The sequence below is a fragment of the Haliotis asinina genome, chromosome 13 (assembly GCF_037392515.1).
Source record: "Haliotis asinina isolate JCU_RB_2024 chromosome 13, JCU_Hal_asi_v2, whole genome shotgun sequence".
NCBI classification, from domain to species: domain Eukaryota; kingdom Metazoa; phylum Mollusca; class Gastropoda; order Lepetellida; family Haliotidae; genus Haliotis; species Haliotis asinina.
In genome coordinates, this window is record NC_090292.1 from 33,699,851 (window position 1) to 33,844,029 (window position 144,179).

Sequence of the window (144,179 nt, forward strand, 5' to 3'; positions counted from 1 at the left end):
ATTCAAGTTGGGCTTAAAGTAACTGTCAGATATTTTTTTCTTTCAAATATGTGAGGTCCTGGGGGATTCGTCATGTTCTTATGACTGATGTATTTTCTCAGAAGTGACGTGTTCATATACAGAACATGAATCACAGATTTGCCTAGTGCAGATGTTTCCAGATTTGTCTATGTTTAGACCTTTCTGTAGGTTTAAGGACAGCTGCATAAGGGTCATAAGTGCACATATAAACATCAAATAGGAAGACAAGGCATTACTGACTTAAAGGGGCACTGATACGGAGCGAATAACGTTTCTTGCTGACGGTCTAATTACGAAACCAAGCAGCTGAATTGGTCAGCACCCGCTCCCTCGACCGTGATGGACAAAGGGACTGGGCTCCTGTCCACATTAGCAGAATTTCTTCACCCTAAAAAGTGAGGAGGCCGGATGCCCATCACATACCGTTATTTAAAAATGTCCATGGTATTCCTTATCTGATTGTAACAAAATATCCCAGCAATGTAGTTTTTTTCTGATGCCTGGATGGTATAGTGACTGATCCAATTTGATCCTATTTCTGTGTTTTTACCTTGATATTTAATCATGTCATGTGAAAATATGATGTCTACATACACATAGCAAGCCATTTGTTTCATAGAAGTCAGAAAGATTGCAAAGCTATATATTTAGATAGTTTTGAGGGTCACCCAGCTGTCAAAGCAAACATACGTAAATTTTGGTAGCTATGACCCTGGTTTATTATCTATGATAATAAAAATACACACAGCTGATTTATCTGAATTCAACTAATAACAACGACTTTGCCATTGGTAGAGAAATCTGAAAATTTTCTTACGTAAAAAAACCTGATTTTATGCATTTACCCAAGTACACAGCAAATACCTATGTGCATTTCTTATGTAACAACGAAATTCCGTTGGTATTCTCAAAACAGATTCAGCCCAAAAGTGTTTTCAGGCTGCATGCGACACAGAGATTACATCATCCTTGCTGTATCTCACGTTTGATGGTATAAACCTACATGTGTTAACGTTATTTGTCATCATTCACTTGATGGTCAGTTAATGAATTTATAACGGGTATAAATAGTGGTAACCTCACTAAAATTACTCGACATAGTTTGCCATTTGGCATTTCTCCTGTCTGGAGTAAATACTCAACATTATAAATTAAGGTCTGTTGTAGCAAATGCATTGTATGTTATGTAATATGTGCATGTAAGTGATGCAAGAGGGTTTATGAGCTGAGTTACAAAAACAAACATCGATCAAAGGATTAACCGATTGATTAATGACTTCCACAGCGGATTTGTCAAAAAGGCAGTGTTTATGAGTGTAGATTTACGCAGTCTATACTGAATACACCCTGTAAAAACAACATCCTTCCTACAAAGAAAAATGTGTCACTTTTTCGCATATTAGACTGTTGAAAGACACAAGACATCGAGCAGGATTATTTACCAGCTGCAGATGAATGGAATATCGTTCTTTTATATGGATATTGATGGATACATTCCTGAACGAGGTAGTAGCCTGACAGCTGTTGCTATAACTTTCGTCTGTCTTAAATTTAATATTTGCATTTAGTTTAAATCTATTTCTTGTAGCATTCAACAGAATCTGTATTACAGAAAACATGCCCTAGGTTGGAAATAGGGTGTGTTTGAAATATGATTCACGTTGGCAATCTATACAATGTTTAGATACTAAAATCATAAGCATAAGCAGATCAGGTGGGTTTTTTATTAACTTTCAAAATGCATACAAATGTGACAAGGAACTAATTAAGTTTATATGATAAAATATAAAGACCTACACTGACTTCGTTATTTTTCAGTCCTAACGTTTTTGTTTGTTTGGGGTTTTTTTTATATCACTGGTAGATGAGTAAACGTCAAGGTGTTTGATTTGTTGTTTTGATAATAACAGTGTAAAATGACTTCATCTTTGTTGATCAGTCTACACATAAACTATCAATTGTGCATATGGGAGGCGCAGCAGAGATCACGAACCAGTCGCGATGTCTGAGATATCATCCGGGTACTCATGGGAGAAAAACAATAACAAAAAAAACCACCAGTCCACGAAAATTGCTCTGCATCAGTGCCCCTTTAAGTAGTTTCAAAATATTTCATGCAACAAATAAGTCATTTTCACAACTGCTTGTAAGAATCTGTTTCACCTATTATAATAACCTGATGACAGCAAAGTACACTGAATAAGAAAAACTAGCTTTTTATCACTTAAATGATTTTCTTGTGCAAGCTGTTTTGTAGAGTACCATGTGTGAACTGTTATTTAGTTGTCATGTCATTTACGCTCTTGTTCAGTGTCAGAGCATGTATAACACAATTTTGACCAAGCACTTTAACAGATGTATTTAACTGAATGTGGTGAAAGTCTGACAATATAACCATGTTTACAGCTGACTTGCTTAGAACACTGACTTTATATGTTCATGATTTATTGAAGAGTGTCTGTTCAAATCCTGGACGGGACTGAAAGTGTAATCTTGGACATAACACAGTTTCATGTTTACAAGTTGTATGTGTACATCTGGTATGTTTTGACCATTGTTAGGAATATAGTGTGGAAGGATTTAATGGATTTGAAGGATTTAGGTAATATATGGATTTTTTTTTTTTTAAAAATGCTTTATAGTCATCATCCTTACCATTAATGCATCATTGAGATGTTCAACAACTTTTAGCAGGTAATCCAATAAAAGAAGGGGGTTTAGGAATGATGAACACATTTGCAAATGTCAAAGTGATCAAACTTGTGTGGATTAGAAAATTCATAAGGTCTGATTCATGCTGGAGATGCATATTTGGAACAATATGGTACAAAATCGATGATTTCTCAAATGTAAGTACTGATTTCATTAAAACATTGGAAATCTAGTACTTCTAGTGTCTCTAGTACTTCAATAAGTTTGGCATCAAAATTTCTGTAATATCCTCTAAAGATTTCCTTTCCAAAGCTATATTCCTCAACCCAAAAATCAACATAAAAGTCTTTCCTCAGAATGGTTTGATAAAGGTGTTTCCCAGATATTGATGTGATGTTGATGAATTGTTATCCCCTCTGGAATGTAATGCGGGGGGATATAGTCGACACCTCGTCTGTCCATCCGTCCGTCCATAATCGTTTTGTTTCCGGAGCATAACTCAAAAAGCGTTCAATATTTTAGACCAAAATTGATAGATACAGTAATCTCAACCTATTGCCTTTTGCTATTGACAGATTTTTGTCATTTTTTGGGTCTTAGTCAAATGGTGGGATGGGTTCGATATATGATTTTCTTGGTTTCCATGTAAGCGTTTTGGACTTCGTCTCAAAATGGAGGGATTGGCTTCGTTTTCAGAGCAGAACTCAAAACCGTTCAATATTTTCCTGCAATACTTGGAAGATATATCAGTCAGAACTGAAAGTGATGTCTTTTGCTATTTACAGGATTTTGTAGTTTATGATTTTTGCAGTTACCATGGAAATGTTTCAGCCATTTCTCAAAATGGAGGGATGGGCTTCGTTCCCTGAGCACAACTCTAAAACCAATTCATATCTTTCAACACATCTTGGCAGATGTATGAGACAGATCTTGAAATGGTGACTTTGATGATTACAGATATATGGCATTTATATTTTTCATGACTTCCATGGAAACAATTCAAACTTAGTCTAAAAATCAATAAGTAACTGTCAGATGATTTGTCCTTTCAAACATGTGGGGGCCGGGGGGATATGTCATCTTCTGATGATGTTTGTTTGTTTGTTTGTTTGTTTGTTCACTCGCTCGTTTGTTTGTTCATTCGTTCATTCGGTCGGTCGGTGATTCGTTTATTTCCAAATGACAATCACCCCTAGCCAGGACGTGTAGAAAAAAACCAAGCAAAAACCAGTAAGGACCCAGCTTGTATCACAGTCTTTAAATTGTTATCCCACCGCATGATATAGTCGTCATCACCACTGTCTGTCTGTCTGTCTGTCTGTAATCATTTGGTTTCTAGAGCAAAAACTCAAAAACTGTTAATAGCTTTCAACCAAAAAGGGTATATGTATCAAACAGTCATTAATATGTCATTAATTTGGAAGAACAACAAGTGTACAGGTTAGATGTAAAGTATTTTTATATTCCTCTTTTTTGGAAGCAATGATATTTGAATCCAGCAATCCAGTAGGACAAATAGACCTTTTCTGTAGGCTGGTACATTGGATCACAGACACATTTTGGTCAGTGTCCAACACTGTAAGTTGTGCAGCAGCATCAACATGCACATGCTATGTAAGTTAAGGCTTGCTAAACTTATTTGGAGTGCAGAAGTCAACAGTAATCATCATGCTCATGTATTTTTGTACTAAGGTTTGCAATGTACAAATCATGTTTAATTTGGAACACATTTTTGAACCAGGACTGTCATGGACATATGATTAATAGTCATTCTTCTTTAGTCAACACATTATATAGGCTGAGATAGAAAAATGTTATCACTAAATATACTGCCAGTGCCCTGTTGCCAATACCTGTGCATTGTGAGGAAGTCTGTCTTCTTCATGCACTAGGCTGTTGTGTTTGGGCGTTTGAATCAAATGTGGTGCTGGTGTTTTTCAACACCCTAGTTTTTTGCTGTTTTTGACAATTTTTCTTTTCACTCAAACTCAACGAATATTGAATTTTATTTAAAGTGCCCATTAAGCGCACCAAAAATTACATTTATCTAAGAGTATAAATGACTTCACCATGATTCAATTAATATGTGACTATCAAATATTATGATGTTCCCACTTTCTTTTTCATTTTGTGGTAAATAATGAACAATATACAATTAAGGGAGAGTCCATTATTGACAGTTATTGAATAGTATGTCCTTGTACCTAAAATGTATTTTTTCACATCCATAGCTAAGCCAGTCATGGTACATGAACATGTCAATAAATATGGATTAGTATCTGTGGCTTTTGCACTGAATGTGTTTCTCTACTCTTGTTCATTTTCAGTAAATTTTATAACATTATTAACATTAATCACATAATGTGAGCTAAAAAAAAGAATGGTAAACATGACATTATTTATTACTATATCTCTCCATATAGCTTAGATATTGTTGAGTGTGGCATTTAATAACAACAACAACGAAAAAATAAACAAAAATGTGTGAAGTACAATTGAGCCTAATGATTGATATTGATACATTTCAGGCACAACCTTCAAGAAAGAAAAGTAAGGAAGTCCCTTTGGCTGATCGGTCTTGACAGCTGACTTTGTATGCTGTGGATTAGGTGCCTGACTCTGAGGGTGCGGGTTCAAGTCCCAGGTGGGATTCAACCAAAAACGTATTAGAATTTGTACTTTACTAAGAAAGTGTAATCCCAAAAATGACATACATTACATTTGATCACTTTCTAAATGGCACTGTGTAATCAGTCAGTTATGCCTTGGAATGGGAACAACAACTGTCATAAGTTGAACTCAACATTCCCTATCTCAGCAAAAGGTAGCTGATGCCTGATATAAAGGAAATTATTGTTGATGTAATTATTGCTGAGACAGATACACAGAAAAGATGTATTAGACTTGCAAGTTTCCACTGGTGAGGCAGTATATGCTCAGCTTTCTGTGAACCCTTAGTACCAATGCTATATGCCATAGTAACAATCAGACAATTCCCTCAGCTCTGTAGTGGCATCGCTAATTACATATTTGTCACTTTTCCATTCAGTGAATAAATGTATTTGACGGTTCACCATGACACCTTAACATGTATGCTGCTTTTGGCAATTTTATATAGTTAGACCTTTGTGTATTCATGTTAGATTTTAGCCATAATTGTCCAATAAGGCATTTTTATGTTTTATGTTTAATTCCATTATATTTTTCTCATATTTTGCTCCCTTCAGATTATCAGGACAATAAAAAAAATGTTTTTAGTAATAACTAACTTCATATGTTCACAGGTTGTTGACCATTCATCCCATGTTGGGTTGGTCCCCTGGTCCAGATCAACAATTAACAGACAGCTTGGAATTCAGTTGATGTCTACTCTTGCTCTCAAGTGAAGGATTATGAACTGAATGCAGCGTCACTGTTGAATTTGTAGATTGAGCACTTAGGGTAACTGATGTACCCACTCGTGTTCCCTCAACGTATGCAACACTACCTATTCTACTGGAGGGTTTACAGTAGTAGACACGCACAGTACATTGTCACAAAATGTACGAACAGTAAAACGTCCACATCCACATCCTGCTCCAGAAGAATCCTTGCTCCACTTCTGGCCAGGAAATATCTCCTTGGCAGTCGTCCTGCCTCTGGGGGACTTCGGGGTCCATTTCCGCCCCCAGGACGATGGCATCCACGCTCCTGATAATAAAGGTAAACATATTTTACATCATTGGTACTGTGTGTATTAATGCAAAATATATCCCTCCACGAGAAAAAAAGCTCAAACATGAAACTCAAGTTGTGACTTAGCAGTAGTTGTCATTGTAAACAAGCAGGCATTTCATGTTTTCTTTAAAAGATCGTTTGAAAAAACAGTTGATTCAGTGGGTGGCGGTTCTACTAACAAAGGTAAATAGTATTTTACATCATTTATACATCCCACACATATTAGGACTGCATGAGTGTTATTTTTAACCCGCTTTAAGCAATATACCTGCTATATCATGGTGAGAAACAACAAGTACAAGTTATCATTCCCATATGAGAAATGAAATTAGGGTTGTTTGGAGCGTCATGAGGGAACGCTTTAACCATTCGGTTATTTGACGATCACCATAGATTTAAATGCTAAACAGTTATGTCGGGTCGGGAAAAACAAAATTTAATCTAAACATTGAACTGAAATACTGAAATGCTTTACCAGCAGGTAGCCGGTCAGTACACAGCTTTGTCTCGAACTACCTACTGAAGGACGGAATGGTGGGTTAACACTAAGTTATGACATCTATAGATGCCATCGTACAGGGCATGCACGAAGGGGGCCCTATATACACTACCACCTACATCTACCAGTCAAGTGCAGTCAGCATTGGGCCTACTGGGGATGCTGGAAAGACTGGGGCCACAGAGTGTGCCAACCCTAAACTAACTGGGTTGCTGTAACAACCATCCTGACTGTACAATCAGGCCCTAGCACTGAACCTACTCCATGTACAGTCGGCGGGGGCCTGCGCGGAGAGCGGATGCACTATGGAGCCACCATGAGACAAAAACACATCCCATCGGACCCTCGGAAAGCCAGTGTACTAAAGTCCAGGTGGAAGGGTTTAGAGGGACACAACACCAAATCCAGAATGTGCCAGGGTTCCTGCGTCTGAAAGAAATGAGTCATGCATAAGCACCAGGAATCACATTTATGGCGTATGTAGATTGGTTTAACAACAGCGAGTAAGTGTGGTTTTATGCCGCTTTGGCAATATTCCAACAACGGACATCAGAAGTGGGCGTGAGGCATTGTATTTAAGTGGGGACTCGAACACTGGCACTGAACATGGTTTGCGAACACTTGAACATCTAGGCTACATGACCATTCCGTTTACTTGCAAAAACCAGAATCAAACTTTTCCATCTATACCTAACTGACTGTGACTATGCTTGTCGTAAGTAGTGACTAACAGGATCGGCTGGTCAGGCTCACTGACTTGGTTGACACATGTCATCGGTTCCCAACTGAGCAGATTGATGCTCATGTTGTTGATCACTGGATTGTCTGGTCCAGACTCAATTATTTACAGACCATCACCATATAGCTGGAATATTGCTAAGTGCAGCGTAAAACTAAACTCACTCACTCCTAAATGGCTGAATAATATGAGAGAATGAGTGTGCACTGTATAATGAACAAACATTCATGAAGAAGCATATTTTCTTCCAAACAGTTGGAAACACCTGCCTGTCTGGTCCTCTGTCGCCCTTCCAAAGAGTCCTTGATCCACTTCTTGGCAGTCGTCCTGCCTCTACAGTTTAAGGAATTTGGACATGTTCTCTGGGCTGATGATACCAAATTGCATTTCAAACTTGTCATTAACTTCCCACTGTACTTGCTCAAGACTTCTATTTTTTACAGATTTTTAACTTTTTTATTCGTCACATGACTGTCATCAAAAATGGATTAATGCCTTTAAAATCTACAGTTTAAGGAATTTGGACATGTTCTCTGGGCTAATGATACCAAATTGCATTTCAAACTTGTCATTAACTTCCCACTGTACTTGCTCAAGACTTCTATTTTTTACAGATTTTAAACTTTTTTATTCGTCACATGACTGTCACCAAAAATGGAATAATGCCTTTAAAATCTACAGTTTAAGGAATTTGGACATGTTCTCTGGGCTGATGATACCAAATTGCATTTCAAACTTGTCATTAACTTCCCACTGTACTTGATCAAGACTTCTATTTTTTACAGATTTTTAACTTTTTTATTCGTCACATGACTGTCATCAAAAAGGGAATAATGTCTTTAAAATCTACAGTTTAAGGAATTTGGACATGTTCTCTGGGCTGATGATACCAAATTGCATTTCAAACTTGTCATTAACTTCCCACTGTACTTGCTCAAGACTTCTATTTTTTACAGATTTTTAACTTTTTTATTCGTCATGTGACTGTCACCTAAAATGGAATAACGCCTTTAAAGGTTTTTAACTACAAGTGATTTATGTCCCACACTGTTCCTGCTGAATAATAGGCTAGGTTACTAAGACTGATCACATGGTCACCACTTGGAATAGGGATGTATTCATGGGGATCTATTTTTTCCTATAAATCCAGCACTGCTTCATGGCATTGGCAAGTGGGTACATCAACTAAATGCCGAATCTAAAAATTCAACTTTGCCCATGCATTCAGTTCATAATGCTTCACTTGAGAGCAAGAGTAGACATCAACTGAATTCCAAGCTGTCTGCAAATTGTTGATCTGGACTAGGGGATCAACCCAACATGGGATGAATGGTGAACAACCTGTGAACATATGAAGTTAATCATTAATAAAAACATTTGGTTTTAATGTCATGATAACCTGAAGGGAGCAAAATATGTGAAAACATAAAACATAAAAATGCCTTACTGGACAATTATGGCTAAAAACCAACATGAATAAGCAAAGGTCTAACTCTGAAATTGCTCAAAGGACCATACATGTTAAGGTGTCATGGCAGAAACCCTTGAACTGTCACATACATTGATTCACTGAATGCAAAAATAACAAATATGTCATTAGCCATGCCACTACAGAGCTGAGGAAATCGTCTGATTGTTACCATGGCATATAGTATTGGTACTAAGGATTCACATAAAGCTGAGCATATACTGCCTCACCAGTGGAAACTTGCAAGTCTAATACATCTTTTCTGTGTATCTGTCTCAGCAATAATTACATCAACAATAATTTCCTTCATATCAGGCATCAGGAACCTGGTTCTACATCTGTGACCATTATAACCTTACACATGGCCTTAAAAGATCACATTTGATATTTGACATCATGTCGCACATATTTTATTTGATATTTGTCAACTGCCTTTCCCTGAGGTTGGGAATATTGAGTTTGACTTACGACAGTTGTTCCCATTTCAAGGCACAACTGATCGTGATTATACAATGCCATTTAGAACGTGATCAAATGTAATATGTCATATTTGGCATTACACTTAGCACATTACACTTGGCATCTTAGTAAAGTACAAATTCTAGTACTTTTGGGTTGAGACCCATCTGGGACTTGAACCTGCACCCCTAGAATCAGGCACCTAATCACCAGCACACAAAGTCAGACATCTTGATCGATCAGCCACTGCGACTTCCTCACCTGTCTTTCTTGAAGGTTGTGCCTGAAATGTATCAATATCAATCATTAGGCTCAATAGTTCTTCACATGTTTTGGTTTATTTCTTCTTGTTGTTATTAAACGCCACATTCAGCAATATATAAGCTATATGGATAGGTATAGCAATAAATAATGTCACGTTTACCATTCCCTTTTCATCTCACATTGTGTGATTAATTAATGATTAATAATGTTATGAAATTTATTGAAAATGAACATGATTCCAGTTGTTAACAAAGATATTCAGTGCAAAAGCTACAGATACATATCCATATTTATTGACATGTACACATTGTGGCCTTAAACCCAGAATGGTGTTAAGTCCACAATGAATATGAATAGTCATTAGTGTGCAGAGTTCATGCCACCACATAACGTGTTTCGTACGGCCAAGTTGTCACTTGCACATGGCAGTGCTGAGTTGTGAATAGCGTAGTGTACAATGTGGGTTCTCATTTTACATGTACAACATAAAAACTGGCATTACCTATTTATATACCAACAAATGAATGTATTGTGAAGTGCCTGCTAAAAGCACCATCGTTTGATTTGGGCACCGTTAAGAATTTGTAGTGGGGGTGGGGTGTTTGCCCAGGTGAATGCTACTACTACTGCTGATGCTATTACTATTAGTACTGCTGATGCTACTGCTGATGCTATTACTATTAGTACTGCTGATGCTACTGCTGATGCTATTACTATTAGTACTGCTGATGCTACTGCTGATGCTATTACTATTAGTACTGCTACTGCTACTGCTGATGCTATTACTATTAGTACTGCTGATGCTATTACTATTAGTACTGCTGATGCTACTGCTGATGCTATTACTATTAGTACTGCTGATGCTACTGCTGATGCTATTACTATTAGTACTGCTACTGCTACTGCTGATGCTATTACTATTAGTACTGCTGATGCTACTGCTGATGCTATTACTATTAGTACTGCTACTGCTACTGCTGATGCTATTACTATTAGTACTGCTGATGCTATTACTATTAGTACTGCTGCTGCTACTGCTGATGCTATTACTATTAGTACTGCTGATGCTACTGCTGATGCTATTACTATTAGTACTGCTGCTGCTACTGCTGATGCTATTACTATTAGTACTGCTACTGCTACTGCTGATGCTATTACTATTAGTACTGCTACTGCTACTGCTGATGCTATTACTATTAGTACTGCTACTGCTACTGCTGATGCTATTACTATTAGTACTGCTGCTGCTACTGCTGATGCTATTACTATTAGTACTGCTACTGCTACTGCTGATGCTATTACTATTAGTACTGCTGATGCTACTGCTGATGCTATTACTATTAGTACTGCTGATGCTACTGCTGATGCTACTGCTGATGCTACTGCTGATGCTATTACTATTAGTACTGCTGCTGCTACTGCTGATGCTATTACTATTAGTACTGCTGATGCTACTGCTGATGCTATTACTATTAGTACTGCTGATGCTACTGCTGATGCAATTACTATTAGTACTGCTGCTGCTACTGCTGATGCTATTACTATTAGTACTGCTGCTGCTACTGCTGATGCTATTACTATTAGTACTGCTGATGCTACTGAGAGGTTAGAACTTGGTTTTGATGCCTCTGACAGTATCATGCCAGTTACATAACAATCAACGGCATGAAGTCTGTACATGTAGTCAAAGCCATTGGCCTTATGTCCTCAAGTTCTGATATATCACCAATGAAACTCGGGTGAACATGAAGTGTCCACCCACCTTTCTCAAAAAGTTGTATCCATCCCTGTAACCCATAGTTTCAGTGAAACAGGCACATCCTTAACATCCTGTGTTTATTTGTATGTGCATATAGCAGAGCTTCTGTTATCACACTTCTTCATGAAACAACCAAAAAGGATAATGTACAATATGTTTTATTACAAAAACAGATTGAAACCTGTTGTCCAATACAACAGGCTATGCCTACTACAACAGATATAAAAAATATCACACAGACATTCGCACACGCACGCACACACATGCACATGCACACACATTGTCATAGACGCAACATCCCCATCCAACCCCTCCCATGTATCGAAATAATATAAGAAAATTAACATGTAAATGGTTTATTATACAGAAGTGAGATAGAGAGAGAGCATTTAGTTTTACATAACATATTTGTGAATGGTGGTTATATGTAAGCAAACTGAACCAATCCAATGACATACAGTCTATTAATGTATACTTCATAAGACTCAAGACACCATTACTTTGGCAAGAAAGTATTATCCTGTATAAAAAAATTTGCACATGAAAGGAAATAGTATGATTTGAAATTGGTAAAACCATCATCTTCACAAGTATCCTTAAAGGATTCTAATACAATATCTTCTTGAAATGACAGAGCTGGACCAGACCATCATTTGAAACATAACCTTATTACACATAATTCTCCTTAACTTCACTCTTTGCATTCCTTGCAACATTTAACCTAAGCTACAAACAAGCAAAGGTGCAATAAATATCAATTTCCAAAAATAATATTTAGTTCTATGACAATACAGTTCCAAATAAAATAATTGAAAACTGCACTAACAACTGATAAAAAATGCCATCGTCCAATGCTAGGGAGAAGTCAATTTACATTTGGGGCTATAAAATGGTAATCTGTCTGTGGGCTATTACATTTCTACTTATGGTTTTAAACTGCAAGAAACTAGGATTTTAGCTTTCTTGGCTACTCGTCACTCTTGAAACATCATACATGATGAAAGTGGAAAATTAGTCAGGACAAGTTAGTTTCCTAGTCACTGTCCCTGTGGCAAGTTGCTTTCCACAAATGATTTGAGCCCCTTACAAAAGAAAGTTCAAAAACGTCTAAAATATAAATGATATTCAAATTTCCTTGACAATTCAGCTGAAAGCAGTGTGAAACTGTTGTTTCAAAAGTAACTTTGCATTATTTAAAAAAAAGTTTCATATCATTTTCATGTAACTACTTCTAAACACTGTTTGTGGATATACAAAATATATAGAGCATACATACACACTCACACTTTCAGCCCACGGCAGTTCAGAAGAGATCAGTTTTAAACATTATCCAAGCATGACTGACATGGCTGAAATCGGTTCATCAGGGTTAAATATACAATAATATATTCACTGTACGAAACTCCTAACACACCAAGCAAGCCCACTGAGCTGAGAACTGAAAAATGTTGCTGGGCCTGTTAATGTGCACCCAGCCCTGCATTACAAATAGGACTGAGACAAGGTGATAAAATAATGTTACTAAATGAAGTTATGTGTGATTGTTACATACAGAAAGGAAGACTGTCCATTGGTTGGAAGCATTCTCCAGACCATTCAGTTTAAGATTTAAATGGGTAGGCTGATCTGTGGAAGTCTAGGTTAGGTTTCGTCTAGTTGCCAAATTTGCAAATAACTTGAAAATATTTCAAATATATACTTGTGGAAAATGTATTGACACACTGGGCTGGCTATAAAATAAAGTTGTGAGCCCGCCATGTAACTAGCAAGTAGTGGGCCACCAGGCAGACGTTATTTCATGCACTGAATATATTTCTGTACATGTACATGTTACAAAAATCACTATCCTCTGCACAAAAACACACACAAAAAATAGGTGCAAACTTTTTGTATGTTATACAAAGAAGGGAAAACAGGGAAAAGTATAAAAAAGTAACCTGCTTGTAATTCACTAAAACTATGGAAGAAAGCATTACAATGGCACAGATGCAGAGGTATGGAATTAATGTACATTGGTAAGACCATCACCAAAATGAAATCCGTGCTGTGTCCCAATCATTTCTATTGAAGTAAGAAAAGAAATAAAGATGCCTACAATCTCTGAGTAACAGAAATGTTCAGGGTCTGTGTGACATATGTCTGGTTACACGTTCATAGTAAGGTACACATGAACTTCTACTTTGTTGGGTTGAATTGCAACCAGTAAAGCAATCCAACCAACAAAAGCATTTTCAATCTGGGCCGGGTTCCTCAGAGCAATGGTAGCACTACAGTCATAAGTTTATGTTGCAGTTTTGCCGATCTTTGCGCTACATTACTCATCGTCGACAGTGATGTGCACGCCTCTCCCAGGAACCTGGCTGGCATCAAACTCAGAAGACATGCAAGCCATATTTACTTCTTCCTATGTTTTCTGCATTGTATCCATCAGAATGAAGACGATGGCTTCTTTCACCCCTACCCGCAATAAGTATTCTGTGGCAGTTCTGAAGTGAAAAAAATATACGTGTTCTATTTTCTTTTCATAAGACAAATCACATAGTATCATGAATCACATCTGCATATTATACATGTAATAACTGTCAACAATACCAGAGTCGGTTAGAGCATCCGCTCATCATGCTGAATGCCCGGGTTCGATTCCTCACAATGGGCACAATGTGGGAAGCCTATATCTGGTGTCCCCCTGCTGTGATATTGCTGGATTATTGTTAAAAGTAGCGTAAAACCCAAATCACTCACTCACTCAAATATATAACATTTCTATAACACAACATTTTTCGAAACAAAAAAAGTATAAGAACCAATAACAAAATTTCATCCACTTATACCCATTCCATCTTTCATGAAATCATGCCATAAAATTCAATAGTGTCTAGAAATGTCAATAACAATCACATAACAAAAATACTATGAAAGTATTCTTACATAAAATTCAATAGTGTCTAGAAATGTCAATAACAATCACATAACAAAAATACTATGAAAGTATTCCTACATCATGTGCTTTCTTGTCAAATGTTCAAGTCCTTTTTCCACTTTGCACTTGAACAGCCGTAACATTCCAGAGTATACTCTCCTGTTTCAACAGAGAAATTCCCTTCGTCATAATGGTTATATTGTCTTGGGTATGCAAGCTGCTCAGAATGCAACCATTCTGACCAAACGATCAGGTGGTTTAAGGCATGTCCTATTATCCTAGATGTATATACATGTAACACTTATTCAGTCATTACCATGATGGCGCTATGGTTTAAGGCATGTCCTATTATCCTAGATGTATATACATGTAACACTTATTCAGTCATTACCATGATGGCGCTATGGTTTAAGGCATGTCCTATTATCCTAGATGTATATACATAAAACACTTATTCAGTCATTACCATGATGGCGCTATGGTTTAAGGCATGTCCTATTATCCTGGATGTATATACATATAACACTTATTCAGTCATTACCATGATGGCGCTATGGTTTAAGGCATGTCCTATTATCCTAGATGTATATACATATAACACTTATTCAGTCATTACCATGATGGCGCTATGGTTTAAGGCATGTCCTATTATCCTAGATGTATATACATGTAACACTTATTCAGTCATTACCATGATGGCGCTATGGTTTAAGGCATGTCCTATTATCCTAGATGTATATACATGTAACACTTATTCAGTCATTACCATGATGGCGCTGTGGTTTAAGGCATGTCCTATTATCCTAGATGTATATACATATAACACTTATTCAGTCATTACCATGATGGCGCTGTGGTTTAAGGCATGTCCTATTATCCTAGATGTATATACATGTAACACTTATTCAGTCATTACCATGATGGCGCTATGGTTTAAGGCATGTCCTATTATCCTAGATGTATATACATGTAACACTTATTCAGTCATTACCATGATGGCGCTATGGTTTAAGGCATGTCCTATTATCCTGGATGTATATACATATAACACTTATTCAGTCATTACCATGATGGCGCTATGGTTTAAGGCATGTCCTATTATCCTAGATGTATATACATGTAACACTTATTCAGTCATTACCATGATGGCGCTATGGTTTAAGGCATGTCCTATTATCCTAGATGTATATACATGTAACACTTATTCAGTCATTACCATGATGGCGCTATGGTTTAAGGCATGTCCTATTATCCTAGATGTATATACATGTAACACTTATTCAGTCATTACCATGATGGCGCTGGTATGATAATATCTATTGTGTGTAGAATACTTCATACTGTGTATTTTGGTAATCATTATTTCATAAGAAAGAATATATATATATATATTGTTTAAAAGCCAAACATGCAATCATGTTCATTCCTCTTGCACAACTTCATAGCTTAACATAAGGAAATACTCTCCTGTGTGACAGAATATTAAGAATTAATACCGTGTATCTTTTAACCTTGTTGATGTTAAAGTTGATGTGAGGTAAGGCAACATCTTTTCTTGCATCTGAAAGAGTAAAACACATGAAGGAAATCTTTTCAGAGGTAAATATGTGTGTGTGTGGAGTGACACAAATATATATGCATGAATTAGAAATTGTTTTAGTCTTTATGTCTAAAGTGGAAAGTAATTCGGAAGGTTTCTGTATTTATTTGTTACCAGAACACAGGCACCATTCATTCATTATGTACAAACGTGTGCTTTTTTCCGATTTATGAATGAACATTTACAAGAGCACTAAGCCTACAAAATCACTATCAACACACAGCATACAATAACGATCATCTCTCGAACTACATGGTATTATCTGTATGCCACAATACGCTTTGCAAACCATATATGTTATGTACAATGCTTCTATCAGTAGTGTCATACAAAATATGGCAGCTTCTGAGGTATCTCAAAGGTTAAAGTTCAAGTCATCATACGAGTTTCATTGTAACTTATTTCACAAAACAGCATACTTGCTGAAAGCAACAGTTCTCTTATCACAACATTAAACTACCAGTAGTTGGATATTGCAAGCTGAAGTCATTCTTTTTGTCACTAATTTTACGTAGCATATAAATATGCCAGTTTCCTTTGTCCCTTATATATCAAGTAAAGTGGAAGATGAATAGTGTTCTCATGTGTGGAAAAATTTCATGCCTTCTCATAGACGAGAAGTAGCAGTGAACTGTCTTGCCCAGATCCTCTGGAAGTCATGATCAATATACCATAATTATCCATTTGAAACTGTAATTAGTGTGTAATTTTCTTATTGTCAGTTGTTGTATCTGACATTCCTCCTTGAAAAATCAGTTTTTACATTTAAACAAGTGAAATGCAAGTTTTAAGAAACAAAAAGACACATGGGCCCATGTAACTTTTGAGCGAGATACGTACAGCATGAGAAAGATAACCTTCAGCAAAGTTCACTCTTCAATCAGGTTTAGGGAAGCTGCTTACAAACTCGTCATGCCTGTGAAGCTGTTCCTGGCTGAAAAACATGAATACATTCTTCATGTTTAACACCTTATGCAACAATAGCCCTGCTCTATGATGTGTGAAACACCAAGTAGTGTTTGGGTGTTATCAGTGAAGTATACTGAACCTCAACAACACGGCCATTTAGTCTAGTGGTATCATTTCACTTGGTTTAGATTTAATTCCTCTTCAGTATGATCATGTATCAACCAAGTCACTTACCCAAGAAACCCCTTACAAAGGCAGTTCTGAGTACTGAACAGTTACAGCAACTATAAACCTCAGCTAACATTAATCAAACGTCAATCTAAGACATGTAAAAAGAAAACTCACGGTGCATCTCTAAGGAGTATTTTCTGTAGATGAGCAATGACATCTTCTTTCTGTGAACATTAAAGTAAAGAAACAAACATGTGTTACATAGGTTTATGAAAGATTTGTGCGAGTGAGTTGTGAGTTTAGTTTTACGCTGCACTCAGCAATATTCCAGTTATATGGCAGCAGTCTCTAAATAATCGGGTTTGGATCAGACAATCCAGTGATCAATTGCATGAGCATCGATCTGTGCAAATGGGAACCAATGACATATCAACCAAGTCAATGAGTCTATCTGATCCCGCTGTTGGTCAATCGCCTCTTACAACAAGCATAGTCACCTTTTATGGCAAGCTTGGGTTCCAAAAGGCCTATTCTACCCCAGGACCTTCAAAGGTAATGAAAGATATGAATGCAAGTGAATACTTCTGTATGTCAGGGTTTTACATGACACATGATTCCTGCATATTTGATGGAACAATTTTGTAAGAAGACTGAAAATGTGATCATGTGAGTCAAGCTTGGTCAAGCTTGACGGAACTGAGTCATCCTCAGAATTCAGGTCAATAATACCGATTTGATAAGCAACCCTAGTTTGGTAAGGTCATAAAATAGGTAATTCCTTTTCATTCATGTTAATAACTGTACATTACAAGTATAATTCAGTTATGACTGATTTCAAGAGTGAAAAATACACTATGTCTTATGTAAGATATTTGGTAATGCAACACAAAAAAAACCCAAAATCTTTGCCACACTGTTGAATTTTGATATGCACAATTACATTTTACACTAATATTTGTATTTTCATGACTCACAAATATTTAAAATCTCACCCAAAAAACAAAAAAAACATTGTTAAAGTGTAAATAAATCTTATTCATTGTCAAATCAAATTCATTGTCGTCTGAACCAACTTTTACAACTTTCCTGTGTCTCTTTCTCTGCAGCTGCAAAAACACTGTATGTAAGTACAAGTCGGAAGTGAAGCATGACTTGGCACAGCCAAGCATATGTAACGTCACTAGAATGTTTTCATTTACTATATTTCATTACATTCATGTTATAGTGCTCATGACAATATTATGCACTATCAGATACCTAATACCACTATCAATCTACCCACACACTGATATATGTAACTGTTACAAATACTACATATTAACTGGCTATTGTTTGCATAGGGTGAACTATCATATGTCCTTTACCTGTACCATAAATATGTCTATGTAAAGCACCAACCTTTTCCTGGTGACATTGGTATCAGCTTAACGTAATGGAGTTCACACAGGTGTCCTATGCTCAATACAGGCATATTGTCTCTTATTTCTCTGGGCTGAATGAAGATGGGCTGATTGGCTATGGTGGTTACTACTCTGATGGTAACCTTATACAGGTCAGCTGTTGCCTGTAACATCACATGGTCACCCCATTCACCCGCCCATTTCATTTTTGTCAAATAGTCTCTGAAGGATGGGAAATGCTTTCTATCTAGGAAGCCTTGGAAGACACGTCGCTTGCCCTGCAAGATAATGGGCTGAGTGTGAGGAGCAGCAAAGTATCTACTGCCATACTTTTACATCCAGATATAGCAAAGGCACCATCTTTGGTTTCTTGCATAAGTGTAGATCTGCCAATTTTTAGTGAAAGACGACATTCAACTGTTTTGGACTGGAGTGATTGTCTGTGCACATCCCTTCCGTATGGGAGCCGTGGAAAGTAGGATAAAGTAGGAAAAAGATATGACCTGAATATATACAAGCTGAACAGCCAAAGGCACCACGTCATGGTGCTGGCACGATTCATCGCGATATATCTCAGTTTGAAACAACTACCAAATCAGCGATTGGTGTATTAACACAAAACGATACGCAAATTTTTTTTAAAGAAACATGTTAGAGTACATATAGAGAGACAAATATGTATAATAGGTTTACGTGTTTGTTTATAATAATAGAGTATTAACACAAAACGATACGCATATTTTTTTTAAAGAAACATGTTAGAGTACATATAGAGAGACAAATATGTATAATAGGTTTACGTGTTTGTTTATAATAATAGAGTATTAACACAAAACGATACGCATATTTTTTTTAAAGAAACATGTTAGAGTACATATAGAGAGACAAATATGTATAATAGGTTTACGTGTTTGTTTATAATAATAGAGTATTAACACAAAACGATACGCATATTTTTTTTAAAGAAACATGTTAGAGTACATATAGAGAGACAAATATGTATAATAGGTTTACGTGTTTGTTTATAATAATAGAGTATTAACACAAAACGATACGCATATTTTTTTTAAAGAAACATGTTAGAGTACATATAGAGAGACAAATATGTATAATAGGTTTACGTGTTTCTTTATAATAATAGAGTTCATGCTATACACATATGCCTTAAAAGAAATCATTTCAAATCTGAATACTGTGCCATTCAGGTCTATGTATGGTGATACATGTCATACTGCACATAACATATTGTGGTACGCATCATACATTGATAAAGTGTATCCTCCCATTGCTACCACTTTAGATTCTGTTTGCTATGTGTGTCAAATCTTCTTGAAAAATATGAAACAGATTCGGACTTTAGCCGATGAAAGAAATGCTTATGGATAAACAGAAGGATGTACATACACACAAATACACAAACAGATGAGGCATGAACTCTGTAATTTTCCGGTCCCAACATTTTGTACCTGAGACGAATGGTTAAACTTCTTTAATTTATCACAGTGATGATGATGGACATCACAGAGTAGAAAACATTTCTTCTTTGTTGTTAAGTTTGGATGTTTTTTCTTATAACAAATATCTCTTCAATTTTTTACTTAAATTCAGAAGCATGAACTGATTCCCGTAAATGTGATATCATATGAGAATTACAACTTGCTTGCACGTCTATGTTAGTCAGAGCAACGCTCTTTGTGCATTTCTCACTTTTCAACTACAAACACCTGAAAGTTTGATCATACGCTTGCATCATAGAACTCTAAAGTTGTAACAAATATTGCAATTTATATATGTACCTTTATACATTGTCCCTCTGCTACACGAGAAAATAAGGGATCACATGAAAGCAAAGGTTTTCCTTTTTTTAATCAAGGTCTCTTAACAAGCTATGCCATACCAAGCCTGTGAAGAAACCCGAAAAAACATGTAGGAACTCTTGTGTGTTCATGCCATTCCCCTACACCTGTTGCTCATTTGGATATTATGGTATTGCTCCAGAGCTTTGCGCATTACACATACTCTTTTTTTCTCTCACAGATGTATGCTGCATCATTACATTATCACTAAAAACCTATGTCTTCCAACCATCTGCTGGTTTTATGTACCTGGCATAATGCAGTTATTCATTTAGAAAACCAAAAATCGTTTATCTGGTGGCCTAGAGACAAGTAGGATTGCCTAAAACGAAAACCGAACTGTCCAGGGCATGGGGTGATGGCATTTCTTCACCAATGATGAAATTATTATTTTGTAGGATGCATATTTTGACTCACCCAAAAAAAACAAGGCTGATAAATAAAAATTCAATATATTCACCTATACCCTGTATATTACATATTTTATTTATATGTGAGTTCTCAGAAATTAATACACACATGATTAAACACTGAAGAATTTCCTCATCAAAATTGCATTGAAGCCTGCCATTTTTATCTATCGTTTATGAAAATGAAACATTTAAAAAAAAAGAGCACACCACATTGCTTCCACATCTTCAGTGTATCGACCACATTCCTGATGACATTGTAAGCGTTTGTGACCATTCACTTACCTGCAGATACTGTACAACCTTTTCCCTGAGATCTATGTGACTGAGAGTTTCAACTTCTTGGATTTGCAGTTGCTGGGCCAATGCAATAAACATGCAGTTGCCTTCACCTTCATTATGTACAACTTCAAGGTCATAAAATGAAGCTCTCTCATCGTTGGTGTTGTGTGTCCTACATGTACACATTATCATAAATATCACTAACATTCTTCACCGCCTATACAATTGTTGCATTTTGCAAGCGAAACAATGGAGAAATGATCGATGGGAGAAAATGACGATGTATGAAAAAATGATAACATTACGTAGACCATTTGTATAAACCAATTCATTATTATTCATCATGCGTTATTCAATTCTGTATATTCTACGTTTCTGATTATACCTTTCTGTGTTTCAGTGCCTCCACTCTTGTTTGATGATTGCTCTCCTTTTCCTGAAAAGTAGGAACATAAGTGCACATATCCTGCTTTAATTAGTATTCCTTAGAATTGTGCAATTTATTCCTGATCAAAGAATTCAAAAGTTATGACATGATGACAAATTCCCTTGCCCAACAAATGAAGAGTACCAGTTGACCTTTTGTGTGAGCAAGCTGTGGTGATTGTGTTGGTTGTATATGGAAACAGGACACTAGTTCATTCCCTTCAAATTTACACATCAAAAAGGCAAAACTTGGGTAACATTTAGAACATACTGCTGTGGAAAGTCTCTAAGGAGGATTTCAGAAATAAATCCATGTCCTTCTTTTGGAACTAAACCATGAAAATCACAAAAATCAGTTTTCCAGTGAAGGAAGGCACCACCTCAGTATCTTTTTCATACACCTGCTAAGTGTGAATTAGGTATGCCATGACATTGAAATCCATTCCTGTCTAGTCCATAAGGAAATGACATTGATGAAATTGGCCATTCCAAAAATTTAATATATGACACATGCCTCAAGTATTTGTTATTATTTCAATGTTCTGTTTCAGCTATGCTCCAAAAAACAGTGTGCACATATACATGTTTGGTGTTGAGTATATACACAAAAGCAGTGCATGACATACCTTTGTGGTCATGTGTTTTCACTGTTTTGGTTGACCTCCTCTTTCCTTCGGCATCAGGCATCGAGTCTGCTGGATAACAAACATGTTCTTTGGTAGGAGTCCACACATCATCACATTTTCATTTTATGGCATCCATAAGAGTGCACCTGTTTGACTGGTTATTGAACTGAACCTTTTTTGTATGCCAAGAAAAAGGAAATGATGGAAATACTCTCTTACATACACTGACTCTTGCTGCACATACCTTACATATTCATGAGCTCACCCTTGTTAAAAAGTAAACATGTACAGTACCAATCAATCTTTCATTTTTTTCTTACATATCAGTAGAGTACCACTTTTCCATTAAAGCCCTTGCTCAAAGAACACAGTACACTTAAATGCATCCTCCCCCAATATGAGTGCTGAAAAATCCCCAAAGGTGGAATAATAACACAATAATTCATTAAAGAGTGCTAGTCACATTATAAGAGGCACTACACTAACACTGAAGGCCTACGTTCAATCATGTTATTATGTTTCAATGCCATTTACTAGAGCAATTGTACTCTTCAGTGACATGGTTTCAATTTTGCAGTGAAGGCACAAACTCATAAGTCCAATAACTTCACTACTTCATTTCTAACTTCATACACTAGTGTTACAAAGTCAGATACATATTACATGTGAAGGCACCTGTTCACTCCATGAGTCATATGCGCACTAAAAATTCACAATAACATATATTGTATATAAAGAATACCTTGAAAACCGTTGCTACCATTGTCTTTTAAAAAAGGTCTTTATCAATATTGTTGAATGTACCTTCCAGTCTCTCCTTTTTTCTCTTTTTCTCTTTCTCCCTTGTCAAAGATGTTATTTCAGACACGTGTACCCATCTTGTCTGTTCATTGGGAAAAGAAATTTTGTACCTGGATTTGTCAGAATCAATTTCTGACACCAACCCTTCTAAACACCTTGCAATTCCATTTTTGTAGCCGCCTCTCCTAAGCCTTGCATCCTTGGCTTGTGTCTTTACAAGAACTTTTTCTCCGATTTCGTACACCAATACACTTGACCTTCTTCGGTGTTTCCTCACCATCTTTGAAGACTGGTTCATTGACGATTTGAAGACATTCCTCCTCAGATTCGTGATACGCTCTATCCTGTCGTGAATATTTTCTTCTTCGCTGTGCTGAAGTGTGAACATAATACATTACACATGCATTACATGTAAACATATATATGATTTCAAATGAAATAACTCACATGTTTATGTATTTAGTAGAAAAGGATAATGGACTCAAGTACTGACTGGAACTTGTTAGCACTTGTCATATGTATTGAACATATTTTACATTATAACACTTACAATTAAGTGATAACGTAAAATCTGTCATACCTGATCACTCTGTGCTGATAATTCTGAGGGCTCTTCTTCAGAGTAAGAGTACGCATCAACAGAATTGCCCGCCTTTAACAAGTTCTGGAAATGGACTGGGGGAAAGCCGAACATGGCCTGGTATGGAGAGCAACCTGTAAACATATGAAGTTATGCACATATTTATTTATTTATTTGTTTGTTTATTTATCCTAGACATCTTAACTAGGTGTGAGATTTGTCTATGAGTCTTATCTGTACAGATTCACATTGCTATAATTGGTATAGCTATTTATGTTTGCTTACTCATTAATCACTACACTAGTAGTGAAGGGTTTTCGATGTTACCCAATATGCATGTTGCAAGTACATGCTTACAGTATGAAGAGGATATGGTTATAATAAGTGCTTCATGCTGTGTTACATGGCAACGTTCATTTAAACCCCTCGGTCCAAAAGTCAATGTGAAACTTTACCAAGAGACGAATGATGACTTTCATTGTGTATTCGGGCATAGGCTGGCAACTTTTCCACCCAGTTGAAGTTTTCACTATCTGAACTGTTCTTATAATCAAATTCAAGGTGTGCTTTCCAGTCCCTATGGGACCGTTCTCTCTGAAAGGAGGAAAACATACCAATAGACAAAGATAAAGAACCGAAAGATATAAAGCAATGTAACTCACAAAGACTATATAATTCACTACAGGGTAAGATACACACAGAAAAAAGACAGAACAGCCTACTCATGATATGACATCATCAAAAGCAAGAAACAAATGGCAGAGGTATCTGCGTAGCAACACAAATAACAAAAGCAAGTATGGAAAATCTTAGCTTGGTTACAGAGGAAACATTGCATCAATGCTCAGAGTTAGTTGCTCAACTTGGCAACTTGCAGTCTTTCTCCTGCTTTTTCATTACTGATCAACATAAATAGGAAACATGTACACCAACATCTAAACTGTCTTTTACCTATAATTTTACAAGAGGCAAAATGATTGATGACAATCCCCAAAAGTAAGCATGTAGTGTTCATCATTTGTATGAAATGAGTAGTGGCACCAAGGGTTTCACATGACAGCATTCACATCAAGCATTAGGACAACGCCTCTGCATCTGTGACCTTCATCTGGCACTTTAACCATGTCAACGGTATAGATCACATATAACTTTTCATTACAATATACTGTTACCTTTCCCTGAGACTGCGGATGGTGAGACCGACTGCGAACAATTTTGGTACCCATGTTCATGCACAACTGGTTAACTGCTCCCTTGAATTCTGTACCTTGGTCACATTGAAGAATCCGTGGACATCCCCACCCATATTCAAAATACAGCCTGTAAAGTTCTATAGCCACCGAGGAAGCACTTTTACTGGAAAGAGGACGAAGCCATAGGAACCGGGTGAATACATCTATGACTGATAACACATACAGAAATGTTTCACCACCAATTGTCACCTGCATGCCACTGAGGTCAACTAGATCCACTTGATGTCGACCCATTGGCTTCTTTGAAATCACAGGCTTCAAGTTAGGTGCATTGCTAAAAGCTGGCCGTAACTGCTGTCTGTCAGTCTGCCGATCAATGAAGTCCTGTATGGTGTCTTTTGAAATCCCTGCATAGTATTCATTTATCATGGACTTGATTTTCTTTGCACCTGACCCTCGCAACTCTTTGTAGAATTTGGCGATGATGCTTTCAACATCAGACTTCCGGATGACAATTTTTCTTTCTGCATCAATCACTTCAGGTCTGTACCCTCCTTGGATGGGATTGTGGATTTCTCTCAAGGTTAAGTTAAATCTCTTTATTTTCCTGCAGGCTTCATGAAACGGTTTAGTCTTGCTTTCCTTCGGAAAGTCAACACCTTCCAGTTTCGATCTGATCCACCCATAATGCTCATCAGAAAGGACGCCGATAGTCCTGTGTCTGGATGATAGTGCCTAAAATGCATTGAAAACAATTAATATTGGCATGTTTAAGGATTCTTTTCCTGCTAAAATTGAGTGGTTAACAGCCTCTGCTAAGAAACAGCGGGCATGATGGTTACTGCTCCAAATCAGCAGCAAAAACATGTGTCTCACATCTTGCATCATGTACATACCTTTACCATATTAATGATTGTACACAACGATTGGAATGGATACTAGTATCGATCATACGTTCCTCTTAGTAGCAGGCAAAATGTGCAATCCGTGTATTGATATGCGATTGGAGCATGATGCTTTGAATTTTGTGGATGAATACACCCAGGGATTGATAGGACACGAGTTTCTGCATCCTATATGGTTAACAACTAACGTTAACAACTAACGTTAACAACTAACGTTAACAACTAACAACAGATGCAGTAATAACAGTAATAAGTGCTTCTGCTGGGATCCAGAGAAAGTCAAACTTCTGTTTGTTAAAAATCCAATCAAGTAATGACCCATCACAGAGTTCGCTATTACTTGGGTTATGGTTGCAGTTGCAGTTTCAGGACCATAACAATAACAGATGCGTTGATCATGATACATCAGTGACACAGTGTTTTACAAACAAAACATTATGATGTGGCCGTTTTTTTGTGTTCGTTTGCTCTCAGGAAATACACATACAGAAAGAAATGAACAACATACCAAGTATGAGATCTCACCAGATTTCACTTGAAATGAAGTCATTTCATACAACCTATAGTCCAGACCAGATACCTTATACATGTCAGAATGAGTTAAGGAGATAATAGACATACTATGTGTTTAAACATATAACACACAGATTATGGTAGATTTTTGTAGCGTCAATACTTACTCTCGACATTGATGAGGTGGTACTGGTCCGTCTCTTCTTCCTTACATCATCTGACATCCTGACAGCATATGCGGAATCTCACCTGGAAATAACAGTTACTATCTGAAACGACTTTGTTCTTCATAAATGATTGAGTGAGTCAAGTTTAGTTTTACGCCACTTTTTAGCAATATTCCAACAATATCATGGCTATGGACACCAAAAATGGGCTTCACAAATTGTACCCGTGTCAGGAATCGAACCCAGGTCGTCTGTGTGACCAGCGAACGCTTTAACCACCAGTTTACCCCACCGCCCCATCTTCACAAAGCATGTCGATCCCAATGCACAAAATATACTAGTCTTGAACATACATTTCAAATATTTTCATTTCATTCTACACGTTACTTTGAAACACTGTTTGTAAACACTTCATTGTGTATTAGTTCTACATAGGCCGCCATTTTAAACATTGTCATAATCATGACACACATTAATCAGATTGTTATCAGAATACTGCACAGAAAACTTATGTGCTCGCATGCTTACTAATAGAATAAGAATATTGTTTAATGTACAAACCCATCCAACATGAAACTGTGGCAAGTGGAAACGAAACATTGCATTTATCAACCATAGCTGAATACACAAGAGTGATACTTTACCTACAGATGAATTAATACCCCAAAGTTTCGAACACTGAAGTAATAAAGTTTTATTGGCAGATGGTGCAGGCCCTGAGCCTGCTTCGTCCGGGTCCTTATCAGAGGACAGTAGAAAGAATATGGTTATGGTACTATAAGAGACACCAGTATTGAAGCCATAAAAAACATGCGATGTTCACTTTCATGACATTACTGACATACCTATTGCAACGGCAATCCGAACACCTTGCTGTCACCAATGAAGCATGTACTTCTCAACATAACAGGTGGTCCAACACTTTCTAACTGATGATAAAGTCTGCAGAGGGATGGAAATTTCCATGTGAAGTCCAAGATCAACAGCAGTATTCTTATACCACGCTCAACTTCTCCTGTCTTCTCAGGTGACGAGCTTAAAATTGCCGGAAGCTACAGCGATTGGCTAATGACATCATGAAAGTGTTTTCATTGGCTAGTTCACCTGCATAGTTCTTATCTCCCCATTCATGTGTGATCTCCCTTCCTCAAGGCCACTTCCGTAGATGTTTTTCAGTTCCAAATGGTGTCGACAGTAGAGAGAGACAGCGGGGCAGCCCAAGGACTGAATCTGAATGTTGATAAATTGCATGTGCGTGAACTGAAAACACACGTACGAAATCACGGAACAAGTCGGTCTAATTTTGCGTGCCAAATGAGTACGTGATCTTGGCAAACGATCGATCGAAAATGCAAGTACAGTCGGCGTGGTCACTGTGAGACACAGATGATTTCTGAAGTTTCTAGCACCACTGGGGGAACTCTCAGCAGTGTTGAACTTATGCCATCATTTAGTTCAAGTGATGTGTATAAAGTTGTTCTTAAGCAAGCAGCAGACAGTAAACACTGACCCAAATAATGCTAAACGTCAATTGAAAGCTAAAGTATTCCTTGAAGATTTAGGCGTCCATTCAGTTCAATATCACCATCTATCCGCGGACTGTTGTCATTGTTATGTCAGTGCCAAAGTGTGTTCCTTCCATACCAATTCGGAGCATGAAACAGAAGCAGATTAATATGTGTGGGTGTCTTCGACAAAGGTTATAGGCCGAGTACTTGCTGATGTTTGCAACTGCACTGCCCGGTAGGTAGTTCGAATATATTACCGATAATGATGTTCACTGACAGATCTGAAATGTGAATTAAGTATACTGAAAAACAGCTATACTTGTTTGTATATGATTTCATCATTCTTTAGGACTTGATTGAAGTGGATGACTAAATAATGTTGGTGGGTTCATTGCTGGTATAGGTAATGCATATGTCTTCCGCATGTGTGCAAGAACGTAATCCTGACTGATGTATGCAAAAATGTATCATTGTGAAATGTAAGCCTACAGTAGTACACTGTATTTTATTTCACTAATCTGATATGGAATTACGTGTTTTTCTAAGTTTTCAAAATGACATTCAGTGAACCATTTATCAGTTTCAGTGAATTATGCAACCGTGTCACTGCTGTCCTCCATGCCTTGGTTGACATCTCATACAAGAAACTGGAAGGAACTAGCCATGAAAACGCACATTGAGCCCTGTTAAATCACAAGATATGACATTCACAAAACACAAGTGGATAGAACATAAGAAGAAAACTACAACCACCCAAAATGCTACTAATGGTACAGGTAAATCAATGATAAAACCAATAAATGTCGATACATTTGCTCCCAAACTCTGTGAACATTTACCATATACAGGCTCGTAATTAACTGAGGAGTCTGTTGTCAACATGACTGAAGAATCCGATATGTCGATACCTGCACTCCATTCAATTGATTTCAACTTTGCAGACACTTGTGATTTGAAGAATGAAGAGTGTATCAGACATTTTTGCAATATTTCAGTGCGTTGTCTCTCTCCGAAGAAGACTGTGTAATAATTGAGAAGAACACACATGGACATGCCAACAATAGATTGTGGAGTTCAGTAAACACAGGCAGAGGAAGGACGATGAACCTCTTCTAATTTTGACCTTATCTGTAAACTGGAAACATCAACATGCGTTCATGATGCTGTGAAAGACATTTTCTCATATTCATCCTTTGATATTCATGCTCTGATATGGCGACATATTCATGAGGCGGTTTCAGGCAGAAAATATGCAAATCTGCTGACAAAACAACAGGAATGCAAGGGTGGTTACATGTGGTTTCATTGTGCAACAAGAGTATCCTCCTCGTGGAACCAGTCCTGATAGTGTTATTCATATTGGAAATGAAAGGGGTCTTCTTGAAATGAAATGTCCATACATACTACAGGATGGAGAAATTAAATGAAAGTAAGCCACACATACTATTATCAAGTACAAGGAACATTTGCCCATATGAACTGGTGTGGTTTTTACTCAGATGGACTCCGAAGAATTGTCACTTTGAAAGAATACCCTTTGATTAAAATTGCTGGGAGAGCTGTATCTATCTACTGAATGACTTATATGTGAAAGCCATTCTGGCAGAGCTTCTTTAAATCGTGTAAAACAAGGAAAGCATTTGCCTCCTGTTTAAGGACATGAATGACTTTAGTTGTCCACTAGGGTTGTTATGATACACTCACATATTCGTTGAATCCAGTCGAAGCCCTTCATGAATACTATAATATTCCTTAGTCGTGATCACCATGACAATATGAATGAATCTCTACCATTTGTATCTGAGCATGTTTCACTTGAGCCCTTATTAAAGTGAGATATGCAAGAATGGAAAAGGCCCTATCATTGCAAGAGTACAAGTTATTTTATTTTGCAATGGCTGCACATGATACTGTTGACTGCAACTAATAGTGTACTAGATACCAAATTTGAGTGTCATATCAGATGACTAGTTTTCCACAAATCAACAGTCAACATGTGGGCTCCATATTGGGTATCAATCACTTAACTACAATATTGTATTCATGAATAATTATTTGTGTTCACTACCCAATATTCGTGATGCATATGATATTTGCCCCATTGTGTGTTCGTTGCAGCCCTAGTGTCCACCTTGAAGTCAGTAACTGTTTCATGGAGGACCAGGTTTAAAAACCCAGTACTGTGCCACATTTACATTCTTTCCCTAATGTTCACTTCAGAACTTGTTTTCATTCAAGTTTTAAAAAAAATGTAAAAAACACTTACTGTTGAAGGTTTCATCCACTAGTTCTTATATGTTAAGATGTGCTACTAATGTGGTTATATATTCTTCAGTTCTTTCACATCAATGCTGATGTAAACATTTTCCTGTCTTTTGACCTTGTTCATTGTTTGTGAAATACATCATAATATCATCATTGTAAATGTCACACACTGTATGGCATTAAAAAGTACCTGTTATAAGTTGGAATCTGTTTTTCATTTCTATTGCCAAACCATGTATCAATTATGGACAATTGCAGAATTGAAATGTTCATACCCTAGGCTTGGACTGAGCTAACCACTTAGTTGTTGTTTCTTCAGTATACATGCTGCTTCTTTCCCAGATTATGTCCGATCATGTCACTGAAATAAATTGTTTCTTCAGTCAGCCAATTGTGTCCTAGGTCAGTATGTGAAGGGGTTATATATATATATTGGATGAGCTATTACTGCTATTAATTAGGTGGAATTCTGACATGAGACATGCAGACAGGCACACACAAGACCTGAGTATCCATTCTTTGGTGGGTTAACAAAAGCATTTCTGAATGAACACACATTTGCCTAAAGTGTGACCATATATATGACATGTTCTTCGTTGTAGGGCAGGAATAATTTCATAGAGCTCTCAGGAGTCCATCCTCTCTCCAACTCAGTGTTCCTTAACTTAACTCATTTGTGACTTCAGCTCTATGCGCATGAGCAATGCAAGTGTATCAGCATAATTAAGTTTTAATTCTTGGAGGCTCAAGATTTTTCAATTGAACACACACTTTCCACATTTTAGTGACTTTCATGGCCAAAGCAACTGGAATGACCCCCTGTGAAATACTGAAATTCTTCACACGTTTCATTGCCATTTCAACATAAAGTCTTCAATTTGCTATGTATCTTCTTTCTTCAACTTATCCTGCTATACACATTATTTGATTTTCTTTTGTTGGTTTTTGTTTTGGTTACAAGCTGTCATTCATCATACATGCAGCTCAGAAATACACCACCTCACACCCAGCAAAGTGTTTCCAGTAATTGCCTAATGCTGAACCAGCTATACATGTGTTTACATGCCTGTTATCCCTACACCTTCATGAAAACAAATTTAGGGTTGACTGTACATCACATAACTGCTGTGATACCTATAGAAAAAGGTAGACTCTTCCACTGACATGGTATTCTTCCATGAATGAACATATAATCCTGCAATGATGAATTATACTTTAATAAGTCATATATTCAATGAGTTTACAACGATCATTCATTCACCATCTGGACACCACCATCATCATTGATAGAAAATCATAAGCATAGAAAAAGTCCTGTAAATTCAATGAAGTTAGAATTAACCACTTGTTTGACGGGCATTCTAGAAGTTGGTGACTCACAAAAAGAACACACAGCTGTATAGATTACAACTTCTTGTTTAATACAACATTTCGATGTAGATTCATATTACGCTGAGGGAAGTTTCGATGCACATTCTTACATCGTTTAAAAGCTAAGCGTGACTCAAAGTGATCAGGGGAATGGTCTGCACCAGCCACAATCAACCATGAGGGGCCAGGTAGGGGGCAAGACTTCAACCGGGACTTAAGACCTTGTCGGAGTTTAAGACCTTGTATACCAGTGCCCCGTTGTTCAAAACAACCTTATCTCTAAGGTCAACCTTATCTCTAAGATTTCAACCTTAGACCTTTACTAAGGTTAGCCTCCCGTAGCACGAAACAACCTTAACTAAGGTTAACCTTAAGTTAAGGTTGATAACTAAGGTTGGTCCGACCCAACCTTAGCGTCTCTAAGGTTGGGAAGTGATTATGGCGGCTGCGTCTGTTTTCTACAACGAGATTGAGAGAAGTTTGAGGAAGCAGAGAGTGTATAGAGACAGAACGAGTCAGCTGGACATGCTGAACGATTTTGAACTTATTTCCCGCTATCGATTGTCGCGTGAAGCTATCATAGCTCTAGTGGAAAAAACTGAGCCTGTAATCGGAAGGGCTACACAGCGTTCATGCGCCATTTCTGCAGAATGTCAGGTGCTCTTGACTTTACGATATCTAGGAAAAGGTGGCTTCCTCTCCGAGATCGGAGACCTCCATGGCCTTGATAAGTCTACCGTGTCGAGGTCTCTGCACAACACAGCCAGTGCTTTTTGCACGATTCTGAACAATGTCCACTTTCCTTGGAGACCAAAAGATCAGATGGCAGTGAAAGATGGCTTCCACAAAGTATGCGGTTTACCCAAAGTTCTTGGAGCAACTGACGGGACTTTGATCCCGATAAAAAGACCACCTATCGCCGAGGAAGCAGGGTTTATTTGTCGTAAGGGATACCACGCTGTGAATGTTCAGGCCATTTGTGACAGCTCTCTTCGGTAAGAGGTTTTGTTTTCTTCACTTTTTGAAGAAATGAAAAAGCATAATCATTTCATTATGTTCTTATTCTAGTGAGTCCAAAAGGTAAAAATATCCCGATTCGTCACGGGTTTGTTTACATTAGCAATGACCATGACCTTCGTTACACATTGATGCTACTTCCCTATCCAGTGAAAAATAGTAACGGGATTTACAGGACCATAATTCCATATTTTGAATATTATCTCATAATTTCGGTATGTGAATTTATATTTTCGATAGCATTTTTGACTTACTTGAAAACTTACATTGTTCCATTCTAGAATAGAACTACAGATATAATGTGAAATATTACTTGAACATTATACACAAAAACAGTGAAGGGTCACAAGCACCTGCCCATGGCCCATATATATGTAAATGCACACACATGATCAATAAGTAAGTACAACCAGTATTTGTAGTTCTGCTACAGGAGGACATATTTTCAATCAATTACAATGATTATTTATAATACCTTAACCGTAATTATGTCTACAGCTTCACAAATGTGGTGGTCAAGTGGCTGGGGTCAACCCACGACTCGCTCATTTGGAGTAACTGTAAGATTGCCTCTAAGATGGAAGAGCATGTACCGGATGGGTGGCTCCTTGGCGATTCTGGGTAGGTTTTGGAGGATTTCACCTTCGTATCGTGACACATTCCTTTTCCGTGTGTGTGTCATCTAGTTGACTTCGCACTGTACCAAGGTGTTGGCCTTGGCTGGAATACGAATTTATTCATATGAACTCTCTCTCTTTCTCTGTGTGTGTGTGTGTGTTTGTGGGAGAGAGAGAGAGAGAGAGAGAGAGAGAGAGAGAGAGAGAGAGAGAATAAAGAAATATTTGAATAACCATCAAGTATTGTATGTTTCAGATATGCATGTCGACCATGGCTGCTGACACCTTTTACTGAGCCAAAGACACACCCCCAAGAGAGGTACAACACAGCTCACATCAGAACAAGAAACACCACTGAGCGTGCGTTTGGTGTTTTAAAGGCAAGGTTTAGGTGAGCTTGAACTCAGTAACAGAATCAGAATTTACATCAGCACTTGCAAAGTAAATTATTATCATCATCATTTATCCCCCTGTTGCCAGAACATTGTTGTAAGACATGACTTGTATGATAATGTTTTAGGTGTCTGCACAAGTCCTCAGGATGCCTGTGGTTCAGCCCAGAGAGGTGCACTGTGATAATTATGGCATGTTTTAAACTCCACAATTACTGCATCAATAATGGAGTGCACGTACCACCAGGAGATGCACTTGCAGAGGCAGATGTGGAGAATAACACCCCACCCACACTCATGCAGTGTGTAGATGGCAACACTGCTAGACAGAACCTTGTTAACGAAAGATTTTCATGAAATGTAAGTAGAAGCAACACCACTGTATGTCAGATAACATCAAATTTAATAACACTGACAATATCTTCTTACAGCTTTGAAACAAAGTGAACAACAAGTAGTTACAAAGCGTAAATATCATAAAATATTTTGGGGATATGTATTGTTCCAAGGCATATTTCAGAGAAATTAGTAAACAAGAGTCATCAGAACATGACATATCCCCACAGCCCCCACATACTTGAAAGGTCAAATAATCGGACAGTTACTTATTCTGTTTTCAGACCAAGTCAGAATTGTTTCCATGGAATTCATGAAAAATAAATATGCCATATATCTGTAATCAGAAAAAGTCACCTTTTCAAGATCTGTCTCGTATATCTGCCAAGATCTTTTGAAAGATATGAAATGATTTTAGAGCTGTGCTCCAGAAATGAAGTCAGCAACATGTTCATGGAACGGAGAAAATAATACGTAAAAAAAAAAGGAAATAGCAAAAGGCACCACTTTGGGGTCTGCCACACATATCTACCAAGTTTTACAAAATTATTGAACGTTTTTTGAGTTCTGTTCCGGAAACGAAGCACATCCCTGCATTTCGAGACTAAGTCTGAACTGTTTCCATGGAAACTGAGAAAACAATAAATCATAAAAGCCTGTAAATACCAAAAGGCACCACTTTGGGGTCTGCCACATATATCTACCAAGTAACACTGACAGATTTTTTGAGTTTTGCTCCGGAAACGAAACACACCATTCACTTTTGAGACAAAGTCCAAATCGTTTTCTTGGAAACCGAGAAACTAAGAACTCACAAAAAAATGTTACTAGCAAAAGGCACCACTGTAGCTTCTGATTGGTACATCTACCGACTTTTGCAGAAAAGTATTGAGTCTAGTTTGAGTTGTGGCATTCCTCCATCGTGAGACCAATTCCGAAACATTCAAAACACATCTACAAAATTTCAAATTTAACAGAATTACAGGTACATGTGCCTCTGACTTCATATCCACACCCATACTCTGACATCATACAAGCAAATGCTTCAATAAATCTGTACAATTAATGCTGGCAACTTTCCTTTAAAAGATGTAGGTTTACTCCAAGAGAACTAACTCACTTGCTTGCTCCCTCCCTTCCTCCCTCCCTCCCTCACCAATGAGAGCATCAACATGTTTCATGGCATAATGTTCCCATAAGGATTTTCTATAATACATCATACTTAGGTAACAAACTTGATTACAATTCAGGCATGAAATTTATAACTGGAGAAACAGTTTTGTATTCTGGTATGGCAATTAAATTTTTCTTAAATTCAAATTTCTCTCTTTCCAGGGCGAGCCTCTCTGACTCAACCTTAAGTCACTGTTCTGAGATGTCCAAGATTTTCCTTTGTACCTCAAGAAGGACCTTCAGAACTTCAGTCTTTTCTTTTTCGCTTTCTAGGATGTCAGTGACGCTTGGTTGAGCTTCCCTTTCTGTAGAAAAGGTAATAATATAATAAGAGTGATTTGTGTTATTGTTGTATGCAATGAAAGTATTAGGTTTAAAATTATTGCTTGCTATTTATACCAGAATCTGAATTAAGGCTGGTAGGGGTCTACATTTATGACTTGTGTAAATGGTTGTGATAAAATAATAATTTTTTCAACTGGGTCCCAATGAGTTCCCATCGATCCTAAAACTTATACAAATGTAGTAATAATTTTTTCTGACTTTCAAGAACATGTCCTTCCTACCTGATTTTCTTGACTTATGTGTAAGTATACTCCTACAGTGGATTTCTGTTGCTGCAAAAAATATGTTTGTATTGTTAAGTTACAGTAGTAATGATTTATAACCAATAATTTTGTTATGAGTATAATTTTATGGTGTTGGTTATTATCATGAAATTACAAAAACATGTATTTGCAAATACGTAGTGCTAAAAATTAAATGTTTTTGAATATATTCTGTTTATTAAAGATTGCTCACTGTCATTTTACCATTTACAGTTTCTTTGTGCCTTTCAATTTCAGGTTGTTCGGCTGCCTGCTTTGAGGATGGCTGTGAGGGTAATAAGGCAGACGTAGCAATTAATGGCTGATGTACTGGTGTTGTTATGACAGGGAGGCTATTCACTGTAAGTCCTGATTCTGAAAAATTTAAATATATTTTAATTTCTTAAAAATATTTATTTTGTGCAGTAAATGTGCTGGTGGGATTAATGCCACTTGAGATGGGATTAATAGGATCAAGAGCACTCCCGTGTGCCTGGTTATTTCAGTAGGTCACACCCCACACTGTATATTTTATTGGCTATTATAGGGCACACCTACTTTGTATCATTAAGATAAATAAGTCACCAATTCTAAGTACTAAGCAGAAGGCTTTAGACGCCCAACTCATATCAGCTCTAGCCCAGCCCAGAGGCTTGTACAACCCCTCTTTGTGGCCACCCTTGATATTCTATCTCTTGTTAATAAAATAGAAATTGGATTCTTGTTACTTTGGGCTCTTTGCTGAGTTAATTTCCCCAGCAGACCAGCACGCCAGTGACATAAGTGATTTCAATGGAACCCACACATGGACCCAAGACCCTTATCATAATACAATTCTCAAAGTTTCCATGTTACAGTGTTACTTATGAAGCAATGATCTGTTGAAGATATTTACTTTTCTATTATGTTATTCATTCAACTGATAAATTTTGCCTAAATACACATAATATGACACACAAATACACATAATATGACACACAAATACACATAATATGACACACAAATACACATAATATGACACACAAATACACATATTTACCAAATGCCTCATCTACTTCCACAAATGGGCACACCGTTGAATCCTGGTTTTCCAAGGTGGCACAAACTGCAAGCATTTAAAAACATTAACTTAATGTATAATTTTCCTTTAATAAAACATTTACCTTTATTTGACTGTTAATGGAATACCTCAGACTTCGGCAAAGGACATTCTTAATAAAAAAACATTACCCTTATTAGACTGCAGTGTGAAACCCAGAAACTGGACCATTGATTTCTCAGAGATAAGTAATTTCGAGACATAATTGATTTTTTATTGAATGAGTGTCTTTTTGCAATTGATGTATAATTTGTTTTATGAATTTGACATACATATTCATTGATGTTTGTGTAGTAGTGTACTAGATATCACATACTTTCATCTACTTCACTCTCTAATCCACCATTTATTCCTTCAATCTGGCACTGAGGAATCATTGACACAACCTAAAACAATGAAAATACTCCGTTAGCACATGCATTTTTATGATATGCTTCTCATGTTTCCTAATATGAATTGAATGATATAAGGTTGTACAAACTTAAAATAAGTAAGAACACAAATGGGTACAATTTATTGCTTTAATAATCGATCAAAATCCAACCTTGTCTTCCAGATCAGACAGACCAACTGGTGCTGGACCCCCACCTGTCTTGCAGCTCTGACGCCGCACATCAATGGCCTTCTTCTTCACCTGGGATCTGACAAATGCAATCAGTTTTAATTTAATGTAAATACAGAATAAATTTAATTATAAACTCATTTCCAAGTGTTCTAGTAATCAAACATATGCCAGTTTTCATGCAATTTACAAATTATTATTGCCATGATAGCTAGGAACACTTTAAAAAAAAGTTATATCTCATTATGTAAATATTTCTTAACATTAGTGAAAACGGTATTTTCAAACAGAATTAAACCAGGAGTGCTAATTGCATATATAAGAATTCAATGTTGCTTTGTGTAACAAATGTAGTGTACGTGTTTATTCTTATATTAATTTATTGACAAAATACATATTTGAGTGTCTTTTGGGAAACAACAACATAGGCGTTTCGTCATTTGTCATTGTTGGTGATGATCATTATAATAATTGCCACCTGCAGTTTAAATAAACATTATTCACCATCCTACTTCACAGTCATAATAATCACAAAAAACTGTTAAAATCAATAAAAGCATGGCATATCATGTAACATAGAATTCTCTTTTGTGTTTGTTTCTACAAGATTTAAACACTAATTCATCACAGACAATAAACAGTGTATCTGCAATATATGTTATTGCAGTTTTTAGGCCAAAAAACAATTAAACAGAGCTTTGAAATGGCTATTGATACAAAGGAACTCAGATAATTACTCACTTATAATCGTTCCATTTCTTCCGTATTTGGGCTCCAGACCTCTGGACGGATGAACAAGCATTTAGTCTCCAGACCTCTGGACGGATGAACAAGCATTTAGGCTCCAGACCTCTGGACGGATGAACAAGCATTTAGTCTCCAGACCTCTGGACGGATGAACAAGCATTTAGTCTCCAGACCTCTGGACGGATGAACAAGCATTTAGTCTCCAGACCTCTGGACGGATGAACAAGCATTTAGGCTCCAGACCTCTGGACGGATGAACAAGCATTTAGTCTCCAGACCTCTGGACGGATGAACAAGCATTTAGTCTCCAGACCTCTGGACGGATGAACAAGCATTTAGGCTCCAGACCTCTGGACGGATGAACAAGCATTTAGGCTCCAGACCTCTGGACGGATGAACAAGCATTTAGGCTCCAGACCTCTGGACGGATGAACAAGCATTTGGGCTCCAGACCTCTGGACGGATGAACAAGCATTTAGGCTCCAGACCTCTGGACGGATGAACAAGCATTTAGTGTTAAAAGAAGTAAAAATCAATAAATAATGAATATCTTTTTTTGAGGGAATGATATACACTTACATTACAAAGTGTTCGCATTGGTCATGGAAACCTGGGAAAGCTTTGAAACATTAGTGTTACCTCTCCAGGCCTGGAATAGCTTAAGAAAATGGAATTCTTAATAAATATATCGTGGAACAGTTACTGAATTTTTACTTTTATTTAAGTTTCTATTGCAAGAAACTTGATACAGTGGGCGTAAGTTTATTGTGATTCTTGTAATTAGTAATACGTGCTATTAATTTTCGTGGTCAATTTGGGTAATAAAATTTATGTTCACTCAAAGTGTTGTGGTCTTTCATTTCACGCTTACCGGTTCATAAATGCACTGGATTACTTTTTGTCGTGTCATGGACAATTTTAAGTTGCGGAACATCCATGAAAAATCATGTGAAGAGTCATGGATTTTGGGAGGATTTCTGGTATATGAACCTTGAATAATAGAAGGGTTCTGTTGATTTGTTGTCGCTCACGTTCAAGACTACTCACTACACATATTACAAATATTTATTTCAATGGATGATGAAAATATTTTATGATACAACCCGGAAGTAACACTTACTTGGTTGCGATTTCATCCCATTCTCGTATTTTCGCCGTGTTGGTGATTGTTGACGAAAACGGGCCAAACAATATACTCTGACGCGCTTTAACTTCGTCAGCAATCAAACTGATCTCGAAAGCAGAAAAGTTTGATTGCCGATTACGCTTCCGTACGGACATTGACATTGTTGTCGTCTGCAAGTGCGAACAGGGGAGTTAACTCACGTGGTAACTAGGGACGCTTCCATTACTTCAGCGCTGAAGAGTTCAGCCTTAGTTAAGGTTACGGCTAAGGTTGGAGTCAGAGTTAAGGTTGCCCTAAGGTTGTTTTGTGCAACGGGCGTATCTTTTTCTTAAGGTGATCGTAACTCTAACCTTAGTGCTTAAGGTTGACCTTAGCTAAGGTTGTTTTGAACAACGGGGCACAGGTCTTAAACTCCAACAGGGCCTCAAGTTCCGACTGGTACTTTTCTGAAATGGTAGAGGAAAATGAAGATGCTTTTCATGTCCTACCAGTCTCTTGGGGTGCCTGGGGCTGGATGGAGCTCCCCTGAGCAGCTGCCACAACCTGTCATCCGCCCACTGACTGTTCTCCATGAAGCGCCGAGAGTGCGGAAAGTGGTGACTGAAAAGAGAGAGAGAGTGAATGAAATATTTGGTCCACAGAAGTCTGTACAGGCTCCAAGTGATCAGGGATTACCGAGATTGTCAAGAAGGGATAAAAATAATTCCATAAATACTATGAAATTGTTGATATTTAAGTGATTTCCAGTTATGAAAGAAATATAATTGACATTTAAGAGTCAATAAGTGTACTGTCTTCAACAACAACCTTTACACAATGGTATTCTAGAGAGAACAGGCCTGCTGCAGACATATTAGCTGGTGAAGGTTTTGGCATAGTGGTTATTTTTTTATGCTTTATATTTATATTGGCTTCATACCAGAAACTATTAAATTTACACTTTAAAAGAATTTATCTGTCTACTTCGGATACAAGACCAAAAATGCAGAAAAATGAGTTGTCATTCCAGGAAAAAATGGGGACATGTATATTTCTTTTTATTTTTCAAAATGTGAACTAGCACATAGCATAACTAGCATTGCTTCGGCCTGGGTAACCTGTCTTACATTAGCGCACTATCAGAGTTGACCCACTTTTGACATGCACGGAAATAGCCTAATTAGGTGTGGCAATATGCATCGCATAAGTATTACGTTGGCTGACAATATATTTTACTGTGTATGGAAGGATTGCAATGAAAAGTTAGGACTGGGCTGAGACATGGCATAGTCTAATGTCAGCCAGTGGATGTTCTCGAGACGGCTTTCGAAATCGCTTCAGCTCCGCCAATGCTACCTGTAGGAAGCTGCGTCTAAAAAATTCAAAAGCACATTATACTGAATAAACGGCACATATACTAAATACTTACACATACCTCGTATGCATATTGTGGTTGAGACATTGCATAACGCAAAGAGGCCTGTCATTGAGACATGTATTCTATCCTTAGTTCAACGGAAACCATTGTTGCCCATATGTGACGTAACACATAAGCCCCGCCCACTAATGATTATTCATGTTCAGTCGGGACGTAAGACCTGTCGGGGTTTAAGGGACACACAAACCGGTTCTGACAGGTAGAGGTGGCGGTACCACCCGCTCCAGGAAATATTACTTACTGCTAGCAGATCTCTGTTAGCGTCTGTTAACTGCTAATAGCAGTTACAAAGGTAGCCCTATGTAAAATAGTATTACCATATTAGGGCATCGTCATGTTTTCGCATCCAAGCACGCCACATTTGAGACGCGGCAACATACGTGTGCAGTAGGTTGTGTAGTCTGTTTTGTGCCTGATCGATTTGCATTTTACGTTAGTAGTTTTGCATATTTGTGTTTTTGACTCTGGTAAATCACTAGCTTGTGCAGATCATAGCAATCGAGGCCTAAGAACTTAGTATTTAGAACTATTTTCCGACGTGTCTCACTTGTTAAACACCGCAAAATATTGTTTACTCTTTACCATCTCATTTATATGGGTTAGATCTACATCTTACATGTATTACAGGTATATTTTCTTTTCGACATAGCTAAGGTATACATTTGTCTCAATTTTTAGCCTAATAGACTTTACAACGTCTAAATTAAATTTGATGGTTTTTTTTGGTAAATCCTGTAAATCTGTATGTATCATTCATATTAGATATAATAATATAGAATAATATATATATATTAATTAGACATATTGCCTGAACAACTCGTTCTACATCTGTCAGCACAATTCACATTTGTACGTGTCCGTGTATGTTTCTTTTATCGGCGCTACGCGTTGGTCGCAAAAAGTTACCTCCCTTGCCCACGATTTCTCGGTGCTGTGCAATTCATGAAGAAACAAAAACACCATTGTGTCAAGGGGGCTTCATTTTCTGGCAATGGTGTATTATGTCTTCTGGAAGCATATTCCAACATTTTGAAATATTTGACACATACATAACTAGTGCTTTGTTTCAAACCTTCAAACCTGTCTTAGGCACTTGTCAACAAAATCTTTAACTTTTGAGAATTGTTTTCATGTTCCAGCTTTTAATGACTTAAAATTTGTCTTAAAGTAAATTGTCTGATGACTCAGGACTGTGGTACCTAATGATGTGTAGATATTTTCTAAGATAATTATTAATACATGACATAAAATACTTTTCAAACAATTAAAAATACCTTTTATCCCTAGGTACAACTTATGCTTTCCTTCTATCTGTGCTTCTAACTGTTTGCAGCTTAACTTACATTGAGATGAACATATTATTGCTTTTATCCAGCTTGTCCAATATAATGTCCTGCTTGGAAGAGTTGGACTATGGAAGTCAAGTTCAGGAACTCAGAGATAAGTGGGGGCACTACAAAAACTTCATGGAGTATATGGATAACTTCTGGCTGTGCTCACCTAAGGTATATGAAAAAAAATAGGCACTGTATTGACTGCAAACCTTAAGGGATTCGAAGTCATTTGTGTGAATGGTACATGTCTTCACCTAATCACATACTGAATGCACAATATGACTTTTATCCAGAATATACATTATATATACATGCACATTTTTTTCAAACAGTTATATTAAAAGTCATATTCCATATGACATTATATGCCAGTATATATTTACATTTTGTATAATGACTATTGTACAGCTGTTTCAAAATTTAAATCATTTATCAGCAATGATCTTGGCCACACCTGTGCCTGTTTATGTCAATGAAACATTCTTGTACATTGTAGTACAATAACAATGGAATTCTTTTGTACAGAAATATTTAACATAAACATATGAATTTGTGCTTGTATGTGATACATAATATTACAATTTCAGCCATGGGCCATGGCCTTCAGACATTTTGACAAACATGTGGGACTAACTACAAACAATGGTGTTGAGAGGATTCATTCTCTGTTAAAAAGAGAGCAGAAACATCCTACAGACGTGACCATAACTGGGCTGATTGCACTTATAATGAAACACCACAACAACAGACAACAGAGGTAATTCAGATATTTCATTTGATTTGGTAATGGTTAAATGTAGGATAATGAATACATGGTTTGCAAATGTCATGTTTTCATGCAAGTAAGCCCACACTAGAAATGCAGGCTTTATTCTTTCTGTACTGTTATATGCATTGTTTAAGATATTAGCATTTGGCATAAGAAAGTCCTACAGAATATTTCTTGATGGATTGATTCACTGTATGCTTTGAAAAAGGAATATTGATGTTGCCGATTGTGAAATGCTTATGTCCTGCAAGGCATAAGTTAAGTTTTCTAAATAAAGGGGGTTCTATCAACGCAAAAGTGTGATATGGAGTTCAGAGGCTTTCATGCACAAAATGTATTCTCTAAAAAAAATTTAGGGGGCAGCTGCCACCCTGCACCCTTTGCTACCTATGGCCCTTTTTTGAGAATGTAAAGAGATGAAAGCAATAAATAGAAACTCTTAATTTCTCACAAACAGAAGAGGTAACAGTTGCAAATGTGAATTTATCATTTATTTGAAAAATGTAACCCACTGCAATATGTGGAAGTGCGTCACAGCGAATGTAAAATGAAAATGTACGTATATCACACTTATGACAAGAGTCACTACTGATTTGACAGTGACTTGCCACATTTTGTACATACATGTATTACTTAGCATGATAACTTCAATTCTAATACTTTTCTCTGGTACATGCTGTATACTAGATACATATGCATGGTGTAAATAGAACCAGATTATGTTATCAAAATACAAGCAATTATTGTATGCAGCAATAACACAATTAAGTACCATATAGAACAGGTTACTGTTACTTACTGTCAACTATATACACCGATGCTAAATATCCTAAAAATAAGCAATGTCATTGCAGTTACTATGAAAAGAATGACAAAATGAAGATGGCATTGAAGGATTCTGTCCCTGGGTTCTTGAATGGGAGAGGGTGGACATGCTTTGAACACTGTAGAAAGAGACTAAATGAAGCTATGCAAATGAAGTCTATTCACACACATACAGTTCTGTTCTAAATAGGGGGACCAAAGATCTCTGTCCTTGCCATGATTTTAGAAGACATTTTCTTCCATGTAAGCATATTCTTGCCACATTGTATAACAACAACCTGTCATGGGAAGCCTTACCCAAGGAACACAGAAACACTCTAATGTTACATGTAAGCAAGGATTGAAGGAAATCACTGCCAACAGTCATCAATGTCAAAGTTGCAAAAGCATCTTTAGAAGATTTTCCTTCACATGGCAACACAAATGGTGAAGAGTCAAGTGGCACATCAATGAAGGCTCATACAGATGATATTGGCACTGCCCAAGAGAAACAAGTAAGTGTGAGGTTGCTGTGTGAGTTGAGGGATCTGCTGTCAAGGTGCAACTGCAAGGAAACAGTGACTGAGAAACCAGTCCCTAGAAAAGATAAAGAAAACTGTTCAAAACAGGAACTGTTTTTGGAGAAGGAGAAAACATAGGCAGATGCCTAGAGCAGCTGTAAATTTCCTGAAGTGTAAAGTACACAAAAAGTATTTGCTCAACAAGAAGAAACATACGATGCGTAAGTATTGAGGTAGATATAAATAGTGAATGATTATTCAAATATCAGAAAAATAATAATAATGAGTTTATGACTATGCATGCCGTGCCAGTTTACACTCATCAGAGGGGTACACAAAGTACACAGTCTAGACTACCAGTTGTCCGACTTTCATTTGCGGAAGTCGCGGTGGCTGAGGGGGCTAGGCGGCTGACTTTGATTGCTGGTGATTAGGTGCCTGACTGCGGATTCGAATCCTGGATGGGACTCAACCAAAAAGTACTAGAATTTGTACTTTACTAAGAAAGTTTAATCCCAAATATGACATATGTTGTATGCATGTATTGCTTCTAAGAGAAGTTAATGCACAAGAGATAAACTTTCACAATTTTACTTGCAGAGAAGGCAAAATGGCTTTCAAGTGTCTCCAGAAATGCTGTCAAAAAGGTAATCCTTTACAGGAAAGAGCAAATTAAAAAAAAACACAAAAAACAAACAAAAAACAAAACAAACAAACAAAAAACACAATAAGGAGGAACAGGATGACTATTGTTCCAACTAAAACAATCAGCTCTATGCTTTCTGGTAATAAACTGATTCTTTAATGTTAGTTTATAGTTATGGTGATAACTGATCATACTTGCATACTTGCATACTTGCATGCTTCTTAAACAATACTGACCACTTGCTGGAGCATGTACATTCTGTGTTTGACCAACAAAATATGGCAAGTATCACTGTAAGTGTAAACAGTGAAAACTCAAAATATAACATTCTTAGCACAGTGTCATATCTAATTACATGTATTATGTTTATTTCTGGGTATGTATAATTAAAATGTTTTCATGTCTATGTAATACAGCAATGCACTTATGAAGTCATAAATATGTAATATTATGAAGTAAAGACAGACGAGGGCCACCTCTGCATTTGAGGGAGAAAGCAGGACATGGACAGAAACAATAGCCTCAACAAGAGAATCTGTTGAGGACATCACAAACACACAGGTATGTAAAGTGTACATATTTTGAATGTGGAAGATGTGATATTACAGTTTACAAGAAAATTAGGAATAAAAAGCAGGTGCAACTTAATACTACTGAATTTTTATATGAGGTGTCCTAAAAATGACTGTTTCTTTTAATGATTTAATAACAACCAATTATCATTACTTCCAGCACAAAGTATATGAGCCAGAAGATAATAAAGCTTGTATTTCAAGAGCTGAGGTAAGTTAAATGTACATGTGTCTACGTTAGTTAACGCCACTCTCAGCAGCATTACAGCTATACTCAGACAGTATTTGTATATGCCAGTACTTGAGCCTTATTTAATGATAGGAAAGATACGGTACAAGCACAATTAGGGAATAGCATCAGGTATGAGTTTTATTGTTGTTGATCCAACTTTGTACTGAACTTTACAAGATAGGTGTATAAACAGAAATATGTTTAGAGTGAACACAAAGCAGAAACACATGTAACAGGAACATAATCAACATTTGTGAATTTGCGAGATCTACAAAAATGTACAATCATAAACATGTGGTAAATAAAGGTCATGAAAATGAACTATTAATAAGCATATGAATCACAAAAAATACTCAAATATATATACAACATTATATCATGACTTCAGTAAGTGCTGGATTTTGCTTGGTTAATCAAAATCATTCAGAGGTATATTATCACGTTATATACCTCTGATTTTCCAGCACATCATGTATTAGTTGAAAATCTGAAAATAATCATGTTATGGTAGAATGGAGATCGTAATGTGTTGGAAAATCAGATGTATATACATGTAATAAAATTATAATGGCTCTAAGTTTTTTAACTTAAAACCTCATACTATGCGTTTGGTTTTAAATCAAATTTACAGCTATTACAATTTTGCTATATACCTATGACTTTTCCAACACAGTATGTTTATCTCCTAAGTATTTGTTTTTCTATTACTGATATTACCAGGTAACCTAAACAAGAGACTAAATACAGATTTTACTAATTTCACTTATTAAGTTTGGTTTAGTTGTGAACAAAAATGTGAGTGGGATACAACTTCATAATGTCTTTTAAAACAAAACATTATTCTGGTTGATAGCACTTGTGTTATGAACTAAATAGTTATAGTTGTAAGTATGCGTCTTAGACATGTGAACCTCACATAAAATATCAGAGAATAACTTCTACTGAAATGTATAGAATCAACAATCCAATATGAAATCATACGTATACTTATGTGACACCAACCACTTGTAGGACGATGACGAAACAGAAGATGACCTACCTACTATGGCAAGTTTCATGGTAAGTATGTAGAAAAAACAAGACATTAAAACACTCTTAGCACTGCCTGGTATTGTTGGTAGAATGCATATGTTACACTTAAGGCACATCTTATCAAAATATCTAATAACCTAACATTTCAATACTAGCAAGTGTCTGAACCTATGAAATCACAAATCTTTGTCAAAACATGCTAGTAAAGACAGAACGCACATTATCTAATACTAGGCAAAGTCAGCACCAGTAATTGAGGAAGCAAAGAGGAAATTAAAGCACAACAAAACCATGGAGGTAAGTAAAGTACATACACTTGCAAAGTACTAAAATGATCTTAATTCTTTAAAGAAAGGTTGGATCAATGCTGTGTTTTAAAAAATCAGGAATTTCTTAAAGTAATTAATTGCCATGAAAGAATTCCTCAAATTAACTGATTTCTTAAGATGTAGAGATTATTACATGAGCAAGTGTGTCATACAACTTCTACTAAACAAGTGTGAATTCTTTTATTAATATATAATTTTGCATGAGTTTCGTATGACTTGTATGTCACACTTATGGGTTTATTTCTATTAATCTACGGCAGTAAAGAAAAAATGTTGTTGGTGACCTAAAATAAGAATCCTTGCACAGGGCTAACTAACATGTTGTTCTTAACAAGTGTCTGCCCCTTATGGAAAAGCAGTTTGGTGACAATTTAAATTCGGGTTAAGTATCTTCTCTAAAATATTTTAAGAACATCTGTGACTAGCGTAAACCATATAAATGTAATGTTTCCACCAGTGATGTTAGGTGATTGAGGGAACTGCAAACCTTGAAACAGTAGGCTGTATGAGGTGATGACATGCATCATGGCGTTAGTTACATTGTGATGTATTAAATGCAAGAGTTCAGTTATGAGGGGGCAGACTAGAATGATGCAGTGACACCAACATATTGTGACATAATGCAAAAAGTGCACATTATTGTGTGATAAAGTACTGTCAGTGCCTTTGATCTTTCACCAAAGGCTTCAATGATGTATAGATTTAACAATCCAATATGAAATCATACGTATACTTATGTGACACCAACCACTTGTAGGACGATGACGAAACAGAAGATGACCTACCTACTATGGCAAGTTTCATGGTAAGTATGTAGAGAAAACAAGACATATTTTTAGATATTCCAAGCACTGTGTTTTATTTTTCATGGAATGTGAATGTTATATATATGTCTAGGTACTGGTACATCTTATAAATCTATCTGATAACATTTACTTTGATCAACTGAAATAATCAAAAATGACTTAACATTTTCTCACAATACAATGCATGTAAAATGATTTTTTAACTTCTGTTTTATATTTTTTATGTTTTGTGTTTTATATTTTGAAACACTTGACTTAATATTTATAGAAGACTGGCAGTGAAACATTAGTGATCCCCTTAAATTAGCAAGTTGCATGATTTTACATTGATGTGAAATTTGCATATACACGTGCATTTTTCAGATATAACACAAAAATAACCCAAACACGTATGTTTTTTTAACACTAATCTGCAATAAAAACCTGAACAGGAAAGTGAAAAATGACACTAACCAGTTTGTTTTGGAGAATGGTCTTTAGTCATAAACCAATAATGAGAGAAATATTTCAACCAATTCCCAACACTGCTAACAAGTACCTATGAAGTTTAAATGTTTGTGATATTATGAAGGTATATATATATTTAAATATAAAAAAGAACATTCTACCTTAATAGGCAGAGTCAGCTGCATTTGAGGATGGAAAGAGAAAGAGGACAATATCAATAGACTTGACAAGAGATTTCGATAACAACACAAGCTCAGACGTATGTTAAATACTCATAGTTACAATGTACAGAAATGATCTTTCAGTTTTTTATACATGAAAATATGTACTAGTGGACCCAAAGGAAACATTCTATTGTATGGTGTGTTATAAGCAGCACAGTGAATATTCTCATAATATCACAAATTGCAGGAGCAAGATGAACATTCAGACGGCCTACCCGTTAACATCTGAAGGGAGAAAGAGGAAAAGAAATTTCATAACACCAACAACAGATGCTAACACAAACCAAAAGGTAAGTATATGACCTGTGCCTTTATGTTGATGTAGATGTACAAACGCTTTCATTGGGTTTCAATATGAACTTGTAATGAACTAATTGCCCCATTCTTTACAGAATGAAGGAGAGGAGACACATCTGATCAACAGGAGACACAGTGAACCTGTAAGTTAATCAGTTAACATTGTCAGCAGAATGTACACATTTGACTGAAGTATGGTTTACTTTTCGTTGACTGAAAACAATTTAGGCTGGACAGGATACATCAGTGTTTGATGTTAAAAATAAAGCCTACAAGCAGTAAGGTTGTGATGACATACAATGACAGTCAGTGAGTACAACCTCCCAATCACTGTGAAGCCTAACACTACCAAAATGCTGAAGGTGGTCAACACCAAGAATGAGAAAAATATGCCCCTGGTATGCAGCATGAAGAGCAAGTCTATATTGGAAAGAATAATAACTATATGTGAAGATGTAACATTACAGAAGTGACAGTTATTGTTCATGTTACTTTCAGCTACCAATACCTTTGGATTATAAGTCCATATGGAGGTTACACTCAAACACAAATGCGGTGATGGCTGTAGTTCATGGACATAAACTGACAGGGAAAAGTTTCGGAGCACTAAGACCAGGGCCATGAATTAAAGAGTAAGTTTCACACAAAATTGTTATGCATGGATTTGGCTTCATAATTTTGGAATGACATTTTACTGATATAAAACATAACAAAATAAATTTGAACATACAGCTGAAATTGTAGCAGCATGTATTTAAATCAGTTTCTCAGTTGCTTAATGCCACATGTGACAACAGCCCAGTTGTGTATTGGTGGTCTGTCAAGATGTACACAGGGAACAATGCTGAATCGTGAGACTGCAGGACATGTATTTTTGAGTGAAATGATTGCTTACCATTTTCACAGATACTCAATGCATACTGCAGTGTTAGATGTGGAGACCGAGATGATGTATACCTGTCTTGTTGCAACAGATGTTATTCTCAAGCATGGACAACCACCAGCACTCAGGAATGTAAGAAATGCAATCATTGTCAAAAGTTTGCATAGGCATTTTTTACACTAGGATTACCTTTGGTGGACAAATACAAACATGTGCTCAAGAGGTATAAAGTAACATTTTTGTCTCCCCACTCTCTCTGGGACATTTAAAGCAAGATATATACTACTGGCAAACAAGGATAAATTGGACTGGCACAGGGGACATGTTCACGAGAGGCATGCGATGCATGGCAAACCATTTGGTTTGTGAAAGGGAGAGCAGATGTAGGCTAGTGCAATTGCAGAGCATGATGATGAAATGTATTCCGCTTGTAGCTGCACGTGCATCCTTTGCACATGGTCAAACTTATTTGTGGAGAATCTGGGGCCCCTGTGCTCACAGCACCAGTGGGTAGCACTCATACATCCTAAATAAGTGCTCAATTTATCCTTTTTTTCGTAAGTAGTATATTTTATCCTCTAACTAATAAGTGATTAGAGCTGACATGCTATTTCAGCAATACTCCAGCTATATGATGGTGGCATGTTGAGTCTAGACCAGACAATACAGTGATCAGCAGCATGTAGGATATGATGATGTGTGAAATAAGTTAACTGGATTACCAAATCCCTTTAGTTACTATTCATGACAAAAATTGGACAGTGAAGGCCAGTTCCATCCCTGACGTTCACAGATCTGCTGTTTCAAGAGTTTTGTGCACTTGATAACTGACTTACCCAAACAGATTGCATATGATGAGAATATGAGTTGTTAATACTAGATTATTCTGTAAGATGCTCTTTGTGTTATGGAATTAGCAACTAAATAAAGAATGAACTGTGTGTCCTTTTGCAAAGTATAAAGCAAAGAATACTGTTTAAAAGAACATATTTTTGGGACAGGTGGATCTTCTCTCAAAAGAGATGATACTGGCTCCTTACTGACGGGAAGGCATTGGCAATTGTTTGTGGCATACCCCAATAATTATGAGATTGTATATATAAACCCAATGGGTGAAGACACATCACATCAGAGTAAAGAGGCAGTTTTGTCAGCTTGGCGGAGAATACTGAGAAGCAGATGTAAAATAGGTTTACTCGACAAGGAAACACTTCAGAAAAGATGGAAGCTGACCACAAGAGAACATCAATTACAACAAGACTCCACAAGCTGTGGTATATATGTGATGAAGGTAACACACATTTTTGAAAACTAATTTCAGCTAAAATGAATTTGCAACAGACACAGCTGACGAAACAATATTACTGCTTAAAAAATTTAAATGAATGAGTGACCTTATTATGTCTAACAACAGTAACCACAGTTTAACATTACTCCCCTAAACATTAGACCAAATTCTTACGAATGAGCTGATTTCAAATTTCAGTTTGTTGACATTCTGCTTGATGGGGAGAACATGTGTACCAAATTTGATACCGCTGAGTCCAGAGTACAGATAGCATCAATACAGACAATTTTACAGTAAGAGGGCAAACAGTCATTTTGGACAAATTCTCGCTATCACTGCAGGGCACAGTGCATACTCACAGAAAAACCCGGATTTCACACTGAGAAGGCTCGTAACTGATCCAATGTGATACTGACAGACAGTCACATACAGCATTTAGCACAAAATGGTATAGACTTAATGTATGTTTATAAATTCAAGAGTGCCCTATTTCTAATCTTAACAACATCAATATATAAACCAGATGCAAGTAAGGATAATAACATGACAATGAAGACTTTTCCAGCAGCCCCCTACGGAACAGATGCCAATCAATAAGGATTACATGACAATCAAGACTCTCCTAGCTCCCCTTCCAGAACAGATGACAGTCAGCCAGGATAACATGACAAGCAAGACTTTCCCAGCAGACCTCACTATAGAACAGATGCGAGCCAGGAAAACATGACAATGAAGAGCTGCCCCAGGAGCCCTCTCTACAACACCAATGCCAGTCAGGATCACATGACAAGCATGACTTTCCCAGCAGCCGTCTCTACAGAACACATGCGAGCTAGGATAACATGACAATCAAGACCCTACTAGGAGCCGTCTCTACAGAACACATGCGAGCTAGGATAACATGATAATCAAGACCCTACTAGGAGCCGTCTCTACAGAACACATGCGAGCTAGGATAACATGATAATCAAGACCCTACTAGGAGCCGTCTCTACAGAACACATGCGAGCTAGGATAACATGACAATGAAGACCCTACTAGGAGCCCTCTCTACAGAACACATGCGAGCTAGGATAACATGACAATGAAGACCCTACTAGGAGCCCTCTCTACAGAACACATGCGAGCTAGGATAACATGACAATGAAGACCCTACTAGGAGCCATCTCTACAGAACACATGCGAGCTAGGATAACATGACAATGAAGACCCTACTAGGAGCCGTCTCTACAGAACACATGCGAGCTAGGATAACATGACAATGAAGACCCTACTAGGAGCCCTTTCTACAGAACACATGCGAGCTAGGATAACATGACAATCAAGACCCTACTAGGAGCCATCTCTACAGAACACATGCGAGCCAGGATAACATGACAATCAAGACCCTACTAGGAGCCATCTCTACAGAACAGATGCAAGCCAGGATAACATGACAATGAAGACCCTACTAGGAGCCCTCTCTACAGAACACATGCGAGCCAGGATAACATGACAATCAAGTCCCCTACTAGGAGCCATCTCTACAGAACACATGCGAGCCAGGATAACATGACAATGAAGACCCTACTAGGAGCCATCTCTACAGAACAGATGCAAGCCAGGATAACATGACAATCAAGACCCTACTAGGAGCCATCTCTACAGAACACATGCGAGCCAGGATAACATGACAATCAAGACCCTACTAGGAGCCATCTCTACAGAACAGATGCGAGCCAGGATAACATGACAATCAAGACCCTACTAGGAGCCATCTCTACAGAACACATGCGAGCTAGGATAACATGACAATCAAGACCCTACTAGGAGCCATCTCTACAGAACACATGCGAGCCAGGATAACATGACAATCAAGACCCTACTAGGAGCCATCTCTACAGAACAGATGCGAGCCAGGATAACATGACAATCAAGACCCTACTAGGAGCCATCTCTACAGAACACATGCGAGCCAGGATAACATGACAATCAAGACCCTACTAGGAGCCATCTCTACAGAACAGATGCAAGCCAGGATAACATGACAATGAAGACCCTACTAGGAGCCATCTCTACAGAACAGATGCAAGCCAGGATAACATGACAATCAAGACCCTACTAGGAGCCCTCTCTACAGAACACATGCGAGCCAGGATAACATGACAATGAAGACCCTACTAGGAGCCGTCTCTACAGAACACATGCGAGCTAGGATAATATGACAATGAAGACCCTACTAGGAGCCCTCTCTACAGAACACATGCGAGCTAGGATAACATGACAATGAAGACCCTACTAGGAGCCCTCTCTACAGAACACATGCGAGCTAGGATAACATGACAATGAAGACCCTACTAGGAGCCCTCTCTACAGAACACATGCGAGCTAGGATAACATGACAATGAAGACCCTACTAGGAGCCCTCTCTACAGAACACATGCGAGCTAGGATAACATGACAATGAAGACCCTACTAGGAGCCCTCTCTACAGAACAGATGCGAGCTAGGATAACATGACAATCAAGACCCTACTAGGAGCCCTCTCTACAGAACACATGCGAGCTAGGATAACATGACAATCAAGACCCTACTAGGAGCCCTCTCTACAGAACAGATGCAAGCCAGGATAACATGACAATAAAGACTCCATATCCACAGAACAGATGCAAGCCAGGATAAAATTATCAAGAAGACCTTCCCAGGAACCCTCTTTACAAAACCGATGCCAGTCAGTCAGGACACAGGCTCACTGTAGTGAAAATGGGTTGCTCAGCATAGAGAAAATGACCAGTCCTCTTACATGCGAGCAAAGCAAGCAAAGGTTGACAACATGCTTCTGATCGAAGAATATTTTTCATGTCAAAATTTAATATTGCCACCATCAAAGGTATACACCCATTTCTTCACTGGGTTGTGCTCTCACATTTCCAACCCCATATTGAATAATTACTCACATGAAATATTTTTTATTCAACATTTTAAGTGCAACTTGTGGTATATCAGACTGTTCTTCGCCGCCATTCTCCCTTCCAGCTTCCAGTTCAATGGAGTGAAGGAACAGGAGGATATTAGGATATTACTCCATATGGAATACTTACAATTACCTAGTCTGCTTCATTCACCCATTATGCCAGAAGAGCTTTTATGTAGAATTAATGTTATTAAAATTATAATAATAATATGAAAAATAAACCAAAGAAAAACCGGTTTCAAGTAAAATTAACAGAAACTAGAAAATATATTTCCTGGATAGAGCTGTGCCTGAAATTAAGATCATCAGGGAATCCCATGTCTAAACGACAAAAGGCAATTTGGAGAAAATTAAAATTACAGTACAAGACAACAAAAGAAAAGGTACTTCTCCAAATTGTCGATTCCCTTAAGACAAAAATAAAAGTTTGGACTGAAAGGAAGGAAAAATGGGAAAAGAGAAACAAATTTACCAAACAAAATAAACTTTTTAGAAATAATGAAAAGCAATTTTACAGGCAACTCAAGACAAGTGGTGTTGATGAGCATGACAAACGGCCTTCCATGGCTGCCAATGAAAGGTTCTGGAAACAGTTGTGGTCTATACCCGGCGACTGTAACCTGGAGGCACCATGGGTCAGTGATTTTGACCATGCAATGCATGAGAGAGTATCTAGGTTGTTTGTCTGTTACATCTCACCAGATTGCCTGAAAAGTATCATTAAAAAGTCCAAATCTAATACAGCTCCAGGGCCTGATGGCATTCGAAACCGGTATTGGAAACTGTTTCCCTGTGTCCAAACACCACTCCCTGACTGTTTCAATTCTCTTGTGGACACAGGTCATGTTCCTCCATGGTTCTGCAAAGGTCGCACAATACTTCTCCCAAAAAAAGGAGACTTGACTGATCCACAAAACTTCCGCCCCATCACATGTCTAAATACTCAATACAAATTATTCACAAGGTGTTTGACGAACCTCGTGTCATCTTATTGCTCGTCCAATGTGATAATTTACAGGGAGCAGAAGGGGGCAAGGAAGGGATGTTGGGGGTGCAAGGATCAACTTCTTGTACAGAAGATGATTTTGGAAGAGGCTAAAACGTACCCTCGCAACCTCTCTATGTGCTGGATAGACTACAAAAAGGCATATGACTCTGTCCCTCACAAATGGATTCTGAAGTCTCTTCAGTGTATTGACCTCCCTGAGCGACTACTTGATTTACTCAAGTTTTTAATGAGTTGCTGGTCAACTCAGCTTGAGATGTACTTGCAAGGGCAGGTGCAGACTTCAGAATCTATTCCAATCAGAAGGGGAATATTTCAGGGGGACTCCTTTAGTCCTTTGATTTTTTGTCTGTCTTTAAATCTTTTGAGTTTTCTGCTCAATAGGGAGGAAGGATACCATCCCGAACCTCCTCAGCACAGATCCCCAACACCTCTTACTCATCTCCTCTACATGGATGACATCGAGCTCCTTGCCAAAGGAGCGACCAATTTGAAGGAACAGGTTCTCCTTGTCGAGTCATTTTCTAATGATATTGGCATGACATTTGGACTCGACAAATGTAATACTCTTCATTTGAAACGTGGCAAGGTAACTAATGATGGATCGGTCAAGCTACAAAGGGGAGGAGTTATTAAGCATCTCGTGGAAGATCAGGCCTACACCTATCTTGGAATGCAAGTTCGAGACAAGCTCCAGAATGTCCACATACAAGATAAACTTCGGGCTGAGTATAAATCTCGTTTAAAGAAAATCTGGAGCTCCGAGCTAAATGCTCGAAACAAGGTCAAAGCCACCAATACTTTTGCTGTGCCAGTTCTCTCCTATTCCTTTGGAGTAGTTGATTGGGCAAAACAAGACATCCAGGGTCTTGACCGCCTGACCAGAAGTATCATGTCAGATAACAGAGCACACCACCCTCGTTCCTCTCTTAATCGTTTATATATGCCACTCAATTCTGGAGGACGGGGTTTGATTAATGTGGAAGCACTTCATGACAGAATTTTATTGTGTACTTTTGCACATATTTATTTATCGGATGATCCTCTGGCGATGCATGTCAAGACTCACGATGAAAGCAAGGAATTCCACAGCTATTTTAAGCGTGCCAAGGTTGTTGGACACAATCTGAAATTGGAAGTTGATTTTGTTGATGGCGATGTACTGCTGGACGGTACAATGATGGGAGTAAACCAGGTGAAGTCCTTCACCAAGTCTGCCCAGAGTCGGTCCTTTGTGGAGAAGCTGTCTGAGAAGCCACTGCACCGAGTGTACATGCAGTGTGTGGAACAGAACAGCAATCCAACCGACTCCTTTGCCTGGATGAAGTCGGCTGGTCTCAAATGTGAAACTGAGGGCTTCCTTTTTGCTGCTCAGGACCAGTCACTTCCCACTCGAAATCGCCAGAATGTGATTCTTAACCAAAATGTGAACATGAAATGTCGTCTTTGCAATGACTTTACAGAGACTGTCCAACATTTTGTCAGTAGGTGCCCTTCCTTGGCACAAACAGCATATCTTAAAAGACATGATGGCATGGCTCGCTGCTTTTACTATTGTCTCCGCCATGCCTGTGGCTTTGACCCCGAGGTCCATCCATGGTACGACCCTGAACATGTCCAGGGTGTCCTGGAAAATGACAGCTATAAACTTCTCTGGAATAGGCCAATATACAACCTGAGACGAATTCCAGTCAACACACCTGATCTTGTCCTTTTTGATAAAGCCAATGAAATTATTTATATCATAGAATTTTCTGTCCCTTTTGACAGCAATGTGATTGGCAAGATTCAGGAAAAGCATGATAAATATGCAGACCTTGCCTTTGAAATGTCTCGCTTGTATCCAAAGTACACAGTCGTTAGGCTCCCCATTGTTCTCGGTGCCCTTGGTTTGGTACCTCCTGATTTCTTGGCGCAGATGAGGAGAGTGCCCGGGTTCTCCACCAGGAGCACAACCCTTCTGACAGTCTGGGTAATGCAGAAGGCTGCAGTGTTGGGGAACCTCCATATTCTCCGGAAATTTCTTGGTGGGTTCGACTAGGCAGTGTTTCCTGGGAGAAGTCCCATTCGCTGTCTGGGCTGCATGTAGAGGGGGCGAGGACCCTGAGCTGATGATGAGCCTTACCGGCCTGACTGTGCCAGGATCACCCGAACCCTCTCTGCTGCCTATCAATCTTAATCTGTAAATTATAATAATATGGGTTATTATATTGCGCTAAACTCCACACAAAAGTGTGCTCAAAGCACAAACAGATTTCATATATCTACATGTTGACAGTCAGTTTCTATTGAAGAGGTAGGTCTTAAGATGCTTCATGAAACAGGTTAGCATTGAAGCTGATTTGAGATGAATAGGGACAGCATTCCATATAACAGCAGCATTATATGCAAACAATCTTCCTCCAAATGTCTTGAGCCTTATGTTGAGGACCTTTAATAGGTGTTGCCCACTGGAACGGAGTGTTCTTGTAGGGACATACTTTTCAACCAGTTCACATAAATAACCAGGTGCTGTATCATTGATACACCGATATGTGAGTGTGAGGATCTTATGAAAATAATGGAGGTAAAAAACGATCAGAATACCACGAGTGGTGCTAAAAATGTTAAATAAAACATGCTCCACATGAGTAATTAGTAAACATGGGTAGGAAATGTGAGAGCACTAAGCGAAGAAATGGGAGTGTACCTTTAATGGTGTCGATTTTCTATTTTGACATAAAATATATTTTTCAATCAGAAGAGAATGAAGCATGTTGTCAGACTTTGCTCACTTCGCTCATAAGAAGACTTGTAATATTCTCTATGCTGCACAAACCCATTTGTGCTACAGTGTGCCTGTGGTAAGGATAACCGGACACTGAAGACTCTCCCAGCAGCCTTCACTACAGAACAGATGCCAGTCAGCCAGGATAACATGACAAGCAAGACTTTACCAGCAGCCCTGTCCACAGACCAGATGCCTGTTTCAGGATAACATGACATGAATCTACCACAGCCCTCTCTACAAAACAGACGCCAGTCAGCCCGGATAAGATGACAATGAAGACTCTCACAGGAGCCCTCTCTACAGAACAGATACCAGTCAATCAGGATGACAAGACAATCAACACTTTCATAGGACCCCTCTCTACAGAGGAGATGCCAGTCAGTTAGGACAACACGACAATGAAAACTCTCACATTAGCCTTAACTTCAGAGGAGATGCCAGTCTGTCAGGATAACATGGCAATGAAGACTCTCACAGCAGCCCTGTCTACAGAACAGAACAAATGTCAGCAAGTCAGGATAACATGACAACCGAGACCTGCAAAGCAACCCTCTCTACAGAACAGATGCCAGTCAGTCAGGATAACATGACAATGAAGACCATCAAAACAGCCTTCAGAACAGATGCCAGTCAGCCAAGGTAACAAGAGAATCAAGACCCTCCAAGCAGCTCTTTCCACAAAACAGATGTGGATAACCTGACAATAAAACACCATTAAAACTGCCTTCAGAACAGATACCATGACAACCAAGACCCTCACAGCAGCCTTCACTTGAGTAGAGATATCAGTCAGTGAGGATAACATGACAGTCATGACCCTCTCAGCAGTATTCGTTTCTGAAGATATACCAGTGATAGTGACATGACAAGCAAGCCTCTCCCACCAGCCCTCTCTACAGAACAGATGCCTGACAGTCTGAATAACACGACAATTAGAAGACTCTTATACAGTGTTCAATGCAGAAACTGTGCTCATCAGGATAACATGACAATGAAGAATGATTCAAGCTGATGCTTGGGAGCTGTTTGTGTTGGGGTAGAACAATGAACTTTTTCAATGAGACCTTTTAGCCCTTTTTCTTTTTGGGCCAGATACCCTGGGCCTCCACGCGGCCTGGCCTGGAAACTATGCCATTCATGAATGAAATGCTAATACCATTTCATTAGAATGGGATAGGCTAACACAGGGTGATTCAATTTTTTTCTGACTGACTGAGTTTGTTTTTACACTGCTTTGAGCAGTATTTCAGCAACATCAGGGCAGAGAACACCAGAAATGGGGTTCACATATTAATCCATGTGGGGATTCACACCAGGGTGTGACAGACCAAAGCTTTAACCACTAGGCTACCGCAGTGAACCTCAGTGTGTTTACCTTGGTATACCATAACACAACATATAGAAGGAATTTATAAGAACAATAAGCAAATATTTTGGTTAACTCCATGATGAGTAAATACATACATGTAAACACATGGAGCACATGTATTTCAAATTTAAAGATGAAATTAAATACTAAGTCAACAGGGTGGACAAAAAAACCATTCTGATAAGATGGAGTGACACCTACATGTTTCACAGTATGACAAAACACAATGTATTACAAGTGTTGTTAGAACAAGCTCAATACTTGCACTGAATGGAACATTAGACTGAGCATTACAAAAACATTACTGACCAGGGAGTGATAGTGTTTTGAAAACTCTCCGATAAAAATCAGGTAGAAATTATTTTTTTAGTGTGAGATGTTGACAATAAATGTACTGGGATAAATAAAGGAAATGGAAGCTAAGAATATGAGGTTAGATATTTACAAGTACATGAGTAAACTCCTAACTAAATGATTGAGGCCTTCAGATTATGGATGGAAAGTATACTTGTGGAACATAAGGAAAGAAAGAGAACTGCATAAGTATACAGTGAACCAATAAGATATCAATGACATAGGGTATAAAGCCAACATCTAAGAGGTGACTGGCATTTATGTGAAGCAGCAGTGGGCTTGTTAACCAAGAGGCCAGGTTAGTGATGCAGCAAGCTTGAGGTGTCAGTGGAGCCCACCTGTAACTAAGTGTCATCTTTATGTGCAGCTTCTTTCAGTGTTGTCACCACCCCTAGTGTACAGAACACAACCTTCTGAACTTGCAAGAACCCATGAATGCCTTGGTATATGAGCAAATGGTGGACACATGTATTTATACAAACACTACTTGCAGGTACAGCAACATGCAGTTAACCTGGACACAGTACCATGACTTGTACTTGTGTACCTAGCAACCCAGCTGTGAATGGGTACCTTGTAATGAGGATGAGAAAGCCAAAGTATCTGGGTGCGAAAAGTGACTGCAAGTGTTGTATGATGCACAGTGAGTTGAGATTGATAGTACGATGTTCAGATTGACATGCAAGGATGGAGGAGACATATACCAGCACCTAGAAGAGGTACTAGTTGTGTTGGTTATGTGTGCTATACATATGTACCATAATAACCTAGTAATAATGTCAGATAAACAATGTGGTAATCTCAAGCGGTATTATTGTAGGTTATGGAGATGCTTATATTCATAAGCCATAGGGTTCCTGAGAAGATAATGTTTGCCACACTGCTTCTGATGTGGTAGTGGGAGGTGTTTGCAGGATCAGTGAGAGGGACACTTGTATGTGGGAAGTGGGAATATTCTCACAGTGGCTGAGCTGACCTGATTATGCACAGTAAACATGGTAAACATTATATGTTTAAAAATTGTGTGTTGTTTTGAGCTTGAATTAATAAATGTGCTTGTTTACGTTTATTGTGTTCTGTTGTGATTCAAGTAACACTTGGGGAATATTATTATTGACCTCATGCATGCATGGTTTTGTTTGTCATAAGCTGACCGATATTGTTGGTATAAGACAACACAAGGATCTTGTGAATACATTTTGTGCAAAGGAGATGATGTAGGCAAAAGGCATTTCAGTATTCTGTGAAGTGAGATCATCGCCTCTGTCAGCTATGAGGTGGTAGGTGACCTTCCCTTGATTTGTGCTGTTGATGGTTACTGAAGTGATACAGACATATTTCTATTTTAGGCAAATAGCACACATTAACTGTGAAAACATTTCAGCCCATCAGGTGAGTAGGTTTTTAGGTAGGTTAAATGAGTAATGACAAATACATACATGTGATTGCGAATTATGCCATGGTGGTGTTGGGCATGACAATGTTGAAGTAGTGCTGAAAATACAGGTGTGGCTCATTACCCAGATTTGTATATGAGGTGATGTTGTGGGGTGAAACTAAGGATGAAGGTTTGATGCTGCTGTTCCAGAGTTGGTTGGTTGGACTGAATTTTAATGTTGCACACCTGGAAGATGTATCAGTACACATGTACCAGTACAGATTCACTGACAGTTATGGTAGCCCAGGGTGAACTGTTGAAAGTGAACTTGCTCTGTTAGTGTTTTGTAAACAAATTATGGACATGTAACTTGCAGTGAGTGAGTGAGTTTAGTTTTACGCCGCACTCAGCAATATTCCAGCCATATGGCGGCGGTCTGTAAATAATCGAGTCTGGACCAGACAATCCAGTGATCAACAACATGAGCATCAATCTGCGCAATTGGGAACCGATGACATGTGTCAACCAAATCAGCGAGCCTGACCACCCGATCCCGTTAGTCGCTTCTTACGACAAGCTGAGTCGCCTTTTATGGCAAGCATGGGTTGCTGAAGGCCTATTCTACCCCGGGACCTTCACTGGTCACATGTAACTTGGAACAGATGGTGTAAATTTATATCATAAAGTGAAATATAACTTGACAAAACTGCAAACATCATTTTGCCATTCATAGAGTAGTTTATATTCATATAATGTGATGACATATCAGCAGTAAAGAATGATCAATGACAAAATTTGTGAAAAAAACCTTGTGAACAAATACTTACTTTTCTAATTAAATGTAAGAAGCTTGATTGGTGCGTAGAGTACTGCTTACACATCAGAAGAAACTTCACATGGTACACAATGCACTATTATGCAATGCATTAAACCAGCAAGAGCGATATACAATGCATGTAAATTCATGACAATATATATAAATATAACATAATTGATTTTTGTATGGTTTTATATTTTTCTATTGGTGACTTGCTTTGTTGTTTTAAGAATTAATATACAAAAAGCAAGTTGGAAGGCTGAGGGAAACCACAATGTGTAGGGTGATAGTTTTGCTAAGGTGTATGCAGGCTGTTGTAAAACTAGTAGAGTACTAACACACACCATTCAGAGATGAGTAAAAGTTCTACCGTGGTACCTTTACGGGTCCCATTTAAAGAGAAAGTACAGGTTGATTTAATGCTATTTATTTACAACAATATACCATACTTATGACTGTTATGAAGAAATTATTGCACCAGTTATGAGAAACAGTATTTGAAACACACTTCCAACCCATTATGTGCTACCTTTCCAACACTAGAAGAATACAGTGGGGCATATGAATTTTTACAACAGTACAAGTTTAGGCAGATTTTGTATATATATATACTGAAAGATATTCAAAACGAGATTGGTATTTGTTGTTCTGGAACAACCACGTTCATTAAAAATGTTGTGCATGTGCCCTATAAAAGCACACGGAATTGTCAAACTGAATCACATTGAGAAAATGTCACACTTGACACAAGACGAAAATAATCAGACTGTTGCTATGGTTAGCAGCGTTTCATGAGATTTGATGACTGTCAGGCATTGTAATGTGCATTCATACACCATTGGTTAACTAACAAAAGGTTTTGGGGCCAAGGGAAGTGATGCATTTGTCCACGACCTGGTGCACCACCTTTGACTACAGCTCGACAGGACCACAATATGCGAGTGTCACACTTGCAAAATAGGTTCAAAACAGTTGGTGATGCTGCAAAGAGGACAAATGACAGCCTTAATGCTGGTTTAACGTACCCTTTGCAGATGGGCAGCAACAGATTTATCGACGTGAAAAAAGACTTGAACATGGTCGTTTTTTAACATGGTCGTTTTGACCAAAGACAAGTGTTGAATTGACGTGAAATGTGCGTGTTCCAGTGCCCCCGGAGACTGTCTTGCAGTGCACGGTGGATACACGCGATATTGACTGCAAGTGACTCCCTCCTTTGTTTGATACTGTTGCGTCCCTGACGTTGTTGATTGGACATGTTCTGATTAAGTTATCCACAGATGTTTATTTAAAACATATGGGCCAGTTACTATATATGTTGACATTTGAGTGAGTACATAAAGTATGAATGCCAAATTGCATTTTTAATGGCTTTCAGTACATTACCAGTTATTATGTAACCGAATCACTCAGTTTAATGAGTTCATTGTCCATTTGATTAACCTGAAAGTCACTTGGAATGGGGTAGACCTATACCCATAGAAACAGAGCTTCAGACCTAAACTGGTTATTCAGAGAGAATTCCATTTCAGAATTTAGGATATGACAGCATTCTAACAGGTTATTCATACCATACTGTAAATGTGATTTTATATTGGAGAAAGCAATTATTGGAGACGTTTATACTGTAATGAGGTGTTTGCTACATGAGCTGATGGACACTACATATTGAGACCCATGTTGAAAACTACTTGAAAGGATTATACAAAACATTCCAATGGCCAAAGTGACCAACATACACCTAATGGGGACACACCTATTGCACTGATGAGCTAATACCATAACGCCTTACAAGTGAACGCACATAATAACAGATTAGTTGATCCCATCACATTTATAGTACTACAGTTTTACGATGAATGGGGAATTAAATGTGCTACTAGTTACAAAACTGGTGTCAGGTAAAGTCGACATGTGGAAATGCCCAGTGGGGAATTGCTAAGCAATATACATGCTAGAAGAATGATTAATACAAATATTAAATATTACTTGGTGTTATTCCAATTGATAATAACATTTAAAGTACTAACATTCCATATTTAGGAAGAATGGGTTTGAAGATAAACATATCTACAAATATTGCACTCACCATATAGAAGAAGTGTGTTTAGGGAGGTACCATTCCTCGCACCAAGGGCTAGTTTAAGGGCTTGAAATTGAACTGAATTTAGTTTCTGAATGTTGGGGGGGGGGAAGAGTGAGTGGAGGACCGGAGCGGCCTAGTCCAGTCTCGACAGAATAAGGGTTTTATAGATGTTAAGTAATGTGTGTTTGTCGGCAACCAGTTTGTGTCGCTGATGGCTCTCATTAAGTTGAGATCCTTTTGACAGGAACTGCCCAAGTTATGAATGTGGGGTGTCCATGTTAGTTGTTGGTCGAAAGTTACTCCTAAGAATTTTGCTTCCTTTTTGAATTCAATTTTTTGGTTATTAAGGTGAAGTTTGGGTGTACAATTTTCCATATATTGATTTTTGAAAAGTATGCCCACGTTTTTTTTACTTTAATGAGCTCGAGGAACCCCCATTTTTGGGCCCTATTTTGAATGTGATTAAGCATTTCTTGACATTTATTGGTGGCTTGTTTAGTCGAGGTAGAGGAGGTCCAGAAGGATATATCATCTGCAAATTTAGCTCTAGAAATTTTCGGCCAAGAATTAGGAAATATGTTGTTTATCATAAAGTTGAATAGAGTGGGAGATAGAATGCTGTCCTGGGGGGTCCAGTTATCTAATGGATAAGGGTCTGAAATGGTGTTGTGAGATTTGAGAGTTATTTGTCTATCATTAAGGAATGAGTGAATGAAATTTAGAATCCTCCCGTGTATGGCATGATTTTGAAGTTTTTGAAGTAGGCCGTTGTGCCAAACCATGTCGAAAGCTTTGCTAAAGTCTATGAAAATGGCTATTGTGTATTGTTTTTGTGCTTGGGCTACTTTGACATCTTGCTCCAAATGCAAAATGTGGTCTAAACATTGCCGGTTTGGAGTAAAGCCGCTCTGGTCCTCTTTACTAAGATTTTTCGACTGAATGAGGTGCTTGAGCCTGTTATTGACTATTGTTTCTAAAGTTTTACATAAGTGGGAGGTTAGAGAAATGGGGCAGTATGAATCAGGCTCATGGTCGGGCTTCCCTGGTTTGATCATTGGCACCACCCTGGCTGTTTTCCATGTGTCTGGGATAGTTCCTGTGGTCCAGATTTGGTTGAAGAGAGTGAGTGTTATGTGGTGCATGTTAGGTGGTAGTTTGTTTAGTATAGTGTATGTGAGTGTATCTGGACCGGGGACTGAGGCTGACTTTTTGTTTCTGAGTGCTGATTTAAGTTCATGTATGTTGATGTTTTTGTTTATGGGGAGTTCAGTGTGGGGTGGTTGCTGAGTGTATGTTGGGTGTTTCTTAATAGTGTCTTGAAAGGCTGGTGGGTAGTTGGTGGAGCTACTGGTGGCCGAAAAGTGGGCAGCAAACTTGTTTGCCTCAGATTTGTTTGTGGGGAGATCCGGGAAGTTAGGTGAAATGGTTTTTTTAGAAGTACCCTTTATGGCTTTAAATTTGTTCCACATGTGTCGCGAGTTTTGTTTAGATAGCCTGACGGTGGAGTAGAATTTCCTCCAGTGATTTGATTTTGCTGCCCTGAGTAAAGGGGAACTGGTGTGGAGCAATTTCCATGGACTGGTGTAAACTTTTGTTACTGTTTTTCTCCTCTGAGTACCTGGATGATATCCCAGAATTCGTGACTGGTTCGTGACCTCTGCTGCGCAGTCCGTATGCGCAATTGATAGTTTAATTATAGACAGATCAACTAAGGCGAAGTCATTTTTACTTCATTACAAATGTATTATGAAAACAAAGGAAACACTTTGAAGGTTAATCATCTGCCAGTGGTAGAAATGGTAAAAAACTATTAGGACGGAAAAATAACGAAGCCAATGTAAGTCTCTATATTTTGTCTCATAACCCTAATTAGTTTATTGTCATATTTGTATGATTTTGAAAATTAATAAAAGAACACACAGTCTGCTTATACTCATAGTAAATTTCAAACATAACAGCAACATTTATACATTGTATAGATTGCCAATGTGGATCCTATTTCACACACATACGCGATCTAGTGTGTGTTTTCTGTCATATTGATTCTGCTGAATGCTACAACAAATAAATTAAAACAAAATGCAAATAATGAATGTAAAACAGACGTATTTTATAGCGACAATGTCAGGCTACTACCTTGTTCAGGAATGTATCCATCGATATCCATGTAAAAGAAATCGTATTCCATTCATCTGCAGCTGGTAAATAATCCTGCTCTGTGTCGCGTGTCTTACAACTGTCTCATTTGCGAAAAAGTAACACATCGTTTCACGTCTTTCGTTGGTGAAAACCTGATAAACCTCTCATTGGTCTCCCAAGATAGTACACCTGGCAACAAATTGTATGATGTCCGCTATTCTAAGTAATTTAGTTAACCAATAATGAGCAATCAATCAATCAACGCAAGGGTGGTTAATTCTTTGAAGGGAGGATGTTGTTTTTACACTCGCACTTTACGACAGGGTGTAGTCATCTACACACACTGCCTTTTGACAAAAGTAATAAATCAATCAGTGTGTTATTGGTTAATCCTTTGATCGATGTTTGTTTTTGTAACTCAGCTGATAAACCCTCTTGCATCACTTACATGCACATATTACATAACATACAATACATTTGCCATTACAGACCTTAATTTATAATGTTGAGTATTTACTCCAGACAGGAGAAATGCCAAATGAGAACCTTTGTTGAGTAACCGAAGTGGTGTTACTACTAATTATACCTGTTATAAATTCATTAATTGACCATCCAGAGAATGATGACAAATAACACGTGTAGGTTTACACCATCAAACGCGAGTTAGAGCAAGGAAGATGTAATCTCTGTGTCGCATGCAGCCTGAAAACACTTATGGGCCGAAACTGTTTTGAGGATACCAAGGGAATTTCGTTACATAAGGAATACATACAGGCATTTGCTGTGCACTTGGGTAAATAGGTGAAATAAGGGGTTTTTTTACGTAAGAAAATTTTCAGATTTCTCTACCAAAGGCAAAGTCATCGTTCTTTGTTTACGAATTCAAATAAATCAACTGTGAGTTTTTATTATCATAAATAATAAACCACTGTAGCTACCATAGCTACGAACACTCAAAATTACCCAAATATAAAGCTTTGCAATCTTCCAGAGAGAAACAAATGGCTTGCTACGTACCTGTAGACATCATATTTTCTTGTAACATGATTAAATATTGAGGTTAAAAACAGAGAAATAGGATCAAATTGAGTAACTATACCATCCAAGCATCCGAAAAAAACTACACTGCTGGGATATTTTGTTACAATCAGACAAGGAATACCATGGATATTTTTACATAATGGCAAATGATGGGCATCCGGCCTCCTGACTGTTTAGGTGAAGAAATTCTGCTAATATGGACAGGAGCCCAGTTCCTTTGTCCGTCATGGACGAAGGAGCGTGCGCTGACCAATTTGCAGTTTGGTTTCGTAATTAGACCGTTGGCGAGAAACATTATTCGCTCCGCATCAGTGCCCCTTTAATCTTTAGTATGGTTTCTTAGTTTTTTTGCCAAAGTTAATTTTGAACGGTCCCTTTTTGATTGATTTAGGGCCTTTTTTCTTGCCTTTCTGGCATTAGTTATGTCAGAGCTCCACCAGGGGACTGTTTTTTTGTGTGGGGTTTAGCCGAAAGGAGGGAATGCATTTATCTCTTATCTTTAGAATAGTGTTTGTGTAGTTGTCGTTGAAAGTGTTGATGTTGGGGTCTTGTATAGTGCTTATGTTTACTTGTTTGCATAATGTAATGAATTTGTTCCAATCTGCTTTTTTTAGGTTGTAGCTGATGTCTGTGGTGGAAGTGGGTGGGGTGTTGGTAGGTGGGGTGGGAGTGGAGATGTGTGATTGTATTGTTATTGTGATGGGGCAGGGGTCACTGCCCCAGGTGTCGTCGTGTACCTCCCATGTACAAGCTTGCGTAACTTTGGGTGTGGTGATTGTGATGTCTATGGCTGTGGGTGATTGTAGGTTTGTAAGGGGGTAGCGTGTGGGTTTATTATTGTTTAGGGTAGTAAGGTTATGTTGATTAAGCCAGTCAGATAGGCGGGTTCCATTGGTATCAGTAAAGTCTCTAGTGCCCCATAGTGGGTGGTGAGCATTAAAGTCTCTGAGGATAGTGGTGGATGGGGAGATGAATTTAGAAAGGGTGTCCAGGTCTTGGGGGGTAATTTTCAGATCAGGCTTTGTTGGAAATATTACCCTTTTATTTCAATTACAGGAGAGACCTGAGTTAATAATTTATCATTCTGTCTTTTTCTCAGTATCTTTTTCTAAGTATCTCTTTCATTGTCTTTTCCTCCCTCTGTGATGATTGAAGGATTACTGAAAGCCAGTATATTGTGTGATTTTTCTCTCCCTAACAAATATTTTAGGGGCTCTTTTTTGGGTTTTGCTCTTGAGCATTAAATGGGGAGTCATGATATATAATGATTGCATGAGAGCTTCTTCCTGTTTCATTAGTTCACTGTAAGGAGTTTTAGGTTTTCTCCCAACAGCTGTATGAGTGCGCAGAGTTATTAGTAACCACATGGTCTGCCATGTGCTCAGTGTTTTGCCTGGGCAGAGATACTTTTTTTGTCAGAGAGACAAAGGCTAGAGAGGACTACTCTTCAGGTTAGAATATTCATTTATGCATTCTGAAGTATTTATTTCTAATGTATGTCTGATAATTTATTGATATTATTCAGTTATTTTGGGGTAATTTGTAACTTTGTGCAACTTGCAAAACATTCATGTATGAGAGCAACACTTTCAGAGAATTTACTAAATGGGGGCGTTTTTCAATGTTCATGCATGAGAGAATGTATTTCTGCCATGAGTATTAATGTTGTATTCAAGAGTATGAATGTTGTGACTTCGGATTTAGGAAATATTTCAGTGATATCCCTGGCTACATTCTTCGTTTTCTTTGTTTTCAGAACAAGTGTATGATATCATTCAGTGAATGAATCATCGTTATGAAACCTCCATCTTGCCTTTGTGTGTTTTCTCAACAAATATCTAACAAATTTTCTGAAGAGTATTAGAGTTCCTGGTTTGGTTGTTTGTTGAAAACACGAAGTCTGACAGAGCTGAAATGGATCCAAAAGAGGGGACCAGTAAGGATTCCAGTGAAGAAGAGAAGATGCTGGCAGTGAGAAAGCAGAGGAAAATCCTGAGGGGTAAAATGACTAGAACTATGAACAGATTGAGTGACTATATTGAGCTTAAAGTGCAGAATCCCAAATGGTTTGAGAGAGAGTTAGAAACTTTACAAGTTGACTTTAGTAATATCTGCATTGTGCATGGTGAACTTTATGAGTATGTGGAGGAACATGAGCATCCGAAACTTGATGAATGGGAATCTGAGCTGATTTCTGCCATGCATGAAACTGAAGATAAAGTTGAACATTATTTAGAATTGCAGAAGGGCCACACACATGAGGATGCAGGGGGCAATATTCATTCTAAGGATGGACAGTTTAAAGACCAGAAATCAGCAGCAGCTGTTGATACATCTCAAAACTTAGATGATTCTATTGAGTCAAGTGAAGAAAACCATGGTCCAACAAATATGGAAGACAACCATTCTGTGCCTGCAAGGGTTTCAGGCCCCAGTAATCTTATGCTTGGCAGTACACCCACCTCAGCAGATCAGACAGTTTTTGACAAATGGATTGCAGACTTAGTGGAGTTTGAAGAAACCAAATTTCCGAACATTCCTGACACAATGTCTATATCAGAAGCTTTGTATAAACTGCAGGCAGCAAAGGATATTCCTACAATCACTTTAAAGAAATTTGATGGAAACCCATTAGAGTATGTTGATTTTGTGGAGAGATTCAGAATTCATATCCATGAGAAAGCTCATTTGACAGATGATGTTAGGATGGCTCAGTTGTTAATGCACCTTCACGGAGATGCCAGCAGGGCAGTTAGTCCATTGGGATCCAGCGGGATCATGTATGCTACTGCATTGAAATTGTTAAAAGATCAGTTTGGTCATCCAAGTCTCATTGCGCGGAGTTTCATCAATAAACTTGTCAATGGATCTAAAATTGTGCCTAATAACAGAAACAGTTTGAAGGACTTGTCTCTTGACCTCATTGCATCTATTGCTACACTCAAACGGCTAAACTATTTTGCTGATGTGAATTCCAATGACATTCTGCGCAAAATTATTGCTCGATTACCCAGTCATCTCATCGACAAATGGAAGGTTGTTGCTGCCGACTTGAGAGAGAAGGGTGAAGTGCCTTCTGTTATTCACATCAGTGACTTTGTTAGGAAAAGGGTTAAGGCAGAATTTGATCCAGACTTTGGTGATATTGATAAGTCAAGAGGTGATTTAGCTAGGCCACAGAACAATTTTCCAAGGAAACCAGCTGTCAATTCACAACAACCTGCAGGGAGGTTCGAAAAGATTTGTCCTGTTTGTGGAAAAGATCATCGAGTCAGTGATTGCCCTGTTTTCAAAGACAGTCAAGTTACAGATAGAATTGAGCTTATTAAGAAACATCAACTGTGTTTTTCATGTTTGAACAAGGGGCACATTGCCCGTAGATGCCGATTTAAGAGGATATGTGGTGAAGGACACTGCATAAGAACACATCATAGACTTCTTCATACTGAACCTCCAAGTTCAAACAGTGTGACATCTGTTCTTGATTATCATTGTATGTTGCCAGTGGTGAGAGCCTTATTCAGAGCACCCAATGGTAGGATCTGCCAGGGAAATGTATTAATTGATGGGGGTGCTGGAACTACAATTATCCGGAAAGGCTTTTCTATAGCTTTAGGCCTGCAGGGTAAAGTTGAGTGTCTGGACATATCTGTGGTAGGAGGCAGAACTGTGAAACAAAGCAACAGCAGACGAGTGCATTGCAAGTTATCTTCCCTTGAAGGAGGAGAGGAGTTTGACATTGAAGCATTCGAACTGGATAATACTGTTGAGGATGTACCAAATCTGGACAAAGCCTGGCTGAAATCGTTTAGTTACTTACGGGACATTGAGTTTTCATGCAAAGGTGGTCCAATTGATCTTATTCTTGGAGTTCAGTACAGTCATATCCATGCAGATGAAGAAATACGTCAGGGATTGCCTTTTGAGCCTGTTGCTAAGAGATCAAAACTTGGATGGTATGTCATGGGAGCAGATACTGTGCAACGTGTGTCACCAGTGTGTGCAGTTCAGGTGATGCAGAAAGTTGATTTCCAGAAAATGTATGACTTTGAAACATTGGGTATTCAGGCTCCAAACTGCCAGTGTCCAAGAGAAATCTATTCATCTGAGGATAGGAAAGCTCTAGATATGCTTGCGTCTTCATGCCAGAGAATCGGGAACAGATATGAGATAGGTCTTCCCTGGAAGAGAGATCCACAGGAGTTGCCGAATAATTATTCAATGGCATAGAAGAGACTGTATTCACTTGAGAGAGGTCTTCTTAAAAATGAAGCAAAGGCGTCACTATATAGTAAAGCCATCAGTGAATATGTGGAAAAGGGATTTGCTGTTTGTCTTGAAGACAAGGATATCCACAGAGAATCTTTCCCAGTATATTATCTTCCTCATCATGGAGTTTATCGTCCGGACAAACCCAGTACACCATTGAGAGTAGTGTTTGACCCTGCCTCTGAATTTCAAGGAGTTTCGCTAAACTCTTTCCTGTACAAAGGACCTTGTATGATTGGGGACTTGTATGGTGTACTGATTCGCTTTCGTGAGGACTATACAGCTGTTGTTGGGGACATTTCGAAGATGTATCTTCAAATCTTGCTTCCAGAGAGTGATACTGACGTACACAGATACCTATGGCGTGATCTTGACACATCTCGTAAACCAGATGTTTACAAACTTTTGAGAGTGGCTTTTGGAGACAAGCCTTCTCCAAACATGGCTAGTTATGTCATGCTGCGTATTGCCAGTGAAAACAAAAACTCTCATCCTGATGGTGCTGTTATTCTAGAGAGAGATCGTTACATGGATGACTTGATTCATTCTTGCCCCAGTGATGATATTGCAGTTGAGAGAGTGCGCCAAGTTGATGATATCCTGGCAAGTGGAAGTTTTCAAATCAAGAAATGGTATTCATCTTCTGTTAATGTGCTGAACATACTGGAGCCAAACAGGGAGCATGACGGTAAAGAGAGCATCGATTTGGACAAGGGAGAAATCAAAACTCTTGGTGTTGTTTGGAAGCCAAAACACGATATCCTGACATTTTCGGTTAAAGATGTCCAGTTAGTCCAATTTACAAAGCGAAGTGTTTTGTCAAAGCTCTCGATGCTATATGACCCTCTTGGTCTGGCTTCAGCAGTGACTATTCGGTCTCGAATTGCTTTGCAAGATGTTTGGAAGTCAAGGACTTTAGGCTGGGATCATCCAATGCCAGAGGACATGTCTCACTTGTGGCAAGAGTTGTTCACAAACTTGAACAAACTAAGTTGCGTGGAATTTCCAAGATGTTTGAAGCCAAATGATGTTATTTCTGGCAGTGAATTGCATGTGTTTGCAGATGCAAGTGTCCGAGCGTATGGTGCAGTGGCATACCAAAGATGGGAAACCTCAAGAGGGTATGAGGTGAGATTAGTTTCAGCTAAAGCCAAGGTTGCCCCACTTCATCATACGACAATACCAAGACTTGAGTTAATGGCTGCTCTTGTTGCTTCCAGATTGGCAAAGAGTTTAGTGTCAAATTTCAAAGAGCAGCCAAGAGATGTGATATTGTGGACAGACTCTAAAATTGTTTATTACTGGGTTCAGGCTGAATCAGTGAACTTCAAACAGTTTGTTGGTGTTAGAATAGCAGAAATCCAGTCCGTTTGGAAACCAGAGCAGTGGAGATTTGTTCCAAGTGACCAGAACCCAGCAGATGACCTTAGTAGAGGCATTTCAGTTGAAGAAATCAATGGCAGGTGGATGCATGGCCCTGACTTTTTGAAATTAGACTCTGAACAATGGCCTAAAGACAGTGACAAAACCAAACTTGAAGAGAGTGCCCTTGAAAAGAGGAATTCCAAAGTAGTAACTTTCTGTGACACATCCTCACCAGTGATTGATCCTGAAAGATTTTCAAATTGGTCTCGTCTTGTTAGAGTGACAGGCTACTGTTTGAGGTTTATAGACAAATTACATGCAAAAGTCAGAGGTCAGGCATACAAACATCCGGGACCATGTTTACAGCCAGAGGAAATCAATGGAGCAGAAACTTACTGGGTTAAGTTTGCACAGCAATCTCTTGGAAACTGGAAAACAACGTTGACAGATCTAGCACCTTTTGAAAAGGATGGAGTCATTCGTGCTGGGGGAAGGCTTAGACAAACCTCATTGCAGTACGATCAGGTTCATCCAATCATATTACCAGCTAAGCATCAAATTGCTAAACTCATCATGAGAGATGTGCATGAGAAGTTGTGTCATGTAGGGCCAGAAAGGACTCTGAGTGAAAGTCGACGGAAATATTGGATCATTCGAGGGCGAAGCATGGCAAAGGGAATTGTGAGAAACTGTGTTACTTGTCGCAAACTTCGTCAGCCAGTTCATCAGACTTTAATGTCAGATCTTCCAGCAGAAAGACTGTACCCATTTTCACCGCCTTTCACGGTAACAGGTGTGGACTTGTTTGGTCCATTCAAGTTGAAGTACGGCAGGAATAAGAGTATTAAAGCTTGGGGTGCTATTTTCTCCTGTGCATCAGTGAGAGCTATTCATCTGGAAATTGTTGCGGATTTGTCTACCCAAGCCTTTTTACAAGCCTTGAGACGGTTTGCAGCTCATCATGGTTGGCCACAGACTATAATATCTGATAATGGCACATCGTTCGTTGGCGCCAAACGAGAGTTGAAAGTTCTTCTCCAGGAAGGAAGGAAACAAATAGAAGAATTTGCAGTGTTGCACAAACTGAAATGGAAGTTTATTACACCACTTAGCCCACATCAAGGTGGACTATATGAAAGTTTGATAAAACAAGTAAAATGTGCTTTGCAGGTAGTGGTGGGTCAACAACTACTTTCTTGGGATGAAATGTCTACAGTGTTTGCAGAAGTGGAGTGTTTGGTAAATAGTAGACCACTTACTAGAATGAGCAGTGACCCAAATGATCTGCAGCCGATCACACCAAATAACTTCGTACTTGGTAGAGCGTCGACCGAGATTCCTCAGGGCCCCTTTCAGGAAATGACAAATCTACAAAAGCGATTCAAGTTTGTGCAGTGTTTGGTTCAACAGGTGTGGAAAAGGTTTCTCAGGGAGTATGTGCCGACCTTGATGAAGCGTGTTAAGTGGCAGACCAAGGGGAGACAACTGCAAGTGGGAGATATGGTGCTGTTAGTGGATGTTAACTCTCCAAGAGGGAAATGGGATCTTGCAAGAATTCTGGAGGTGTTTCCGGGGAAAGATGGCATTGTGAGAAATGTGAAAGTCAAAACTAGTTCTGGTGTTTATCAACGTTCAGTTCAGAAATGCTGTCTGATCCTAGAGGAGAATTCTTCTTCTCAGTAGTAACAGTGTTAATGGTGGATGTTATCGACGTTATCGTACTGTGACATTTCATTGACAATTTGAAGCTGAAGACATTGTGCTGACATTTTTGTTGTGTGGTGGAGGGTTGTTGGAAATATTACCCTTTTATTTCAGTTACAGGAGAGACCTGAGTTAATAATTTATCATTCTGTCTTTTTCTCAGTATCTTTTTCTAAGTATCTCTTTCATTGTCTTTTCCTCCCTCTGTTATGATTGAAGGATTACTGAAAGCCAGTATATTGTGTGATTTTTCTCTCCCTAACAAATATTTTAGGGGCTCTTTTTTTGGTTTTGCTCTTGAGCATTAAATGGGGAGTCATGATATATAATGATTGCATGAGAGCTTCTTCCTGTTTCATTAGTTCACTGTAAGGAGTTTTAGGTTTTCTCCCAACAGCTGTATGAGTGCGCGGAGTTATTAGTAACCACATGGTCTGCCATGTGCTCAGCGTTTTGCCTGGGCAGAGATACTTTTTTTGTCAGAGAGACAAAGGCTAGAGAGGACTACTCTTCAGGTTAGAATATTCATTTATGCATTCTGAAGTATTTATTTCTAATGTATGTCTGATAATTTATTGATATTATTCAGTTATTTTGGGGTAATTTGTAACTTTGTGCAACTTGCAAAACATTCATGTATGAGAGCAACACTTTCAGAGAATTTACTAAATGGGGGCGTTTTTCAATGTTCATGCATGAGAGAATGTATTTCTGCCATGAGTATTAATGTTGTATTCAAGAGTATGAATGTTGTGACTTTGGATTTAGGAAATATTTCAGTGATATCCCTGGCTACATTCTTCGTTTTCTTTGTTTTCAGAACAAGTGTATGATATCATTCAGTGAATGAATCATCGTTATGAAACCTCCATCTTGCCTTTGTGTGTTTTCTCAACAAATATCTAACAGGCTTTCTATAAACATTTATAATGGTGAGGCATTAGTTAAGTTTTGTGTTAATTGGCAGGACTTCTAGTTCTTTAACTGGTATTTCTATAATTTTGAAATTTAGTTGCTCTGCTATGAAAATGCCCAGGCTTCCGCGGAGGGGGGGTTGCCTGGGTAATTATTGGGCCGAGGTCTGTCTTTCTGAATGAAAATGTAGCCTGGGATTTTGAAGGCACTTTTGGGTGAGAGTAGTTTCTTGCAGAGCAATTATATCAGGGGAAATTTTGTTATGGGCTGTGAGTGCCTTAAGTTCATGCCCATGAGCTCGGAGACTGTTGCAGTTCCACTGTATGAGTGTCATGGTTACTGTAATTTTGAATAGAAAGTTAATAAAGACCATGGGAAGGGGCTTAATTTTGAATAAGTGGAAAGAAGGTAATTGCTATGGTAGCTTAGTGGTAGTCTGAACTTAGTAGGGGTTTTTAAGGGTGATAAGGAGACTGGCTAAGCTTTTGTGGTAGAGTTTTGTTTTGTGTGCGAGTGCATGTAGTTTTTTGGTTGTGGGTTTTTCCATGAAGGTGGCTGCTATAATGAACTCAACTAGTTTGTTTAGGTTTTGGTTTAGTTTCTGTGGCGTGATAGTGAGGGTGGTTTGTTTGGTGGATGTGGTTTGTTTTGTGGGTTGGGGTGGTTGTGGTTTGTTATTAGGTTGGGGTGGTGCTGGGGTTGGGGTAGTATGGGTGGGAGGTAGAGTGGGGAGAAGCGGTTTAGAGGGGGTGGTGGTTTGGGGTGGGATGGTTTAGTTGGTGCGGTTGGTAGTGGGAGGAGGGTTTTTTTGGGGGGTGGTTTGGTGCAGGGTTGGGGGTGGGGGTGGGATGGGCTTGGGTAGTTGTGTGTGGGTTGTTTTAGGTGGTGGGGGTGGTGAGGATTGTCTGTGGGGTGGGGGAGGGGGAAGGGATGAGATGGATATGTTTGGGGTGGAGCTGGTGTAGGGTGAGGAGGAGGCAGAGAGGATTGATTTGTAAGATATGTGTGGGCGTGCAGGTTTAAGCAGGTCAGTGTGTTTGATGTGTTTATTTATGTTGAGTATGTGTTTTTGTTTGATGGGGCATGTGTTTTGTGTGGCTGTGTGTCCGTGTGTGTGGCAGTGGATGCAATATCTGTCCCATCTACATTCGTCAATTGTGTGTGTGTCTGACCTGCATTTTGGACATAGCATAGGTGATTTGCATGTGTTGGAGGTGTGGGTGTAGGAGAAACAGTATTTGCATTGTTTGGTTTTTTTTCTGATGGGGTGTACTTTGTAAGTGAGAGCTCCAAATGTAATGTGAGTGGGTAGTGTGGTGGTACTGAAGGTGAGGAATGTTGTTTGTGTGTTTGTGTTGTATTGTGTGGGTTCTCTGTTGTTTATTGTTTTGAAATGCGTGATTTTGGGTTGTGTGGTGATTGTGTTTCCAATGTCAATGTAGTTTTTTATGTCTGTTGGTGTTTCCCTGCAATCTGTTTTGATGACCCCTTGTATTTGTGTCTCCCATATAGGTGCTTGCCAACTAATTTGTTGACAATCAATGAGTGTTTCTGTGAGTGTGTTGTTAAGTGCTTGTTTGTCAGTGAATGTAACTTTAAAACCTCGGCCGCAATTGTTTAGGTACTTGTATTGTATGTTGTGTTTTTTAGGCATGAGGCAAATTTGTTGATGGATTATGTGTGGTTCAGTAGGGTGTTTGTGTTTGTGGCGAATGCAAGGAGTATGTACTTTCTTGGTTGTGATGGGGGCGGGGTGGGTTGGGCGAATTGTTTTTTGTGGGTTTGGGTGTTTTCAGTGGGTGATGTGTGGTGTCGTTTGGTAGTTTTCGTGGAGTTTGTGGGCTGATTGAGAGGGGCAGTGGGGTCTGGAGTTTGATTGGTAGGAATAATGGTAGGGGTGGGCTGGCTGTTTTTGGGTGGTATATTGGTTGGTTGGGAGACAGGTTCAGTGGTAATGAGAGAGTCAAGGTCAAGGCCGAAGTTTATGGGGATTGGGTCGGTTTGATGGGGGAATGTAAGGGGAGGAAAGTCTTTGTTTGGGGTGGAGAAGAGGGAGGTAGTTGGGTGGGGGGCAGTCCATAGTGTAGCATGGGGTGGGGGGAGGGGGGGTTGGGGGCTGGGGTTGGGTGGGTAAAGGGGTGGGACAACTGCAATGAGGGTGAGGATGAGTTGAATAAGATTATGTTTGTAAGGCATAAAAAGGGGTGAAAAGCATGGGAAATGGAAGTAAAATATATACAAAGGAAGTGAACAACTATATACATAGGCAAAAGGTTTCGCAAAGATGAGGTATTTACAAAAGTTAAACAACAGTAGAGGGGAAAATGTTTTTGAAGTTTTGTTTATATTAAAGTATGAGTAAATAAAAGATGGAGAGAATTACTAGGGGAGCGGGCATGCACCCAGAAAGCCGGGGGCTACAGCTCTTGTATGGATCAAAGTCTCTCTGAGGAGGAGGAGTTAAGATGGCGGGTGAGGGCGTGGGGTAGTGTCCGGCTGTGTCCGTATGTCCTGCTCCAATGAAATCCAAATATAGAATGATGGACTGAAGGTATAGCCCCATCAGATAAATATATATAATGAGAGATAGGAAATTGACAAACATGAGTAGATATGAGTTGGAGGCAGATGTAGTTCTCATCAAAATTGTAAACATCACACACTTGGATGCTGTACTCTGAGATCCTAATAGGAAACAAATCGCATTAAAAAAGAAAAAATCACAGGGGTCGTTTTTTCCATTAATCGGTAATTGTCAGGGTTAACTGATCACAGAGTTTATTCAGTTAAGTAATTTTGGCAGTACAATCTTGCATTGGAGAAAGTAGCTTTCCTGGAACGACGCTAATTTAAAAAGCAGCTCTCCCGGGCCGACACCTAAGCCCAAGTACAAAATATTGCACTTTTGAATCACTTCAAATTGTATGCTTATAATTTTGTTTATTTGTTTTTTTAAAAGCAGCAATGTATATTATATGTCATGAATAAATGATAAATGTGTTTTAATTATGTTTGATTTTTTGAGTCTTTGAAGGGCATTTAGAAGTGAAATACATAAGAATGAAGATTTTTATTGATATCAACTTCTTTATATGAGAACACAACGTTTCGGAGTTAATGCTTACTCCAATCATGTGTAATGTATCACCATTGGCTTCCATCCTTATCCCCAATCATGTACATCGTCCTTACCCCCTATTTGTGTTATGTAAACATATCCTATCATCTGTAATGTATTACCATTGGCTTCCATCATTGTTATCATAACTATCGGCTTCCAATCAGTGCTTGTTTATACTGGCTTCCAGCTTTCGTTAATTCATTCCACTTGTTACTTTGTTATTGTTTCACCTGTACATATAAATATAGCTCTGTACCCCATTCTCAATCACCTGATGAAGGAGTAAGCATTAACTCCGAAACGTTGTGTTCTCATATAAAGAAGTTGATATCCATAAAAATCTTCATTCGTTTGATTTTTTGGTTGCATGTGACCTTTTAAATATGTTGATCATGTGTGATCAGGTTCACAGACACTTGCATAACACACATACCACCAGTGCCTACAGTGAACATGGTACAATATGAGCATAATGAAACAATGCTAAAAACAGAAAGTAAAAAAGATGACATTTTTTGGTGTCAACAGCCTGCTTAGCAGATTAAGCAGGGTCATGCTATGCATCCTATGAAGATTTCAAGACCATCTGTAAGATTCCTATCAAATAGTTTTGAAAACAGGAGGCCCTTTCTCACTTAGGGTTGTTTGTTTCGTTAAAAACAAGTGTTCAGTACTTAATACATAATGCATATAAAATGTAATTTTAGAAAGTGGTCAAATGTAACACGTTATATTTGTGAGTACACTTTCTCAGTAAAGAGATTCTAGTATTCCTGTTGGGTTGAGTCACAAGCTTGAAGTGTGGAAGCTGCATTGGCTCAATAATTAACTTTGAATTATACGCCACTTGCAGCAATATTACAGCTATACCATGATGGAATACACCCGAAATGAGCTTCACACATTGTGCCCATGTTGGGATTTGAACCCAGGCCTTCGGCGTGATGAGGGAATGTTCTAACCACTAGGCTACCACACAGGTGAGTTGGTTAGGTCAAATCTCAGATCGGACTCAAACTAACACTAGTACATAAAGTTCACATATACTCTGGGTGTGCAAATGCATAAATCACTCATTTACAGCATTATAAATGAAACCCTGTCATTAAAACGGCTCATTTCGATCTTTAATTACCTTAAATTGACCTTTTTGACAACAGCTCACAATTCTCAATAGCAAACGAAATTTCCACTAATCAGAGCAGTGCATCTCCGCGACGTAATAGTAGGTATAGATGTGAGGGTCTATGCAGAATTCATCTACATTTTAGGGGTAAACTATTTGGTTTACAGCTTTGTACAAACAGCTGTTGTAAAAAATGAAAGTTATATGTTCTCACAATCTACTATCATTTAGTTCTGTCGCCTGCTTTGCCCAGTTTCCTAGTTACAACCCTTGTTTTCATAGACGATTCTGTCAAAATCACTTGGTGTCGCTAGGTTGTAATCTGCATTATGTGGTATAAACCTACATGCTACTTGTCATCATTCACTTGATGCTCAGTTAATGAATTTATAACAGGTGTAATTAGTGGTAACGCCACTTAGATAACCCGACAAAGGTCTCCACTTGGCATTTCTTGTGTCTGGATCGATCAAAGGATAAACCGATAACACTCTGATTGATTAATTACCTTTATGCGGATTTAAATGGGGATTTGTCAAAAGTTAGTGTTTATGCATGTACATTTACTAACCTATATTTAATACACTCTGTCGTGTCAATGCCTGTGTAAAAACAACACCCTTCTTTCAAAGGTGAATGAGTGAGTTTAGTTTTATGCCGCACTCAGCAATATTCCAGGTATATGGCGGCTGTCTGTAACTAATTGAGTCTGGACCGGACAATCCAGTGATCAACAACATGAGCATCGATCTGCGCAATTGAGAACCGATGACATGTGCCAATGTCAGCGAGCCTAACCACCCGATCCCGTTAGTCGCCTCTTACGACTTTTTTCAAGGGATTAACCGCCAATACATTGATTGATTGCTCATTACTAGCTAAGTTACTTTTTTAATCAAATGACGCACATTATAGAATTAGTTGCCAGGTGTGCTATCTTGGGTGACCAATGAGACTATACAGCAATGTGAAAAACACATTGTGTTTTCGTATATTAATTAGACTGTTAAAAGAGACATCACTTGGGAAATCTGCAGATGAATTATATATCACTCGTTTTTGTGGATACTGATGGATACATTCCTCAAACATGGTAACAGCCTGACATTGCTCCTATAACTTTACTTTGTTTTAATTTTAATATTTGCATTTTGTTTGTTGTCGTAGCATTCAGCATAATCATTGTTTTGGTCGTGAAGTGAAATAATACAGACAACATAAACTAGGGCGTGCGTGCGAATAATCTCATTAATTCAAACTAACTTTAGCCCGTGACTTCACGATTTTCAAAAATGGTGGCGTGTCGGTCTGAGGAATAAATGCTATTTAAGTTTGTTTTTACTGACTTACAAAATCAAAATTACTTTCTTCTGATAGTAACATATGTACTTGATTGATGGACAATAGCATTTTTCATGACACTGCTTGTTTTATAACAGTTTCACTCTTGGAAGCAAGGTGGGGGTGAATTAAACATTACTTACAATAATATTGTCACTTCGACCACAACCTCGCCTCCGAGGAAGAAATCGTTATGTTCATGCAAAATCCATTTGGCCAGCAATGTGTAGTAAGTAGTCTTGATATTATAACTTGATATTATCTCATATATTACAGAATACAAATCTCAATAGCATTTTCTATCCTGGAAGCGAGGTAGGGTGTGAACCATCCGATATAGCATATACCACAAGCTTCCACAACGGTCGCTTCGCTCACACAAACAACCCATTTAGCACAAACTAAAGGGTCTGATGGAAATCTGTGCATAGTGACACCATCACCCAACCCCAAGGAGCAATTGATGGCAACACAACAATATGGCATGTCTTTGGTGACGTCGAGAGATCAACAAAACGACTAGCTTCCTACACATTTTCTATACTACTAGCTGAATATTGTTCCTTCTATGACGTGATTGCTGGGTTGTGTTAAGTAATCTGTCTGTGGTTTCTTGAAAACAAATTTACTCGGACATAACTTAGAAGAAATAAGGTCTCTCGGGCAAGTATGACGACAGACCATGCACTCACCTGGTATGAAATGCATGTCCTGCCTACAGGCACAAGGGGTCATCTCATTAATATTCTGTACTTTTTTTTATGTGTGTTGGATATGTCTCATCCATTGCTTAAACATTGTATTTTTCATAATGTTTATGTTGTGATACAAGTCTAAATCAGTTATCGTATTAAATGTCTCAGATGCATATGTGGTATACCACCTGATGATAGACTGGACAGGATAATATTTGTAAATTGTTATGACATGCCGTCTTTTTACCCAGCTTATTTCCCCATAAGGATTATCTTATCATGGCTGATATTGACCAGCTACCGACTACGACACCCATCGTGGTTTTGCTTTTGAGAAGACCCCTCCTGTCTGTTTCTTTTTATAGTAATAGTCAAACTCTAAGGTAGCAACATTCTTAATAGTTTCCGTATTAGACTTATTATTTCTCATTTTTCATTTTTTACCTCAGCTATCATTTGAAATGAAGGAAAGTTAATTTTTAAAAAGTGCCAGTTGCAATACATCATCGCACTTTCATTTGAACAAAGCCATGGTCTGTTCCAAATAAGTCAATTTGGACTTGCGCAATGTTCATTTCTCCAATAATCTCCCCTGACTTAAGTGTAGATATAAATGCAAAATAATTGGATTTTTTTCTAGGCTAAAAACTAGTTGCTGAAATGTTCATATTCTACTGAAAAAAGGTTCATAGTAAAAAACAAATAATATAATGAAATGCAGACCTTAGACATTCTTAATTTTCAGAAGCTGAGGAAATATAGACTTGCCACATTTTCTAGACTTGAGTGGGCTATCTTGGATGTATTTGCGTGCTGTACAACAGACTAGATTTTTTCTATTTCCGACAGAACTCTGGAATCTGTAAGTTTCTGAGAAAGTGTTCTACAAAACATAACATATGATAAGGATTTTGGAATTGTGTAGGAATGTTAAACACATTGAGGTTATAATTGGATAACCTGACCGTTTCTCTTTCATCTACTACTTCCTGTATAATACATGCAATAATATCGTTAGTTGTATTCATGCAGCATCAACACATTTATGTACACAAACATGTCAGAACTACAGCTTTAGCCTAAGACTTCACAGAGATGTGGAGGTATAGGACAGTAAGTGAAGGGTTCGGGGCAAAACCTTTTTTCTCTGTTTCCATACCTTCTACTGACTGGAACTACCTCTACACATCCAAACAAATGTTCTGTTTATCTCTATTACCTAAACCTCAAAAGCCTGTAAAAATCTGATCAATCTTCTGTTGCCCAATCTATTCAAAGCACTTCTTTGGACAATCACAACTGGGTCCAACAGATTCTGCAGGATAGACTCGTTCATATGTTTTGCTGTGCTTATAACTTTTACCTTCATCTCTTCTTTCCTTATTAATCTCTCATTTCCTTTTCCTTCTTTTGCATTTCCGAGACCCTCCACGATCCTCCTGTAAAACAAATTAATGTTTGTCAAAGATCTCAATATCACAGTCTATGAAAATGTTCCCTAAATGAGCAAGATCTTCAGTTGAGCTATGTGGGTGAAGAGACACAAGCATGGACGACATTCCAGAGTGATAGGTTTTTTCAAGATTAAACTGCAATTGGGTGATCGTGAACACACTTTGTGCAGCGTCTAAACGCAGCAGACCAGGCTTCACTACAGAACAAAGATCAGAAGCTTTCACTTGGGTAAAACTGACATACAAAAAGTCCAAATTTTGACATGTCCCAATGTTAAGAAATTCTGCACTTGCAAGATTTCTACATCCACTTAATTCCAAGACCCTTAAAAACTGAAGAGAAGTAATTGGTGTGTCCGTAAGGTTCAATGTTTGCATATTCTTTGATTTTCATAGCTGACACAAAACTATTGCATTAAATATATCATGCTCAAAAAGAAATTCTCCATATGGTAGCTCGAAATACTTAAAACTTGCTGAATGTTTCATGACATTTCTGAATTGATCTTCATTCAAACACATGACATCAAATGAAAAGTCATCAAAACATTTCCACAGAATGCTGTTATCATTCACAAAACGAGTGTGAATTTTTGCAGAAGATCTTCCATAGTAACATATTTCAGGATCTTTACAAGAACTTCTGCTGGCAAATGAAGCAGACTGATCTGGAAGGAATAAGACAATATTTTAAAATATAATGTCCAACATCTTCAAAGCTCTGTTTACAATAAAAAATTAGTTTGTAATTCCCTGAAAAGTGACAACCCTCACATATGTATAGATTTTGGTTTGGGAAAAACATGACAAGCCAATCATACTGGAGTGAAGACAAACTTGATAAGAACCTTAATTAATAAGCTTTTTGTGATTTAACTACTTTAAACAACATGGTTTAACTTTTTCTGAACAATCATTAAACTCCTGGAATTAAAATTATATGAGCTGTTTCATTTGATGTCATTGTTCGGCAAAACCATGATAACCCTCACAAAAACAAAAAACATTATAAAATTCATGAAAAAAGTGACTTACCACATCTGAAGTTTCTGATCCTGATTCACTAGATACAGTGCGTAGGGCAGTTCCGGAAAAACCAACTGCATGCGCCCCCTCAAAAATATATCTGAAGCACCTAAGGGCATTTTCTGACTGAACAATGTTTCATGTTACTTACACCAAAATATGAAATTAATTTGGTCCTGATTGACTTTAGAAATATCGCAAAAGAAACGCTAGACCGTTATGGCAGTTCCAAATCGTTTCAGGGTATTCCAGATCACGTGACATAACGAGGCAGTGTTCGGTTATTGGTGCTCGTTTGGGGCAACAGGGGTCTGTGTCAAACAGTAACACGCGTTTAATTACATAGATGTGTTAACAATATCCATAATGTTTGATAAACGAATAATTAACAAACATTGCAGTTAATAACAACATCCACTTGGTAGATAGTTTTAACACCTGTTGCTCATAACAACATACTCCAGAATCATGATTCCAGGTACCAGTGTGGGCTGAAAATATTTTCTTGGGGTTAATACATAAGTGGTTTATGGTACTTATCTCTTCAGTATTGATGCATAGTATTTTGTCGTGACTTTTACATGCGACTTTAACTTGTAAAGTACAATTATCGAGGCAAAATAACCCATTTTTTCAGAACCTTTAACGCACTATTCAGTCAGGAGCTTTTTAACATCACATCATCAGTTACTGATTGTAAAGCCAATGAGCATAATCTATTAATACCAGCCTATATGAACTCTTTATGGGTGTGTATCTTCTTGTGTTTAAAAATGAAACAAACTATAGCTGGAGTCTACTCCAACCTCATTGCTTCTGCCTCTGGCATAAGTAACAGGGTATTTTTGGTTGTCATAAAAGGTCACTTTCTGTTGCTGTGGTTAATAACATAATGACATAGTATGACCATGCCTCCTCTTTTTTCTGCCGGTGCAGCAGGCCAATGGAGAAAACGTGGAACAGGTTCTCCAGCTGGCTCAGCAAACACACTGCCACCTACATCAAGAATTTGCCTGAATGACCCTGCAAGACTGCTTGGCACTTGTAGTGAGTCGTACCTTACTAAAATGCATCAAGTTATTAAAAAAACAGAATAATATGACTTGAAAACAAAACAAAACAATTTCAACCCCAAAGCATTGTCAAGTTGCTTATTTCCAATATTCATAACCTTTTACCTGACAGACAGTTCTGTACCGCAAATTACGTTTTGGCGAAATGAAGGCCAAAACGTTTTATGTATCTGCTCTGTGCAAAGAACATCTAAGACAGACCCTTGAGTGAGTATATATTTTAAATAAAGGCAACCAAAGTAAGATCGTGAAACTAATTACTTTATTTCAACAGTGATTAACATTTTTCGGCGGCTGGCAGTCTTGAGGTGATTCCTATTTTCTGGTGATCCGGAGCTGACTTAAACATGTGGTTCCATAAATTGCTCATTTCTCCAAAAATATGGCAGATGTAGAGAAGATTTTGTTGCTTTTTACAGGTGAAAAGTGTATGCATGAAATGGAGTGTTAACATGAAGCAACTTGACTCTAGTCTTATTTGAGACGGGTCATTCCGAATGAGTTACCTTTTCCTGACGTGCCAAGGGCAAATTACGCGATGATAGGTATCCTCGTTACAGGGCGCACAGGTAAACTTCTGGTTCAGATCAAGTAAAACAAATATATCACCTTAAAGAGCACTGTCTCGGCGTTAAAATGAAAGATTGACTGAAGAAATCAATGGAAATTTACAGTTTCTAGGGGTTAATGTACGTGCATGGCAGTGATCCGGAATAGCCTTACCCACTGTATCTGTTCATAATTTGGGTCCTGGTTGCTGTCATCACTATCCACATCAGAGATGATACTCTGGAAAGTTTCTTCTTGTGAACAGGTTCCTTCCGCCATGTTTTGTGGGTTGTCACCCTTTTGCCGAACTAACTATAGGAATCAGTGCCTCATTAAAAGCAAGCATGCTCTACTGTCAAGACTGTCTGGGGTAGGGGAGCTAACTCTTCTGGAATGACAGATCTGCCTCTTGACACCCACTAGTGATAAAAATCTCAGAAAATTAGTTTTGAGGGTTATCACCTTGTAGCCCCGAACCCTTCAAGTATAAAATACATACCCTGTTGACGTAGTTGTCTGCGACTGTCCTGTATTCATCTGCCACTTCCTCACAAGTTGTTTCTTCATTGCTATCTTGAGTAAAAGGGTTTGAAGCGATTGACCGGTAAACGCTTGAACTCAAGACACTTCTGTGATGTGTTTCCACTCACTGGGAAGATCTTAATTAAAACAGAACTTTATATATTAGCAAAGTTTATTAGGTTAATATATAAGAGATGACACTGACAGGCATTTCCCTTTTATCAGACACAAATCTGAAAAATGTTCAAGGAACTGTTCTCATTATCATTAACATCTAGAGCGGTGTCGGGTATTACCGAACAGCTAACACCACATCCAGCCTAATTCCTGCCCTCTTTCATCACACATTACAATAATAAAGACACGCAACGAACTATTCATTATACATCATGTGCACGTGTGAAGACACGTTAATCCCTTAAAACCTGTTTCCGTCAAATATATATATTTGACTCGATCTAATTGTCACTTTTTCCACTCTTGTGGGCTCTGCTGAACAATGACGTCGGGCTTTCCCGAACAATGATGTCGGGCTATTTCGAACACTTGTGTCGGGCTATTCCGGGCTATTCATCGGACTGACGTCCTCAATGACAAGTGTTTAAGTTCAAGTGCGGTCGTTTCGTTCATATTATGTACTCTGATCTCCAGGTTTTCACAACATTTGTATGATTTAATCAGTTCCAATATATAGCTGGAATAATGTTGAGAGCGGCGTTGAACAACAAACCAAGCAATAACTGAAAAGTGCAGCTAGGTCCTCCGCGAATTTTTCACCCGACACTATGGGTAAAAGGAATTCATTTAGATTTCTTGCAATTTCAGGAAGAGTTTGTTCCGATTTAACGTCATTATACTGTAATTTTATGAAGAATGAAAAGTAAAAAGACGACGTACTGTTTATAGTGGTGTGGTCTTGCCTTAATATTTAAAAGTGTCTTTGCTCAATATACTGATATGCAAGGTACACGTCCTATAACAGTATAGTGCAATATAGTAACTATAACTCACATATTATACATGTATTAGAGCATACATGTCGTTGCAAACATGGTCAGATATGTCATTGTTTGATGTGTTACCTCAACATCCAGTTAATGATGATAAAATTCTCCCGGTAACCATGCAGGTAAAACAAGTCACGTATGTACCATTCAAATACAAAAGATCGCTTGTCAGGCATTACATCACCTGTGCTGAGGTAGGACGCGATCAGACACTGACTTTGAGACAGGCACTTCTCTTTGTGAAAACCAGTTGGGATGAAGTCAGTGCGAAAACAATTAGGAACTGCTACAGGCATATGGACATAATATCTCATGATGGTGATTCAGATTTTGTGAATGACGATGACATTGCATTGTCAGAACTGAGACTCATCCTGAATGAATTTCCTTCATCGGATGTTATGAGTGCAGAAGAATATGTCCTCAAAGAGCACAGTGAAACAACATGCGAGCCACTCACGGACAGTGAAATCATTGACATAGTTCAACCAACTGACGATTGTTAGTAAGAGGACGAGGAAAGTGATCCAGCACCGGTGCCACCGAGTTCGACAGAGGCAAAGAATTATTTGGAAAGTCTGGTGACCTATTTCGAGTCAATCGGAGACGAGATATCACTCGGGAAAATCATCGATGTCAAGAATTCGATGAAAAAGGTAACACACACACAAACGACCATGAAGGACTTTTTGGTGTGACTGAGACATTGTACAATGTTCTTGGAAAATCAACAACGAGAGACTTTGCCATGTCTTGAATTGATTTACATGTACTGTTGTGCTTGCTATTAGTCATTTCATTTACAAACATTAAATGTTTATTATTTGTTTAATCCAGAGTCGTGTCTTTTTTGTAATGGTAAAGGGAAGAAACTCTTGCTGAGACGTGGGTTTTGATTCACTAGTCCGGATGATTCGCATTCCGGACGAATTTGCTCAAAAACACAACCGTCCGGATTAACGAGGCTTCACTGTACTGTCATGAACGCAGCATATGAAATAATTTATGCCTGTATATTTACGCAATTTTCGCATATGAGCATGGATCAAACACGCTTCACGTAGTATAAAATGTATTTGTCAGGGGCGGTGCTGTGCAACAATATACTCTTTCATTTGTGCGTACAGTGGAGGGTTTTTCTTGTTGTCTATGGAGGATAAGTTGTCAGGGTCGATTCTAGACATGACAGCCACATCTACTTGGAAATATACTGGTTATAGCCACCCAGACCAATGTTAGGCCACCCCGCTGGGCACTTGGAAATACACTGGTTATAGCCACCCAGACCAATATTAGGCCACCCCGCTGGGCACTTGGAAATACACTGGTTATAGCCACCCAGACCAATGTTAGGCCACCCCGCTGGGCACTTGGAAATACACTGGTTATAGCCACCCAGACCAATGTTAGGCCATCCCGCTGGGCACTTGGAAATACACTGGTTATAGCCACCCAGACCAATGTTAGGCCACCCCGCTGGGCACTTGGAAATACACTGGTTATAGCCACCCAGACCAATGTTAGGCCACCCCGCTGGGCACTTGGAAATACACTGGTTATAGCCACCCAGATCAATGTTAGGCCACCCCGCTGGGCACTTGGAAAAACACTGGTTATAGCCACCCAGACCAATGTTAGGCCACCCCGCTGGGCACTTGGAAATACACTGGTTATAGCCACCCAGACCAATGTTAGGCCACCCCGCTGGGCACTTGGAAAAACACTGGTTATAGCCACCCAGACCAATGTTAGGCCACCCCGCTGGGCACTTGGAAATACACTGGTTATAGCCACCCAGACCAATGTTAGGCCACCCCGTTCGGCACTTGGAAATGCACTGGTTATAGCCACCCAGACCAATGTTAGGCCACCCCGTTCGGCACTTGGAAATGCACTGGTTATAGCCACCCAGACCAATGTTAGGCCACCCCGCTGGGCACTTGGAAATGCACTGGTTATAGCCACCCAGACCAATGTTAGGCCACCCCGCTGGGCACTTGGAAATGCACTGGTTATAGCCACCCAGACCAATGTTAGGCCACCCCGCTGGGCACTTGGAAATACACTGGTTATAGCCACCCAGACCAATGTTAGGCCACCCCGCTGGGCACTTGGAAATACACTGGTTATAGCCACCCAGACCAATGTTAGGCCACCCCGCTGGGCACTTGGAAATACACTGGTTATAGCCACCCAGACCAATGTTAGGCCACCCCGCTGGGCACTTGGAAATACACTGGTTATAGCCACCCAGACCAATGTTAGGCCACCCCGCTGGGCACTTGGAAATACACTGGTTATAGCCACCCAGACCAATGTTAGGCCACCCCGCTGGGCACTTGGAAATACACTGGTTATAGCCACCCAGACCAATGTTAGGCCACCCCGCTGGGCACTTGGAAATACACTGGTTATAGCCACCCAGACCAATGTAAGGCCACCCCGCTCGGCACTTGGAAATACACTGGTTATAGCCACCCAGACCAATGTTAGGCCACCCCGCTGGGCACTTGGAAATACACTGGTTATAGCCACCCAGACCAATGTTAGGCCACCCCGCTGGGCACTTGGAAATACACTGGTTATAGCCACCCAGACCAATGTAAGGCCACCCCGCTGGGCACTTGGAAATACACTGGTTATAGCCACCCAGACCAATGTTAGGCCACCCCGCTGGGCACTTGGAAATACACTGGTTATAGCCACCCAGACCAATGTTAGGCCATCCCGCTGGGCACTTGGAAATACACTGGTTATAGCCACCCAGACCAATGTTAGGCCACTCCGCTGGGCACTTGGAAATACACTGGTTATAGCCACCCAGACCAATGTTAGGCCACCCCGCTGGGCACTTGGAAATACACTGGTTATAGCCACCCAGACCAATGTTAGGCCACCCCGCTGGGCACTTGGAAATACACTGGTTATAGCCACCCAGACCAATGTTAGGCCACCCCGCTGGGCACTTGGAAATACACTGGTTATAGCCACCCAGACCAATGTTAGGCCACCCCGCTGGGCACTTGGAAATACACTGGTTATAGCCACCCAAACCAATGTTAGGCCACCCCGCTGGGCACTGTGGGGACTAACTGGTGGGTCACCAGTTATTGACAAATGCAAAAATCCTTTCAGTATTGATCTTAATCACCTGACTGAAAATTCCTTGATTGGTATTGATGAATATACTACACTGAAACGTGAAATATACTTGTATGTGAAAGAGCATTATGGAAGAAAAACAAACGATAAATCGGACCATAACGAGTGCTTAAAGTAATATAGTCAGTTAAGCCAGGTAACGGCAACAGAAAAAGCACATGTGATTCCATTTACGTATAAGTTAACGATGTCAGTTAAGTAAGTTGCTATACAGTTGTCTCAAACACAGAAGAAATATTCCTTCATTTTTGTTCAAATTGCAGCAGTTTGAAGGTAAGCATTCTCTATTCGAAAATTAAGCAGAAACGAAATCTACACGAAATTCCGCGAAATTTTTAACACGATTACGTGATTGATATTTTGTTGAAAATACAGTTCTTATATTCACTTGTAAATCACATAACTGCCAGGTATCAAACTGGTATTCCTAAACAGTGTCTCTGCACAAATTTGTTCCAGTATGTATCTATTTATCAGGTATTTCAATTGTAGAACACTTCTTTAAACATTATTTCAATAAATGTGTACTATGTAGAAAACTGAACTGTTTTGAATGTAAAGCGACTTGATCACATATGTGCATTACTGCACACAAAGTCAATGACACTTTCTATTATTTCACGTCTGAATACAAAAAAACATGAGGCATACGGAAGATGATAATACAGGAAAAAATGATATATTCGAAGCCGCACTTTTAAATGCATGATTAACGTGTATGTATTTTGTGAAGTGTGAGACCAAGTTAACTGGCCATGGAAAGTAATGGAATTACGTATTTCAACAGGGACAAAGGTGAAAATAATTAAATGACGTGCAAGGTGCCCGTCAGTTAGTAGTAGAGCACAGTCTAAGGGAAACCAATCTCAACAAAGTCGTGAAATTATCTACCCTTGATATTCCAATAAGGTCACGGTCGATTATCCAAAACGTTTATCGATATGCTTCCAGAAACATGTTCCTGATGTAAAAGTAAGCTGTTCCCCTCACTAATGTTTGGAGTTATTGTCTGATTTTTAAATATTTGGCTTGAGAGAATGCAATAGCTTGTACAGTAACACCGATTCCTTTATAAACAATCATCGTGTTTTTGTCAGGAGGGCACGTTTCCAAAGTAATGATTATTTATGTACACAGAACAAGTTCAGTTCTAACACGTACGGCTACAGAATGGAGACAGGTACAAATATATTGTTTTGTGTTTGTCTTGACTTTCTATAAACCAGATGGAGCAATTAAAACCGTTTATTACTATCAACAAATAAGCGACACAAACGCCCTTAGGTATAGAGTTGAGTAGCGAAAATTGCTGAGGTCACTGGCGCTTGTTCGGTAAAGGACGACAGGGTTGCATAATGAAGGGTTAGTGTTGATCGGACGGTACAGTCCATATATGGCTAACAAAGCTTTGCTTTATGGTTTGGAACTGCGTAATGCACTTAAATAGACAAGGTGCTATATTTAGAATGGGGTATCCCAGTTTTCATCAAGACTTGTTGGCTTAGCCATCTCATCGACAATATACGTACAACGTTTAAGGATGTGATGCCACTTGCTTGTCTTTTAGTGAGTTTTGTTCTCCGCGTCTTTTGAAATATATTTAAGGAGCAGACACTTGTTTTTCCGGTTGAGGAAGTTCCCATTTCAATGTGGGGGGTGTAGACAGTAGACATCTTGCGTTTGCCATGAAGAAATGAATTGTGGACATACAAGTATTTTGTAAACAATGTATGCCTGTCACACTGAGTAATGAGACAGTTTTGGGGGAAAATGGTATATAATCTGATCGGCAACTCCAAATGATATATGTCAGAGTGCACTGGAAATAATCGAGCTGGGTGCATTTGTTATGCTTACTGATTCCAACTGTTTCCTCCGTATGAGAAATTGCGAATCTTCATAACACGGAAAAGTAACAATGTATCCTAAGAGCAATGGTTTACTATCAAATAAAAAAAAACATTAAGTGAAATATTCATTAAAGCTTCTTGTTTACATCATGTCATATAGGTACACATATATATGTAAAACGTTCCCCAAAGGAGAACATCCATTCCCTGGTGCATCGAGCGCCATGGGCAATTGAAACTTACATGGACAGATCTGAAAAATAGCTGATGACTTCAGTATTTTTGGTGCCGACAACACTGCACAACATACACCACGTGATGACAGCCTCGAAACAAACCAGACAATGAATAGAATTGACTGACCAGAGAAATGTTGTCAAAATTGAAACAATGCTATAATTTTCAATGTTTCTGTGATAGTGTTACATTTGTTCTATTCGGTATATACCAGAATATATGAAAGGAATTGCAGATGGTTCGTTTCAGTTTTTTTTCTTTTGTTGTTGTTGTTGTTGTTTTAGTGCATTGCTCCCAAAATATGCCTTCTTTAAAAATGTAGCTATGAGGATAAATCACATCATTATTGATGGTGGCACATTCTGATTCTGAAATTTGGACGCTTGACCATGACATTCATGTTTTATGGGCAATTGAGTGAATGTGTCAAGCAAAGTATCTAAAGTAATTTAAACCCAGCCCCCCAGCCGCCAGGTTTTATAGTATGCCAGAATATGGGCCAAGCGACCAGTGCGTGGAATGGCCTTAACATTCCACCATCGTAGGAACCTTCTACGGTGGTCATAACTACATCGATGTTTATTGTTACAGTGTCATTTTGCTGATAAAACACGCGTGTATTGCAGTGTGCTTCAAAGTACATTTTCCATTTCATCAAAAGTTTTATTACTTTTTATTTTATTGGAAGAAACACAACCTGTGTACTTTCTTTTATACGTCAGTTTGTACTTATATTCGGACGCCTTCATATCATTAGGTCAAAAGCCTGAATGAAGTAAACAATCCAAAGGGACATTATGATTTTTTCTAGATTTTTTTCAAAGACAAATATGACTTCACATGCACTCTCTGATAGACATTTGATTGCTAATCTCAAAGGTTCTTTTTATCTACAGACTGTAACACCGAAGTATTTATTATTGTTTACGATCTCATTTTCGACATTTACACAAATATAACCAAATGATTGGGGTGGCGCGCTTTAAAGGATGAGAACCATTCCGACTCATGTCCAATTAGAAAATACTGAAAGATTTTTAACAAGAAACTAGTGTATTTTGGAGTTGAGTTGTCCGGGAATCAGCAAATAGAACTGTGTCCATTGCAAAAGAGAAGGATTAAGAGACAAATACAATATTGCACATGTAAGTTGTTCATATCGTCAATGATGTCCGTCGTGAATCCGTCTGTCAGTATTTTGAAGGGATATTTCTAGATCATTGACTCATTGCCTCATGCCTGAGGTTAACACAGGAAATACTCTGACAAAACACTATTTATAGTAGAACTGTGACGATATATCTTAGTATCGATAACAGTGATACTTTATCGGACGATAACATACCGTGATGTGCATCGAATTAAGATATTGCAATATGTATCGTATCGTCAATTTTCTGTATCGTCACACTTTGAATTTATAGACACAACTGATCTATTTGCATGCATATGTGTACTAACTGGAAAAAAATACCCGTAACACCACATTTTACTATATGTCATAACACTTTCAAGAAGGGTACGTATGTAGAGCCCTTAAACCAATATGTGCGGCCCTTAAACCCCGACAGGTCTTAAGTCCCGACTGAACATGAATAATCATTACTGGGCGGAGCTTATGTGACCAGGTCGTACGTCTTTCTTACGCACAACTTCTCAGTTGAACAGCATTCGGTTTACTTCTGCTCAGTCGTCTTAAGTTGATAAGCGTGCAATGAGAGTGTATTTCAACCTAACTACCATTTCAAGAAGGGTACGTACCCTGTAAACCAATGCTGAAAAGCGATACAGTACAACTCGGTTTTCTTCGTGCTCCAGATACATGTAAATGTATGATACTTCAGGATACTTTACTTTCATTTTCGACGTCAGCTGTTGAAAAACAAGATATTAAACCTCAATTAAACTTTTGCTTTTTTAAAAAAATGAACCTTGCACAATAAGTATGTATATCGTATCATCCTAATTTAGGAAATGATAGCATTCACTTTCGATTGACGAACAATATCGAAATGGAAAGTAAGAGATATTCGAACATTGATTAATATCTTAATAACCAACAGGATGTTTCCGTAAACCTATAAATCGTAACCAAAATTTGAAGAAAACAAACTATTACCAACATAAGTAACGTAGGTTTACATACTTTCAATATCAGACGTCGTGAGAGACAGTGCAGACACGCTTCATTGAAGCACTGTTTCTGACGTGTGACCCAGCCATCCTTCTCTGCTCCATCTACACCCGAGACTGACCATATTCTTCCGCAGTATCTGTTCTGCAATCGAGAGAGTACATGTAAGAACATATGTAGCTAACATGGCAAGTTCAGTGGTGCGGCGGTTGTTAGGCCGATCTGAGGTGAACATGTGGCTGAACTGGTCAACAGAAAAGGCTAGAACCTGTCCCTCCGCTATCCTCTGTCCATCCTCTGCTACGACACTGACTTCTCTACGTGGTGGGCAGTGGTAAGGAACGACGGCCTGATCATTGGTGAGTCTGGCTCTACTGACGTTTGTTCAAAATATCACTCATCCCTGGTTTCCCAGTATACTGTAGTAGCACTACACTGTGATACATTCCTGCCCCCAATCGCCAGAAATAGTGTTAACCTCAACTTTCGGCCTTCAGGCTTTAAACTTGACAAAGGAATACTGACTAAGGAATACTGACTAAGGAATACTGACTAAGGTATTGACTAGAAAAACATCACCCAGTTATTTAAATCGCACAGTATGATTGAACCAGATGAAAGTAGGTAAGTATGGATTTACAGCGGTTTTAAGCAATTTCAGCAATATCACAAGAAATGGCCTTTACACACTATACCAACCACTAAGCTATCTCCCAAAATATAGAAACAGTGTTTGGAGGGTTAGTTAGCAGCCACGTGACATAAACTGCGTTACTCTCCGGTGTGTAAACATGGCACAAAACATTTAGGGCGATTGCCTTTTATATTCAGTTTCCTGAAAACGATCCCATATTTATGGCTGATTCCTTATTACTTTTTACTGAAAGGTAAAGAATCACTTCAACAGAACAAGAGCAGTTCTGATATCTATGTATATATTATAAGGTAAGGTGATTCGTAAAGTTTAAAGAGTTACCTGTCTGGTTCCTTTGTTATTACAAACATAAACATCAATCAACGATTTGACAACATAAACAAGTAAAATATATATAGTTCTTATGTGGGATGCAGCGCCAAAACACAAAGTTTATTTTTAGATGAAGGTGTCGGGCTGTATATAGACAAACTTAAGTGTTATATCAAAGGAGTGATCTACCCTCTGTTGTTGGCGATTTATGGCCTGTTTTTATATTGCTCTGTCCAAATAGTGATACTATTATTTTTACGTTTCCACGCTAGTTTTAATACTAAATGTGATAGGCTAGTGGTTTTACTGTCCTTCGTAGACAGGTTCTTCATAATATGCATATATATTCTTTTTTGTCACGTATGGTCTCGTCACGATATGGCTGCAATATTGCCGATGTGACGTTATACATTAACCGCCTCACTCACTATATCAAAGGATGTAAAAGTTGCTTCCAAGTTTTCAAATGAGGAAAAGGATGCTTTTGGTTCGATCCGCTCAACAAGACAGTCCTTGTGGCTCAATCTCCCCTTCCTTCTCGAGGGACATGACGGAATCCTGGTGGTGTCATTTCAGCTATATATTGCTTCATCCCCTGCCTCTTGAAGCTAACTTTCAGTTAAGAATAAAACATCAATGTCATATTCCATAAGCAAGTCAGCTATTTCTGTGGATTTATTTTTGGAAAACTGCACAATCCAGAAGACAGCATTGAGCAAACAGTTTGAACTATATATTACTGGTTTTGTTTTGTAAGCGTTCGTGCGTAGTCGTATGGACTGTACATAGATTTTTCACTTTCCATCCAAATCTACAACCTCTTTTTCTTATTTTCCCCCTTCACATATAGAGTGTTTATACTGACTGGTGGACAATAAAGTGGGTGCACTGACTGACTGACAATAGCATGTCTCAGGACTACACGGGTGGCTGATTGGTCACCATTGTTCCACTCCTCTCACGCTCTTGTCTTACTATCATTAGAGCATGGATACTGATTAGCAAGACATTTGAGAACACAGGGAAACAGTAACAGTATAAAACTGCCCATAGCTTCCCAGATCATGCACTTATTTTCTGAACAAGGCTTAAAGGGCTACGTGACAAATTCCGAGGACAACGGGCGACCAAGACATCCTGTTGCAGGTATATTTTTACAATCCAGCATATGCTTTTCGCATTCATGTAGCAGTATGTTTGTAAGTAGTATACTGTTAGATTTTAAATCATCATCATAGTAAACTTATATGAAGTAAATTAATAACCTAAACCTAAATATTAAATGACATAAACCTGAGCATGTAACATTCAATTTCCTTAAATGCTTGTGTTAACACCAGCACTTGGATAGTTTAGTCTCTTGTATATAGGTTCTTGGGTATCGTCACTTGGGCAGTCACGGGCTTGGCCTGTGATTGGGGTTTATTGTTCTCTGGGGTCACGTGATCGTTTTAGTTGTGTGTGGTCAAACTTCAATCGTTTGGCTCATCAGCAGACTATTTCTCCCTTCTGCCAGTGAGTACATTCTGCGCGAGGGAACATAAGGTAAGTTCATGTATTACTTTATCTGGAATCTTAGGTTGACCATTATGTATTTTAAGCCCTGCTATATATGTAGCATTTTAGTAAGTAGTGTATTATGCTGTATGGTAGTGTTTATTCAATTTACCTGTGTACTTGATAGAGGTAGAGGCCAAGTGTATTTCACAGGATATAAATGTACAGTTTGTATGTGTAAACGGGCGAGAAGTATCTTATATATCATGTATGTATATCATTTCTGGAAGTGTATAATGTAATCTGTACATGCTAGTGTTCCATAAGCTTTTTCATAAATTTATATAAGTATGTTCATCCAGCCTGCTTCCCTGTGAGGAGGTAAGATATCTATGTGCATGATCTTTATATAAAGGGTAATATGATTTATCTAAAGGGATTTGTAAAGCATATACAAATGAATTGTAAATCTTGCAAGTGTTACAAATAACATGGTTACACTGTGTCTGTGCAGTGCCATGATATTTTTGATTGAATTATGTATGTCTTAGATCTGGACTACCATTTACACAAATATATCCCTCGAACCCCGCAAGAACTCGCTTGTGGGTAAGAGTTCCAGCCGTAACCCCTGCTTGAAAAGTATTCTACTTATTAGGATTATTTCGATGTTTCAGAAATAGGTAGTGATCTTAGGGTTAGGGTAATGGTTAGTGTTAACGAGTTTTGATAAATATTCATCTGTTCTTATTTGTAGAATCATGAAATTAAACGAGGGTTACAGGTGGAAATCTTTCCCCCCCAAGTCTTTCTCAGCATTCCCCAGTAGGCCCAGTGCTGACTGCACTTCACTGGTAGTTTAGGCGGTTAGGTCGATAGGGCCTCCTCATGCATGCCCTGCATGGTGCTGTCATAGAGATGGCATATCTTAGTTCTTACCCACCATTAATTCCTTCAGTAGGTAATTCCCAGACAGAGCAAGTCCCATATGGTCTCTTTGGGGGCAGTGTTCTGGCCAACTGTGACCACCATCTGGTAAGGTATTGCAATATTTCAGTTTGAAATTCAGGTTAAATCTTGATTTTCACGACCCGACATATTTGTTTTGCATTTAACATCTTTGTTAACATCATTATATATTTGTTGTTCCCCACTGTGACATTGTTGTAATATTGCTAAAAGCGGCGTAAAACTACATTCACGCACAAGTAATATCTGTGAGTAAGTGAGTGAGTTTTGTTTTACGCCATACTCAGCAATATTCCAGCTATATGGCGGCGGTCTGTAAATAATCGAGTCTGGACCAGACTATCCAGTGATCAACAACATGAGCATCGATCTGCGCAATTGGGAACCGATGACATGTCCCAACCAAGTCAGCAAGAATGACCACCCGATCCCGTTAGTCGCCTGTTACGTCGTAATATCTGTGGTAAGTATAAACGATATGAACTATGTTTCCCTTTATTAGTAGGACCGTCGTACAGACATAAACACATACTTTTGGCATTTATTATCTATGTAGTAAGCGTCAATGATGTTAAACATTAAACTTCTCATTATCTTTACCATCAGGACCGTGGACATCATCATCCTGGGGGAAGAAATGGACCGTGAAGTCCCCCAGAGGCAGTGACGACTGCCGAGAAGAGGCTCCATGGACAGAGGTGGACCACGGAGGGAGGGAGGGAGGACGAGTGCCACGAAACCGACAGAGGACCAGGCAGGCAAGTGTTTCAATCTCTTGTTGTTCACCATGGCGTCATGTGCACCTTACAACGTCCATTTCAGGACACAAATTTTTCCACAATTCTGCATATATACCTACTTTTGGCATTCGTTATGTAAGTAGTAAATATCAATGATTTGAAAAGTTAATTTATTCTTTATTTCTACAATTAGGACCCGATTCCGAAGATATACATACTTTTGGTATTCATTATCTTTGTAGTAAATATCAATGATTTGAAACATTAATTTATTCTTTATTTCTACAATTAGGACCGTGGACATCATCATCCTGGGGGAAGAAATGGACCGTGAAGTCCCCCAGAGGCAGTGACGACTGCCGAGAAGAGGCTCCATGGACAGAGGTGGACCACGGAGGGAGGGAGGGAGGACGAGTGCCACGAAACCGACAGAGGACCAGGCAGGCAAGTGTTTCAATCTCTTGTTGTTCACCATGGCGTCATGTGCACCTTACAATGTGCATTTCAGGATACAAAATTTTCCACAATTCCGCATATATACCTACTTTTGGCATTCGTTATGTAAGTAGTAAATATCAAGGATCTGAAACGTTAATTTATTCTTTATTTCTACAATTAGGACCCGATTCCGAAGATATACATACTTTTGGTATTCATTATCTTTGTAGTAAATATCAATGATTTGAAACGTTAATTTATTCTTTATTTCTACAATTAGGACCGTGGACATCATCATCCTGGGGGCAGAAATGGACCGTGAAGTCCCCCAGAGGCAGTGACGACTGCCGAGAAGAGGCTCCATGGACAGAGGTGGACCACGGAGGGAGGGAGGGAGGACGAGTGCCACGAAACCGACAGAGGACCAGGCAGGCAAGTGTTTCAATCTCTTGCTGTTCACCATGGCGTCATGTGCACCTTACAACATGCATTTCAGGATACAAATTTTTCCACAATTTCGCATATATACCTACTTTTGGCATTCGTTATGTAAGTAGTAAATATCAATGATTTCAAAAATTAATTTATTCTTTATTTCTACAATTAAGACCCGATTCCGAAGATATACATACTTTTGGTATTCCTTATCTTTGTAGTAAATATCAATGATTTGAAACATTAATTTATTCTTTATTTCTACAATTAGGACCGTGGACATCTTCATCCTGGGGGCAGAAATGGACCATGAAGTCCCCCAGAGGCAGTGACGACTGCCGAGAAGAGGCTGCATGGACAGAAGTGGACCACGGGACGGACGACAGAGGACCATAAAGGCAAGTATATCAATTAACATCAATTATTTCAAACATTAAACTTCTCCTTATCTTTACCATCAGGACCGTGGACATCATCATCCTGGGGGCAGAAATGGACCGTGAAGTCCCCCAGAGGCAGTGACGACTGCCGAGAAGAGGCTCCATGGACAGAGGTGGACCACGGAGGGAGGGAGGGAGGACGAGTGCAATGAAACCGACAGAGGACCAGGCAGGCAAGTGTTTCAATCTCTTGTTGTTCACCATGGCATCATGTGCACCTTACAACATGCATTTCAGGATACAAATTTTTCCACAATTTCGCATATATACCTACTTTTGGCATTCGTTATCTAAGAAGTAAATATCAATGATTTCAAAAATTAATTTATTCTTTATTTCTACAATTAAGACCCGATTCCGAAGATATACATACTTTTGGTATTCATTATCTTTGTAGTAAATATCAATGATTTGAAACGTTAATTTATTCTTTATTTCTACAATTAGGACCGTGGACATCATCATCCTGGGGGCAGAAATGGACCGTGAAGTCCCCCAGAGGCAGTGACGACTGCCGAGAAGAGGCTGCATGGACAGAAGTGGACCACGGAGGAAGGGACGACAGAAGACCTTAAGGCAAGTATATCAATTAACATCAATTATTTCAAACACTAAACTTCTCATTATCTTTACCATCAGGACCGTGGACATCTTCATCCTGGGGGCAGAAATGGACCATGAAGTCCCCCAGAGGCAGTGACGACTGCCAAGAAGAGGCTCCATGGACAGAAGTGGACCACGGGACGGACGACAGAGGACCATAAAGGCAAGTATATCAATTAACATCAATTATTTCAAACATTAAACTTCTCCTTATCTTTACCATCAGGACCGTGGACATCATCATCCTGGGGGCAGAAATGGACCGTGAAGTCCCCCAGAGGCAGTGACGACTGCCGAGAAGAGGCTCCATGGACAGAGGTGGACCACGGTGGGAGGGAGGGAGGACGAGTGCCACGAAACCGACAGAGGACCAGACAGGCAAGTGTTTAAATCTCTTGTTGTTCACCATGGCGTCATGTGCACCTTACAACGTGCATTTCAGGATACAAATTTTTCCACAATTTCGCATATATACCTAGTTTTGGCATTTGTTATGTAAGTAGTAAATATCAATGATTTCAAAAATTAATTCATTCTTTATTTCTACAATTAAGACCCGATTCCGAAGATATACATACTTTTGGTATTCCTTATCTTTGTAGTAAATATCAATGATTTGAAACATTAATTTATTCTTTATTTCTACAATTAGGACCGTGGACATCATCATCCTGGGGGCAGAAATGGACCGTGAAGTCCCCCAGAGGCAGTGACGACTGCCGAGAAGAGGCTCCATGGACAGAGGTGGACCACGGTGGGAGGGAGGGAGGACGAGTGCCACGAAACCGACAGAGGACCAGACAGGCAAGTGTTTAAATCTCTTGTTGTTCACCATGGCGTCATGTGCACCTTACAACGTGCATTTCAGGATACAAATTTTTCCACAATTTCGCATATATACCTAGTTTTGGCATTCATTATGTAAGTAGTAAATATCAATGATTTCAAAAATTAATTTATTCTTTATTTCTACAATTAAGACCCGATTCCGAAGATTTACATACTTTTGGTATTCATTATCTTTGTAGTAAATATCAATGATTTGAAACATTAATTTATTCTTTATTTCTACAATTAGGACCGTGGACATCATCATCCTGGGGGCAGAAATGGACCGTGAAGTCCCCCAGAGGCAGTGACGACTGCCGAGAAGAGGCTCCATGGACAGAAGTGGACCACGGGACGGACGACAGAGGACCATAAAGGCAAGTATATCAATTAACATCAATTATTTCAAACATTAAACTTCTCCTTGTCTTTACCTTCAGGACCGTGGACATCATCATCCTGGGGGCAGAAATGGACCGTGAAGTCCCCCAGAGGCAGTGACGACTGCCGAGAAGAGGCTCCATGGACAGAGGTGGACCACGGAGGGAGGGAGGGAGGACGAGTGCCACGAAGCCGACAGAGGACCAGGCAGGCAAGTGTTTCAATCTCTTGTTGTTCACCATGGCGTCATGTGCACCTTACAACATGCATTTCAGGATACAAATTTTCCACAATTTCGCATATATACCTACTTTTGGCATTCGTTATGTAAGTAGTAAATATCAATGATTTCAAAAATTAATTTATTCTTTATTTCTACAATTAAGACCCAATTCCGAAGATATACATACTTTTGGTATTCCTTATCTTTGCAGTAAATATCAATGATTTGAAACATTAATTTATTCTTAATTTCTACAATTAGGACCGTGGACATCATCATCCTGGGGGCAGAAATGGACCGTGAAGTCCCCCAGAGGCAGTGACGACTGCCGAGAAGAGGCTCCATGGACAGAAGTGGACCACGGAGGAAGGGACGACAGAAGACCTTAAGGCAAGTATATCAATTAACATCAATTATTTCAAACACTAAACTTCTCATTATCTTTACCATCAGGACCGTGGACATCTTCATCCTGGGGGCAGAAATGGACCATGAAGTCCCCCAGAGGCAGTGACGACTGCCGAGAAGAGGCTGCATGGACAGAAGTGGACCACGGGAGGGACGACAGAGGACCATAAAGGCAAGTACATCAATTAACATCAATTATTTCAAACATTAAACTTCTTATCTTTACCATCAGGACCGTGGACATCATCATCCTGGGGGCAGAAATGGACCGTGAAGTCCCCCAGAGGCAGTGACGACTGCCGAGAAGAGGCTGCATGGACAGAGGTGGACCACGGTGGGAGGGAGGGAGGACGAGTGCCACGAAACCGACAGAGGACCAGACAGGCAAGTGTTTCAATCTCTTGTTGTTCACCATGGCGTCATGTGCACCTTACAATGTGCATTTCAGGATACAAATTTTTCCACAATTTCGCATATATACCTACTTTTGGCATTCGTTATGTAAGTAGTAAACATCAATGATTTCAAAAATTAATTCATTCTTTATTTCTACAATTAAGACCCGATTCCGAAGATATACATACTTTTGGTATTCATTATCTTTGCAGTAAATATCAATGATTTGAAACATTAATTTATTCTTTATTTCTACAATTAGGACCGTGGACATCATCATCCTGGGGGCAGAAATGGACCGTGAAGTCCCCCAGAGGCAGTGACGACTGCCGAGAAGAGGCTCCATGGACAGAAGTGGACCACGGAGGAAGGGACGACAGAAGACCTTAAGGCAAGTATATCAATTAACATCAATTATTTCAAACACTAAACTTCTCATTATCTTTACCATCAGGACCGTGGACATCTTCATCCTGGGGGCAGAAATGGACTGTTAAGTCCCCCAGAGGCAGTGACGACTGCCGAGAAGAGGCTCCATGGACAGAAGTGGACCACGGAGGGAGGGAGGGAGGACGAGTGGCACGAAACCGACAGAGGACCAGGCAGGCAAGTGTTTCAATCTCTTGTTGTTCACCATGGCGTCATGTGCACCTTACAACATGCATTTCAGGATACAAATTTTTCCACAATTTCGCATATATACCTACTTTTGGCATTCGTTATGTAAGTAGTAAATATCAATGATTTCAAAAATTAATTTATTCTTTATTTCTACAATTAAGACCCAATTCCGAAGATATACATACTTTTGGTATTCATTATCTTTGTAGTAAATATCAATGATTTGAAACATTAATTTATTCTTTATTTCTACAATTAGGATCGTGGACATCATCATCCTGGGGGCAGAAATGGACCGTGAAGTCCCCCAGAGGCAGTGACGACTGCCGAGAAGAGGCTCCATGGACAGAAGTGGACCACGGAGGAAGGGACGACAGAAGACCTTAAGGCAAGTATATCAATTAACATCAAATATTTCAAACACTAAATTTCTCCTTGTCTTTACCTTCAGGACCGTGGACATCATCATCCTGGGGGCAGAAATGGACCGTGAAGTCCCCCAGAGGCAGTGACGACTGCCGAGAAGAGGCTCCATGGACAGAGGTGGACCACGGAGGGAGGGAGGGAGGGAGGACCAGTGCCACGAAACCGACAGAGGACCAGGCAGGCAAGTGTTTCAATCTCTTGTTGTTCACCATGGCGTCATGTGCACCTTACAACATGCATTTCAGGATACAAATTTTTCCACAATTTCGCATATATACCTAGTTTTGGCATTCGTTATGTAAGTAGTAAATATCAATGATTTCAAAAATTAATTCATTCTTTATTTCTACAATTAAGACCCGATTCCGAAGATATACATACTTTTGGTATTCATTATCTTTGTAGTAAATATCAATGATTTGAAACATTAATTTATTCTTTATTTCTACAATTAGGACCGTGGACATCATCATCCTGGGGGCAGAAATGGACCGTGAAGTCCCCCAGAGGCAGTGACGACTGCCGAGAAGAGGCTCCATGGACAGAAGTGGACCACGGAGGAAGGGACGACAGAAGACCTTAAGGCAAGTATATCAATTAACATCAATTATTTCAAACACTAAACTTCTCATTATCTTTACCATCAGGACCGTGGACATCTTCATCCTGGGGGCAGAAATGGACCATGAAGTCCCCCAGAGGCAGTGACGACTGCCGAGAAGAGGCTGCATGGACAGAAGTGGACCACGGGAGGGACGACAGAGGACCATAAAGGCAAGTATATCAATTAACATCAATTATTTCAAACATTAAACTTCTCCTTGTCTTTACCTTCAGGACCGTGGACATCATCATCCTGGGGGCAGAAATGGACCGTGAAGTCCCCCAGAGGCAGTGACGACTGCCGAGAAGAGGCTCCATGGACAGAGGTGGACCACGGAGGGAGGGAGGGAGGACGAGTGCCACGAAGCCGACAGAGGACCAGGCAGGCAAGTGTTTCAATCTCTTGTTGTTCACCATGGCGTCATGTGCACCTTACAACATGCATTTCAGGATACAAATTTTCCACAATTTCGCATATATACCTAGTTTTGGCATTCGTTATGTAAGTAGTAAATATCAATGATTTCAAAAATTAATTTATTCTTTATTTCTACAATTAAGACCCAATTCCGAAGATATACATACTTTTGGTATTCCTTATCTTTGCAGTAAATATCAATGATTTGAAACATTAATTTATTCTTAATTTCTACAATTAGGACCGTGGACATCATCATCCTGGGGGCAGAAATGGACCGTGAAGTCCCCCAGAGGCAGTGACGACTGCCGAGAAGAGGCTCCATGGACAGAAGTGGACCACGGAGGAAGGGACGACAGAAGACCTTAAGGCAAGTATATCAATTAACATCAATTATTTCAAACACTAAACTTCTCATTATCTTTACCATCAGGACCGTGGACATCTTCATCCTGGGGGCAGAAATGGACCATGAAGTCCCCCAGAGGCAGTGACGACTGCCGAGAAGAGGCTGCATGGACAGAAGTGGACCACGGGAGGGACGACAGAGGACCATAAAGGCAAGTACATCAATTAACATCAATTATTTCAAACATTAAACTTCTTATCTTTACCATCAGGACCGTGGACATCATCATCCTGGGGGCAGAAATGGACCGTGAAGTCCCCCAGAGGCAGTGACGACTGCCGAGAAGAGGCTGCATGGACAGAGGTGGACCACGGTGGGAGGGAGGGAGGACGAGTGCCACGAAACCGACAGAGGACCAGACAGGCAAGTGTTTCAATCTCTTGTTGTTCACCATGGCGTCATGTGCACCTTACAATGTGCATTTCAGGATACAAATTTTTCCACAATTTCGCATATATACCTACTTTTGGCATTCGTTATGTAAGTAGTAAACATCAATGATTTCAAAAATTAATTCATTCTTTATTTCTACAATTAAGACCCGATTCCGAAGATATACATACTTTTGGTATTCATTATCTTTGCAGTAAATATCAATGATTTGAAACATTAATTTATTCTTTATTTCTACAATTAGGACCGTGGACATCATCATCCTGGGGGCAGAAATGGACCGTGAAGTCCCCCAGAGGCAGTGACGACTGCCGAGAAGAGGCTCCATGGACAGAAGTGGACCACGGAGGAAGGGACGACAGAAGACCTTAAGGCAAGTATATCAATTAACATCAATTATTTCAAACACTAAACTTCTCATTATCTTTACCATCAGGACCGTGGACATCTTCATCCTGGGGGCAGAAATGGACTGTTAAGTCCCCCAGAGGCAGTGACGACTGCCGAGAAGAGGCTCCATGGACAGAAGTGGACCACGGAGGGAGGGAGGGAGGACGAGTGGCACGAAACCGACAGAGGACCAGGCAGGCAAGTGTTTCAATCTCTTGTTGTTCACCATGGCGTCATGTGCACCTTACAACATGCATTTCAGGATACAAATTTTTCCACAATTTCGCATATATACCTACTTTTGGCATTCGTTATGTAAGTAGTAAATATCAATGATTTCAAAAATTAATTTATTCTTTATTTCTACAATTAAGACCCGATTCCGAAGATATACATACTTTTGGTATTCATTATCTTTGTAGTAAATATCAATGATTTGAAACATTAATTTATTCTTTATTTCTACAATTAGGATCGTGGACATCATCATCCTGGGGGCAGAAATGGACCGTGAAGTCCCCCAGAGGCAGTGACGACTGCCGAGAAGAGGCTCCATGGACAGAAGTGGACCACGGAGGAAGGGACGACAGAAGACCTTAAGGCAAGTATATCAATTAACATCAAATATTTCAAACACTAAATTTCTCCTTGTCTTTACCTTCAGGACCGTGGACATCATCATCCTGGGGGCAGAAATGGACCGTGAAGTCCCCCAGAGGCAGTGACGACTGCCGAGAAGAGGCTCCATGGACAGAGGTGGACCACGGAGGGAGGGAGGGAGGGAGGACCAGTGCCACGAAACCGACAGAGGACCAGGCAGGCAAGTGTTTCAATCTCTTGTTGTTCACCATGGCGTCATGTGCACCTTACAACATGCATTTCAGGATACAAATTTTTCCACAATTTCGCATATATACCTAGTTTTGGCATTCGTTATGTAAGTAGTAAATATCAATGATTTCAAAAATTAATTCATTCTTTATTTCTACAATTAAGACCCGATTCCGAAGATATACATACTTTTGGTATTCATTATCTTTGTAGTAAATATCAATGATTTGAAACATTAATTTATTCTTTATTTCTACAATTAGGACCGTCGACATCATCATCCTGGGGGCAGAAATGGACCGTGAAGTCCCCCAGAGGCAGTGACGACTGCCGAGAAGAGGCTCCATGGACAGAAGTGGACCACGGAGGAAGGGACGACAGAAGACCTTAAGGCAAGTATATCAATTAACATCAATTATTTCAAACACTAAACTTCTCATTATCTTTACCATCAGGACCGTGGACATCTTCATCCTGGGGGCAGAAATGGACCATGAAGTCCCCCAGAGGCAGTGACGACTGCCGAGAAGAGGCTGCATGGACAGAAGTGGACCACGGGAGGGACGACAGAGGACCATAAAGGCAAGTATATCAATTAACATCAATTATTTCAAACATTAAACTTCTCCTTGTCTTTACCTTCAGGACCGTGGACATCATCATCCTGGGGGCAGAAATGGACCGTGAAGTCCCCCAGAGGCAGTGACGACTGCCGAGAAGAGGCTCCATGGACAGAGGTGGACCACGGAGGGAGGGAGGGAGGACGAGTGCCACGAAGCCGACAGAGGACCAGGCAGGCAAGTGTTTCAATCTCTTGTTGTTCACCATGGCGTCATGTGCACCTTACAACATGCATTTCAGGATACAAATTTTCCACAATTTCGCATATATACCTAGTTTTGGCATTCGTTATGTAAGTAGTAAATATCAATGATTTCAAAAATTAATTTATTCTTTATTTCTACAATTAAGACCCAATTCCGAAGATATACATACTTTTGGTATTCCTTATCTTTGCAGTAAATATCAATGATTTGAAACATTAATTTATTCTTAATTTCTACAATTAGGACCGTGGACATCATCATCCTGGGGGCAGAAATGGACCGTGAAGTCCCCCAGAGGCAGTGACGACTGCCGAGAAGAGGCTCCATGGACAGAAGTGGACCACGGAGGAAGGGACGACAGAAGACCTTAAGGCAAGTATATCAATTAACATCAATTATTTCAAACACTAAACTTCTCATTATCTTTACCATCAGGACCGTGGACATCTTCATCCTGGGGGCAGAAATGGACCATGAAGTCCCCCAGAGGCAGTGACGACTGCCGAGAAGAGGCTGCATGGACAGAAGTGGACCACGGGAGGGACGACAGAGGACCATAAAGGCAAGTACATCAATTAACATCAATTATTTCAAACATTAAACTTCTTATCTTTACCATCAGGACCGTGGACATCATCATCCTGGGGGCAGAAATGGACCGTGAAGTCCCCCAGAGGCAGTGACGACTGCCGAGAAGAGGCTGCATGGACAGAGGTGGACCACGGTGGGAGGGAGGGAGGACGAGTGCCACGAAACCGACAGAGGACCAGACAGGCAAGTGTTTCAATCTCTTGTTGTTCACCATGGCGTCATGTGCACCTTACAATGTGCATTTCAGGATACAAATTTTTCCACAATTTCGCATATATACCTACTTTTGGCATTCGTTATGTAAGTAGTAAATATCAATGATTTCAAAAATTAATTCATTCTTTATTTCTACAATTAAGACCCGATTCCGAAGATATACATACTTTTGGTATTCATTATCTTTGCAGTAAATATCAATGATTTGAAACATTAATTTATTCTTTATTTCTACAATTAGGACCGTGGACATCATCATCCTGGGGGCAGAAATGGACCGTGAAGTCCCCCAGAGGCAGTGACGACTGCCGAGAAGAGGCTCCATGGACAGAAGTGGACCACGGAGGAAGGGACGACAGAAGACCTTAAGGCAAGTATATCAATTAACATCAATTATTTCAAACACTAAACTTCTCATTATCTTTACCATCAGGACCGTGGACATCTTCATCCTGGGGGCAGAAATGGACTGTTAAGTCCCCCAGAGGCAGTGACGACTGCCGAGAAGAGGCTCCATGGACAGAAGTGGACCACGGAGGGAGGGAGGGAGGACGAGTGCCACGAAACCGACAGAGGACCAGGCAGGCAAGTGTTTCAATCTCTTGTTGTTCACCATGGCGTCATGTGCACCTTACAACATGCATTTCAGGATACAAATTTTTCCACAATTTCGCATATATACCTACTTTTGGCATTCGTTATGTAAGTAGTAAATATCAATGATTTCAAAAATTAATTTATTCTTTATTTCTACAATTAAGACCCGATTCCGAAGATATACATACTTTTGGTATTCATTATCTTTGTAGTAAATATCCATGATTTGAAACATTAATTTATTCTTTATTTCTACAATTAGGATCGTGGACATCATCATCCTGGGGGCAGAAATGGACCGTGAAGTCCCCCAGAGGCAGTGACGACTGCCGAGAAGAGGCTCCATGGACAGAAGTGGACCACGGAGGAAGGGACGACAGAAGACCTTAAGGCAAGTATATCAATTAACATCAAATATTTCAAACACTAAATTTCTCCTTGTCTTTACCTTCAGGACCGTGGACATCATCATCCTGGGGGCAGAAATGGACCGTGAAGTCCCCCAGAGGCAGTGACGACTGCCGAGAAGAGGCTCCATGGACAGAGGTGGACCACGGAGGGAGGGAGGGAGGGAGGACCAGTGCCACGAAACCGACAGAGGACCAGGCAGGCAAGTGTTTCAATCTCTTGTTGTTCACCATGGCGTCATGTGCACCTTACAACATGCATTTCAGGATACAAATTTTTCCACAATTTCGCATATATACCTAGTTTTGGCATTCGTTATGTAAGTAGTAAATATCAATGATTTCAAAAATTAATTCATTCTTTATTTCTACAATTAAGACCCGATTCCGAAGATATACATACTTTTGGTATTCATTATCTTTGTAGTAAATATCAATGATTTGAAACATTAATTTATTCTTTATTTCTACAATTAGGACCGTGGACATCATCATCCTGGGGGCAGAAATGGACCGTGAAGTCCCCCAGAGGCAGTGACGACTGCCGAGAAGAGGCTCCATGGACAGAAGTGGACCACGGAGGAAGGGACGACAGAAGACCTTAAGGCAAGTATATCAATTAACATCAATTATTTCAAACACTAAACTTCTCATTATCTTTACCATCAGGACCGTGGACATCTTCATCCTGGGGGCAGAAATGGACCATGAAGTCCCCCAGAGGCAGTGACGACTGCCGAGAAGAGGCTGCATGGACAGAAGTGGACCACGGGAGGGACGACAGAGGACCATAAAGGCAAGTATATCAATTAACATCAATTATTTCAAACATTAAACTTCTCCTTGTCTTTACCTTCAGGACCGTGGACATCATCATCCTGGGGGCAGAAATGGACCGTGAAGTCCCCCAGAGGCAGTGACGACTGCCGAGAAGAGGCTCCATGGACAGAGGTGGACCACGGAGGGAGGGAGGGAGGACGAGTGCCACGAAGCCGACAGAGGACCAGGCAGGCAAGTGTTTCAATCTCTTGTTGTTCACCATGGCGTCATGTGCACCTTACAACATGCATTTCAGGATACAAATTTTCCACAATTTCGCATATATACCTAGTTTTGGCATTCGTTATGTAAGTAGTAAATATCAATGATTTCAAAAATTAATTTATTCTTTATTTCTACAATTAAGACCCAATTCCGAAGATATACATACTTTTGGTATTCCTTATCTTTGCAGTAAATATCAATGATTTGAAACATTAATTTATTCTTAATTTCTACAATTAGGACCGTGGACATCATCATCCTGGGGGCAGAAATGGACCGTGAAGTCCCCCAGAGGCAGTGACGACTGCCGAGAAGAGGCTCCATGGACAGAAGTGGACCACGGAGGAAGGGACGACAGAAGACCTTAAGGCAAGTATATCAATTAACATCAATTATTTCAAACACTTCTCATTATCTTTACCATCAGGACCGTGGACATCTTCATCCTGGGGGCAGAAATGGACCATGAAGTCCCCCAGAGGCAGTGACGACTGCCGAGAAGAGGCTGCATGGACAGAAGTGGACCACGGGAGGGACGACAGAGGACCATAAAGGCAAGTACATCAATTAACATCAATTATTTCAAACATTAAACTTCTTATCTTTACCATCAGGACCGTGGACATCATCATCCTGGGGGCAGAAATGGACCGTGAAGTCCCCCAGAGGCAGTGACGACTGCCGAGAAGAGGCTGCATGGACAGAGGTGGACCACGGTGGGAGGGAGGGAGGACGAGTGCCACGAAACCGACAGAGGACCAGACAAGCAAGTGTTTCAATCTCTTGTTGTTCACCATGGCGTCATGTGCACCTTACAATGTGCATTTCAGGATACAAATTTTTCCACAATTTCGCATATATACCTACTTTTGGCATTCGTTATGTAAGTAGTAAATATCAATGATTTCAAAAATTAATTCATTCTTTATTTCTACAATTAAGACCCGATTCCGAAGATATACATACTTTTGGTATTCATTATCTTTGCAGTAAATATCAATGATTTGAAACATTAATTTATTCTTTATTTCTACAATTAGGACCGTGGACATCATCATCCTGGGGGCAGAAATGGACCGTGAAGTCCCCCAGAGGCAGTGACGACTGCCGAGAAGAGGCTCCATGGACAGAAGTGGACCACGGAGGAAGGGACGACAGAAGACCTTAAGGCAAGTATATCAATTAACATCAATTATTTCAAACACTAAACTTCTCATTATCTTTACCATCAGGACCGTGGACATCTTCATCCTGGGGGCAGAAATGGACTGTTAAGTCCCCCAGAGGCAGTGACGACTGCCGAGAAGAGGCTCCATGGACAGAAGTGGACCACGGAGGGAGGGAGGGAGGACGAGTGGCACGAAACCGACAGAGGACCAGGCAGGCAAGTGTTTCAATCTCTTGTTGTTCACCATGGCGTCATGTGCACCTTACAACATGCATTTCAGGATACAAATTTTTCCACAATTTCGCATATATACCTACTTTTGGCATTCGTTATGTAAGTAGTAAATATCAATGATTTCAAAAATTAATTTATTCTTTATTTCTACAATTAAGACCCGATTCCGAAGATATACATACTTTTGGTATTCATTATCTTTGTAGTAAATATCAATGATTTGAAACATTAATTTATTCTTTATTTCTACAATTAGGATCGTGGACATCATCATCCTGGGGGCAGAAATGGACCGTGAAGTCCCCCAGAGGCAGTGACGACTGCCGAGAAGAGGCTCCATGGACAGAAGTGGACCACGGAGGAAGGGACGACAGAAGACCTTAAGGCAAGTATATCAATTAACATCAAATATTTCAAACACTAAATTTCTCCTTGTCTTTACCTTCAGGACCGTGGACATCATCATCCTGGGGGCAGAAATGGACCGTGAAGTCCCCCAGAGGCAGTGACGACTGCCGAGAAGAGGCTCCATGGACAGAGGTGGACCACGGAGGGAGGGAGGGAGGGAGGACCAGTGCCACGAAACCGACAGAGGACCAGGCAGGCAAGTGTTTCAATCTCTTGTTGTTCACCATGGCGTCATGTGCACCTTACAACATGCATTTCAGGATACAAATTTTTCCACAATTTCGCATATATACCTAGTTTTGGCATTCGTTATGTAAGTAGTAAATATCAATGATTTCAAAAATTAATTCATTCTTTATTTCTACAATTAAGACCCGATTCCGAAGATATACATACTTTTGGTATTCATTATCTTTGTAGTAAATATCAATGATTTGAAACATTAATTTATTCTTTATTTCTACAATTAGGACCGTGGACATCATCATCCTGGGGGCAGAAATGGACCGTGAAGTCCCCCAGAGGCAGTGACGACTGCCGAGAAGAGGCTCCATGGACAGAAGTGGACCACGGAGGAAGGGACGACAGAAGACCTTAAGGCAAGTATATCAATTAACATCAATTATTTCAAACACTAAACTTCTCATTATCTTTACCATCAGGACCGTGGACATCTTCATCCTGGGGGCAGAAATGGACCATGAAGTCCCCCAGAGGCAGTGACGACTGCCGAGAAGAGGCTGCATGGACAGAAGTGGACCACGGGAGGGACGACAGAGGACCATAAAGGCAAGTATATCAATTAACATCAATTATTTCAAACATTAAACTTCTCCTTATCTTTACCATCAGGACCGTGGACATCATCATCCTGGGGGCAGAAATGGACCGTGAAGTCCCCCAGAGGCAGTGACGACTGCCGAGAAGAGGCTCCATGGACAGAGGTGGACCACGGAGGGAGGGAGGGAGGACGAGTGCCACGAAACCGACAGAGGACCAGACAGGCAAGTGTTTCAATCTCTTGTTGTTCACCATGGCGTCATGTGCACCTTACAACGTGCATTTCAGGATACAAATTTTTCCACAATTTCGCATATATACCTACTTTTGGCATTCATTATGTAAGTAGTAAATATCAATGATTTCAAAAATTAATTCATTCTTTATTTCTACAATTAAGACCCGATTCCGAAGATTTACATACTTTTGGTATTCATTATCTTTGTAGTAAATATCAATGATTTGAAACATTAATTTATTCTTTATTTCTACAATTAGGACCGTGGACATCATCATCCTGGGGGCAGAAATGGACCGTGAAGTCCCCCAGAGGCAGTGACGACTGCCGAGAAGAGGCTCCATGGACAGAAGTGGACCACGGAGGAAGGGACGACAGAAGACCTTAAGGCAAGTATATCAATTAACATCAATTATTTCAAACACTAAACTTCTCATTATCTTTACCATCAGGACCGTGGACATCTTCATCCTGGGGGCAGAAATGGACCATGAAGTCCCCCAGAGGCAGTGACGACTGCCGAGAAGAGGCTGCATGGACAGAAGTGGACCACGGGAGGGACGACAGAGGACCATAAAGGCAAGTATATCAATTAACATCAATTATTTCAAACATTAAACTTCTCCTTATCTTTACCATCAGGACCGTGGACATCATCATCCTGGGGGCAGAAATGGACCGTGAAGTCCCCCAGAGGCAGTGACGACTGCCGAGAAGAGGCTCCATGGACAGAGGTGGACCACGGAGGGAGGGAGGGAGGACGAGTGCCACGAAACCGACAGAGGACCAGACAGGCAAGTGTTTCAATCTCTTGTTGTTCACCATGGCGTCATGTGCACCTTACAACGTGCATTTCAGGATACAAATTTTTCCACAATTTCGCATATATACCTACTTTTGGCATTCATTATGTAAGTAGTAAATATCAATGATTTCAAAAATTAATTCATTCTTTATTTCTACAATTAAGACCCGATTCCGAAGATTTACATACTTTTGGTATTCATTATCTTTGTAGTAAATATCAATGATTTGAAACATTAATTTATTCTTTATTTCTACAATTAGGACCGTGGACATCATCATCCTGGGGGCAGAAATGGACCGTGAACTCCCCCAGAGGCAGTGACGACTGCCGAGAAGAGGCTCCATGGACAGAAGTGGACCACGGAGGAAGGGACGACAGAAGACCTTAAGGCAAGTATATCAATTAACATCAATTATTTCAAACACTAAATTTCTCATTATCTTTACCATCAGGACCGTGGACATCTTCATCCTGGGGGCAGAAATGGACCATAAAGTCCCCCAGAGGCAGTGACGACTGCCAAGAAGAGGCTCCATGGACAGAAGTGGACCACGGGACGGACGACAGAGGACCATAAAGGCAAGTACATCAATTAACATCAATTATTTCAAACATTAAACTTCTCCTTGTCTTTACCTTCAGGACCGTGGACATCATCATCCTGGGGGCAGAAATGGACCGTGAAGTCCCCCAGAGGCAGTGACGACTGCCGAGAAGAGGCTCCATGGACAGAGGTGGACCACGGAGGGAGGGAGGGAGGACGAGTGCCACGAAACCGACAGAGGACCAGGCAGGCAAGTGTTTCAATCTCTTGTTGTTCACCATGGCGTCATGTGCACCTTACAACATGCATTTCAGGATACAAATTTTCCACAATTTCGCATATATACCTAGTTTTGGCATTCGTTATGTAAGTAGTAAATATGAATGATTTCAAAAATTAATTTATTCTTTATTTCTACAATTAAGACCCAATTCCGAAGATATACATACTTTTGGTATTCATTATCTTTGCAGTAAATATCAATGATTTGAAACATTAATTTATTCTTAATTTCTACAATTAGGACCGTGGACATCATCATCCTGGGGGCAGAAATGGACCGTGAAGTCCCCCAGAGGCAGTGACGACTGCCGAGAAGAGGCTCCATGGACAGAAGTGGACCACGGAGGAAGGGACGACAGAAGACCTTAAGGCAAGTATATCAATTAACATCAATTATTTCAAACACTAAACTTCTCATTATCTTTACCATCAGGACCGTGGACATCTTCATCCTGGGGGCAGAAATGGACCATGAAGTCCCCCAGAGGCAGTGACGACTGCCGAGAAGAGGCTCCATGGACAGAAGTGGACCACGGGAGGGACGACAGAGGACCATAAAGGCAAGTACATCAATTAACATCAATTATTTCAAACATTAAACTTCTCCTTATCTTTACCATCAGGACCGTGGACATCATCATCCTGGGGGCAGAAATGGACCGTGAAGTCCCCCAGAGGCAGTGACGACTGCCGAGAAGAGGCTCCATGGACAGAGGTGGACCACGGTGGGAGGGAGGGAGGACGAGTGCCACGAAACCGACAGAGGACCAGGCAGGCAAGTGTTTCAATCTCTTGTTGTTCACCATGGCGTCATGTGCACCTTACAATGTGCATTTCAGGATACAAATTTTTCCACAATTTCGCATATATACCTACTTTTGGCATTCGTTATGTAAGTAGTAAACATCAATGATTTCAAAAATTAATTCATTCTTTATTTCTACAATTAAGACCCGATTCCGAAGATATACATACTTTTGGTATTCATTATCTTTGCAGTAAATATCAATGATTTGAAACATTAATTTATTCTTTATTTCTACAATTAGGACCGTGGACATCATCATCCTGGGGGCAGAAATGGACCGTGAAGTCCCCCAGAGGCAGTGACGACTGCCGAGAAGAGGCTCCATGGACAGAAGTGGACCACGGAGGAAGGGACGACAGAAGACCTTAAGGCAAGTATATCAATTAACATCAATTATTTCAAACACTAAACTTCTCATTATCTTTACCATGAGGACCGTGGACATCTTCATCCTGGGGGCAGAAATGGACTGTGAAGTCCCCCAGAGGCAGTGACGACTGCCGAGAAGAGGCTCCATGGACAGAAGTGGACCACGGAGGGAGGGAGGGAGGACGAGTGGCACGAAACCGACAGAGGACCAGGCAGGCAAGTGTTTCAATCTCTTGTTGTTCACCATGGCGTCATGTGCACCTTACAACATGCATTTCAGGATACAAATTTTTCCACAATTTCGCATATATACCTACTTTTGGCATTCGTTATGTAAGTAGTAAATATCAATGATTTCAAAAATTAATTTATTCTTTATTTCTACAATTAAGACCCGATTCCGAAGATATACATACTTTTGGTATTCATTATCTTTGTAGTAAATATCAATGATTTGAAACATTAATTTATTCTTTATTTCTACAAGTAGGACCGTGGACATCATCATCCTGGGGGCAGAAATGGACCGTGAACTCCCCCAGAGGCAGTGACGACTGCCGAGAAGAGGCTCCATGGACAGAAGTGGACCACGGAGGAAGGGACGACAGAAGACCTTAAGGCAAGTATATCAATTAACATCAATTATTTCAAACACTAAATTTCTCATTATCTTTACCATCAGGACCGTGGACATCTTCATCCTGGGGGCAGAAATGGACCATGAAGTCCCCCAGAGGCAGTGACGACTGCCAAGAAGAGGCTCCATGGACAGAAGTGGACCACGGGACGGACGACAGAGGACCATAAAGGCAAGTACATCAATTAACATCAATTATTTCAAACATTAAACTTCTCCTTGTCTTTACCTTCAGGACCGTGGACATCATCATCCTGGGGGCAGAAATGGACCGTGAAGTCCCCCAGAGGCAGTGACGACTGCCGAGAAGAGGCTCCATGGACAGAGGTGGACCACGGAGGGAGGGAGGGAGGACGAGTGCCACGAAACCGACAGAGGACCAGGCAGGCAAGTGTTTCAATCTCTTGTTGTTCACCATGGCGTCATGTGCACCTTACAACATGCATTTCAGGATACAAATTTTCCACAATTTCGCATATATACCTAGTTTTGGCATTCGTTATGTAAGTAGTAAATATGAATGATTTCAAAAATTAATTTATTCTTTATTTCTACAATTAAGACCCAATTCCGAAGATATACATACTTTTGGTATTCCTTATCTTTGCAGTAAATATCAATGATTTGAAACATTAATTTATTCTTAATTTCTACAATTAGGACCGTGGACATCATCATCCTGGGGGCAGAAATGGACCGTGAAGTCCCCCAGAGGCAGTGACGACTGCCGAGAAGAGGCTCCATGGACAGAAGTGGACCACGGAGGAAGGGACGACAGAAGACCTTAAGGCAAGTATATCAATTAACATCAATTATTTCAAACACTAAACTTCTCATTATCTTTACCATCAGGACCGTGGACATCTTCATCCTGGGGGCAGAAATGGACCATGAAGTCCCCCAGAGGCAGTGACGACTGCCGAGAAGAGGCTGCATGGACAGAAGTGGACCACGGGAGGGACGACAGAGGACCATAAAGGCAAGTATATCAATTAACATCAATTATTTCAAACATTAAACTTCTCCTTATCTTTACCATCAGGACTGTGGACATCATCATCCTGGGGGCAGAAATGGACCGTGAAGTCCCCCAGAGGCAGTGACGACTGCCGAGAAGAGGCTCCATGGACAGAGGTGGACCACGGTGGGAGGGAGGGAGGACGAGTGCCACGAAACCGACAGAGGACCAGGCAGGCAAGTGTTTCAATCTCTTGTTGTTCACCATGGCGTCATGTGCACCTTACAATGTGCATTTCAGGATACAAATTTTTCCACAATTTCGCATATATACCTACTTTTGGCATTCGTTATGTAAGTAGTAAACATCAATGATTTCAAAAATTAATTCATTCTTTATTTCTACAATTAAGACCCGATTCCGAAGATATACATACTTTTGGTATTCATTATCTTTGCAGTAAATATCAATGATTTGAAACATTAATTTATTCTTTATTTCTACAATTAGGACCGTGGACATCATCATCCTGGGGGCAGAAATGGACCGTGAACTCCCCCAGAGGCAGTGACGACTGCCGAGAAGAGGCTCCATGGACAGAAGTGGACCACGGAGGAAGGGACGACAGAAGACCTTAAGGCAAGTATATCAATAAACATCAATTATTTCAAACACTAAATTTCTCATTATCTTTACCATCAGGACCGTGGACATCTTCATCCTGGGGGCAGAAATGGACCATGAAGTCCCCCAGAGGCAGTGACGACTTCCAAGAAGAGGCTCCATGGACAGAAGTGGACCACGGGACGGACGACAGAGGACCATAAAGGCAAGTACATCAATTAACATCAATTATTTCAAACATTAAACTTCTCCTTGTCTTTACCTTCAGGACCGTGGACATCATCATCCTGGGGGCAGAAATGGACCGTGAAGTCCCCCAGAGGCAGTGACGACTGCCGAGAAGAGGCTCCATGGACAGAGGTGGACCACGGAGGGAGGGAGGGAGGACGAGTGCCACGAAACCGACAGAGGACCAGGCAGGCAAGTGTTTCAATCTCTTGTTGTTCACCATGGCGTCATGTGCACCTTACAACATGCATTTCAGGATACAAATTTTCCACAATTTCGCATATATACCTAGTTTTGGCATTCGTTATGTAAGTAGTAAATATGAATGATTTCAAAAATTAATTTATTCTTTATTTCTACAATTAAGACCCAATTCCGAAGATATACATACTTTTGGTATTCCTTATCTTTGCAGTAAATATCAATGATTTGAAACATTAATTTATTCTTAATTTCTACAATTAGGACCGTGGACATCATCATCCTGGGGGCAGAAATGGACCGTGAAGTCCCCCAGAGGCAGTGACGACTGCCGAGAAGAGGCTCCATGGACAGAAGTGGACCACGGAGGAAGGGACGACAGAAGACCTTAAGGCAAGTATATCAATTAACATCAATTATTTCAAACACTAAACTTCTCATTATCTTTACCATCAGGACCGTGGACATCTTCATCCTGGGGGCAGAAATGGACCATGAAGTCCCCCAGAGGCAGTGACGACTGCCGAGAAGAGGCTGCATGGACAGAAGTGGACCACGGGAGGGACGACAGAGGACCATAAAGGCAAGTACATCAATTAACATCAATTATTTCAAACATTAAACTTCTCCTTATCTTTACCATCAGGACTGTGGACATCATCATCCTGGGGGCAGAAATGGACCGTGAAGTCCCCCAGAGGCAGTGACGACTGCCGAGAAGAGGCTCCATGGACAGAGGTGGACCACGGTGGGAGGGAGGGAGGACGAGTGCCACGAAACCGACAGAGGACCAGGCAGGCAAGTGTTTCAATCTCTTGTTGTTCACCATGGCGTCATGTGCACCTTACAATGTGCATTTCAGGATACAAATTTTTCCACAATTTCGCATATATACCTACTTTTGGCATTCGTTATGTAAGTAGTAAACATCAATGATTTCAAAAATTAATTCATTCTTTATTTCTACAATTAAGACCCGATTCCGAAGATATACATACTTTTGGTATTCATTATCTTTGCAGTAAATATCAATGATTTGAAACATTAATTTATTCTTTATTTCTACAATTAGGACCGTGGACATCATCATCCTGGGGGCAGAAATGGACCGTGAAGTCCCCCAGAGGCAGTGACGACTGCCGAGAAGAGGCTCCATGGACAGAAGTGGACCACGGAGGAAGGGACGACAGAAGACCTTAAGGCAAGTATATCAATTAACATCAATTATTTCAAACACTAAACTTCTCATTATCTTTACCATCAGGACCGTGGACATCTTCATCCTGGGGGCAGAAATGGACTGTGAAGTCCCCCAGAGGCAGTGACGACTGCCGAGAAGAGGCTCCATGGACAGAAGTGGACCACGGAGGGAGGGAGGGAGGACGAGTGCCACGAAACCGACAGAGGACCAGGCAGGCAAGTGTTTCAATCTCTTGTTGTTCACCATGGCGTCATGTGCACCTTACAACATGCATTTCAGGATACAAATTTTTCCACAATTTCGCATATATACCTACTTTTGGCATTCGTTATGTAAGTAGTAAATATCAATGATTTCAAAAATTAATTTATTCTTTATTTCTACAATTAAGACCCGATTCCGAAGATATACATACTTTTGGTATTCATTATCTTTGTAGTAAATATCAATGATTTGAAACATTAATTTATTCTTTATTTCTACAATTAGGACCGTGGACATCATCATCCTGGGGGCAGAAATGGACCGTGAAGTCCCCCAGAGGCAGTGACGACTGCCGAGAAGAGGCTCCATGGACAGAAGTGGACCACGGAGGAAGGGACGACAGAAGACCTTAAGGCAAGTATATCAATTAACATCAAATATTTCAAACACTAAATTTCTCCTTGTCTTTACCTTCAGGACCGTGGACATCATCATCCTGGGGGCAGAAATGGACCGTGAAGTCCCCCAGAGGCAGTGACGACTGCCGAGAAGAGGCTCCATGGACAGAGGTGGACCACGGAGGGAGGGAGGGAGGACGAGTGCCACGAAACCGACAGAGGACCAGGCAGGCAAGTGTTTCAATCTCTTGTTGTTCACCATGGCGTCATGTGCACCTTACAACATGCATTTCAGGATACAAATTTTTCCACAATTTCGCATATATACCTACTTTTGGCATTCGTTATGTAAGTAGTAAATATCAATGATTTCAAAAATTAATTCATTCTTTATTTCTACAATTAAGACCCGATTCCGAAGATATACATACTTTTGGTATTCATTATCTTTGTAGTAAATATCAATGATTTGAAACATTAATTTATTCTTTATTTCTACAATTAGGACCGTGGACATCATCATCCTGGGGGCAGAAATGGACCGTGAAGTCCCCCAGAGGCAGTGACGACTGCCGAGAAGAGGCTGCATGGACAGAAGTGGACCACGGGAGGGACAACAGATGACCATAAAGGCAAGTATATCAATTAACATCAATTATTTCAAACATTAAACTTCTCCTTATCTTTACCATCAGGACCGTGGACATCATCATCCTGGGGGCAGAAATGGACCGTGAAGTCCCCCAGAGGCAGTGACGACTGCCGAGAAGAGGCTCCATGGACAGAAGTGGACCACAGAGGAAGGGACGACAGAAGACCTTAAGGCAAGTATATCAATTAACATCAATTATTTCAAACACTAAATTTCTCATTATCTTTACCATCAGGACCGTGGACATCTTCATCCTGGGGGCAGAAATGGACCATGAAGTCCCCCAGAGGCAGTGACGACTGCCAAGAAGAGGCTCCATGGACAGAAGTGGACCACGGGATGGACGACAGAGGACCATAAAGGCAAGTATATCAATTAACATCAATTATTTCAAACATTAAACTTCTCCTTATCTTTACCTTCAGGAACGTGGACATCATCATCCTGGGGGCAGAAATGGACCGTGAAGTCCCCCAGAGGCAGTGACGACTGCCGAGAAGAGGCTCCATGGACAGAGGTGGACCACGGAGGGAGGGAGGGAGGACGAGTGCCACGAAACCGACAGAGGACCAGGCAGGCAAGTGTTTCAATCTCTTGTTGTTCACCATGGCGTCATGTGCACCTTACAACATGCATTTCAGGATACAAATTTTTCCACAATTTCGCATATATCCCTACTTTTGGCATTCATTATGTAAGTAGTAAATATCAATGATTTCAAAAATTAATTCATTCTTTATTTCTACAATTAAGACCCGATTCCAAAGATTTACATACTTTTGGTATTCATTATCTTTGTAGTAAATATCAATGATTTGAAACATTAATTTATTCTTTATTTCTACAATTAGGACCGTGGACATCATCATCCTGGGGGCAGAAATGGACCGTGAAGTCCCCCAGAGGCAGTGACGACTGCCGAGAAGAGGCTCCATGGACAGAAGTGGACCACGGAGGAAGGGACGACAGAAGACCTTAAGGCAAGTATATCAATTAACATCAATTATTTCAAACACTAAACTTCTCATTATCTTTACCATCAGGACCGTGGACATCTTCATCCTGGGGGCAGAAATGGACTGTGAAGTCCCCCAGAGGCAGTGACGACTGCCGAGAAGAGGCTCCATGGACAGAAGTGGACCACGGAGGGAGGGAGGGAGGACGAGTGGCACGAAACCGACAGAGGACCAGGCAGGCAAGTGTTTCAATCTCTTGTTGTTCACCATGGCGTCATGTGCACCTTACAACATGCATTTCAGGATACAAATTTTTCCACAATTTCGCATATATACCTACTTTTGGCATTCGTTATGTAAGTAGTACATATCAATGATTTCAAAAATTAATTCATTCTTTATTTCTACAATTAAGACCCGATTCCGAAGATATACATACTTTTGGTATTCATTATCTTTGTAGTAAATATCAATGATTTGAAACATTAATTTATTCTTTATTTCTACAATTAGGACCGTGGACATCATCATCCTGGGGGCAGAAATGGACCGTGAAGTCCCCCAGAGGCAGTGACGACTGCCGAGAAGAGGCTCCATGGACAGAGGTGGACCACGGAGGGAGGGAGGGAGGGAGGACGAGTGCCACGAAACCGACAGAGGACCAGGCAGGCAAGTGTTTCAATCTCTTGTTGTTCACCATGGCGTCATGTGCACCTTACAACATGCATTTCAGGATACAAATTTTCCACAATTTCGCATATATACCTACTTTTGGCATTCGTTATGTAAGTAGTAAATATCAATGATTTCAAAAATTAATTTATTCTTTATTTCTACAATTAAGACCCGATTCCGAAGATATACATACTTTTGGTATTCCTTATCTTTGCAGTAAATATCAATGATTTGAAACATTAATTTATTCTTTATTTCTACAATTAGGACCGTGGACATCATCATCCTGGGGGCAGAAATGGACCGTGAAGTCCCCCAGAGGCAGTGACGACTGCCGAGAAGAGGCTCCATGGACAGAAGTGGACCACGGAGGAAGGGACGACAGAAGACCTTAAGGCAAGTATATCAATTAACATCAATTATTTCAAACATTAAACTTCTCATTATCTTTACCATCAGGACCGTGGATATCTTCATCCTGGGGGCAGAAATGGACCATGAAGTCCCCCAGAGGCAGTGACGACTGCCGAGAAGAGGCTGCATGGACAGAAGTGGACCACGGGAGGGACGACAGAGGACCATAAAGGCAAGTATATCAATTAACATCAATTATTTCAAACATTAAACTTCTCCTTATCTTTACCATCAGGACCGTGGACATCATCATCCTGGGGGCAGAAATGGACCGTGAAGTCCCCCAGAGGCAGTGACGACTGCCGAGAAGAGGCTCCATGGACAGAGGTGGACCACGGTGGGAGGGAGGGAGGACGAGTGCCACGAAACCGACAGAGGACCAGGCAGGCAAGTGTTTCAATCTCTTGTTCACCATGGCGTCATGTGCACCTTACAACGTGCATTTCAGGATACAAATTTTTCCACAATTTCGCATATATACCTAGTTTTGGCATTCGTTATGTAAGTAGTAAATATCAATGATTTCAAAAATTAATTTATTCTTTATTTCTACAATTAAGACCCGATTCCGAAGATATACATACTTTTGGTATTCATTATCTTTGCAGTAAATATCAATGATTTGAAACATTAATTTATTCTTTATTTCTACAATTAGGACCGTGGACATCATCATCCTGGGGGCAGAAATGGACCGTGAAGTCCCCCAGAGGCAGTGACAACGGCCAAGAAGAGGCTCCATGGACAGAAGTGGACCACGGAGGAAGGGACGACAGAAGACCTTAAGGCAAGTATATCAATTAACATCAATTATTTCAAACACTAAACTTCTCATTATCTTTACCATCAGGACTGTGGACATCTTCATCCTGGGGGCAGAAATGGACCATGAAGTCCCCCAGAGGAAGTGACGACTGCCGAGAAGAGGCTGCATGGACAGAAGTGGACCACGGAGGGAGGGAGGGAGGACGAGTGGCACGAAACCGACAGAGGACCAGGCAGGCAAGTGTTTCAATCTCTTGTTGTTCACCATGGCGTCATGTGCACCTTACAACATGCATTTCAGGATACAAATTTTTCCACAATTTCGCATATATACCTACTTTTGGCATTCGTTATGTAAGTAGTAAATATCAATGATTTCAAAAATTAATTCATTCTTTATTTCTACAATTAAGACCCGATTCCGAAGATATACATACTTTTGGTATTCATTATCTTTGCAGTAAATATCAATGATTTGAAACATTAATTTATTCTTAATTTCTACAATTAGGACTGTGGACATCATCATCCTGGGGGCAGAAATGGACCGTGAAGTCCCCCAGAGGCAGTGACGACTGCCAAGAAGAGGCTCCATGGACAGAAGTGGACCACGGGAGGAAGGGACGACAGAAGACCTTAAGGCAAGTATATCAATTAACATCAATTATTTCAAACACTAAACTTCTCATTATCTTTACCATCAGGACCGTGGACATCTTCATCCTGGGGGCAGAAATGGACCGTGAAGTCCCCCAGAGGCAGTGACGACTGCCGAGAAGAGGCTGCATGGACAGAAGTGGACCACGGGAGGGACGACAGAGGACCATAAAGGCAACTATATATCAATTAACATCAATTATTTCAAACATTAAACTTCTCCTTATCTTTACCATCAGGACCGTGGACATCATCATCCTGGGGGCAGAAATGGACCGTGAAGTCCCCCAGAGGCAGTGACGACTGCCGAGAAGAGGCTCCATGGACAGAGGTGGACCACGGTGGGAGGGAGGGAGGACGAGTGCCACGAAACCGACAGAGGACCAGGCAGGCAAGTGTTTCAATCTCTTGTTGTTCACCATGGCGTCATGTGCACCTTACAACGTGCATTTCAGGATACAAATTTTTCCACATTTTCGCATATATACCTACTTTTGGCATTCGTTATGTAAGTAGTAAATATCAATCATTTCAAAAATTAATTCATTCTTTATTTCTACAATTAAGACCCGATTCCGAAGATATACATACTTTTGGTATTCATTATCTTTGTAGTAAATATCAATGATTTGAAACATTAATTTATTCTTTATTTCTACAATTAGGACCGTGGACATCATCATCCTGGGGGCAGAAATGGACCGTGAAGTCCCCCAGAGGCAGTGACGACTGCCGAGAAGAGGCTCCATGGACAGAAGTGGACCACGGAGGAAGGGACGACAGAAGACCTTAAGGCAAGTATATCAATTAACATCAATTATTTCAAACACTAAACTTCTCATTATCTTTACCATCAGGACCGTGGACATCTTCATCCTGGGGGCAGAAATGGACCATGAAGTCCCCCAGAGGCAGTGACGACTGCCGAGAAGAGGCTCCATGGACAGAAGTGGACCACGGGAGGGACGACAGAGGACCATAAAGGCAAGTATATCAATTAACATCAATTATTTCAAACATTAAACTTCTCCTTATCTTTACCATCAGGACTGTGGACATCATCATCCTGGGGGCAGAAATGGACCGTGAAGTCCCCCAGAGGCAGTGACGACTGCCGAGAAGAGGCTCCATGGACAGAGGTGGACCACGGTGGGAGGGAGGGAGGACGAGTGCCACGAAACCGACAGAGGACCAGGCAGGCAAGTGTTTCAATCTCTTGTTGTTCACCATGGCGTCATGTGCACCTTACAACGTGCATTTCAGGATACAAATTTTTCCACAATTTCGCATATATACCTAGTTTTGGCATTCGTTATGTAAGTAGTAAATATCAATGATTTCAAAAATTAATTCATTCTTTATTTCTACAATTAAGACCCGATTCCGAAGATATACATACTTTTGGTATTCATTATCTTTGCAGTAAATATCAATGATTTGAAAAATTAATTTATTCTTTATTTCTACAATTAGGACCGTGGACATCATCATCCTGGGGGCAGAAATGGACCGTGAAGTCCCCCAGAGGCAGTGACGACTGCCGAGAAGAGGCTCCATGGACAGAAGTGGACCACGGAGGAAGGGACGACAGAAGACCTTAAGGCAAGTATATCAATTAACATCAATTATTTCAAACACTAAACTTCTCATTATCTTTACCATCAGGACCGTGGACATCTTCATCCTGGGGGCAGAAATGGACCATGAAGTCCCCCAGAGGCAGTGACGACTGCCGAGAAGAGGCTGCATGGACAGAAGTGGACCACGGGAGGGACGACAGAGGACCATAAAGGCAAGTATATCAATTAACATCAATTATTTCAAACATTAAACTTCTCCTTATCTTTACCATCAGGACCGTGGACATCATCATCCTGGGGGCAGAAATGGACCGTGAAGTCCCCCAGAGGCAGTGACGACTGCCGAGAAGAGGCTCCATGGACAGAGGTGGACCACGGTGGGAGGGAGGGAGGACGAGTGCCACGAAACCGACAGAGGACCAGGCAGGCAAGTGTTTCAATCTCTTGTTCACCATGGCGTCATGTGCACCTTACAACGTGCATTTCAGGATACAAATTTTTCCACAATTTCGCATATATACCTAGTTTTGGCATTCGTTATGTAAGTAGTAAATATCAATCATTTCAAAAATTAATTCATTCTTTATTTCTACAATTAAGACCCGATTCCGAAGATATACATACTTTTGGTATTCATTATCTTTGCAGTAAATATCAATGATTTGAAACATTAATTTATTCTTTATTTCTACAATTAGGACCGTGGACATCATCATCCTGGGGGCAGAAATGGACCGTGAAGTCCCCCAGAGGCAGTGACGACTGCCAAGAAGAGGCTCCATGGACAGAAGTGGACCACGGAGGAAGGGACGACAGAAGACCTTAAGGCAAGTATATCAATTAACATCAATTATTTCAAACACTAAACTTCTCCTTATCTTTACCATCAGGACCGTGGACATCTTCATCCTGGGGGCAGAAATGGACCGTGAAGTCCCCCAGAGGCAGTGACGACTGCCGAGAAGAGGCTGCATGGACAGAAGTGGACCACGGAGGGAGGGAGGGAGGACGAGTGGCACGAAACCGACAGAGGACCAGGCAGGCAAGTGTTTCAATCTCTTGTTGTTCACCATGGCGTCATGTGCACCTTACAACATGCATTTCAGGATACAAATTTTTCCACAATTTCGCATATATACCTACTTTTGGCATTCGTTATGTAAGTAGTAAATATCAATGATTTCAAAAATTAATTCATTCTTTATTTCTACAATTAAGACCCGATTCCGAAGATATACATACTTTTGGTATTCATTATCTTTGCAGTAAATATCAATGATTTGAAAAATTAATTTATTCTTTATTTCTACAATTAGGACCGTGGACATCATCATCCTGGGGGCAGAAATGGACCGTGAAGTCCCTCAGAGGCAGTGACGACTGCCGAGAAGAGGCTCCATGGACAGAAGTGGACCACGGAGGAAGGGACGACAGAAGACCTTAAGGCAAGTATATCAATTAACATCAATTATTTCAAACACTAAACTTCTCATTATCTTTACCATCAGGACCGTGGACATCTTCATCCTGGGGGCAGAAATGGACCATGAAGTCCCCCAGAGGCAGTGACGACTGCCGAGAAGAGGCTGCATGGACAGAAGTGGACCACGGGAGGGACGACAGAGGACCATAAAGGCAAGTATATCAATTAACATCAATTATTTCAAACATTAAACTTCTCCTTATCTTTACCATCAGGACCGTGGACATCATCATCCTGGGGGCAGAAATGGACCGTGAAGTCCCCCAGAGGCAGTGACGACTGCCGAGAAGAGGCTCCATGGACAGAGGTGGACCACGGTGGGAGGGAGGGAGGACGAGTGCCACGAAACCGACAGAGGACCAGGCAGGCAAGTGTTTCAATCTCTTGTTCACCATGGCGTCATGTGCACCTTACAACGTGCATTTCAGGATACAAATTTTTCCACAATTTCGCATATATACCTAGTTTTGGCATTCGTTATGTAAGTAGTAAATATCAATCATTTCAAAAATTAATTCATTCTTTATTTCTACAATTAAGACCCGATTCCGAAGATATACATACTTTTGGTATTCATTATCTTTGCAGTAAATATCAATGATTTGAAACATTAATTTATTCTTTATTTCTACAATTAGGACCGTGGACATCATCATCCTGGGGGCAGAAATGGACCGTGAAGTCCCCCAGAGGCAGTGACGACTGCCAAGAAGAGGCTCCATGGACAGAAGTGGACCACGGAGGAAGGGACGACAGAAGACCTTAAGGCAAGTATATCAATTAACATCAATTATTTCAAACACTAAACTTCTCCTTATCTTTACCATCAGGACCGTGGACATCTTCATCCTGGGGGCAGAAATGGACCGTGAAGTCCCCCAGAGGCAGTGACGACTGCCGAGAAGAGGCTGCATGGACAGAAGTGGACCACGGAGGGAGGGAGGGAGGACGAGTGGCACGAAACCGACAGAGGACCAGGCAGGCAAGTGTTTCAATCTCTTGTTGTTCACCATGGCGTCATGTGCACCTTACAACATGCATTTCAGGATACAAATTTTTCCACAATTTCGCATATATACCTACTTTTGGCATTCGTTATGTAAGTAGTAAATATCAATGATTTCAAAAATTAATTTATTCTTTATTTCTACAATTAAGACCCGATTCCGAAGATATACATACTTTTGGTATTCATTATCTTTGTAGTAAAAATCAATGATTTGAAACATTAATTTATTCTTTATTTCTACAATTAGGACCGTGGACATCATCATCCTGGGGGCAGAAATGGACCGTGAAGTCCCCCAGAGGCAGTGACGACTGCCGAGAAGAGGCTCCATGGAGAGAAGTGGACCACGGAGGAAGGGACGACAGAAGACCTTAAGGCAAGTATATCAATTAACATCAATTATTTCAAACACTAAACTTCTCATTATCTTTACCATCAGGACCGTGGACATCTTCATCCTGGGGGCAGAAATGGACCATGAAGTCCCCCAGAGGCAGTGACGACAGCCGAGAAGAGGCTCCATGGACAGAAGTGGACCACGGGAGGGACGACAGAGGACCATAAAGGCAAGTATATCAATTAACATCAATTATTTCAAACATTAAACTTCTCCTTATCTTTACCATCAGGACCGTGGACATCATCATCCTGGGGGCAGAAATGGACCGTGAAGTCCCCCAGAGGCAGTGACGACTGCCGAGAAGAGGCTCCATGGACAGAGGTGGACCACGGTGGGAGGGAGGGAGGACGAGTGCCACGAAACCGACAGAGGACCAGGCAGGCAAGTGTTTCAATCTCTTGTTGTTCACCATGGCGTCATGTGCACCTTACAACATGCATTTCAGGATACAAATTTTTCCACAATTTCGCATATATACCTACTTTTGGCATTCGTTATGTAAGTAGTAAATATCAATCAATTCAAAAATTAATTCATTCTTTATTTCTACAATTAAGACCCGATTCCGAAGATATACATACTTTTGGTATTCATTATCTTTGCAGTAAATATCAATGATTTGAAAAATTAATTTATTCTTTATTTCTACAATTAGGACCGTGGACATCATCATCCTGGGGGCAGAAATGGACCGTGAAGTCCCCCAGAGGCAGTGACGACTGCCGAGAAGAGGCTCCATGGACAGAAGTGGACCACGGAGGAAGGGACGACAGAAGACCTTAAGGCAAGTATATCAATTAACATCAATTATTTCAAACACTAAACTTCTCATTATCTTTACCATCAGGACCGTGGACATCTTCATCCTGGGGGCAGAAATGGACCATGAAGTCCCCCAGAGGCAGTGACGACTGCCGAGAAGAAGCTGCATGGACAGAAGTGGACCACGGGAGGGACGACAGAGGACCATAAAGGCAAGTATATCAATAAACATCAATTACTTCAAACGTTAAACTTCTCCTTATCTTTACCATCAGGACTGTGGAGATCATCATCCTGGGGGCAGAAATGGACCGTGAAGTCCCCCAGAGGCAGTGACGACTGCCGAGAAGAGGCTCCATGGACAGAGGTGGACCACGGAGGGAGGGAGGGAGGACGAGTGCCACGAAACCGACAGAGGACCAGGCAGGCAAGTGTTTCAATCTGTTGTTGTTCACCATGGCGTCATGTGCACCTTACAACGTGCATTTCAGGATACAAATTTTTCCACAATTTCGCATATATACCTAGTTTTGGCATTCGTTATGTAAGTAGTAAATATCAATGATTTCAAAAATTAATTTATTCTTTATTTCTACAATTAAGACCCAATTCCGAAGATATACATACTTTTGGTATTCATTATCTTTGTAGTAAAAATCAATGATTTGAAACATTAATTTATTCTTTATTTCTACAATTAGGACCGTGGACATCATCATCCTGGGGGCAGAAATGGACCGTGAAGTCCCCCAGAGGCAGTGACGACTGCCGAGAAGAGGCTCCATGGAGAGAAGTGGACCACGGAGGAAGGGACGACAGAAGACCTTAAGGCAAGTATATCAATTAACATCAATTATTTCAAACACTAAACTTCTCATTATCTTTACCATCAGGACCGTGGACATCTTCATCCTGGGGGCAGAAATGGACCATGAAGTCCCCCAGAGGCAGTGACGACAGCCGAGAAGAGGCTCCATGGACAGAAGTGGACCACGGGAGGGACGACAGAGGACCATAAAGGCAAGTATATCAATTAACATCAATTATTTCAAACATTAAACTTCTCCTTATCTTTACCATCAGGACCGTGGACATCATCATCCTGGGGGCAGAAATGGACCGTGAAGTCCCCCAGAGGCAGTGACGACTGCCGAGAAGAGGCTCCATGGACAGAGGTGGACCACGGTGGGAGGGAGGGAGGACGAGTGCCACGAAACCGACAGAGGACCAGGCAGGCAAGTGTTTCAATCTCTTGTTGTTCACCATGGCGTCATGTGCACCTTACAACATGCATTTCAGGATACAAATTTTTCCACAATTTCGCATATATACCTACTTTTGGCATTCGTTATGTAAGTAGTAAATATCAATCAATTCAAAAATTAATTCATTCTTTATTTCTACAATTAAGACCCGATTCCGAAGATATACATACTTTTGGTATTCCTTATCTTTGTAGTAAATATCAATGATTTGAAACATTAATTTATTCTTTATTTCTACAATTAGGACCGTGGACATCATCATCCTGGGGGCAGAAATGGACCGTGAAGTCCCCCAGAGGCAGTGACGACTGCCGAGAAGAGGCTCCATGGAGAGAAGTGGACCACGGAGGAAGGGACGACAGAAGACCTTAAGGCAAGTATATCAATTAACATCAATTATTTCAAACACTAAACTTCTCATTATCTTTACCATCAGGACCGTGGACATCTTCATCCTGGGGGCAGAAATGGACCATGAAGTCCCCCAGAGGCAGTGACGACTGCCGAGAAGAGGCTGCATGGACAGAAGTGGACCACGGGAGGGACGACAGAGGACTATAAAGGCAAGTATATCAATTAACATCAATTATTTCAAACATTAAACTTCTCCTTATCTTTACCATCAGAACTGTGGACATCATCATCCTGGGGGCAGAAATGGACCGTGAAGTCCCCCAGAGGCAGTGACGACTGCCGAGAAGAGGCTCCATGGACAGAGGTGGACCACGGTGGGAGGGAGGGAGGACGAGTGCCACGAAACCGACAGAGGACCAGGCAGGCAAGTGTTTCAATCTCTTGTTGTTCACCATGGCGTCATGTGCACCTTACAACGTGCATTTCAGGATACAAATTTTTCCACAATTTCGCATATATACCTACTTTTGGCATTCGTTATGTAAGTAGTAAATATCAATGATTTCAAAAATTAATTCATTCTTTATTTCTACAATTAAGACCCGATTCCGAAGATATACATACTTTTGGTATTCATTATCTTTGTAGTAAATATCAATGATTTGAAACATTAATTTATTCTTTATTTCTACAATTAGGACCGTGGACATCATCATCCTGGGGGCAGAAATGGACCGTGAAGTCCCCCAGAGGCAGTGACGACTGCCGAGAAGAGGCTGCATGGACAGAAGTGGACCACGGGAGGGACGACAGAGGACCATAAAGGCAAGTATATCAATTAACATCAATTATTTCAAACATTAAACTTCTCCTTATCTTTACCATCAGGACCGTGGACATCATCATCCTGGGGGCAGAAATGGACCGTGAAGTCCCCCAGAGGCAGTGACGACTGCCGAGAAGAGGCTCCATGGACAGAGGTGGACCACGGTGGGAGGGAGGGAGGACGAGTGCCACGAAACCGACAGAGGACCAGGCAGGCAAGTGTTTCAATCTCTTGTTGTTCACCATGGCGTCATGTGCACCTTACAACATGCATTTCAGGATACAAATTTTTCCACAATTTCGCATATATACCTACTTTTGGCATTCGTTATGTAAGTAGTAAATATCAATCAATTCAAAAATTAATTCATTCTTTATTTCTACAATTAAGACCCGATTCCGAAGATATACATACTTTTGGTATTCATTATCTTTGTAGTAAATATCAATGATTTGAAACATTAATTTATTCTTTATTTCTACAATTAGGACCGTGGACATCATCATCCTGGGGGCAGAAATGGACCGTGAAGTCCCCCAGAGGCAGTGACGACTGCCGAGAAGAGGCTCCATGGAGAGAAGTGGACCACGGAGGAAGGGACGACAGAAGACCTTAAGGCAAGTATATCAATTAACATCAATTATTTCAAACACTAAACTTCTCATTATCTTTACCATCAGGACCGTGGACATCTTCATCCTGGGGGCAGAAATGGACCATGAAGTCCCCCAGAGGCAGTGACGACTGCCGAGAAGAGGCTGCATGGACAGAAGTGGACCACGGGAGGGACGACAGAGGACTATAAAGGCAAGTATATCAATTAACATCAATTATTTCAAACATTAAACTTCTCCTTATCTTTACCATCAGAACTGTGGACATCATCATCCTGGGGGCAGAAATGGACCGTGAAGTCCCCCAGAGGCAGTGACGACTGCCGAGAAGAGGCTCCATGGACAGAGGTGGACCACGGTGGGAGGGAGGGAGGACGAGTGCCACGAAACCGACAGAGGACCAGGCAGGCAAGTGTTTCAATCTCTTGTTGTTCACCATGGCGTCATGTGCACCTTACAACCTGCATTTCAGGATACAAATTTTTCCACAATTTCGCATATATACCTACTTTTGGCATTCGTTATGTAAGTAGTAAATATCAATGATTTCAAAAATTAATTCATTCTTTATTTCTACAATTAAGACCCGATTCCGAAGATATACATACTTTTGGTATTCATTATCTTTGTAGTAAATATCAATGATTTGAAACATTAATTTATTCTTTATTTCTACAATTAGGACCGTGGACATCATCATCCTGGGGGCAGAAATGGACCGTGAAGTCCCCCAGAGGCAGTGACGACTGCCGAGAAGAGGCTGCATGGACAGAAGTGGACCACGGGAGGGACGACAGAGGACCATAAAGGCAAGTATATCAATTAACATCAATTATTTCAAACATTAAACTTCTCCTTATCTTTACCATCAGGACTGTGGACATCATCATCCTGGGGGCAGAAATGGACCGTGAAGTCCCCCAGAGGCAGTGACGACTGCCGAGAAGAGGCTCCATGGACAGAGGTGGACCACGGTGGGAGGGAGGGAGGACGAGTGCCACGAAACCGACAGAGGACCAGGCAGGCAAGTGTTTCAATCTCTTGTTGTTCACCATGGCGTCATGTGCACCTTACAACGTGCATTTCAGGATACAAATTTTTCCACAATTTCGCATATATACCTACTTTTGGCATTCGTTATGTAAGTAGTAAATATCAATCATTTCAAAAATTAATTTATTCTTTATTTCTACAATTAAGACCCGATTCCGAAGATATACATACTTTTGGTATTCATTATCTTTGTAGTAAATATCAATGATTTGAAACATTAATTTATTCTTTATTTCTACAATTAGGACCGTGGACATCATCATCCTGGGGGCAGAAATGGACTGTGAAGTCCCCCAGAGGCAGTGACGACTGCCGAGAAGAGGCTCCATGGACAGAAGTGGACCACGGAGGAAGGGACGACAGAAGACCTTAAGGCAAGTATATCAATTAACATCAATTATTTCAAACACTAAACATCTCATTATCTTTACCATCAGGACCGTGGACATCTTCATCCTGGGGGCAGAAATGGACCATGAAGTCCCCCAGAGGCAGTGACGACTGCCAAGAAGAGGCTCCATGGACAGAAGTGCACCACGGGACGGACGACAGAGGACCATAAAGGCAAGTATATCAATTAACATCAATTATTTCAAACATTAAACTTCTCCTTATCTTTACCATCAGGACCGTGGACATCATCATCCTGGGGGCAGAAATGGACCGTGAAGTCCCCCAGAGCCAGTCACGACTGCCGAGAAGAGGCTCCATGGACAGAGGTGGACCACGGAGGGAGGGAGGGAGGACGAGTGCCACGAAACCGACAGAGGACCAGGCAGGCAAGTGTTTCAATCTCTTGTTGTTCACCATGGCGTCATGTGCACCTTACAGCATGCATTTCAGGATACAAATTTTTCCACAATTTCGCATATATACCTACTTTTGGCATTCGTTATGTAAGTAGTAAATATCAATGATTTCAAAAATTAATTTATTCTTTATTTCTACAATTAAGACCCGATTCCGAAGATATACATACTCTTGGTATTCATTATCTTTGTAGTAAATATCAATGATTTGAAACATTAATTTATTCTTTATTTCTACAATTAGGACCGTGGACATCATCATCCTGGGGGCAGAAATGGACCGTGAAGTCCCCCAGAGGCAGTGACGACTGCCGAGAAGAGGCTCCATGGACAGAAGTGGACCACGGAGGAAGGGACGACAGAAGACCATAAAGGCAAGTATATCAATTAACATCAATTATTTCAAACACTAAACTTCTCATTATCTTTACCATCAGGACCGTGGACATCATCATCCTGGGGGCAGAAATGGACCGTGAAGTCCCCCAGAGGCAGTGACGACTGCCGAGAAGAGGCTCCATGGACAGAGGTGGACCACGGAGGGAGGGAGGGAGGACGAGTGCCACGAAACCGACAGAGGACCAGGCAGGCAAGTGTTTCAATCTCTTGTTGTTCACCATGGCGTCATGTGCACCTTACAGCATGCATTTCAGGATACAAATTTTTCCACAATTTCGCATATATACCTACTTTTGGCATTCGTTATGTAAGTAGTAAATATCAATGATTTCAAAAATTAATTTATTCTTTATTTCTACAATTAAGACCCGATTCCGAAGATATACATACTTTTGGTATTCATTATCTTTGCAGTAAATATCAATGATTTGAAACATTAATTTATTCTTTATTTCTACAATTAGGACTGTGGACATCATCCTGGGGGCAGAAATGGACCGTGAAGTCCCCCAGAGGCAGTGACGACTGCCGAGAAGAGGCTCCATGGACAGAAGTGGACCACGGAGGAAGGGACGACAGAAGACCTTAAGGCAAGTATATCAATTAACATCAATTATTTCAAACACTAAACTTCTCATTATCTTTACCATCAGGACCGTGGACATCTTCATCCTGGGGGCAGAAATGGACCATGAAGTCCCCCAGAGGCAGTGACGACTGCCGAGAAGAGGCTGCATGGACAGAAGTGGACCACGGGAGGGACGACAGAGGACCATAAAGGCAAGTATATCAATAAACATCAATTACTTCAAACGTTAAACTTCTCCTTATCTTTACCATCAGGACTGTGGACATCATCATCCTGGGGGCAGAAATGGACCGTGAAGTCCCCCAGAGGCAGTGACGACTGCCGAGAAGAGGCTCCATGGACAGAGGTGGACCACGGAGGGAGGGAGGGAGGACGAGTGCCACGAAACCGACAGAGGACCAGGCAGGCAAGTGTTTCAATCTCTTGTTGTTCACCATGGCGTCATGTGCACCTTACAACGTGCATTTCAGGATACAAATTTTTCCACAATTTCGCATATATACCTACTTTTGGCATTCGTTATGTAAGTAGTAAATATCAATGATTTCAAAAATTAATTCATTCTTTATTTCTACAATTAAGACCCGATTCCGAAGATATACATACTTTTGGTATTCATTATCTTTGTAGTAAATATCAATGATTTGAAACATTAATTTATTCTTTATTTCTACAATTAGGACCGTGGACATCATCATCCTGGGGGCAGAAATGGACCGTGAAGTCCCCCAGAGGCAGTGACGACTGCCGAGAAGAGGCTGCATGGACAGAAGTGGACCACGGGAGGGACGACAGAGGACCATAAAGGCAAGTATATCAATTAACATCAATTATTTCAAACATTAAACTTCTCCTTATCTTTACCATCAGGACTGTGGACATCATCATCCTGGGGGCAGAAATGGACCGTGAAGTCCCCCAGAGGCAGTGACGACTGCCGAGAAGAGGCTCCATGGACAGAGGTGGACCACGGTGGGAGGGAGGGAGGACGAGTGCCACGAAACCGACAGAGGACCAGGCAGGCAAGTGTTTCAATCTCTTGTTGTTCACCATGGCGTCATGTGCACCTTACAACGTGCATTTCAGGATACAAATTTTTCCACAATTTCGCATATATACCTACTTTTGGCATTCGTTATGTAAGTAGTAAATATCAATCATTTCAAAAATTAATTTATTCTTTATTTCTACAATTAAGACCCGATTCCGAAGATATACATACTTTTGGTATTCATTATCTTTGTAGTAAATATCAATGATTTGAAACATTAATTTATTCTTTATTTCTACAATTAGGACCGTGGACATCATCATCCTGGGGGCAGAAATGGACTGTGAAGTCCCCCAGAGGCAGTGACGACTGCCGAGAAGAGGCTCCATGGACAGAAGTGGACCACGGAGGAAGGGACGACAGAAGACCTTAAGGCAAGTATATCAATTAACATCAATTATTTCAAACACTAAACATCTCATTATCTTTACCATCAGGACCGTGGACATCTTCATCCTGGGGGCAGAAATGGACCATGAAGTCCCCCAGAGGCAGTGACGACTGCCAAGAAGAGGCTCCATGGACAGAAGTGCACCACGGGACGGACGACAGAGGACCATAAAGGCAAGTATATCAATTAACATCAATTATTTCAAACATTAAACTTCTCCTTATCTTTACCATCAGGACCGTGGACATCATCATCCTGGGGGCAGAAATGGACCGTGAAGTCCCCCAGAGCCAGTCACGACTGCCGAGAAGAGGCTCCATGGACAGAGGTGGACCACGGAGGGAGGGAGGGAGGACGAGTGCCACGAAACCGACAGAGGACCAGGCAGGCAAGTGTTTCAATCTCTTGTTGTTCACCATGGCGTCATGTGCACCTTACAGCATGCATTTCAGGATACAAATTTTTCCACAATTTCGCATATATACCTACTTTTGGCATTCGTTATGTAAGTAGTAAATATCAATGATTTCAAAAATTAATTTATTCTTTATTTCTACAATTAAGACCCGATTCCGAAGATATACATACTCTTGGTATTCATTATCTTTGTAGTAAATATCAATGATTTGAAACATTAATTTATTCTTTATTTCTACAATTAGGACCGTGGACATCATCATCCTGGGGGCAGAAATGGACCGTGAAGTCCCCCAGAGGCAGTGACGACTGCCGAGAAGAGGCTCCATGGACAGAAGTGGACCACGGAGGAAGGGACGACAGAAGACCATAAAGGCAAGTATATCAATTAACATCAATTATTTCAAACACTAAACTTCTCATTATCTTTACCATCAGGACCGTGGACATCATCATCCTGGGGGCAGAAATGGACCGTGAAGTCCCCCAGAGGCAGTGACGACTGCCGAGAAGAGGCTCCATGGACAGAGGTGGACCACGGAGGGAGGGAGGGAGGACGAGTGCCACGAAACCGACAGAGGACCCGGCAGGCAAGTGTTTCAATCTCTTGTTGTTCACCATGGCGTCATGTGCACCTTACAGCATGCATTTCAGGATACAAATTTTTCCACAATTTCGCATATATACCTACTTTTGGCATTCGTTATGTAAGTAGTAAATATCAATGATTTCAAAAATTAATTTATTCTTTATTTCTACAATTAAGACCCGATTCCGAAGATATACATACTTTTGGTATTCCTTATCTTTGCAGTAAATATCAATGATTTGAAACATTAATTTATTCTTTATTTCTACAATTAGGACTGTGGACATCATCCTGGGGGCAGAAATGGACCGTGAAGTCCCCCAGAGGCAGTGACGACTGCCGAGAAGAGGCTCCATGGACAGAAGTGGACCACGGAGGAAGGGACGACAGAAGACCTTAAGGCAAGTATATCAATTAACATCAATTATTTCAAACACTAAACTTCTCATTATCTTTACCATCAGGACCGTGGACATCTTCATCCTGGGGGCAGAAATGGACCATGAAGTCCCCCAGAGGCAGTGACGACTGCCGAGAAGAGGCTGCATGGACAGAAGTGGACCACGGGAGGGACGACAGAGGACCATAAAGGCAAGTATATCAATAAACATCAATTACTTCAAACGTTAAACTTCTCCTTATCTTTACCATCAGGACTGTGGACATCATCATCCTGGGGGCAGAAATGGACCGTGAAGTCCCCCAGAGGCAGTGACGACTGCCGAGAAGAGGCTCCATGGACAGAGGTGGACCACGGAGGGAGGGAGGGAGGACGAGTGCCACGAAACCGACAGAGGACCAGGCAGGCAAGTGTTTCAATCTCTTGTTGTTCACCATGGCGTCATGTGCACCTTACAACGTGCATTTCAGGATACAAATTTTTCCACAATTTCGCATATATACCTACTTTTGGCATTCGTTATGTAAGTAGTAAATATCAATGATTTCAAAAATTAATTCATTCTTTATTTCTACAATTAAGACCCGATTCCGAAGATATACATACTTTTGGTATTCATTATCTTTGTAGTAAATATCAATGATTTGAAACATTAATTTATTCTTTATTTCTACAATTAGGACCGTGGACATCATCATCCTGGGGGCAGAAATGGACCGTGAAGTCCCCCAGAGGCAGTGACGACTGCCGAGAAGAGGCTCCATGGACAGAAGTGGACCACGGAGGAAGGGACGACAGAAGACCTTAAGGCAAGTATATCAATTAACATCAATTATTTCAAACACTAAACTTCTCATTATCTTTACCATCAGGACCGTGGACATCTTCATCCTGGGGGCAGAAATGGACCATGAAGTCCCCCAGAGGCAGTGACGACTGCCGAGAAGAGGCTGCATGGACAGAAGTGGACCACGGGAGGGACGACAGAGGACCATAAAGGCAAGTATATCAATTAACATCAATTATTTCAAACATTAAACTTCTCCTTATCTTTACCATCAGGACTGTGGACATCATCATCCTGGGGGCAGAAATGGACCGTGAAGTCCCCCAGAGGCAGTGACGACTGCCGAGAAGAGGCTCCATGGACAGAGGTGGACCACGGTGGGAGGGAGGGAGGACGAGTGCCACGAAACCGACAGAGGACCAGGCAGGCAAGTGTTTCAATCTCTTGTTGTTCACCATGGCGTCATGTGCACCTTACAACGTGCATTTCAGGATACAAATTTTTCCACAATTTCGCATATATACCTACTTTTGGCATTCGTTATGTAAGTAGTAAATATCAATGATTTCAAAAATTAATTCATTCTTTATTTCTACAATTAAGACCCGATTCCGAAGATATACATACTTTTGGTATTCATTATCTTTGTAGTAAATATCAATGATTTGAAACATTAATTTATTCTTTATTTCTACAATTAGGACCGTGGACATCATCATCCTGGGGGCAGAAATGGACCGTGAAGTCCCCCAGAGGCAGTGACGACTGCCGAGAAGAGGCTCCATGGACAGAAGTGGACCACGGAGGAAGGGACGACAGAAGACCTTAAGGCAAGTATATCAATTAACATCAATTATTTCAAACACTAAACTTCTCATTATCTTTACCATCAGGACCGTGGACATCTTCATCCTGGGGGCAGAAATGGACCATGAAGTCCCCCAGAGGCAGTGACGACTGCCGAGAAGAGGCTGCATGGACAGAAGTGGACCACGGGAGGGACGACAGAGGACCATAAAGGCAAGTATATCAATTAACATCAATTATTTCAAACATTAAACTTCTCCTTATCTTTACCATCAGGACTGTGGACATCATCATCCTGGGGGCAGAAATGGACCGTGAAGTCCCCCAGAGGCAGTGACGACTGCCGAGAAGAGGCTCCATGGACAGAGGTGGACCACGGTGGGAGGGAGGGAGGACGAGTGCCACGAAACCGACAGAGGACCAGGCAGGCAAGTGTTTCAATCTCTTGTTCTTCACCATGGCGTCATGTGCACCTTACAACGTGCATTTCAGGATACAAATTTTTCCACAATTTCGCATATATACCTACTTTTGGCATTCGTTATGTAAGTAGTAAATATCAATCATTTCAAAAATTAATTTATTCTTTATTTCTACAATTAAGACCCGATTCCGAAGATATACATACTTTTGGTATTCATTATCTTTGTAGTAAATATCAATGATTTGAAACATTAATTTATTCTTTATTTCTACAATTAGGACCGTGGACATCATCATCCTGGGGGCAGAAATGGACTGTGAAGTCCCCCAGAGGCAGTGACGACTGCCGAGAAGAGGCTCCATGGACAGAAGTGGACCACGGAGGAAGGGACGACAGAAGACCTTAAGGCAAGTATATCAATTAACATCAATTATTTCAAACACTAAACATCTCATTATCTTTACCATCAGGACCGTGGACATCTTCATCCTGGGGGCAGAAATGGACCATGAAGTCCCCCAGAGGCAGTGACGACTGCCAAGAAGAGGCTCCATGGACAGAAGTGCACCACGGGACGGACGACAGAGGACCATAAAGGCAAGTATATCAATTAACATCAATTATTTCAAACATTAAACTTCTCCTTATCTTTACCATCAGGACCGTGGACATCATCATCCTGGGGGCAGAAATGGACCGTGAAGTCCCCCAGAGGCAGTCACGACTGCCGAGAAGAGGCTCCATGGACAGAGGTGGACCACGGAGGGAGGGAGGGAGGACGAGTGCCACGAAACCGACAGAGGACCAGGCAGGCAAGTGTTTCAATCTCTTGTTGTTCACCATGGCGTCATGTGCACCTTACAGCATGCATTTCAGGATACAAATTTTTCCACAATTTCGCATATATACCTACTTTTGGCATTCGTTATGTAAGTAGTAAATATCAATGATTTCAAAAATTAATTTATTCTTTATTTCTACAATTAAGACCCGATTCCGAAGATATACATACTCTTGGTATTCATTATCTTTGTAGTAAATATCAATGATTTGAAACATTAATTTATTCTTTATTTCTACAATTAGGACCGTGGACATCATCATCCTGGGGGCAGAAATGGACCGTGAAGTCCCCCAGAGGCAGTGACGACTGCCGAGAAGAGGCTCCATGGACAGAAGTGGACCACGGAGGAAGGGACGACAGAAGACCTTAAGGCAAGTATATCAATTAACATCAATTATTTCAAACACTAAACTTCTCATTATCTTTACCATCAGGACCGTGGACATCTTCATCCTGGGGGCAGAAATGGACCATGAAGTCCCCCAGAGGCAGTGACGACTGCCAAGAAGAGGCTGCATGGACAGAAGTGCACCACGGGACGGACGACAGAGGACCATAAAGGCAAGTATATCAATTAACATCAATTATTTCAAACACTAAACTTCTCCTCATCTTTACCATCAGGACCGTGGACATCATCATCCTGGGGGCAGAAATGGACCGTGAAGTCCCCCAGAGGCAGTGACGACTGCCGAGAAGAGGCTCCATGGACAGAGGTGGACCACGGAGGGAGGGAGGGAGGACGAGTGCCACGAAACCGACAGAGGACCAGGCAGGCAAGTGTTTCAATCTCTTGTTGTTCACCATGGCGTCATGTGCACCTTACAGCATGCATTTCAGGATACAAATTTTTCCACAATTTCGCATATATACCTACTTTTGGCATTCGTTATGTAAGTAGTAAATATCAATGATTTCAAAAATTAATTTATTCTTTATTTCTACAATTAAGACCCGATTCCGAAGATATACATACTTTTGGTATTCCTTATCTTTGCAGTAAATATCAATGATTTGAAACATTAATTTATTCTTTATTTCTACAATTAGGACTGTGGACATCATCCTGGGGGCAGAAATGGACCGTGAAGTCCCCCAGAGGCAGTGACGACTGCCGAGAAGAGGCTCCATGGACAGAAGTGGACCACGGAGGAAGGGACGACAGAAGACCTTAAGGCAAGTATATCAATTAACATCAATTATTTCAAACACTAAACTTCTCATTATCTTTACCATCAGGACCGTGGACATCTTCATCCTGGGGGCAGAAATGGACCGTGAAGTCCCCCAGAGGCAGTGACGACTGCCGAGAAGAGGCTGCATGGACAGAAGTGGACCACGGGAGGGACGACAGAGGACCATAAAGGCAAGTATATCAATAAACATCAATTACTTCAAACGTTAAACTTCTCCTTATCTTTACCATCAGGACTGTGGACATCATCATCCTGGGGGCAGAAATGGACCGTGAAGTCCCCCAGAGGCAGTGACGACTGCCGAGAAGAGGCTCCATGGACAGAGGTGGACCACGGAGGGAGGGAGGGAGGACGAGTGCCACGAAACCGACAGAGGACCAGGCAGGCAAGTGTTTCAATCTCTTGTTGTTCACCATGGCGTCATGTGCACCTTACAACGTGCATTTCAGGATACAAATTTTTCCACAATTTCGCATATATACCTAGTTTTGGCATTCGTTATGTAAGTAGTAAATATCAATGATTTCAAAAATTAATTCATTCTTTATTTCTACAATTAAGACCCGATTCCGAAGATATACATACTTTTGGTATTCATTATCTTTGTAGTAAATATCAATGATTTGAAACATTAATTTATTCTTTATTTCTACAATTAGGACCGTGGACATCATCATCCTGGGGGCAGAAATGGACCGTGAAGTCCCCCAGAGGCAGTGACGACTGCCGAGAAGAGGCTCCATGGACAGAAGTGGACCACGGAGGAAGGGACGACAGAAGACCTTAAGGCAAGTATATCAATTAACATCAATTATTTCAAACACTAAACTTCTCATTATCTTTACCATCAGGACCGTGGACATCTTCATCCTGGGGGCAGAAATGGACCATGAAGTCCCCCAGAGGCAGTGACGACTGCCGAGAAGAGGCTGCATGGACAGAAGTGGACCACGGGAGGGACGACAGAGGACCATAAAGGCAAGTATATCAATTAACATCAATTATTTCAAACATTAAACTTCTCCTTATCTTTACCATCAGGACTGTGGACATCATCATCCTGGGGGCAGAAATGGAACGTGAAGTCCCCCAGAGGCAGTGACGACTGCCGAGAAGAGGCTCCATGGACAGAGGTGGACCACGGTGGGAGGGAGGGAGGACGAGTGCCACGAAACCGACAGAGGACCAGGCAGGCAAGTGTTTCAATCTCTTGTTGTTCACCATGGCGTCATGTGCACCTTACAACGTGCATTTCAGGATACAAATTTTTCCACAATTTCGCATATATACCTACTTTTGGCATTCGTTATGTAAGTAGTAAATATCAATGATTTCAAAAATTAATTCATTCTATATTTCTACAATTAAGACCCGATTCCGAAGATATACATACTTTTGGTATTCATTATCTTTGTAGTAAATATCAATGATTTGAAACATTAATTTATTCTTTATTTCTACAATTAGGACCGTGGACATCATCATCCTGGGGGCAGAAATGGACCGTGAAGTCCCCCAGAGGCAGTGACGACTGCCGAGAAGAGGCTCCATGGACAGAAGTGGACCACGGAGGAAGGGACGACAGAAGACCTTAAGGCAAGTATATCAATTAACATCAATTA

At 40.1% G+C, this 144,179-nt stretch overlaps 5 protein-coding genes and 1 pseudogene across 11 annotated transcripts; 3 read left to right on the forward strand and 3 right to left on the reverse strand.

Annotated features, from left to right (window-relative positions):
• Nucleotides 1–5,409: 5,409 nt before the first annotated feature.
• LOC137259517 (serine-aspartate repeat-containing protein I-like) lies at nucleotides 5,410–11,473 on the forward strand. Its single transcript, XM_067797154.1, has 4 exons — nucleotides 5,410–5,497; nucleotides 6,256–6,375; nucleotides 7,162–7,261; nucleotides 10,504–11,473. Exons 1-4 carry the CDS (start codon nucleotides 5,410–5,412, stop codon nucleotides 11,471–11,473), a joined length of 1,278 nt encoding a protein of 425 aa, XP_067653255.1.
• Nucleotides 11,474–13,011: 1,538 nt separating this feature from the next.
• LOC137259518 (uncharacterized) lies at nucleotides 13,012–18,784 on the reverse strand (annotated as a pseudogene).
• LOC137260222 (uncharacterized) lies at nucleotides 18,745–26,402 on the reverse strand. 2 transcript variants are annotated; one of them, XM_067797916.1, is made up of 8 exons: nucleotides 26,338–26,402; nucleotides 24,732–25,487; nucleotides 24,015–24,153; nucleotides 23,560–23,693; nucleotides 22,983–23,352; nucleotides 22,179–22,247; nucleotides 21,512–21,562; nucleotides 18,745–18,856 (listed from the first exon to the last, which is right to left on the reverse strand). In XM_067797916.1, exons 1-8 carry the CDS (start codon nucleotides 26,392–26,394, stop codon nucleotides 18,822–18,824), a joined length of 1,611 nt encoding a protein of 536 aa, XP_067654017.1. In that variant the 5' UTR covers nucleotides 26,395–26,402; the 3' UTR covers nucleotides 18,745–18,821. The 2 variants fall into 2 exon arrangements, with proteins under 2 accessions (XP_067654017.1, XP_067654016.1); XM_067797915.1 differs by lacking the exon at nucleotides 18,745–18,856 and having other exon boundaries at nucleotides 21,401–21,562.
• Nucleotides 26,403–31,747: 5,345 nt separating this feature from the next.
• On the forward strand, nucleotides 31,748–35,268 carry LOC137260186 (putative nuclease HARBI1). Its single transcript, XM_067797880.1, has 5 exons — nucleotides 31,748–32,476; nucleotides 32,997–33,119; nucleotides 33,372–33,506; nucleotides 33,636–33,867; nucleotides 35,179–35,268. The coding sequence occupies exons 1-4, from the start codon at nucleotides 31,920–31,922 to the stop codon at nucleotides 33,862–33,864; spliced, it is 1,044 nt and encodes a 347-aa protein (XP_067653981.1). The 5' UTR covers nucleotides 31,748–31,919; the 3' UTR covers nucleotides 33,865–33,867; nucleotides 35,179–35,268.
• On the reverse strand, nucleotides 35,206–85,679 carry LOC137260187 (myb-related transcription factor, partner of profilin-like). Of its 6 annotated transcripts, XM_067797883.1 has the most exons (11): nucleotides 85,464–85,679; nucleotides 83,677–83,776; nucleotides 82,551–82,626; nucleotides 39,626–39,737; nucleotides 38,006–38,501; nucleotides 37,247–37,343; nucleotides 37,019–37,088; nucleotides 36,643–36,708; nucleotides 35,829–35,978; nucleotides 35,583–35,633; nucleotides 35,206–35,321 (listed from the first exon to the last, which is right to left on the reverse strand). In XM_067797883.1, the coding sequence occupies exons 5-11, from the start codon at nucleotides 38,134–38,136 to the stop codon at nucleotides 35,206–35,208; spliced, it is 681 nt and encodes a 226-aa protein (XP_067653984.1). In that variant the 5' UTR covers nucleotides 38,137–38,501; nucleotides 39,626–39,737; nucleotides 82,551–82,626; nucleotides 83,677–83,776; nucleotides 85,464–85,679. The 6 variants fall into 6 exon arrangements, with proteins under 6 accessions (XP_067653984.1, XP_067653985.1, XP_067653983.1 ...); XM_067797884.1 differs by having other exon boundaries at nucleotides 38,006–38,466; nucleotides 83,677–85,679; XM_067797882.1 differs by having other exon boundaries at nucleotides 83,677–85,679.
• LOC137259519 (uncharacterized) lies at nucleotides 68,566–73,968 on the forward strand. Its single transcript, XM_067797156.1, has 5 exons — nucleotides 68,566–69,811; nucleotides 70,157–70,607; nucleotides 71,394–71,523; nucleotides 71,984–72,048; nucleotides 72,141–73,968. The coding sequence occupies exons 1-5, from the start codon at nucleotides 68,566–68,568 to the stop codon at nucleotides 73,966–73,968; spliced, it is 3,720 nt and encodes a 1,239-aa protein (XP_067653257.1).
• Nucleotides 85,680–144,179: the final 58,500 nt, after the last annotated feature.

Bases quoted from the DNA above. Each gene is read 5' to 3' on its own strand.
- LOC137259519 (XM_067797156.1), top strand. From the start codon at position 68,566: ATGGATCCAAAAGAGGGGACCAGTAAGGATTCCAGTGAAGAAGAGAAG. The intron at 70,608-71,393 runs GTATGTCATGGG...GCGTATTGCCAG, and splicing joins AAGAGATCAAAACTTGGATG to TGAAAACAAAAACTCTCATC. The intron at 71,524-71,983 runs GCAAGTGGAAGT...ATGTGTTTGCAG, and splicing joins GCCAAGTTGATGATATCCTG to ATGCAAGTGTCCGAGCGTAT.
- LOC137260187 (XM_067797881.1), bottom strand. From the start codon at position 39,298: ATGTCAATGTCCGTACGGAAGCGTAATCGGCAATCAAACTTTTCTGCT. The intron at 37,344-38,005 runs GTGAGTAATTAT...TGCATTTGTCAG, and splicing joins AAGAAATGGAACGATTATAA to ATCCCAGGTGAAGAAGAAGG. The intron at 35,634-35,828 runs GTAAAATGACAG...TATTTTTTGCAG, and splicing joins GCACAAAGAAACTGTAAATG to CAACAGAAATCCACTGTAGG.
- LOC137260186 (XM_067797880.1), top strand. From the start codon at position 31,920: ATGGCGGCTGCGTCTGTTTTCTACAACGAGATTGAGAGAAGTTTGAGG. The intron at 33,120-33,371 runs GTAGGTTTTGGA...TGTATGTTTCAG, and splicing joins TGGCTCCTTGGCGATTCTGG to ATATGCATGTCGACCATGGC. The intron at 33,507-33,635 runs GTGAGCTTGAAC...ATAATGTTTTAG, and splicing joins GTTTTAAAGGCAAGGTTTAG to GTGTCTGCACAAGTCCTCAG.
- LOC137259517 (XM_067797154.1), top strand. From the start codon at position 5,410: ATGGCACTGTGTAATCAGTCAGTTATGCCTTGGAATGGGAACAACAAC. The intron at 5,498-6,255 runs GTAGCTGATGCC...ATCCTGCTCCAG, and splicing joins ATTCCCTATCTCAGCAAAAG to AAGAATCCTTGCTCCACTTC. The intron at 7,262-10,503 runs GTGGAAGGGTTT...TATTACTATTAG, and splicing joins GCCAGTGTACTAAAGTCCAG to TACTGCTGATGCTACTGCTG.
- LOC137260222 (XM_067797915.1), bottom strand. From the start codon at position 26,394: ATGTCAGATGATGTAAGGAAGAAGAGACGGACCAGTACCACCTCATCA. The intron at 24,154-24,731 runs GTAACAGTATAT...TCCTCCTTTCAG, and splicing joins ATCCGCAGTCTCAGGGAAAG to AGAGAACGGTCCCATAGGGA. The intron at 23,694-24,014 runs GTAAAGTTTCAC...ATATGTTTACAG, and splicing joins AAGTCATCATTCGTCTCTTG to GTTGCTCTCCATACCAGGCC.